This window comes from Scyliorhinus torazame, chromosome 25, assembly GCF_047496885.1.
Source record: "Scyliorhinus torazame isolate Kashiwa2021f chromosome 25, sScyTor2.1, whole genome shotgun sequence".
NCBI classification, from domain to species: Eukaryota; Metazoa; Chordata; class Chondrichthyes; order Carcharhiniformes; family Scyliorhinidae; genus Scyliorhinus; species Scyliorhinus torazame.
The window spans coordinates 15,105,160-15,249,338 of record NC_092731.1 but is presented as its reverse complement, the minus strand read 5'-3'; positions in this window follow the sequence as shown (position 1 = coordinate 15,249,338).

The window sequence follows — 144,179 nt, the reverse complement described above, 5'->3', positions numbered from 1 at the left end:
CTATTGCAGAGTGTGGTTATTATATTCTATTGCAGAGTGTGGGTATTATATTGTATTGCAGAGTGTGGATATTATATTGTATTGCAGAGTGTGGGTATTATATTGAATTGCAGAGTGTGGGTATTATATTGTATTGCAGAGTGTGGGTATTATATTGTATTGCAGAGTGTGGGTATTATATTGAATTGCAGAGTGTGGGTATTATATTGTATTGCAGAGTGTGGGTATTATATTGTATTGCAGAGTGTGGCTATTATATTGTATTGCAGAGCTTGGGTATTATATTGTATTGCAGAGTGTGGGTATTATATTGTATTGCAGAGTGTGGGTATTATATTCTATTGCAGAGTGTGGGTATTATATTGTATTGCAGAGTGTGGGTATTATATTGTATTGCAGAGTGTGGGTATTATATTGTATTGCAGAGTGTGGGTATTATATTGTATTGCAGAGTGTGGGTATTATATTGTATTGCAGAGTGTGGGTATTATATTGTATTGCAGAGTGTGGGTATTATATTGTATTGCAGAGTGTGGTTATTATATTCCATTGCAGAGTGTGGGTATTATATTGTATTGCAGAGTGTGGGTATTATATTGTATTGCAGAGTGTGGGTATTATATTGTATTGCAGAGTGTGGGTATTATATTGTATTGCAGAGTGTTGGTATTATATTGTATTGCAGAGTGTGGGTATTATATTGTATTGCAGAGTGTGGGTATTATATTCTCTTGCAGAGTGTGGGTATTATATTGTATTGCAGAGTGTGGGTATTATATTGTATTGCAGAGTGTGGGGATTATATTGTATTGCAGAGTGTGGGTATTATATTGTATTGCAGAGTGTGGGTATTATATTGTATTGCAGAGAGTGGGTATTATATTGTATTGCAGAGTGTGGGTATTATATTGTATTGCAGAGTGTGGGTATTATATTGTATTGCAGAGTGTAGGTATTATATTGTATTGCAGAGTGTGGGTATTATATTGAATTGCAGAGTGTGGGTATTATATTGTATTGCAGAGTGTGTGTATTATATTGTATTGCAGAGTGTGGGTATTATATTGTATTGCAGAGTGTGGGTATTATATTGTATTGCTGAGTGTGGGCATTATATTGTTTTGCAGAGTGTGGGTATTATATTCCATTGCAGAGTGTGGGTATTATATTATATTGCAGAGTGTGGGTATTATATTGTATTGCAGAGTGTGCGTATTATATTGTATTGCAGAGTGTGGGTATTATATTGTATTGCAGAGTGTGGGTATTATATTCTGTTGTAGAGTGTGGCTATTATATTCTATTGCAGAGTGTGGGTATTATATTGTATTGCAGAGTGTGGGCATTACATTCTATTGCAGAGTGTGGTTATTATATTGTATTGCAGAGTGTGGGTATTATATTGTATTGCAGAGTGTGGGTATTATATTGTATTGCAGAGTGTGGGTATTATATTGTTTTGCAGAGTGTGGGTATTATATTGTATTGCAGAGTGTGGGTATTATATTGTATTGCAGAGTGTGGGTATTATATTGTGTTGCAGAGTGTGGGTATTATATTGTATTGCGGAGTGTGGTTATTATATTCCATTGCAGAGTGTGGGTATTATATTGTATTGCAGAGTGTGGGTATTATATTGTATTGCAGAGTGTGGGTATTATATTGTATTGCAGAGTGTGGGTATTATATTGTATTGCAGAGTGTTGGTATTATATTGTATTGCAGAGTGTGGGTATTATATTGTATTGCAGAGTGTGGGTATTATATTCTCTTGCAGAGTGTGGGTATTATATTGTATTGCAGAGTGTGGGTATTATATTGTATTGCAGAGTGTGGGGATTATATTGTATTGCAGAGTGTGGGTATTATATTGTATTGCAGAGTGTGGGTATTATATTGTATTGCAGAGTGTGGGTATTATATTGTATTGCAGAGCTTGGGTATTATATTGTATTGCAGAGTGTGGGTATTATATTGTATTGCAGAGTGTGGGTATTATATTCTATTGCAGAGTGTGGGTATTATATTGCATTGCAGAGTATGGGCATTGTATTCTGTTGCAGAGTGTGGCTATTATATTCTATTGCAGAGTGTGGGTATTATATTCCATTGCAGAGTGTGGGTATTATATTCTATTGCAGAGTGTGGGTATTATATTGTATTGCAGAGTGTGGGTATTATATTGTATTGCAGAGTGTGGGTATTATATTGTATTGCAGAGTGAGGGTATTATATTGTATTGCAGAGTGTGGGTATTATATTGTATTGCAGAGTGTGGGTATTATATTGTATTGCAGAGTGTGGGTATTATATTGTATTGCAGAGTGAGGGTATTATATTGTATTGCAGAGTGTGAGTATTATATTGTATTGCAGAGTGTGGGTATTATATTGTATTGCAGAGTGTGGGTATTATATTGTATTGCAGAGCGTGGGTATTATATTGTATTGCAGAGTGTGGGCATTATATTGTTTTGCAGAGTGTGGGTATTATATTCCATTGCAGAGTGTGGGTATTATATTGTATTGCAGAGTGTGGGTATTATATTGTATTGCAGAGTGTGCGTATTATATTGTATTGCAGAGTGTGGGTATTATATTGTATTGCAGAGTGTGGGTATTATATTCTGTTGTAGAGTGTGGCTATTATATTCTATTGCAGAGTGTGGGTATTATATTGTATTGCAGAGTGTGGGCATTACATTCTATTGCAGAGTGTGGTTATTATATTGTATTGCAGAGTGTGGGTATTATATTGTATTGCAGAGTGTGGGTATTATATTGTATTGCAGAGTGTGGGTATTATATTGTTTTGCAGAGTGTGGGTATTATATTGTATTGCAGAGTGTGGGTATTATATTGTATTGCAGAGTGTGGGTATTATATTGTATTGCAGAGTGTGGGTATTATATTGTATTGCAGAGTGTGGGTATTATATTGTATTGCAGAGTGTGGGTATTATATTCTGTTGTAGAGTGTGGCTATTATATTCTATTGCAGAGTGTGGGTATTATATTGTATTGCAGAGTGTGGGTATTATATTGTACTGCAGAGTGTGGGTATTACATTCTATTGCAGAGTGTGGTTATTATATTGTATTGCAGAGTGTGGGTATTATATTGTATTGCAGAGTGTGGGTATTATATTGTATTGCAGAGTGTGGGTATTATATTGTTTTGCAGAGTGTGGGTATTATATTGTATTGCAGAGTGTGGGTATTATATTCCATTGCAAAGTGTGGGTATTACATTGTATTGCAGAGTGTGGCTATTATATTGTATTGCAGAGCTTGGGTATTATATTGTATTGCAGAGTGTGGGTATTATATTCTATTGCAGAGTGTGGTTATTATATTCTATTGCAGAGTGTGGGTATTATATTGTATTGCAGAGTGTGGATATTATATTGTATTGCAGAGTGTGGGTATTATATTGAATTGCAGAGTGTGGGTATTATATTGTATTGCAGAGTGTGGGTATTATATTGTATTGCAGAGTGTGGGTATTATATTGAATTGCAGAGTGTGGGTATTATATTGTATTGCAGAGTGTGGGTATTATATTGTATTGCAGAGTGTGGCTATTATATTGTATTGCAGAGCTTGGGTATTATATTGTATTGCAGAGTGTGGGTATTATATTGTATTGCAGAGTGTGGGTATTATATTCTATTGCAGAGTGTGGGTATTATATTGTATTGCAGAGTGTGGGTATTATATTGTATTGCAGAGTGTGGGTATTATATTGTATTGCAGAGTGTGGGTATTATATTGTATTGCAGAGTGTGGGTATTATATTGTATTGCAGAGTGTGGGTATTATATTGTATTGCAGAGTGTGGGTATTATATTGTATTGCAGAGTGTGGTTATTATATTCCAATGCAGAGTGTGGGTATTATATTGTATTGCAGAGTGTGGGTATTATATTGTATTGCAGAGTGTGGGTATTATATTGTATTGCAGAGTGTGGGTATTATATTGTATTGCAGAGTGTTGGTATTATATTGTATTGCAGAGTGTGGGTATTATATTGTATTGCAGAGTGTGGGTATTATATTCTCTTGCAGAGTGTGGGTATTATATTGTATTGCAGAGTGTGGGTATTATATTGTATTGCAGAGTGTGGGGATTATATTGTATTGCAGAGTGTGGGTATTATATTGTATTGCAGAGTGTGGGTATTATATTGTATTGCAGAGAGTGGGTATTATATTGTATTGCAGAGTGTGGGTATTATATTGTATTGCAGAGTGTGGGTATTATATTGTATTGCAGAGTGTAGGTATTATATTGTATTGCAGAGTGTGGGTATTATATTGTATTGCAGAGTGTGGGGATTATATTGTATTGCAGAGTGTGGGTATTATATTGTATTGCAGAGTGTGGGTATTATATTGTATTGCAGAGTGTGGGTATTATATTGTATTGCAGAGCTTGGGTATTATATTGTATTGCAGAGTGTGGGTATTATATTGTATTGCAGAGTGTGGGTATTATATTCTATTGCAGAGTGTGGGTATTATATTGCATTGCAGAGTATGGGCATTGTATTCTGTTGCAGAGTGTGGCTATTATATTCTATTGCAGAGTGTGGGTATTATATTCCATTGCAGAGTGTGGGTATTATATTCTATTGCAGAGTGTGGGTATTATATTGTATTGCAGAGTGTGGGTATTATATTGTATTGCAGAGTGTGGGTATTATATTGTATTGCAGAGTGAGGGTATTATATTGTATTGCAGAGTGTGGGTATTATATTGTATTGCAGAGTGTGGGTATTATATTGTATTGCAGAGTGTGGGTATTATATTGTATTGCAGAGTGAGGGTATTATATTGTATTGCAGAGTGTGAGTATTATATTGTATTGCAGAGTGTGGGTATTATATTGTATTGCAGAGTGTGGGTATTATATTGTATTGCAGAGCGTGGGTATTATATTGTATTGCAGAGTGTGGGCATTATATTGTTTTGCAGAGTGTGGGTATTATATTCCATTGCAGAGTGTGGGTATTATATTGTATTGCAGAGTGTGGGTATTATATTGTATTGCAGAGTGTGCGTATTATATTGTATTGCAGAGTGTGGGTATTATATTGTATTGCAGAGTGTGGGTATTATATTCTGTTGTAGAGTGTGGCTATTATATTCTATTGCAGAGTGTGGGTATTATATTGTATTGCAGAGTGTGGGCATTACATTCTATTGCAGAGTGTGGTTATTATATTGTATTGCAGAGTGTGGGTATTATATTGTATTGCAGAGTGTGGGTATTATATTGTATTGCAGAGTGTGGGTATTATATTGTTTTGCAGAGTGTGGGTATTATATTGTATTGCAGAGTGTGGGTATTATATTGTATTGCAGAGTGTGGGTATTATATTGTATTGCAGAGTGTGGGTATTATATTGTATTGCAGAGTGTGGGTATTATATTGTATTGCAGAGTGTGGGTATTATATTCTGTTGTAGAGTGTGGCTATTATATTCTATTGCAGAGTGTGGGTATTATATTGTATTGCAGAGTGTGGGTATTATATTGTACTGCAGAGTGTGGGTATTACATTCTATTGCAGAGTGTGGTTATTATATTGTATTGCAGAGTGTGGGTATTATATTGTATTGCAGAGTGTGGGTATTATATTGTATTGCAGAGTGTGGGTATTATATTGTTTTGCAGAGTGTGGGTATTATATTGTATTGCAGAGTGTGGGTATTATATTCCATTGCAAAGTGTGGGTATTACATTGTATTGCAGAGTGTGGCTATTATATTGTATTGCAGAGCTTGGGTATTATATTGTATTGCAGAGTGTGGGTATTATATTCTATTGCAGAGTGTGGTTATTATATTCTATTGCAGAGTGTGGGTATTATATTGTATTGCAGAGTGTGGATATTATATTGTATTGCAGAGTGTGGGTATTATATTGAATTGCAGAGTGTGGGTATTATATTGTATTGCAGAGTGTGGGTATTATATTGTATTGCAGAGTGTGGGTATTATATTGAATTGCAGAGTGTGGGTATTATATTGTATTGCAGAGTGTGGGTATTATATTGTATTGCAGAGTGTGGCTATTATATTGTATTGCAGAGCTTGGGTATTATATTGTATTGCAGAGTGTGGGTATTATATTGTATTGCAGAGTGTGGGTGTTATATTCTATTGCAGAGTGTGGGTATTATATTGTATTGCAGAGTGTGGGTATTATATTGTATTGCAGAGTGTGGGTATTATATTGTATTGCTGAGTGTGGGTATTATATTGTATTGCAGAGTGTGGGTATTATATTGTATTGCAGAGTGTGGGTATTATATTGTATTGCAGAGTGTGGGTATTATATTGTATTGCAGAGTGTGGTTATTATATTCCAATGCAGAGTGTGGGTATTATATTGTATTGCAGAGTGTGGGTATTATATTGTATTGCAGAGTGTGGGTATTATATTGTATTGCAGAGTGTGGGTATTATATTGTATTGCAGAGTGTTGGTATTATATTGTATTGCAGAGTGTGGGTATTATATTGTATTGCAGAGTGTGGGTATTATATTCTCTTGCAGAGTGTGGGTATTATATTGTATTGCAGAGTGTGGGTATTATATTGTATTGCAGAGTGTGGGGATTATATTGTATTGCAGAGTGTGGGTATTATATTGTATTGCAGAGTGTGGGTATTATATTGTATTGCAGAGAGTGGGTATTATATTGTATTGCAGAGTGTGGGTATTATATTGTATTGCAGAGTGTGGGTATTATATTGTATTGCAGAGTGTAGGTATTATATTGTATTGCAGAGTGTGGGTATTATATTGAATTGCAGAGTGTGGGTATTATATTGTATTGCAGAGTGTGGTATTATATTGTATTGCAGAGTGTGGGTATTATATTGTATTGCAGAGTGTGGGTATTATATTGTATTGCTGAGTGTGGGCATTATATTGTTTTGCAGAGTGTGGGTATTATATTCCATTGCAGAGTGTGGGTATTATATTATATTGCAGAGTGTGGGTATTATATTGTATTGCAGAGTGTGCGTATTATATTGTATTGCAGAGTGTGGGTATTATATTGTATTGCAGAGTGTGGGTATTATATTCTGTTGTAGAGTGTGGCTATTATATTCTATTGCAGAGTGTGGGTATTATATTGTATTGCAGAGTGTGGGCATTACATTCTATTGCAGAGTGTGGTTATTATATTGTATTGCAGAGTGTGGGTATTATATTGTATTGCAGAGTGTGGGTATTATATTGTATTGCAGAGTGTGGGTATTATATTGTTTTGCAGAGTGTGGGTATTATATTGTATTGCAGAGTGTGGGTATTATATTGTATTGCAGAGTGTGGGTATTATATTGGATTGCGGAGTGTGGTTATTATATTCCATTGCAGAGTGTGGGTATTATATTGTATTGCAGAGTGTGGGTATTATATTGTATTGCAGAGTGTGGGTATTATATTGTATTGCAGAGTGTGGGTATTATATTGTATTGCAGAGTGTTGGTATTATATTGTATTGCAGAGTGTGGGTATTATATTGTATTGCAGAGTGTGGGTATTATATTCTCTTGCAGAGTGTGGGTATTATATTGTATTGCAGAGTGTGGGTATTATATTGTATTGCAGAGTGTGGGGATTATATTGTATTGCAGAGTGTGGGTATTATATTGTATTGCAGAGTGTGGGTATTATATTGTATTGCAGAGAGTGGGTATTATATTGTATTGCAGAGTGTGGGTATTATATTGTATTGCAGAGTGTGGGTATTATATTGTATTGCAGAGTGTGGGTATTATATTGTATTGCAGAGTGTGGGTATTATATTGAATTGCAGAGTGTGGGTATTATATTGTATTGCAGAGTGTGGGTATTATATTGTATTGCAGAGTGTGGGTATTATATTGTATTGCAGAGTGTGGGTATTATATTGTATTGCTGAGTGTGGGCATTATATTATTTTGCAGAGTGTGGGTATTATATTCCATTGCAGAGTGTGGGTATTATATTATATTGCAGAGTGTGGGTATTATATTGTATTGCAGAGTGTGCGTATTATATTGTATTGCAGAGTGTGGGTATTATATTGTATTGCAGAGTGTGGGTATTATATTCTGTTGTAGAGTGTGGCTATTATATTCTATTGCAGAGTGTGGGTATTATATTGTATTGCAGAGTGTGGGCATTACATTCTATTGCAGAGTGTGGTTATTATATTGTATTGCAGAGTGTGGGTATTATATTGTATTGCAGAGTGTGGGTATTATATTGTATTGCAGAGTGTGGGTATTATATTGTTTTGCAGAGTGTGGGTATTATATTGTATTGCAGAGTGTGGGTATTATATTGTATTGCAGAGTGTGGGTATTATATTGTATTGCAGAGTGTGGGTATTATATTGTATTGCAGAGTGTGGGTATTATATTGTATTGCAGAGTGTGGGTATTATATTCTGTTGTAGAGTGTGGCTATTATATTCTATTGCAGAGTGTGGGTATTATATTGTATTGCAGAGTGTGGGCATTATATTCTATTGCAGAGTGTGGTTATTATATTCTATTGCAGAGTGTGGGTATTATATTGTATTGCGGAGTGTGGATATTATATTGTATTGCAGAGTGTGGGTATTATATTGAATTGCAGAGAGTGGGTATTATATTGTATTGCAGAGTGTGGGTATTATATTGTATTGCAGAGTGTGGGTATTATATTGTATTGCAGAGCTTGGGTATTATATTGTATTGCAGAGTGTGGGTATTATATTGTATTGCAGAGTGTGGGTATTATATTCTATTGCAGAGTGTGGGTATTATATTGCATTGCAGAGTATGGGCATTGTATTCTGTTGCAGAGTGTGGCTATTATATTCTATTGCAGAGTGTGGGTATTATATTCCATTGCAGAGTGTGGGTATTATATTCTATTGCAGAGTGTGGGTATTATATTGTATTGCAGAGTGTGGGTATTATATTGTATTGCAGAGTGTGGGTATTATATTGTATTGCAGAGTGAGGGTATTATATTGTATTGCAGAGTGTGGGTATTATATTGTATTGCAGAGTGTGGGTATTATATTGTATTGCAGAGCGTGGGTATTATATTGTATTGCAGAGTGTGGGCATTATATTGTTTTGCAGAGTGTGGGTATTATATTCCATTGCAGAGTGTGGGTATTATATTGTATTGCAGAGTGTGGGTATTATATTGTATTGCAGAGTGTGCGTATTATATTGTATTGCAGAGTGTGGGTATTATATTGTATTGCAGAGTGTGGGTATTATATTCTGTTGTAGAGTGTGGCTATTATATTCTATTGCAGAGTGTGGGTATTATATTGTATTGCAGAGTGTGGGCATTACATTCTATTGCAGAGTGTGGTTATTATATTGTATTGCAGAGTGTGGGTATTATATTGTATTGCAGAGTGTGGGTATTATATTGTATTGCAGAGTGTGGGTATTATATTGTTTTGCAGAGTGTGGGTATTATATTGTATTGCAGAGTGTGGGTATTATATTGTATTGCGGAGTGTGGGTATTATATTGTATTGCAGAGTGTGGGTATTATATTGTATTGCAGAGTGTGGGTATTATATTGTATTGCAGAGTGTGGGTATTATATTGTATTGCAGAGTGTGGCTATTATATTCTATTGCAGAGTGTGGGTATTATATTGTATTGCAGAGTGTGGGTATTATATTGTACTGCAGAGTGTGGGTATTACATTCTATTGCAGAGTGTGGTTATTATATTGTATTGCAGAGTGTGGGTATTACATTCTATTGCAGAGTGTGGGTATTACATTGTATTGCAGAGTGTGGCTATTATATTGTATTGCAGAGCTTGGTTATTATATTGTATTGCAGAGTGTGGGTATTATATTCTATTGCAGAGTGTGGTTATTATATTCTATTGCAGAGTGTGGGTATTATATTGTATTGCAGAGTGTGGATATTATATTGTATTGCAGAGTGTGGGTATTATATTGAATTGCAGAGTGTGGGTATTATATTGTATTGCAGAGTGTGGGTATTATATTGTATTGCAGAGTGTGGGTATTATATTGTATTGCAGAGTGTGGGTATTATATTGTATTGCAGAGTGTTGGTATTATATTGTATTGCAGAGTGTGGGTATTATATTGTATTGCAGAGTGTGGGTATTATATTCTCTTGCAGAGTGTGGGTATTATATTGTATTGCAGAGTGTGGGTATTATATTGTATTGCAGAGTGTGGGGATTATATTGTATTGCAGAGTGTGGGTATTATATTGTATTGCAGAGTGTGGGTATTATATTGTATTGCAGAGAGTGGGTATTATATTGTATTGCAGAGTGTGGGTATTATATTGTATTGCAGAGTGTGGGTATTATATTGTATTGCAGAGTGTGGGTATTATATTGTATTGCAGAGTGTGGGTATTATATTGAATTGCAGAGTGTGGGTATTATATTGTATTGCAGAGTGTGGGTATTATATTGTATTGCAGAGTGTGGGTATTATATTGTATTGCAGAGTGTGGGTATTATATTGTATTGCTGAGTGTGGGCATTATATTGTTTTGCAGAGTGTGGGTATTATATTCCATTGCAGAGTGTGGGTATTATATTATATTGCAGAGTGTGGGTATTATATTGTATTGCAGAGTGTGCGTATTATATTGTGTTGCAGAGTGTGGGTATTATATTGTATTGCAGAGTGTGGGTATTATATTCTGTTGTAGAGTGTGGCTATTATATTCTATTGCAGAGTGTGGGTATTATATTGTATTGCAGAGTGTGGGCATTACATTCTATTGCAGAGTGTGGTTATTATATTGTATTGCAGAGTGTGGGTATTATATTGTATTGCAGAGTGTGGGTATTATATTGTATTGCAGAGTGTGGGTATTATATTGTTTTGCAGAGTGTGGGTATTATATTGTATTGCAGAGTGTGGGTATTATATTGTATTGCAGAGTGTGGGTATTATATTGTATTGCAGAGTGTGGGTATTATATTGTATTGCAGAGTGTGGGTATTATATTGTATTGCAGAGTGTGGGTATTATATTCTGTTGTAGAGTGTGGCTATTATATTCTATTGCAGAGTGTGGGTATTATATTGTATTGCAGAGTGTGGGCATTATATTCTATTGCAGAGTGTGGTTATTATATTCTATTGCAGAGTGTGGGTATTATATTGTATTGCGGAGTGTGGATATTATATTGTATTGCAGAGTGTGGGTATTATATTGAATTGCAGAGAGTGGGTATTATATTGTATTGCAGAGTGTGGGTATTATATTGTATTGCAGAGTGTGGGTATTATATTGTATTGCAGAGCTTGGGTATTATATTGTATTGCAGAGTGTGGGTATTATATTGTATTGCAGAGTGTGGGTATTATATTCTATTGCAGAGTGTGGGTATTATATTGCATTGCAGAGTATGGGCATTGTATTCTGTTGCAGAGTGTGGCTATTATATTCTATTGCAGAGTGTGGGTATTATATTGTATTGCAGAGTGTGGGTATTATATTGTATTGCAGAGTGTGGGCATTATATTGTTTTGCAGAGTGTGGGTATTATATTCCATTGCAGAGTGTGGGTATTATATTGTATTGCAGAGTGTGGGTATTATATTGTATTGCAGAGTGTGCGTATTATATTGTATTGCAGAGTGTGGGTATTATATTGTATTGCAGAGTGTGGGTATTATATTCTGTTGTAGAGTGTGGCTATTATATTCTATTGCAGAGTGTGGGTATTATATTGTATTGCAGAGTGTGGGCATTACATTCTATTGCAGAGTGTGGTTATTATATTGTATTGCAGAGTGTGGGTATTATATTGTATTGCAGAGTGTGGGTATTATATTGTATTGCAGAGTGTGGGTATTATATTGTTTTGCAGAGTGTGGGTATTATATTGTATTGCAGAGTGTGGGTATTATATTGTATTGCAGAGTGTGGGTATTATATTGTATTGCAGAGTGTGGGTATTATATTGTATTGCAGATTGTGGGTATTATATTGTATTGCAGAGTGTGGGTATTATATTCTGTTGTAGAGTGTGGCTATTATATTCTATTGCAGAGTGTGGTATTATATTGTATTGCAGAGTGTGGGCATTATATTCTATTGCAGAGTGTGGTTATTATATTCTATTGCAGAGTGTGGGTATTATATTGTATTGCGGAGTGTGGATATTATATTGTATTGCAGAGTGTGGGTATTATATTGAATTGCAGAGAGTGGGTATTATATTGAATTGCAGAGTGTGCGTATTATATTGTATTGCAGAGTGTGGGTATTATATTGTATTGCAGAGCTTGGGTATTATATTGTATTGCAGAGTGTGGGTATTATATTGTATTGCAGAGTGTGGGTATTATATTCTATTGCAGAGTGTGGGTATTATATTGCATTGCAGAGTGTGGGCATTGTATTCTGTTGCAGAGTGTGGCTATTATATTCTATTGCAGAGTGTGGGTATTATATTCCATTGCAAAGTGTGGGTATTACATTGTATTGCAGAGTGTGGCTATTATATTGTATTGCAGAGCTTGGGTATTATATTGTATTGCAGAGTGTGGGTATTATATTCTATTGCAGAGTGTGGTTATTATATTCTATTGCAGAGTGTGGGTATTATATTGTATTGCAGAGTGTGGATATTATATTGTATTGCAGAGTGTGGGTATTATATTGAATTGCAGAGTGTGGGTATTATATTGTATTGCAGAGTGTGGGTATTATATTGTATTGCAGAGTGTGGGTATTATATTGTATTGCAGAGTGTGGGTATTATATTGAATTGCAGAGTGTGGGTATTATATTGTATTGCAGAGTGTGGGTATTATATTGTATTGCAGAGTGTGGCTATTATATTGTATTGCAGAGCTTGGGTATTATATTGTATTGCAGAGTGTGGGTATTATATTGTATTGCAGAGAGTGGGTATTATATTGTATTGCAGAGTGTGGGCATTATATTGTTTTGCAGAGTGTGGGTATTATATTCCATTGCAGAGTGTGGGTATTATATTGTATTGCAGAGTGTGGGTATTATATTGTATTGCAGAGTGTGCGTATTATATTGTATTGCAGAGTGTGGGTATTATATTGTATTGCAGAGTGTGGGTATTATATTCTGTTGTAGAGTGTGGCTATTATATTCTATTGCAGAGTGTGGGTATTATATTGTATTGCAGAGTGTGGGCATTACATTCTATTGCAGAGTGTGGTTATTATATTGTATTGCAGAGTGTGGGTATTATATTGTATTGCAGAGTGTGGGTATTATATTGTATTGCAGAGTGTGGGTATTATATTGTTTTGCAGAGTGTGGGTATTATATTGTATTGCAGAGTGTGGGTATTATATTGTATTGCAGAGTGTGGGTATTATATTGTATTGCAGAGTGTGGGTATTATATTGTATTGCAGAGTGTGGGTATTATATTGTATTGCAGAGTGTGGGTATTATATTCTGTTGTAGAGTGTGGCTATTATATTCTATTGCAGAGTGTGGGTATTATATTGTATTGCAGAGTGTGGGCATTATATTCTATTGCAGAGTGTGGGCATTGTATTCTGTTGCAGAGTGTGGCTATTATATTCTATTGCAGAGTGTGGGTATTATATTCCATTGCAGAGTGTGGGTATTATATTCTATTGCAGAGTGTGGGTATTATATTGTATTGCAGAGTGTGGGTATTATATTGTATTGCAGAGTATGGGTATTATATTGTATTGCAGAGTGAGGGTATTATATTGTATTGCAGAGTGTGGGTATTATATTGTATTGCAGAGCGTGGGTATTATATTGTATTGCAGAGTGTGGGTATTATATTGTATTGCAGAGTGTGGGTATTATATTGTATTGCAGAGCTTGGGTATTATATTGTATTGCAGAGTGTGGGTATTATATTGTATTGCAGAGTGTGGGTATTATATTGTAATGCAGAGTGTGGGTATTATATTGAATTGCAGAGTGTGGGTATTATATTGTATTGCAGAGTGTGGGCATTATATTGTTTTGCAGAGTGTGGGTATTATATTCCATTGCAGAGTGTGGCTATTATATTGTATTGCAGACTGTGGGTATTATATTGTATTGCAGAGTGTGCGTATTATATTGTATTGCAGAGTGTGGGCATTATATTGTATTGCAGAGTGTGGGTATTATATTCTGTTGTAGAGTGTGGCTATTATATTCTATTGCAGAGTGTGGGTATTATATTGTATTGCAGAGTGTGGATATTGTATTGCAGAGTGTGGGTATTATATTGTATTGCAGAGTGTGGGTATTATATTGTATTGCAGAGTGTGTGTATTATATTGTTTTGCAGAGTGTGGGTATTATATTGTATTGCAGAGTGTGGGTATTATATTGTATTGCAGAGTGTGGGTATTATATTGTATTGCAGAGTGTGGGTATTATATTGTATTGCAGAGTGTGGGTATTATATTCTGTTGTAGAGTGTGGCTATTATATTCTATTGCAGAGTGTGGGTATTATATTGTATTGCAGAGTGTGGGCATTACATTCTATTGCAGAGTGTGGTTATTATATTGTATTGCAGAGTGTGGGTATTACATTCTATTGCAGAGTGTGGGTATTACATTGTATTGCAGAGTGTGGCTATTATATTGTATTGCAGAGCTTGGGTATTATATTGTATTGCAGAGTGTGGGTATTATATTGTATTGCAGAGTGTGGCTATTATATTCTATTGCAGAGTGTGGGTATTATATTGTATTGCAGAGTGTGGGTATTATATTGTACTGCAGAGTGTGGGTATTACATTCTATTGCAGAGTGTGGTTATTATATTGTATTGCAGAGTGTGGGTATTACATTCTATTGCAGAGTGTGGGTATTACATTGTATTGCAGAGTGTGGCTATTATATTGTATTGCAGAGCTTGGGTATTATATTGTATTGCAGAGTGTGGGTATTATATTCTATTGCAGAGTGTGGTTATTATATTCTATTGCAGAGTGTGGGTATTATATTGTATTGCAGAGTGTGGATATTATATTGTATTGCAGAGTGTGGGTATTATATTGAATTGCAGAGTGTGGGTATTATATTGTATTGCAGAGTGTGGGTATTATATTGTATTGCAGAGTGTGGGTATTATATTGAATTGCAGAGTGTGGGTATTATATTGTATTGCAGAGTGTGGGTATTATATTGTATTGCAGAGTGTGGCTATTATATTGTATTGCAGAGCTTGGGTATTATATTGTATTGCAGAGTGTGGGTATTATATTGTATTGCAGAGTGTGGGTATTATATTCTATTGCAGAGTGTGGGTATTATATTGTATTGCAGAGTGTGGGTATTATATTGTATTGCAGAGTGTGGGTATTATATTGTATTGCAGAGTGTGGGTATTATATTGTATTGCAGAGTGTGGGTATTATATTGTATTGCAGAGTGTGGGTATTATATTGTATTGCAGAGTGTGGGTATTATATTGTATTGCAGAGTGTGGTTATTATATTCCATTGCAGAGTGTGGGTATTATATTGTATTGCAGAGTGTGGGTATTATATTGTATTGCAGAGTGTGGGTATTATATTGTATTGCAGAGTGTGGGTATTATATTGTATTGCAGAGTGTTGGTATTATATTGTATTGCAGAGTGTGGGTATTATATTGTATTGCAGAGTGTGGGTATTATATTCTCTTGCAGAGTGTGGGTATTATATTGTATTGCAGAGTGTGGGTATTATATTGTATTGCAGAGTGTGGGGATTATATTGTATTGCAGAGTGTGGGTATTATATTGTATTGCAGAGTGTGGGTATTATATTGTATTGCAGAGAGTGGGTATTATATTGTATTGCAGAGTGTGGGTATTATATTGTATTGCAGAGTGTGGGTATTATATTGTATTGCAGAGTGTGGGTATTATATTGTATTGCAGAGTGTGGGTATTATATTGAATTGCAGAGTGTGGGTATTATATTGTATTGCAGAGTGTGGGTATTATATTGTATTGCAGAGTGTGGGTATTATATTGTATTGCAGAGTGTGGGTATTATATTGTATTGCTGAGTGTGGGCATTATATTGTTTTGCAGAGTGTGGGTATTATATTCCATTGCAGAGTGTGGGTATTATATTATATTGCAGAGTGTGGGTATTATATTGTATTGCAGAGTGTGCGTATTATATTGTGTTGCAGAGTGTGGGTATTATATTGTATTGCAGAGTGTGGGTATTATATTCTGTTGTAGAGTGTGGCTATTATATTCTATTGCAGAGTGTGGGTATTATATTGTATTGCAGAGTGTGGGCATTACATTCTATTGCAGAGTGTGGTTATTATATTGTATTGCAGAGTGTGGGTATTATATTGTATTGCAGAGTGTGGGTATTATATTGTATTGCAGAGTGTGGGTATTATATTGTTTTGCAGAGTGTGGGTATTATATTGTATTGCAGAGTGTGGGTATTATATTGTATTGCAGAGTGTGGGTATTATATTGTATTGCAGAGTGTGGGTATTATATTGTATTGCAGAGTGTGGGTATTATATTGTATTGCAGAGTGTGGGTATTATATTCTGTTGTAGAGTGTGGCTATTATATTCTATTGCAGAGTGTGGGTATTATATTGTATTGCAGAGTGTGGGCATTATATTCTATTGCAGAGTGTGGTTATTATATTCTATTGCAGAGTGTGGGTATTATATTGTATTGCGGAGTGTGGATATTATATTGTATTGCAGAGTGTGGGTATTATATTGAATTGCAGAGAGTGGGTATTATATTGTATTGCAGAGTGTGGGTATTATATTGTATTGCAGAGTGTGGGTATTATATTGTATTGCAGAGCTTGGGTATTATATTGTATTGCAGAGTGTGGGTATTATATTGTATTGCAGAGTGTGGGTATTATATTCTATTGCAGAGTGTGGGTATTATATTGCATTGCAGAGTATGGGCATTGTATTCTGTTGCAGAGTGTGGCTATTATATTCTATTGCAGAGTGTGGGTATTATATTGTATTGCAGAGTGTGGGTATTATATTGTATTGCAGAGTGTGGGCATTATATTGTTTTGCAGAGTGTGGGTATTATATTCCATTGCAGAGTGTGGGTATTATATTGTATTGCAGAGTGTGGGTATTATATTGTATTGCAGAGTGTGCGTATTATATTGTATTGCAGAGTGTGGGTATTATATTGTATTGCAGAGTGTGGGTATTATATTCTGTTGTAGAGTGTGGCTATTATATTCTATTGCAGAGTGTGGGTATTATATTGTATTGCAGAGTGTGGGCATTACATTCTATTGCAGAGTGTGGTTATTATATTGTATTGCAGAGTGTGGGTATTATATTGTATTGCAGAGTGTGGGTATTATATTGTATTGCAGAGTGTGGGTATTATATTGTTTTGCAGAGTGTGGGTATTATATTGTATTGCAGAGTGTGGGTATTATATTGTATTGCAGAGTGTGGGTATTATATTGTATTGCAGAGTGTGGGTATTATATTGTATTGCAGATTGTGGGTATTATATTGTATTGCAGAGTGTGGGTATTATATTCTGTTGTAGAGTGTGGCTATTATATTCTATTGCAGAGTGTGGTATTATATTGTATTGCAGAGTGTGGGCATTATATTCTATTGCAGAGTGTGGTTATTATATTCTATTGCAGAGTGTGGGTATTATATTGTATTGCGGAGTGTGGATATTATATTGTATTGCAGAGTGTGGGTATTATATTGAATTGCAGAGAGTGGGTATTATATTGAATTGCAGAGTGTGCGTATTATATTGTATTGCAGAGTGTGGGTATTATATTGTATTGCAGAGCTTGGGTATTATATTGTATTGCAGAGTGTGGGTATTATATTGTATTGCAGAGTGTGGGTATTATATTCTATTGCAGAGTGTGGGTATTATATTGCATTGCAGAGTGTGGGCATTGTATTCTGTTGCAGAGTGTGGCTATTATATTCTATTGCAGAGTGTGGGTATTATATTCCATTGCAAAGTGTGGGTATTACATTGTATTGCAGAGTGTGGCTATTATATTGTATTGCAGAGCTTGGGTATTATATTGTATTGCAGAGTGTGGGTATTATATTCTATTGCAGAGTGTGGTTATTATATTCTATTGCAGAGTGTGGGTATTATATTGTATTGCAGAGTGTGGATATTATATTGTATTGCAGAGTGTGGGTATTATATTGAATTGCAGAGTGTGGGTATTATATTGTATTGCAGAGTGTGGGTATTATATTGTATTGCAGAGTGTGGGTATTATATTGTATTGCAGAGTGTGGGTATTATATTGAATTGCAGAGTGTGGGTATTATATTGTATTGCAGAGTGTGGGTATTATATTGTATTGCAGAGTGTGGCTATTATATTGTATTGCAGAGCTTGGGTATTATATTTTGTATTGCAGAGTGTGGGTATTATATTGTATTGCAGAGAGTGGGTATTATATTGTATTGCAGAGTGTGGGCATTATATTGTTTTGCAGAGTGTGGGTATTATATTCCATTGCAGAGTGTGGGTATTATATTGTATTGCAGAGTGTGGGTATTATATTGTATTGCAGAGTGTGCGTATTATATTGTATTGCAGAGTGTGGGTATTATATTGTATTGCAGAGTGTGGGTATTATATTCTGTTGTAGAGTGTGGCTATTATATTCTATTGCAGAGTGTGGGTATTATATTGTATTGCAGAGTGTGGGCATTACATTCTATTGCAGAGTGTGGTTATTATATTGTATTGCAGAGTGTGGGTATTATATTGTATTGCAGAGTGTGGGTATTATATTGTATTGCAGAGTGTGGGTATTATATTGTTTTGCAGAGTGTGGGTATTATATTGTATTGCAGAGTGTGGGTATTATATTGTATTGCAGAGTGTGGGTATTATATTGTATTGCAGAGTGTGGGTATTATATTGTATTGCAGAGTGTGGGTATTATATTGTATTGCAGAGTGTGGGTATTATATTCTGTTGTAGAGTGTGGCTATTATATTCTATTGCAGAGTGTGGGTATTATATTGTATTGCAGAGTGTGGGCATTATATTCTATTGCAGAGTGTGGGCATTGTATTCTGTTGCAGAGTGTGGCTATTATATTCTATTGCAGAGTGTGGGTATTATATTCCATTGCAGAGTGTGGGTATTATATTCTATTGCAGAGTGTGGGTATTATATTGTATTGCAGAGTGTGGGTATTATATTGTATTGCAGAGTATGGGTATTATATTGTATTGCAGAGTGAGGGTATTATATTGTATTGCAGAGTGTGGGTATTATATTGTATTGCAGAGCGTGGGTATTATATTGTATTGCAGAGTGTGGGTATTATATTGTATTGCAGAGTGTGGGTATTATATTGTATTGCAGAGCTTGGGTATTATATTGTATTGCAGAGTGTGGGTATTATATTGTATTGCAGAGTGTGGGTATTATATTGTAATGCAGAGTGTGGGTATTATATTGAATTGCAGAGTGTGGGTATTATATTGTATTGCAGAGTGTGGGCATTATATTGTTTTGCAGAGTGTGGGTATTATATTCCATTGCAGAGTGTGGCTATTATATTGTATTGCAGACTGTGGGTATTATATTGTATTGCAGAGTGTGCGTATTATATTGTATTGCAGAGTGTGGGCATTATATTGTATTGCAGAGTGTGGGTATTATATTCTGTTGTAGAGTGTGGCTATTATATTCTATTGCAGAGTGTGGGTATTATATTGTATTGCAGAGTGTGGATATTGTATTGCAGAGTGTGGGTATTATATTGTATTGCAGAGTGTGGGTATTATATTGTATTGCAGAGTGTGTGTATTATATTGTTTTGCAGAGTGTGGGTATTATATTGTATTGCAGAGTGTGGGTATTATATTGTATTGCAGAGTATGGGTATTATATTGTATTGCAGAGTGTGGGTATTATATTGTATTGCAGAGTGTGGGTATTATATTGTATTGCAGAGTGTGGGTATTATATTCTATTGCAGAGTGTGGGTATTATATTGTATTGCAGAGTGTGGGTATTATATTCTATTGCAGAGTGTGGGTATTATATTGCATTGCAGAGTGTGGGCATTGTATTCTGTTGCAGAGTGTGGCTATTATATTCTATTGCAGAGTGTGGGTATTATATTCCATTGCAGAGTGTGGGTATTATATTGTATTGCAGAGTGTGGGTATTATATTCTATTGCAGAGTGTGGCTATTATATTCTATTGCAGAGGGTGGGTATTATATTCCATTGCAAAGTGTGGGTATTACATTGTATTGCAGAGTGTGGCTATTATATTGTATTGCAGAGCTTGGGTATTATATTGTATTGCAGAGTGTGGCTATTATATTGTATTGCAGAGCTTGGGTATTATATTGTATTGCAGAGTGTGGGTATTATATTGTATTTCAGAGTGTGGGTATTATATTCTATTGCAGAGTGTGGGTATTATATTGTATTGCAGAGTGTGGACATTATATTCTGTTGCAGAGTGTGGCTATTATATTCTATTGCAGAGTGTGGGTATTATATTCCATTGCAGAGTGTGGGTATTATATTCTATTGCAGAGTGTGGGTATTATATTGTATTGCAGAGTGTGGGTATTATATTGTATTGCAGAGTGTGGGTATTATATTGTATTGCAGAGTGAGGGTATTATATTGTATTGCAGAGAGTGGGTATTATATTGTATTGCAGAGTGTGGGTATTATATTGTATTGCAGAGTGTGGGTATTATATTGTATTGCAGAGTGTGGGTATTATATTGTATTGCAGAGTGTGGGTATTATATTCCCTTGCAGAGTGTGGGTATTATATTGTATTGCAGAGTGTGGGTATTATATTGTATTGCAGAGTGTGGGTATTATACTGAATTGCAGAGTGTGGGTATTATATTGTATTGCAGAGTGTGGGTATTATATTGTATTGCCGAGTGTGGGTATTATATTGTATTGCAGAGTGTGGTTATTATATTCCATTGCAGAGTGTTGGTATTATATTGTATTGCAGAGTGTGGGTATTATATTGTATTGCAGAGTGTGGGTATTATATTGTATTGCAGAGTGTGGGTATTATATTGTATTGCAGAGTGTGGGTATTATATTCTCTTGCAGAGTGTGGGTATTATATTGTATTGCAGAGTGTGGGTATTATATTGTATTGCAGAGTGTGGGTATTATATTCTGTTGTAGAGTGTGGCTATTATATTCTATTGCAGAGTGTGGGTATTATATTGTATTGCAGAGTGTGGGCATTATATTCTGTTGCAGAGTGTGGCTATTATATTCTATTGCAGAGGGTGGGTATTATATTCCATTGCAAAGTGTGGGTATTACATTGTATTGCAGAGTGTGGCTATTATATTGTATTGCAGAGCTTGGGTATTATATTGTATTGCAGAGTGTGGGTATTATATTGTATTGCAGAGTGTGGGTATTATATTCTATTGCAGAGTGTGGGTATTATATTGTATTGCAGAGTGTGGGCATTATATTCTGTTGCAGAGTGTGGCTATTATATTCTATTGCAGAGTGTGGGTATTATATTGTATTGCAGAGTGTGGGTATTATATTGTAATGCAGAGTGTGGGTATTATATTGTATTGCAGAGCGTGGGTATTATATTGTATTGCAGAGTGTGGGTATTATATTGTATTGCAGAGTGTGGGTATTATATTCTGTTGTAGAGTGTGGCTATTATATTCTATTGCAGAGTGTGGGTATTATATTGTATTGCAGAGTGTGGGCATTATATTCTGTTGCAGAGTGTGGCTATTATATTCTATTGCAGAGGGTGGGTATTATATTCCATTGCAAAGTGTGGGTATTACATTGTATTGCAGAGTGTGGCTATTATATTGTATTGCAGAGCTTGGGTATTATATTGTATTGCAGAGTGTGGGTATTATATTGTATTTCAGAGTGTGGGTATTATATTCTATTGCAGAGTGTGGGTATTATATTGTATTGCAGAGTGTGGGCATTATATTCTGTTGCAGAGTGTGGCTATTATATTCTATTGCAGAGTGTGGGTATTATATTGTATTGCAGAGTGTGGGTATTATATTGTATTGCAGAGTGTGGGTATTATATTGTATTGCAGAGTGAGGGTATTATATTGTATTGCAGAGAGTGGGTATTATATTGTATTGCAGAGTGTGGGTATTATATTGTATTGCAGAGTGTGGGTATTATATTGTATTGCAGAGTGTGGGTATTATATTGTATTGCAGAGTGTGGGTATTATATTCCCTTGCAGAGTGTGGGTATTATATTGTATTGCAGAGTGTGGGTATTATATTGTATTGCAGAGTGTGGGTATTATACTGAATTGCAGAGTGTGGGTATTATATTGTATTGCAGAGTGTGGGTATTATATTGTATTGCAGAGTGTGGGTATTATATTGTATTGCAGAGTGTGGTTATTATATTCCATTGCAGTGTGGGTATTATATTGTATTGCAGAGTGTGGGTATTATATTGTATTGCAGAGTGTGGGTATTATATTGTATTGCAGAGTGTGGGTATTATATTGTATTGCAGAGTGTGGGTATTATATTCTCTTGCAGAGTGTGGGTATTATATTGTATTGCAGAGTGTGGGTATTATATTGTATTGCAGAGTGTGGGTATTATATTGTATTGCAGAGTGTGGGGATTATATTGTATTGCAGAGTGTGGGGATTATATTCTATTGCAGAGTGTGGGGATTATATTCTATTGCAGAGTGTGGGTATTATATTGTATTGCAGAGTGTGGGTATTATATTGTATTGCAGAGAGTGGGTATTATATTGTATTGCAGAGTGTGGGTATTATATTGTATTGCAGCGTGTGGGTATTATATTGTATTGCAGAGTGTGGGTATTATATTGTATTGCAGAGTGTGGGTATTATATTGAATTGCAGAGTGTGGGTATTATATTGTATTGCAGAGTGTGGGTATTATATTGTATTGCAGAGTGTGGGTATTATATTGTATTGCAGAGTGTGGGTATTATATTGTATTGCAGAGTGTGGGCATTATATTGTTTTGCAGAGTGTGGGTATTATATTCTTTTGCAGAGTGTGGGTATTATATTGTATTGCAGAGTGTGGATATTATATTGTATTGCAGAGTGTGGGTATTATATTGAATTGCAGAGTGTGGGTATTATATTGTATTGCAGAGTGTGGGTATTATATTGTATTGCAGAGTGTGGGTATTACATTCGATTGCAGAGTGTGGTTATTATATTGTATTGCAGAGTGTGGGTATTATATTGTATTGCAGGGTGTGGGTATTATATTGTATTGCAGAGTGTGGGTATTATATTGTTTTGCAGAGTGTGGGTATTATATTGTATTGCAGAGTGTGGGTATTATATTGTATTGCAGAGTGTGGGTATTATATTGTATTGCAGAGTGTGGGTATAATATTGTATTGCAGAGTGTGGGTATTATATTGTATTGCAGAGTGTGGGTATTATATTCTGTTGTAGAGTGTGGCTATTATATTCTATTGCAGAGTGTGGGTATTATATTGTATTGCAGAGTGTGGGCATTATATTCTATTGCAGAGTGTGGTTATTATATTCTATTGCAGAGTGTGGGTATTATATTGTATTGCAGAGTGTGGATATTATATTGTATTGCAGAGTGTGGGTATTATATTGAATTGCAGAGTGTGGGTATTATATTGTATTGCAGAGTGTGGGTATTATATTGTATTGCAGAGTGTGGGTATTATATTGTATTGCAGAGCTTGGGTATTATATTGTATTGCAGAGTGTGGGTATTATATTGTATTGCAGAGTGTGGGTATTATATTCTATTGCAGAGTGTGGGTATTATATTGCATTGCAGAGTGTGGGCATTGTATTCTGTTGCAGAGTGTGGCTATTATATTCTATTGCAGAGTGTGGGTATTATATTCCATTGCAGAGTGTGGGTATTATATTCTATTGCAGAGTGTGGGTATTATATTGTATTGCAGAGTGTGGGTATTATATTGTATTGCAGAGTGTGGGTATTATATTGTATTGCAGAGTGAGGGTATTATATTGTATTGCAGAGTGTGGGTATTATATTGTATTGCAGAGTGTGGGTATTATATTGTATTGCAGAGTGTGGGTATTATATTGTATTGCAGAGTGAGGGTATTATATTGTATTGCAGAGTGTGGGTATTATATTGTATTGCAGAGTGTGGATATTATATTGTATTGCAGAGTGTGGGTATTATATTGTATTGCAGAGCGTGGGTATTATATTGTATTGCAGAGTGTGGGTATTATATTGTATTGCAGAGTGTGGGTATTATATTCTGTTGTAGAGTGTGGCTATTATATTCTATTGCAGAGTGTGGGTATTATATTGTATAGCAGAGTCTGGGCATTATATTCTGTTGCAGAGTGTGGCTATTATATTCTATTGCAGAGTGTGGGTATTATATTCCATTGCAAAGTGTGGGTATTACATTGTATTGCAGAGTGTGGCTATTATATTGTATTGCAGAGCTTGGGTATTATATTGTATTGCAGAGTGTGGGTATTATATTGTATTGCAGAGTGTGGGTATTATATTCTATTGCAGAGTGTGGGTATTATATTGTATTGCAGAGTGTGGGCATTATATTCTGTTGCAGAGTGTGGCTATTATATTCTATTGCAGAGTGTGGGTATTATATTCCATTGCAGAGTGTGGGTATTATATTCTATTGCAGAGTGTGGGTATTATATTGTATTGCAGAGTGTGGGTATTATATTGTATTGCAGAGTGTGGGTATTATATTGTATTGCAGAGTGAGGGTATTATATTGTATTGCAGAGAGTGGGTATTATATTGTATTGCAGAGTGTGGGTATTATATTGTATTGCAGAGTGTGGGTATTATATTGTATTGCAGAGTGTGGGTATTATATTGTATTGCAGAGTGTGGGTATTATATTCCCTTGCAGAGTGTGGGTATTATATTGTATTGCAGAGTGTGGGTATTATATTGTATTGCAGAGTGTGGGTATTATATTGAATTGCAGAGTGTGGGTATTATATTGTATTGCAGAGTGTGGGTATTATATTGTATTGCAGAGTGTGGGTATTATATTGTATTGCAGAGTGTGGGTATTATATTGTATTGCAGAGTGTGGGGATTATATTGTATTGCAGAGTGTGGGGATTATATTGTATTGCAGAGTGTGGGGATTATATTCTATTGCAGAGTGTGGGTATTATATTGTATTGCAGAGTGTGGGCATTATATTGTATTGCAGAGAGTGGGTATTATATTGTATTGCAGAGTGTGGGTATTATATTGTATTGCAGAGTGTGGGTATTATATTGTATTGCAGAGTGTGGGTATTATATTGTATTGCAGAGTGTGGGTATTATATTGAATTGCAGAGTGTGGGTATTATATTGTATTGCAGAGTGTGGGGATTATATTGTATTGCAGAGTGTGGTGATTATATTCTATTGCAGAGTGTGGTTATTATATTGTATTGCAGAGTGTGGGTATTATATTGTATTGCAGAGAGTGGGTATTATATTGTATTGCAGAGTGTGGGTATTATATTGTATTGCAGAGTGTGGGTATTATATTGTATTGCAGAGTGTGGGTATTATATTGTATTGCAGAGTGTGGGTATTATATTGTATTGCAAAGAGTGGGTATTATATTGTATTGCAGAGTGTGGGTATTATATTGTATTGCAGAGTGTGGGGATTATATTGTATTGCAGAGTGTGGGTATTATATTTTATTGCAGAGTGTGGGTATTATATTGTATTGCAGAGTGTGGGGATTATATTGTATTGCAGAGTGTGGGGATTATATTGTATTGCAGAGTGTGGGTATTATATTGAATTGCAGAGTGTGGGTATTATATTGTATTGCAGAGTGTGGGTATTATATTGTATTGCAGAGTGTGGGGATTATATTCTATTGCAGAGTGTGGGTATTATATTGTATTGCAGAGTGTGGACATTATATTGTTTTGCAGAGTGTGGGAATTATATTGTATTGCAGAGTGTGGGTATTATATTGCAGAGTGTGGGTTATATATTGTATTGCAGAGTGTGGGCATTATATTCTGTTGCAGAGTGTGGCTATTATATTCTATTGCAGAGTGTGAGTATTATATTCCATTGCAGAGTGTGGGTATTATATTCTATTGCAGAGTGTGGGTATTATATTGTATTGCAGAGTATGGGTATTATATTGTATTGCAGAGTGTGGGTATTATATTGTATTGCAGAGTGAGGGTATTATATTGTTTTGCAGAGTGTGGGTATTATATTCCATTGCAGAGTGTGGGTATTATATTGTATTGCAGAGTGTGGGTATTATATTGTATTGCAGAGTGTGGGGATTATATTGTATTGCAGAGTGTGGGGATTATATTCTATTGCAGAGTGTGGGTATTATATTGTATTGCAGAGTGTGGGCATTATATTGTATTGCAGAGAGTGGGTATTATATTGTATTGCAGAGTGTGGGTATTATATTGTATTGCAGAGTGTGGGTATTATATTGTATTGCAGAGTGTGGGTATTATATTGTATTGCAGAGTGTGGGTATTATATTGAATTGCAGAGTGTGGATATTATATTGTATTGCAGAGTGTGGGGATTATATTGTATTGCAGAGTGTGGTGATTATATTCTATTGCAGAGTGTGGTTATTATATTGTATTGCAGAGTGTGGGTATTATATTGTATTGCAGAGAGTGGGTATTATATTGTATTGCAGAGTGTGGGTATTATATTGTATTGCAGAGTGTGGGTATTATATTGTATTGCAGAGTGTGGGTATTATATTGTATTGCAGAGTGTGGGTATTATATTGTATTGCAAAGAGTGGGTATTATATTGTATTGCAGAGTGTGGGTATTATATTGTATTGCAGAGTGTGGGGATTATATTGTATTGCAGAGTGTGGGTATTATATTGTATTGCAGAGTGTGGGTATTATATTGTATTGCAGAGTGTGGGGATTATATTGTATTGCAGAGTGTGGGGATTATATTGTATTGCAGAGTGTGGGTATTATATTGAATTGCAGAGTGTGGGTATTATATTGTATTGCAGAGTGTGGGTATTATATTGTATTGCAGAGTGTGGGGATTATATTCTATTGCAGAGTGTGGGTATTATATTGTATTGCAGAGTGTGGACATTATATTGTTTTGCAGAGTGTGGGTATTATATTCCATTGCAGAGTGTGGGTATTATATTGTATTGCAGAGTGTGGGTATTATATTGTATTGCAGAGGGTGGGTATTATATTGTATTGCAGAGTGTGGGTATTATATTGTAATGCAGAGTGTGGGTATTATATTGTATTGCAGAGTGTGGGTATTATATTGTATTGCACAGTGTGGGTATTATATTGTATTGCACAGTGTGGGTATTATATTGTATTGCAGAGTGTGGGTATTATATTCTATTGCAGAGTGTGGGTATTATATTGTATTGCAGAGTGTGGGTATTATATTGTATTGCAGAGTGTGGGTATTATATTGTATTGCAGAGTGTGGCTATTATATTGTATTGCAGAGCTTGGGTATTATATTGTATTGCAGAGTGTGGGAATTATATTGTATTGCAGAGTGTGGGTATTATATTGCAGAGTGTGGGTTATATATTGTATTGCAGAGTGTGGGCATTATATTCTGTTGCAGAGTGTGGCTATTATATTCTATTGCAGAGTGTGAGTATTATATTCCATTGCAGAGTGTGGGTATTATATTCTATTGCAGAGTGTGGGTATTATATTGTATTGCAGAGTGTGGGTATTATATTGTATTGCAGAGTGTGGGTATTATATTGTATTGCAGAGTGAGGGTATTATATTGTTTTGCAGAGTGTGGGTATTATATTCCATTGCAGAGTGTGGGTATTATATTGTATTGCAGAGTGTGGGTATTATATTGTATTGCAGAGTGTGCGTATTATATTGTATTGCAGAGTGTGGGTATTATATTGTATTGCAGAGTGTGGGTATTATATTCTGTTGTAGAGTGTGGCTATTATATTCTATTGCAGAGTGTGGGTATTATATTGTATTGCAGAGTGTGGGCATTACATTCTATTGCAGAGTGTGGCTATTATATTCTATTGCAGAGTGTGGGTATTATATTGTATTGCAGAGTGTGGGCATTATATTCTATTGCAGAGTGTGGCTATTATATTCTATTGCAGAGTGTGGGTATTATATTGTATTGCAGAGTGTGGGTATTATATTGTATTGCAGAGTGAGGGTATTATATTGTTTTGCAGAGTGTGGGTATTATATTCCATTGCAGAGTGTGGGTATTATATTGTATTGCAGAGTGTGGGTATTATATTGTATTGCAGAGTGTGCGTATTATATTGTATTGCAGAGTGTTGGTATTATATTGTATTGCAGAGTGTGGGTATTATATTGTTTTGCAGAGTGTGGGTATTATATTGTATTGCAGAGTGTGGCTATTATATTCTATTGCAGAGTGTGGGTATTATATTGTATTGCAGAGTGTGGGCATTATATTCTATTGCAGAGTGTGGTTATTATATTCTATTGCAGAGTGTGGGTATTATATTGTATTGCAGAGTGTGGATATTATATTGTATTGCAGAGTGTGGGTATTATATTGAATTGCAGAGAGTGGGTATTATATTGTATTGCAGAGTGTGGGTATTATATTGTATTGCAGAGTGTGGGTATTATATTGTATTGCAGAGCTTGGGTATTATATTGTATTGCAGAGTGTGGGTATTATATTGTATTGCAGAGTGTGGGTATTATATTCTATTGCAGAGTGTGGGTATTATATTGCATTGCAGAGTGTGGGCTTTGTATTCTGTTGCAGAGTGTGGGTATTATATTGTATTGCAGAGTGTGGGTATTATATTCTGTTGTAGAGTGTGGCTATTATATTCTATTGCAGAGTGTGGGTATTATATTGTATTGCAGAGTGTGGGCATTATATTCTATTGCAGAGTGTGGTTATTATATTCTATTGCAGAGTGTGGGTATTATATTGTATTGCAGAGTGTGGATATTATATTGTATTGCAGAGTGTGGGTATTATATTGTGTTGCAGAGTGTGGGTATTATATTGAATTGCAGAGTGTGGGTATTATATTGTATTGCAGAGTGTGGGGATTATATTGTATTGCAGAGTGTGGTGATTATATTCTATTGCAGAGTGTGGTTATTATATTGTATTGCAGAGTGTGGGTATTATATTGTATTGCAGAGAGTGGGTATTATATTGTATTGCAGAGTGTGGGTATTATATTGTATTGCAGAGTGTGGGTATTATATTGTATTGCAGAGTGTGGGTATTATATTGTATTGCAGAGTGTGGGTATTATATTGTATTGCAAAGAGTGGGTATTATATTGTATTGCAGAGTGTGGGTATTATATTGTATTGCAGAGTGTGGGGATTATATTGTATTGCAGAGTGTGGGTATTATATTGTATTGCAGAGTGTGGGTATTATATTGTATTGCAGAGTGTGGGGATTATATTGTATTGCAGAGTGTGGGGATTATATTGTATTGCAGAGTGTGGGTATTATATTGAATTGCAGAGTGTGGGTATTATATTGTATTGCAGAGTGTGGGTATTATATTGTATTGCAGAGTGTGGGGATTATATTCTATTGCAGAGTGTGGGTATTATATTGTATTGCAGAGTGTGGACATTATATTGTTTTGCAGAGTGTGGGTATTATATTCCATTGCAGAGTGTGGGTATTATATTGTATTGCAGAGTGTGGGTATTATATTGTATTGCAGAGGGTGGGTATTATATTGTATTGCAGAGTGTGGGTATTATATTGTATTGCAGAGTGTGGGTATTATATTGTATTGCAGAGTGTGGGTATTATATTGTATTGCACAGTGTGGGTATTATATTGTATTGCACAGTGTGGGTATTATATTGTATTGCAGAGTGTGGGTATTATATTCTATTGCAGAGTGTGGGTATTATATTGTATTGCAGAGTGTGGGTATTATATTGTATTGCAGAGTGTGGGTATTATATTGTATTGCAGAGTGTGGCTATTATATTGTATTGCAGAGCTTGGGTATTATATTGTATTGCAGAGTGTGGGAATTATATTGTATTGCAGAGTGTGGGTATTATATTGCAGAGTGTGGGTTATATATTGTATTGCAGAGTGTGGGCATTATATTCTGTTGCAGAGTGTGGCTATTATATTCTATTGCAGAGTGTGAGTATTATATTCCATTGCACAGTGTGGGTATTATATTCTATTGCAGAGTGTGGGTATTATATTGTATTGCAGAGTATGGGTATTATATTGTATTGCAGAGTGTGGGTATTATATTGTATTGCAGAGTGAGGGTATTATATAGTTTTGCAGAGTGTGGGTATTATATTCCATTGCAGAGTGTGGGTATTATATTGTATTGCAGAGTGTGGGTATTATATTGTATTGCAGAGTGTGCGTATTATATTGTATTGCAGAGTGTGGGTATTATATTGTATTGCAGAGTGTGGGTATTATATTCTGTTGTAGAGTGTGGCTATTATATTCTATTGCAGAGTGTGGGTATTATATTGTATTGCAGAGTGTGGGCATTACATTCTATTGCAGAGTGTGGTTATTATATTGTATTGCAGAGTGTGGGTATTATATTGTATTGCAGAGTGTTGGTATTATATTGTATTGCAGAGTGTGGGTATTATATTGTTTTGCAGAGTGTGGGTATTATATTGTATTGCAGAGTGTGGGTATTATATTGTATTGCAGAGTGTGGGTATTATATTGTATTGCAGAGTGTGGGTATTATATTGTATTGCAGAGTGTGGGTATTATATTGTATTGCAGAGTGTGGGTATTATATTCTGTTGTAGAGTGTGGCTATTATATTCTATTGCAGAGTGTGGGTATTATATTGTATTGCAGAGTGTGGGCATTATATTCTATTGCAGAGTGTGGTTATTATATTCTATTGCAGAGTGTGGGTATTATATTGTATTGCAGAGTGTGGATATTATATTGTATTGCAGAGTGTGGGTATTATATTGAATTGCAGAGAGTGGGTATTATATTGTATTGCAGAGTGTGGGTATTATATTGTATTGCAGAGTGTGGGTATTATATTGTATTGCAGAGCTTGGGTATTATATTGTATTGCAGAGTGTGGGTATTATATTGTATTGCAGAGTGTGGGTATTATATTCTATTGCAGAGTGTGGGTATTATATTGCATTGCAGAGTGTGGGCTTTGTATTCTGTTGCAGAGTGTGGCTATTATATTCTATTGCAGAGTGTGGGTATTATATTCCATTGCAGAGGGTGGGTATTATATTCTATTGCAGAGTGTGGGTATTATATTGTATTGCAGAGTGTGGGTATTATATTGTATTGCAGAGTGTGGGTATTATATTGTATTGCAGAGTGAGGGTATTATATTGTATTGCAGAGTGTGGGTATTATATTGTATTGCAGAGTGTGGGTATTATATTGTATTGCAGAGTGTGGGTATTATATTGTATTGCAGAGTGAGGGTATTATATTGTATTGCAGAGTGTGGGTATTATATTGTATTGCAGAGTGTGGGTATTATATTGTATTGCAGAGTGTGGGTATTATATTGTATTGCAGAGCGTGGGTATTATATTGTATTGCAGAGTGTGGGTATTATATTGTATTGCAGAGTGTGGGTATTATATTCTGTTGTAGAGTGTGGCTATTATATTCTATTGCAGAGTGTGGGTATTATATTGTATTGCAGAGTGTGGGCATTATATTCTGTTGCAGAGTGTGGCTATTATATTCTATTGCAGAGTGTGGGTATTATATTCCATTGCAAAGTGTGGGTAGTACATTGAATTGCAGAGTGTGGCTATTATATTGTATTGCAGAGCTTGGGTATTAAATTGTATTGCAGAGTGTGGGTATTATATTCTATTGCAGAGTGTGGTTATTATATTCTATTGCAGAGTGTGGGTATTATATTGTATTGCAGAGTGTGGATATTATATTGTATTGCAGAGTGTGGGTATTATATTGAATTGCAGAGTGTGGGTATTATATTGTATTGCTGAGTGTGGGTATTATATTGTATTGCAGAGTGTGGGTATTATATTGTATTGCAGAGTGTGGGTATTATATTGAATTGCAGAGTGTGGGTATTATATTGTATTGCAGAGTGTGGGTATTATATTGTATTGCAGAGTGTGGCTATTATATTGTATTGCAGAGCTTGGGTATTATATTGTATTGCAGAGTGTGGGTATTATATTGTATTGCAGAGTGTGGGCATTATATTCTATTGCAGAGTGTGGGTATTATATTGCATTGCAGAGTGTGGGCATTATATTCTGTTGCAGAGTGTGGCTATTATATTCTATTGCAGAGTGTGGGTATTATATTCCATTGCAGAGTGTGGTATTATATTCTATTGCAGAGTGTGGGTATTATATGGTATTGCAGAGTGTGGGTATTATATTGTATTGCAGAGTGTGGGTATTATATTGTATTGCAGAGTGAGGGTATTATATTGTATTGCAGAGTGTGGGTATTATATTGTATTGCAGAGTGTGGGTATTATATTGTATTGCAGAGTGTGGGTATTATATTGTATTGCAGAGTGAGGGTATTATATTGTATTGCAGAGTGTGGGTATTATATTGTATTGCAGAGTGTGGGTATTATATTGTAATGCAGAGTGTGGGTATTATATTGTATTGCAGAGCGTGGGTATTATATTGTATTGCAGAGTGTGGGTATTATATTGTATTGCAGAGTGTGGGTATTATATTCTGTTGTAGAGTGTGGCTATTATATTCTATTGCAGAGTGTGGGTATTATATTGTATTGCAGAGTGTGGGCATTATATTCTGTTGCAGAGTGTGGCTATTATATTCTATTGCAGAGGGTGGGTATTATATTCCATTGCAAAGTGTGGGTATTACATTGTATTGCAGAGTGTGGCTATTATATTGTATTGCAGAGCTTGGGTATTATATTGTATTGCAGTGTGTGGGTATTATATTGTATTGCAGAGTGTGGGTATTATATTCTATTCCAGAGTGTGGGTATTATATTGTATTGCAGAGTGTGGGCATTATATTCTGTTGCAGAGTGTGGCTATTATATTCAATTGCAGAGTGTGGGTATTATATTCCATTGCAGAGTGTGGGTATTATATTCTATTGCCGAGTGTGGGTATTATATTGTATTGCAGAGTGTGGGTATTATATTGTATTGCAGAATGTGGGTATTATATTGTATTGCAGAGTGAGGGTATTATATTGTATTGCAGAGAGTGGGTATTATATTCCATTGCAGAGTGTGGGTATTATATTGTATTGCAGAGTGTGGGTATTATATTGTATTGCAGAGTGTGCGTATTATATTGTATTGCAGAGTGTGGGTATTATATTGTATTGCAGAGTGTGGGTATTATATTCTGTTGTAGAGTGTGGCTATTATATTCTATTGCAGAGTGTGGGTATTATATTGTATTGCAGAGTGTGGGCATTACATTCTATTGCAGAGTGTGGTTATTATATTGTATTGCAGAGTGTGGGTATTATATTGTATTGCAGAGTGTTGGTATTATATTGTATTGCAGAGTGTGGGTATTATATTGTTTTGCAGAGTGTGGGTATTATATTGTATTGCAGAGTGTGGGTATTATATTGTATTGCAGAGTGTGGGTATTATATTGTATTGCAGAGTGTGGGTATTATATTGTATTGCAGAGTGTGGGTATTATATTGTATTGCAGAGTGTGGGTATTATATTCTGTTGTAGAGTGTGGCTATTATATTCTATTGCAGAGTGTGGGTATTATATTGTATTGCAGAGTGTGGGCATTATATTCTATTGCAGAGTGTGGATATTATATTCTATTGCAGAGTGTGGGTATTATATTGTATTGCAGAGTGTGGATATTATATTGTATTGCAGAGTGTGGGTATTATATTGAATTGCAGAGAGTGGGTATTATATTGTATTGCAGAGTGTGGGTATTATATTGTATTGCCGAGTGTGGGTATTATATTGTATTGCAGAGCTTGGGTATTATATTGTATTGCAGAGTGTGGGTATTATATTGTATTGCAGAGTGTGGGTATTATATTCTATTGCAGAGTGTGGGTATTATATTGCATTGCAGAGTGTGGGCTTTGTATTCTGTTGCAGAGTGTGGCTATTATATTCTATTGCAGAGTGTGGGTATTATATTCCATTGCAGAGGGTGGGTATTATATTCTATTGCAGAGTGTGGGTATTATATTGTATTGCAGAGTGTGGGTATTATATTGTATTGCAGAGTGTGGGTATTATATTGTATTGCAGAGTGAGGGTATTATATTGTATTGCAGAGTGTGGGTATTATATTGTATTGCAGAGTGTGGGTATTATATTGTATTGCAGAGTGTGGGTATTATATTGTATTGCAGAGTGAGGGTATTATATTGTATTGCAGAGTGTGGGTATTATATTGTATTGCAGAGTGTGGGTATTATATTGTATTGCAGAGTGTGGGTATTATATTGTATTGCAGAGCGTGGGTATTATATTGTATTGCAGAGTGTGGGTATTATATTGTATTGCAGAGTGTGGGTATTATATTCTGTTGTAGAGTGTGGCTATTATATTCTATTGCAGAGTGTGGGTATTATATTGTATTGCAGAGTGTGGGCATTATATTCTGTTGCAGAGTGTGGCTATTATATTCTATTGCAGAGTGTGGGTATTATATTCCATTGCAAAGTGTGGGTATTACATTGTATTGCAGAGTGTGGCTATTATATTGTATTGCAGAGCTTGGGTATTATATTGTATTGCAGAGTGTGGGTATTATATTCTATTGCAGAGTGTGGTTATTATATTCTATTGCAGAGTGTGGGTATTATATTGTATTGCAGAGTGTGGATATTATATTGTATTGCAGAGTGTGGGTATTATATTGAATTGCAGAGTGTGGGTATTATATTGTATTGCTGAGTGTGGGTATTATATTGTATTGCAGAGTGTGGGTATTATATTGTATTGCAGAGTGTGGGTATTATATTGAATTGCAGAGTGTGGGTATTATATTGTATTGCAGAGTGTGGGTATTATATTGTATTGCAGAGTGTGGCTATTATATTGTATTGCAGAGCTTGGGTATTATATTGTATTGCAGAGTGTGGGTATTATATTGTATTGCAGAGTGTGGGCATTATATTCTATTGCAGAGTGTGGGTATTATATTGCATTGCAGAGTGTGGGCATTATATTCTGTTGCAGAGTGTGGCTATTATATTCTATTGCAGAGTGTGGGTATTATATTCCATTGCAGAGTGTGGTATTATATTCTATTGCAGAGTGTGGGTATTATATGGTATTGCAGAGTGTGGGTATTATATTGTATTGCAGAGTGTGGGTATTATATTGTATTGCAGAGTGAGGGTATTATATTGTATTGCAGAGTGTGGGTATTATATTGTATTGCAGAGTGTGGGTATTATATTGTATTGCAGAGTGTGGGTATTATATTGTATTGCAGAGTGAGGGTATTATATTGTATTGCAGAGTGTGGGTATTATATTGTATTGCAGAGTGTGGGTATTATATTGTAATGCAGAGTGTGGGTATTATATTGTATTGCAGAGCGTGGGTATTATATTGTATTGCAGAGTGTGGGTATTATATTGTATTGCAGAGTGTGGGTATTATATTCTGTTGTAGAGTGTGGCTATTATATTCTATTGCAGAGTGTGGGTATTATATTGTATTGCAGAGTGTGGGCATTATATTCTGTTGCAGAGTGTGGCTATTATATTCTATTGCAGAGGGTGGGTATTATATTCCATTGCAAAGTGAGGGTATTACATTGTATTGCAGAGTGTGGCTATTATATTGTATTGCAGAGCTTGGGTATTATATTGTATTGCAGTGTGTGGGTATTATATTGTATTGCAGAGTGTGGGTATTATATTCTATTCCAGAGTGTGGGTATTATATTGTATTGCAGAGTGTGGGCATTATATTCTGTTGCAGAGTGTGGCTATTATATTCAATTGCAGAGTGTGGGTATTATATTCCATTGCAGAGTGTGGGTATTATATTCTATTGCAGAGTGTGGGTATTATATTGTATTGCAGAGTGTGGGTATTATATTGTATTGCAGAATGTGGGTATTATATTGTATTGCAGAGTGAGGGTATTATATTGTATTGCAGAGAGTGGGTATTATATTGTATTGCAGAGTGTGGGTATTATATTGTATTGCAGAGTGTGGGTATTATATTGTATTGCAGAGTGTGGGTATTATATTGTATTGCAGAGTGTGGGTATTATATTCCCTTGCAGAGTGTGGGTATTATATTGTATTGCAGAGTGTGGGTATTATATTGTATTGCAGAGTGTGGGTATTATATTGAATTGCAGAGTGTGGGTATTATATTGTATTGCAGAGTGTGGGTATTATATTGTATTGCAGAGTGTGGGTATTATATTGTATTGCAGAGTGTGGTTATTATATTCCATTGCAGAGTGTGGGTATTATATTGTATTGCAGAGTGTGGGTATTATATTGTATTGCAGAGTGTGGGTATTATATTGTATTGCAGAGTGTGGGTATTATATTGTATTGCAGAGTGTGGGTATTATATTGTATTGCAGAGTGTGGGTATTATATTGTATTGCAGAGTATGGGTATTATATTCTCTTGCAGAGTGTGGGTATTATATTCTCTTGCAGAGTGTGGGTATTATATTGTATTGCAGAGTTTGGGTATTATATTGTATTGCAGAGTGTGGGTATTATATTGTATTGCAGAGTGTGGGGATTATATTGTATTGCAGAGTGTGGGGATTATATTCTATTGCAGAGTGTGGGTATTATATTGTATTGCAGAGTGTGGGTATTATATTGTATTGCAGAGAGTGGGTATTATATTGTATTGCAGAGTGTGGGTATTATATTGTATTGCAGAGTGTGGGTATTATATTGTATTGCAGAGTGTGGGTATTATATTGTATTGCAGAGTGTGGGTATTATATTGTATTGCAGAGTGTGAGTATTATATTGTATTGCAGAGTGTGGGTATTATATTGTATTGCAGAGTGTGGGTATTATATTCTGTTGTAGAGTGTGGCTATTATATTCTATTGCAGAGTGTGGGTATTATATTGTATTGCAGAGTGTGGGCATTATATTCTATTGCAGAGTGTGGTTATTATATTCTATTGCAGAGTGTGGGTATTATATTGTATTGCAGAGTGTGGATATTATATTGTATTGCAGAGTGTGGGTATTATATTGAATTGCAGAGTGTGGGTATTATATTGTATTGCAGAGTGTGGGTATTATATTGTATTGCAGAGTGTGGGTATTATATTGTATTGCAGAGCTTGGGTATTATATTGTATTGCAGAGTGTGGGTATTATATTGTATTGCAGAGTGTGGGTATTATATTGTATTGCAGAGTGTGGGTAATATATTGCATTGCAGAGTGTGGGCATTGTATTCTGTTGCAGAGTGTGGCTATTATATTCTATTGCAGAGTGTGGGTATTATATTCCATTGCAGAGTGTGGGTATTATATTCTATTGCAGAGTGTTGGTATTATATTGTATTGCAGAGTGTGGGTATTATATTGTATTGCAGAGTGTGGGTATTATATTGTATTGCAGAGTGAGGGTATTATATTGTATTGCAGAGTGTGGGTATTATATTGTATTGCAGAGTGTGGGTATTATATTGTATTGCAGAGTGTGGGTATTATATTGTATTGCAGAGTGTGGGGATTATATTCTATTGCAGAGTGTGGGTATTATATTGTATTGCAGAGTGTGGGTATTATATTGTATTGCAGAGTGTGGGTATTATATTGTATTGCAGAGTGTGGGTATTATATTGTATTGCAGAGTGTGGGTATTATATTGTATTGCAGAGTGTGGGTATTATATTCTGTTGTAGAGTGTGGCTATTATATTCTATTGCTGAGTGTGGGTATTATATTGTATTGCAGAGTGTGGGCATTATATTCTGTTGCAGAGTGTGGCTATTATATTCTATTGCAGAGTGTGGGTATTATATGCCATTGCAAAGTGTGGGTATTACATTGTATTGCAGAGTGTGGCTATTATATTGTATTGCAGAGCTTGGGTATTATATTGTATTGCAGAGTGTGGGTATTATATTGTATTGCAGAGTGTGGGTATTATATTCTATTGCAGAGTGTGGGTATTATATTGTATTGCAGAGTGTGGGCATTATATTCTGTTGCAGAGTGTGGCTATTATATTCTATTGCAGAGTGTGGGTATTATATTCCATTGCAGAGTGTGGGTATTATATTCTATTGCAGAGTGTGGGTATTATATTGTATTGCAGAGTGTGGGGATTATATTGTATTGCAGAGTGTGGGTATTATATTGTATTGCAGAGTGAGGGTATTATATTGTATTGCAGAGAGTGGGTATTATATTGTATTGCAGAGTGTGGGTATTATATTGTATTGCAGAGTGTGGGTATTATATTGTATTGCAGAGTGTGGGTATTATATTGTATTGCAGAGTGTGGGTATTATATTCCCTTGCAGAGTGTGGGTATTATATTGTATTGCAGAGTGTGGGTATTATATTGTATTGCAGAGTGTGGGTATTATATTGAATTGCAGAGTGTGGGTATTATATTGTATTGCAGAGTGTGGGTATTATATTGTATTGCAGAGTGTGGGTATTATATTGTATTGCAGAGTGTGGTTATTATATTCCATTGCAGAGCGTGGGTATTATATTGTATTGCAGAGTGTGCGTATTATATTGTATTGCAGAGTGTGGGTATTATATTGTATTGCAGAGTGTGGGTATTATATTGTATTGCAGAGTGAGGGTATTATATTGTATTGCAGAGTGTGGGTATTATATTGTATTGCAGAGTGTGGGTATTATATTGTATTGCAGAGTGTGGGTATTATATTGTATTGCAGAGTGTGGGGATTATATTCTATTGCAGAGTGTGGGTATTATATTGTATTGCAGAGTGTGGGTATTATATTGTATTGCAGATTGTGGGTATTATATTGTATTGCAGAGTGTGGGTATTATATTGTATTGCAGAGTGTGGGTATTATATTGTATTGCAGAGTGTGGGTATTATATTCTGTTGTAGAGTGTGGCTATTATATTCTATTGCTGAGTGTGGGTATTATATTGTATTGCAGAGTGTGGGCATTATATTCTGTTGCAGAGTGTGGCTATTATATTCTATTGCAGAATGTGGGTATTATATGCCATTGCAAAGTGTGGGTATTACATTGTATTGCAGAGTGTGGCTATTATATTGTATTGCAGAGCTTGGGTATTATATTGTATTGCAGAGTGTGGGTATTATATTGTATTGCAGAGTGTGGGTATTATATTCTATTGCAGAGTGTGGGTATTATATTGTATTGCAGAGTGTGGGCATTATATTCTGTTGCAGAGTGTGGCTATTATATTCTATTGCAGAGTGTGGGTATTATATTCCATTGCAGAGTGTGGGTATTATATTCTATTGCAGAGTGTGGGTATTATATTGTATTGCAGAGTGTGGGGATTATATTGTATTGCACAGTGTGGGTATTATATTGTATTGCAGAGTGAGGGTATTATATTGTATTGCAGAGAGTGGGTATTATATTGTATTGCAGAGTGTGGGTATTATATTGTATTGCAGAGTGTGGGTATTATATTGTATTGCAGAGTGTGGGTATTATATTGTATTGCAGAGTGTGGGTATTATATTCCCTTGCAGAGTGTGGGTATTATATTGTATTGCAGAGTGTGGGTATTATATTGTATTGCAGAGTGTGGGTATTATATTGAATTGCAGAGTGTGGGTATTATATTGTATTGCAGAGTGTGGGTATTATATTGTATTGCAGAGTGTGGGTATTATATTGTATTGAAGAGTGTGGTTATTATATTCCATTGCAGAGCGTGGGTATTATATTGTATTGCAGAGTGTGCGTATTATATTGTATTGCAGAGTGTGGGTATTATATTGTATTGCAGAGTGTGGGTATTATATTGTATTGCAGAGTGTGGGTATTATATTGTATTGCAGAGTGTGGGGATTATATTGTATTGCAGAGTGTGGGGATTATATTCTATTGCAGAGTGTGGGTATTATATTGTATTGCAGAGTGTGGGTATTATATTGTATTGCAGAGAGTGGGTATTATATTGTATTGCAGAGTGTGGGTATTATATTGTATTGCAGAGTGTGGGTATTATATTGTATTGCAGAGTGTGGGTATTATATTCCCTTGCAGAGTGTGGGTATTATATTGTATTGCAGAGTGTGGGTATTATATTGTATTGCAGAGTGTGGGTATTATATTGTATTGCAGAGTGTGGGTATTATATTCTGTTGTAGAGTGTGGCTATTATATTCTATTGCAGAGTGTGGGTATTATATTGTATTGCAGAGTGTGGGCATTATATTCTATTGCAGAGTGTGGTTATTATATTCTATTGCAGAGTGTGGGTATTATATTGTATTGCAGAGTGTGGATATTATATTGTATTGCAGAGTGTGGGTATTATATTGAATTGCAGAGTGTGGGTATTATATTGTATTGCAGAGTGTGGGTATTATATTGTATTGCAGAGTGTGGGTATTATATTGTATTGCAGAGCTTGGGTATTATATTGTATTGCAGAGTGTGGGTATTATATTGTATTGCAGAGTGTGGGTATTATATTCTATTGCAGAGTGTGGGCATTATATTGCATTGCAGAGTGTGGGCATTGTATTCTGTTGCAGAGTGTGGCTATTATATTCTATTGCAGAGTGTGGGTATTATATTCCATTGCAGAGTGTGGGTATTATATTCTATTGCAGAGTGTTGGTATTCTATTGTATTGCAGAGTGTGGGTATTATATTGTATTGCAGAGTGTGGGTATTATATTGTATTGCAGAGTGAGGGTATTATATTGTATTGCAGAGTGTGGGTATTATATTGTATTGCAGAGTGTGGGTATTATATTGTATTGCAGAGTGTGGGTATTATATTGTATTGCAGAGTGTGGGGATTATATTCTATTGCAGAGTGTGGGTATTATATTGTATTGCAGAGTGTGGGTATTATATTGTATTGCAGAGTGTGGGTATTATATTGTATTGCAGAGTGTGGGTATTATATTGTATTGCAGAGTGTGGGTATTATATTCTGTTGTAGAGTGTGGCTATTATATTCTATTGCTGAGTGTGGGTATTATATTGTATTGCAGAGTGTGGGCATTATATTCTGTTGCAGAGTGTGGCTATTATATTCTATTGCAGAGTGTGGGTATTATATGCCATTGCAAAGTGTGGGTATTACATTGTATTGCAGAGTGTGGCTATTATATTGTATTGCAGAGCTTGGGTATTATATTGTATTGCAGAGTGTGGGTATTATATTGTATTGCAGAGTGTGGGTATTATATTCTATTGCAGAGTGTGGGTATTATATTGTATTGCAGAGTGTGGGCATTATATTCTGTTGCAGAGTGTGGCTATTATATTCTATTGCAGAGTGTGGGTATTATATTCCATTGCAGAGTGTGGGTATTATATTCTATTGCAGAGTGTGGGTATTATATTGTATTGCAGAGTGTGGGGATTATATTGTATTGCAGAGTGTGGGTATTATATTGTATTGCAGAGTGAGGGTATTATATTGTATTGCAGAGAGTGGGTATTATATTGTATTGCAGAGTGTGGGTATTATATTGTATTGCAGAGTGTGGGTATTATATTGTATTGCAGAGTGTGGGTATTATATTGTATTGCAGAGTGTGGGTATTATATTCCCTTGCAGAGTGTGGGTATTATATTGTATTGCAGAGTGTGGGTATTATATTGTATTGCAGAGTGTGGGTATTATATTGAATTGCAGAGTGTGGGTATTATATTGTATTGCAGAGTGTGGGTATTATATTGTATTGCAGAGTGTGGGTATTATATTGTATTGCAGAGTGTGGTTATTATATTCCATTGCAGAGCGTGGGTATTATATTGTATTGCAGAGTGTGGGTATTATATTGTATTGCAGAGTGTGGGTATTATATTGTATTGCAGAGTGTGGGTATTATATTGTATTGCAGAGTGTGGGTATTATATTGTATTGCAGAGTGTGGGTATTATATTGTATTGCAGAGTGAGGGTATTATATTCTCTTGCAGAGTGTGGGTATTATATTGTATTGCAGAGAGTGGGTATTATATTGTATTGCAGAGTGTGGGTATTATATTGTATTGCAGAGTGTGGGTATTATATTGTATTGCAGAGTGTGGGGATTATATTGTATTGCAGAGTGTGGGGATTGTATTCTATTGCAGAGTGTGGGTATTATATTGTATTGCAGAGGGTGGGCATTATATTGTATTGCAGAGAGTGGGTATTATATTGTATTGCAGAGTGTGGGTATTATATTGTATTGCAGAGTGTGGGTATTATATTGTATTGCAGAGTGTGGGTATTATATTGTATTGCAGAGTGTGGGTATTATATTGAATTGCAGAGTGTGGGTATTATATTGTATTGCAGAGTGTGGGGATTATATTGTATTGCAGAGTGTGGTGATTATATTCTATTGCAGAGTGTGGGTATTATATTCTATTGCAGAGTGTGGGTATTATATTCCATTGCAGAGTGTGGGTACTATATTCTATTGCAGAGTGTTGGTATTCTATTGTATTGCAGAGTGTGGGTATTATATTGTATTGCAGAGTGTGGGTATTATATTGTATTGCAGAGTGAGGGTATTATATTGTATTGCAGAGTGTGGGTATTATATTGTATTGCAGAGTGTGGGTATTATATTGTATTGCAGAGTGTGGGTATTATATTGTATTGCAGAGTGTGGGGATTATATTCTATTGCAGAGTGTGGGTATTATATTGTATTGCAGAGTGTGGGTATTATATTGTATTGCAGAGTGTGGGTATTATATTGTATTGCAGAGTGTGGGTATTATATTGTATTGCAGAGTGTGGGTATTATATTCTGTTGTAGAGTGTGGCTATTATATTCTATTGCTGAGTGTGGGTATTATATTGTATTGCAGAGTGTGGGCATTATATTCTGTTGCAGAGTGTGGCTATTATATTCTATTGCAGAGTGTGGGTATTATATGCCATTGCAAAGTGTGGGTATTACATTGTATTGCAGAGTGTGGCAATTATATTGTATTGCAGAGCTTGGGTATTATATTGTATTGCAGAGTGTGGGTATTATATTGTATTGCAGAGTGTGGGTATTATATTCTATTGCAGAGTGTGGGTATTATATTGTATTGCAGAGTGTGGGCATTATATTCTGTTGCAGAGTGTGGCTATTATATTCTATTGCAGAGTGTGGGTATTATATTCCATTGCAGAGTGTGGGTATTATATTCTATTGCAGAGTGTGGGTATTATATTGTATTGCAGAGTGTGGGGATTATATTGTATTGCAGAGTGTGGGTATTATATTGTATTGCAGAGTGAGGGTATTATATTGTATTGCAGAGAGTGGGTATTATATTGTATTGCAGAGTGTGGGTATTATATTGTATTGCAGAGTGTGGGTATTATATTGTATTGCAGAGTGTGGGTATTATATTGTATTGCAGAGTGTGGGTATTATATTCCCTTGCAGAGTGTGGGTATTATATTGTATTGCAGAGTGTGGGTATTATATTGTATTGCAGAGTGTGGGTATTATATTGAATTGCAGAGTGTGGGAATTATATTGTATTGCAGAGTGTGGGTATTATATTGTATTGCAGAGTGTGGGTATTATATTGTATTGCAGAGTGTGGTTATTATATTCCATTGCAGAGCGTGGGTATTATATTGTATTGCAGAGTGTGCGTATTATATTGTATTGCAGAGTGTGGGTATTATATTGTATTGCAGAGTGTGGGTATTATATTGTATTGCAGAGTGTGGGTATTATATTGTATTGCAGAGTGTGGGTATTATATTGTATTGCAGAGTGAGGGTATTATATTCTCTTGCAGAGTGTGGGTATTATATTGTATTGCAGAGTGTGGGTATTATATTGTATTGCAGAGTGTGGGTATTATATTGTATTGCAGAGTGTGGGGATTATATTGTATTGCAGAGTGTGGGGATTATATTGTATTGCAGAGTGTGGGGATTATATTCTATTGCAGAGTGTGGGTATTATATTGTATTGCAGAGGGTGGGCATTATATTGTATTGCAGAGAGTGGGTATTATATTGTATTGCAGAGTGTGGGTATTATATTGTATTGCAGAGTGTGGGTATTATATTGTATTGCAGAGTGTGGGTATTATATTGTATTGCAGAGTGTGGGTATTATATTGAATTGCAGAGTGTGGGTATTATATTGTATTGCAGAGTGTGGGGATTATATTGTATTGCAGAGTGTGGTGATTATATTCTATTGCAGAGTGTGGGTATTATATTGTATTGCAGAGTGTGTGTATTATATTGTATTGCAGAGAGTGGGTATTATATTGTATTGCAGAGTGTGAGTATTATATTGTATTGCAGAGTGTGGGTATTATATTGTATGGCAGAGTGTGTGTATTATATTGTATTGCAGAGTGTGGGTATTATATTGTATTGCAAAGAGTGGGTATTATATTGTATTGCAGAGTGTGGGTATTATATTGTTTTGCAGAGTGTGGGGATTATATTGTATTGCAGAGTGTGGGTATTATATTGTATTGCAGAGTGTGGGTATTATATTGTATTGCAGAGTGTGGGGATTATATTGTATTGCAAAGTGTGGGGATTATATTGTATTGCAGAGTGTGGGTATTATATTGAATTGCAGAGTGTGGGTATTATATTGTATTGCAGAGTGTGGGTATTATATTGTATTGCAGAGTGTGGGGATTATATTCTATTGCAGAGTGTGGGTATTATATTGTATTGCAGAGTGTGGGCATTATATTGTTTTGCAGAGTGTGGGTATTATATTCCATTGCAGAGTGTGGGTATTATATTGTATTGCAGAGTGTGGGTATTATATTGTATTGCAGAGGGTGGGTATTATATTGTATTGCAGAGTGTGGGTATTATATTGTATTGCAGAGTGTGGGTATTATATTGTATTGCAGAGTGTGGGTATTATATTGTATTGCACAGTGTGGGTATTATATTGTACTGCACAGTGTGGGTATTATATTGTATTGCAGAGTGTGGGTATTATATTCTATTGCAGAGTGTGGGTATTATATTGTATTGCAGAGTGTGGGTATTATATTGTATTGCAGAGTGTGGGTATTATATTGTATTGCAGAGTGTGGCTATTATATTGTATTGCAGAGCTTGGGTATTATATTGTATTGCAGAGTGTGGGAATTATATTGTATTGCAGAGTGTGGGTATTATATTCTATTGCAGAGTGTGGGTTATATATTGTATTGCAGAGTGTGGGCATTATATTCTGTTGCAGAGTGTGGCTATTATATTCTATTGCAGAGTGTGGGTATTATATTGTATTGCAGAGTGTAGGTATTATATTGTATTGCAGAGTGTGGGTATTATATTGTATTGCAGAGTGTGGGTATTATATTGTATTGCAGCGTGTGAGTATTATATTCCATTGCAGAGTGTGGGTATTATATTGTATTGCAGAGTGTGGGTATTATATTGTATTGCAGAGTGTGGGTATTATATTGTATTGCAGCGTGTGAGTATTATATTCCATTGCAGATTGTGGGTATTATATTGTATTGCAGAGTGTGGGTATTATATTGTATTGCAGAGTGTGGGTATTATATTGTATTGCAGCGTGTGAGTATTATATTCCATTGCAGAGTGTAGGTATTATATTGTATTGCAGAGTGTGGGTATTATATTGTATTGCAGAGTGTGGGTATTATATTGTATTGCAGCGTGTGAGTATTATATTCCATTGCAGAGTGTGGGTATTATATTGTATTGCAGAGTGTGGGTATTATATTGTATTGCAGCGTGTGGGTATTATATTGTATTGCAGAGTGTCGGTATTATATTGTATTGCAGAGTGTTCGTATTATATTGTATTGCAGAGTGTGGGTATTATATTCTATTGCAGAGTGTGGGTATTATATTGTATTGCAGAGTGTGGGTATTATATTGTATTGCAGAGTGTGGGGATTATATTGTATTGCAGAGTGTGGGTATTATATTGTATTGCAGAGTATGGGTATTATATTGTATTGCAGAGTGTGGGTATTATATTGTATTGCAGAGTGTGGGTATTATATTGTATTGCAGAGTGTGGGTATTATATTCTATTGCAGAGTGTGGGTATTATATTGTATTGCAGAGTGTGGGTATTATATTCTATTGCAGAGTGTGGGTATTATATTGCATTGCAGAGTGTGGGCATTGTATTCTGTTGCAGAGTGTGGCTATTATATTCTATTGCAGAGTGTGGGTATTATATTCCATTGCAGAGTGTGGGTATTATATTGTATTGCAGAGTGTGGGTATTATATTCTATTGCAGAGTGTGGCTATTATATTCTATTGCAGAGGGTGGGTATTATATTCCATTGCAAAGTGTGGGTATTATATTCCATTGCAAAGTGTGGGTATTACTTTGCAGAGTGGGTATTACTTTGCAGAGTGTGGCTATTATATTGTATTGCAGAGCTTGGGTATTATATTGTATTGCAGAGTGTGGCTATTATATTGTATTGCAGAGCTTGGGTATTATATTGTATTGCAGAGTGTGGGTATTATATTGTATTTCAGAGTGTGGGTATTATATTCTATTGCAGAGTGTGGGTATTATATTGTATTGCAGAGTGTGGGCATTATATTCTGTTGCAGAGTGTGGCTATTATATTCTATTGCAGAGTGTGGGTATTATATTCCATTGCAGAGTGTGGGTATTATATTCTATTGCAGAGTGTGGGTATTATATTGTATTGCAGAGTGTGGGTATTATATTGTATTGCAGAGTGTGGGTATTATATTGTATTGCAGAGTGAGGGTATTATATTGTATTGCAGAGAGTGGGTATTATATTGTATTGCAGAGTGTGGGTATTATATTGTATTGCAGAGTGTGGGTATTATATTGTATTGCAGAGTGTGGGTATTATATTGTATTGCAGAGTGTGGGTATTATATTCCCTTGCAGAGTGTGGGTATTATATTGTATTGCAGAGTGTGGGTATTATATTGTATTGCAGAGTGTGGGTATTATACTGAATTGCAGAGTGTGGGTATTATATTGTATTGCAGAGTGTGGGTATTATATTGTATTGCCGAGTGTGGGTATTATATTGTATTGCAGAGTGTGGTTATTATATTCCATTGCAGAGTGTTGGTATTATATTGTATTGCAGAGTGTGGGTATTATATTGTATTGCAGAGTGTGGGTATTATATTGTATTGCAGAGTGTGGGTATTATATTGTATTGCAGAGTGTGGGTATTATATTCTCTTGCAGAGTGTGGGTATTATATTGTATTGCAGAGTGTGGGTATTATATTGTATTGCAGAGTGTGGGTATTATATTCTGTTGTAGAGTGTGGCTATTATATTCTATTGCAGAGTGTGGGTATTACATTGTATTGCAGAGTGTGGGCATTATATTCTGTTGCAGAGTGTGGCTATTATATTCTATTGCAGAGGGTGGGTATTATATTCCATTGCAAAGTGTGGGTATTATATTCCATTGCAAAGTGTGGGTATTACTTTGCAGAGTGGGTATTACTTTGCAGAGTGTGGCTATTATATTGTATTGCAGAGTGTGGGTATTATATTGTATTGCAGAGTGTGGGTATTACATTGTATTGCAGAGTGTGGCTATTATATTGTATTGCAGAGCTTGGGTATTATATTGTATTGCAGAGTGTGGGTATTATATTGTATTGCAGAGTGTGGGTATTATATTCTATTGCAGAGTGTGGGTATTATATTGTATTGCAGAGTGTGGGCATTATATTCTGTTGCAGAGTGTGGCTATTATATTCTATTGCAGAGTGTGGGTATTATATTGTATTGCAGAGTGTGGGTATTATATTGTAATGCAGAGTGTGGGTATTATATTGTATTGCAGAGCGTGGGTATTATATTGTATTGCAGAGTGTGGGTATTATATTCTGTTGTAGAGTGTGGCTATTATATTCTATTGCAGAGTGTGGGTATTATATTGTATTGCAGAGTGTGGGCATTATATTCTGTTGCAGAGTGTGGCTATTATATTCTATTGCAGAGGGTGGGTATTATATTCCATTGCAAAGTGTGGGTATTACATTGTATTGCAGAGTGTGGCTATTATATTGTATTGCAGAGCTTGGGTATTATATTGTATTGCAGAGTGTGGGTATTATATTGTATTTCAGAGTGTGGGTATTATATTCTATTGCAGAGTGTGGGTATTATATTGTATTGCAGAGTGTGGGCATTATATTCTGTTGCAGAGTGTGGCTATTATATTCTATTGCAGAGTGTGGGTATTATATTCCATTGCAGAGTGTGGGTATTATATTCTATTGCAGAGTGTGGGTATTATATTGTATTGCAGAGTGTGGGTATTATATTGTATTGCAGAGTGTGGGTATTATATTGTATTGCAGAGTGAGGGTATTATATTGTATTGCAGAGAGTGGGTATTATATTGTATTGCAGAGTGTGGGTATTATATTGTATTGCAGAGTGTGGGTATTATATTGTATTGCAGAGTGTGGGTATTATATTGTATTGCAGAGTGTGGGTATTATATTCCCTTGCAGAGTGTGGGTATTATATTGTATTGCAGAGTGTGGGTATTATATTGTATTGCAGAGTGTGGGTATTATACTGAATTGCAGAGTGTGGGTATTATATTGTATTGCAGAGTGTGGGTATTATATTGTCTTGCAGAGTGTGGGTATTATATTGTATTGCAGAGTGTGGTTATTATATTCCATTGCAGTGTGGGTATTATATTGTATTGCAGAGTGTGGGTATTATATTGTATTGCAGAGTGTGGGTATTATATTGTATTGCAGAGTGTGGGTATTATATTGTATTGCAGAGTGTGGGTATTATATTCTCTTGCAGAGTGTGGGTATTATATTGTATTGCAGAGTGTGGGTATTATATTGTATTGCAGAGTGTGGGTATTATATTGTATTGCAGAGTGTGGGGATTATATTGTATTGCAGAGTGTGGGGATTATATTCTATTGCAGAGTGTGGGCATTATATTGTTTTGCAGAGTGTGGGTATTATATTGTATTGCAGAGTGTGGGTATATCTTGTATTGCAGAGAGTGGGTATTATATTGTATTGCAGAGTGTGGGTATTATATTGTATTGCAGCGTGTGGGTATTATATTGTATTGCAGAGTGTGGGTATTATATTGTATTGCAGAGTGTGGGTATTATATTGAATTGCAGAGTGTGGGTATTATATTGTATTGCAGAGTGTGGGTATTATATTGTATTGCAGAGTGTGGGTATTATATTGTATTGCAGAGTGTGGGTATTATATTGTATTGCAGAGTGTGGGCATTATATTGTTTTGCAGAGTGTGGGTATTATATTCTTTTGCAGAGTGTGGGTATTATATTGTATTGCAGAGTGTGGATATTATATTGTATTGCAGAGTGTGGGTATTATATAGAATTGCAGAGTGTGGGTATTATATTGTATTGCAGAGTGTGGGTATTATATTGTATTGCAGAGTGTGGGTATTACATTCTATTGCAGAGTGTGGTTATTATATTGTATTGCAGAGTGTGGGTATTATATTGTATTGCAGGGTGTGGGTATTATATTGTATTGCAGAGTGTGGGTATTATATTGTTTTGCAGAGTGTGGGTATTATATTGTATTGCAGAGTGTGGGTATTATATTGTATTGCAGAGTGTGGGTATTATATTGTATTGCAGAGTGTGGGTATAATATTGTATTGCAGAGTGTGGGTATTATATTGTATTGCAGAGTGTGGGTATTATATTCTGTTGTAGAGTGTGGCTATTATATTCTATTGCAGAGTGTGGGTATTATATTGTATTGCAGAGTGTGGGCATTATATTCTATTGCAGAGTGTGGTTATTATATTCTATTGCAGAGTGTGGGTATTATATTGTATTGCAGAGTGTGGATATTATATTGTATTGCAGAGTGTGGGTATTATATTGAATTGCAGAGTGTGGGTATTATATTGTATTGCAGAGTGTGGGTATTATATTGTATTCCAGAGTGTGGGTATTATATTGTATTGCAGAGCTTGGGTATTATATTGTATTGCAGAGTGTGGGTATTATATTGTATTGCAGAGTGTGGGTATTATATTCTATTGCAGAGTGTGGGTATTATATTGCATTGCAGAGTGTGGGCATTGTATTCTGTTGCAGAGTGTGTCTATTATATTCTATTGCAGAGTGTGGGTATTATATTCCATTGCAGAGTGTGGGTATTATATTCTATTGCAGAGTGTGGGTATTATATTGTATTGCAGAGTGTGGGTATTATATTGTATTGCAGAGTGTGGGTATTATATTGTATTGCAGAGTGAGGGTATTATATTGTATTGCAGAGTGTGGGTATTATATTGTATTGCAGAGTGTGGGTATTATATTGTATTGCAGAGTGTGGGTATTATATTGTATTGCAGAGTGAGGGTATTATATTGTATTGCAGAGTGTGGGTATTATATTGTATTGCAGAGTGTGGGTATTATATTGTATTGCAGAGTGTGGGTATTATATTGTATTGCAGAGCGTGGGTATTATATTGTATTGCAGAGTGTGGGTATTATATTGTATTGCAGAGTGTGGGTATTATATTCTGTTGTAGAGTGTGGCTATTATATTCTATTGCAGAGTGTGGGTATTATATTGTATAGCAGAGTCTGGGCATTATATTCTGTTGCAGAGTGTGGCTATTATATTCTATTGCAGAGTGTGGGTATTATATTCCATTGCAAAGTGTGGGTATTACATTGTATTGCAGAGTGTGGCTATTATATTGTATTGCAGAGCTTGGGTATTATATTGTATTGCAGAGTGTGGGTATTATATTGTATTGCAGAGTGTGGGTATTATATTCTATTGCAGAGTGTGGGTATTATATTGTATTGCAGAGTGTGGGCATTATATTCTGTTGCAGAGTGTGGCTATTATATTCTATTGCAGAGTGTGGGTATTATATTCCATTGCAGAGTGTGGGTATAATATTCTATTGCAGAGTGTGGGTATTGTATTGTATTGCAGAGTGTGGGTATTATATTGTATTGCAGAGTGTGGGTATTATATTGTATTGCAGAGTGAGGGTATTATATTGTATTGCAGAGAGTGGGTATTATATTGTATTGCAGAGTGTGGGTATTATATTGTATTGCAGAGTGTGGGTATTATATTGTATTGCAGAGTGTGGGTATTATATTCCCTTGCAGAGTGTGGGTATTATATTGTATTGCAGAGTGTGGGTATTATATTGTATTGCAGAGTGTGGGTATTATATTGAATTGCAGAGTGTGGGTATTATATTGTATTGCAGAGTGTGGATATTATATTGTATTGCAGAGTGTGGGTATTATATTGTATTGCAGAGTGTGGTTATTATATTCCATTGCAGAGCGTGGGTATTATATTGTATTGCAGAGTGTGCGTATTATATTGTATTGCAGAGTGTGGGTATTATATTGTATTGCAGAGTGTGGGTATTATATTGTATTGCAGAGTGTGGGTATTATATTGTATTGCAGAGTGTGGGTATTATATTGTATTGCAGAGTGAGGGTATTATATTCTCTTGCAGAGTGTGGGTATTATATTGTATTGCAGAGTGTGGGTATTATATTGTATTGCAGAGTGTGGGTATTATATTGTATTGCAGAGTGTGGGTATTATATTGTATTGCAGAGTGTGGGGATTATATTGTATTGCAGAGTGTGGGGATTATATTCTATTGCAGAGTGTGGGTATTATATTGTATTGCAGAGTGTGGGCATTATATTGTATTGCAGAGAGTGGGTATTATATTGTATTGCAGAGTGTGGGTATTATATTGTATTGCAGAGTGTGGGTATTATATTGTATTGCAGAGTGTGGGTATTATATTGTATTGCAGAGTGTGGGTATTATATTGAATTGCAGAGTGTGGGTATTATATTGTATTGCAGAGTGTGGGTATTATATTGTATTGCAGAGTGTGGTGATTATATTCTATTGCAGAGTGTGGTTATTATATTGTATTGCAGAGTGTGGGTATTATATTGTATTGCAGAGAGTGGGTATTATATTGTATTGCAGAGTGTGGGTATTATATTGTATTGCAGAGTGTGGGTATTATATTGTATTGCAGAGTGTGGGTATTATATTGTATTGCAGAGTGTGGGTATTATATTGTATTGCAAAGAGTGGGTATTATATTGTATTGCAGAGTGTGGGGATTATATTGTATTGCAGAGTGTGGGTATTATATTTTATTGCTGAGTGTGGGTATTATATTGTATTGCAGAGTGTGGGGATTATATTGTATTGCAGAGTGTGGGGATTATATTGTATTGCAGAGTGTGGGTATTATATTGAATTGCAGAGTGTGGGTATTATATTGTATTGCAGAGTGTGGGTATTATATTGTATTGCAGAGTGTGGGGATTATATTCTATTGCAGAGTGTGGGTATTATATTGTATTGCAGAGTGTGGACATTATATTGTTTTGCAGAGTGTGGGAATTATATTGTATTGCAGAGTGTGGGTATTATATTGCAGAGTGTGGGTTATATATTGTATTGCAGAGTGTGGGCATTATATTCTGTTGCAGAGTGTGGCTATTATATTCTATTGCAGAGTGTGAGTATTATATTCCATTGCAGAGTGTGGGTATTATATTCTATTGCAGAGTGTGGGTATTATATTGTATTGCAGAGTATGGGTATTATATTGTATTGCAGAGTGTGGGTATTATATTGTATTGCAGAGTGAGGGTATTATATTGTTTTGCAGAGTGTGGGTATTATATTCCATTGCAGAGTGTGGGTATTATATTGTATTGCAGAGTGTGGGTATTATATTGTATTGCAGAGTGTGGGGATTATATTGTATTGCAGAGTGTGGGGATTATATTCTATTGCAGAGTGTGGGTATTATATTGTATTGCAGAGTGTGGGCATTATATTGTATTGCAGAGAGTGGGTATTATATTGTATTGCAGAGTGTGGGTATTATATTGTATTGCAGAGTGTGGGTATTATATTGTATTGCAGAGTGTGGGTATTATATTGTATTGCAGAGTGTGGGTATTATATTGAATTGCAGAGTGTGGGTATTATATTGTATTGCAGAGTGTGGGGATTATATTGTATTGCAGAGTGTGGTGATTATATTCTATTGCAGAGTGTGGTTATTATATTGTATTGCAGAGTGTGGGTATTATATTGTATTGCAGAGAGTGGGTATTATATTGTATTGCAGAGTGTGGGTATTATATTGTATTGCAGAGTGTGGGTATTATATTGTATTGCAGAGTGTGGGTATTATATTGTATTGCAGAGTGTGGGTATTATATTGTATTGCAAAGAGTGGGTATTATATTGTATTGCAGAGTGTGGGTATTATATTGTATTGCAGAGTGTGGGGATTATATTGTATTGCAGAGTGTGGGTATTATATTGTATTGCAGAGTGTGGGTATTATATTGTATTGCAGAGTGTGGGGATTATATTGTATTGCAGAGTGTGGGGATTATATTGTATTGCAGAGTGTGGGTATTATATTGAATTGCAGAGTGTGGGTATTATATTGTATTGCAGAGTGTGGGTATTATATTGTATTGCAGAGTGTGGGGATTATATTCTATTGCAGAGTGTGGGTATTATATTGTATTGCAGAGTGTGGACATTATATTGTTTTGCAGAGTGTGGGTATTATATTCCATTGCAGAGTGTGGGTATTATATTGTATTGCAGAGTGTGGGTATTATATTGTATTGCAGAGGGTGGGTATTATATTGTATTGCAGAGTGTGGGTATTATATTGTAATGCAGAGTGTGGGTATTATATTGTATTGCAGAGTGTGGGTATTATATTGTATTGCACAGTGTGGGTATTATATTGTATTGCACAGTGTGGGTATTATATTGTATTGCAGAGTGTGGGTATTATATTCTATTGCAGAGTGTGGGTATTATATTGTATTGCAGAGTGTGGGTATTATATTGTATTGCAGAGTGTGGGTATTATATCGTATTGCAGAGTGTGGCTATTATATTGTATTGCAGAGCTTGGGTATTATATTGTATTGCAGAGTGTGGGAATTATATTGTATTGCAGAGTGTGGGTATTATATTGCAGAGTGTGGGTTATATATTGTATTGCAGAGTGTGGGCATTATATTCTGTTGCAGAGTGTGGCTATTATATTCTATTGCAGAGTGTGAGTATTATATTCCATTGCAGAGTGTGGGTATTATATTCTATTGCAGAGTGTGGGTATTATATTGTATTGCAGAGTGTGGGTATTATATTGTATTGCAGAGTGTGGGTATTATATTGTATTGCAGAGTGAGGGTATTATATTGTTTTGCAGAGTGTGGGTATTATATTCCATTGCAGAGTGTGGGTATTATATTGTATTGCAGAGTGTGGGTATTATATTGTATTGCAGAGTGTGCGTATTATATTGTATTGCAGAGTGTGGGTATTATATTGTATTGCAGAGTGTGGGTATTATATTCTGTTGTAGAGTGTGGCTATTATATTCTATTGCAGAGTGTGGGTATTATATTGTATTGCAGAGTGTGGGCATTACATTCTATTGCAGAGTGTGGCTATTATATTCTATTGCAGAGTGTGGGTATTATATTGTATTGCAGAGTGTGGGCATTATATTCTATTGCAGAGTGTGGCTATTATATTCTATTGCAGAGTGTCGGTATTATATTGTATTGCAGAGTGTGGGTATTATATTGTATTGCAGAGTGAGGGTATTATATTGTTTTGCAGAGTGTGGGTATTATATTCCATTGCAGAGTGTGGGTATTATATTGTATTGCAGAGTGTGGGTATTATATTGTATTGCAGAGTGTGCGGATTATATTGTATTGCAGAGTGTTGGTATTATATTGTATTGCAGAGTGTGGGTATTATATTGTTTTGCAGAGTGTGGGTATTATATTGTATTGCAGAGTGTGGCTATTATATTCTATTGCAGAGTGTGGGTATTATATTGTATTGCAGAGTGTGGTTATTATATTCTATTGCAGAGTGTGGGTATTATATTGTATTGCAGAGTGTGGATATTATATTGTATTGCAGAGTGTGGGTATTATATTGAATTGCAGAGAGTGGGTATTATATTGTATTGCAGAGTGTGGGTATTATATTGTATTGCAGAGTGTGGGTATTATATTGTATTGCAGAGCTTGGGTATTATATTGTATTGCAGAGTGTGGGTATTATATTGTATTGCAGAGTGTGGGTATTATATTCTATTGCAGAGTGTGGGTATTATATTGCATTGCAGAGTGTGGGCTTTGTATTCTGTTGCAGAGTGTGGGTATTATATTGTATTGCAGAGTGTGGGTATTATATTCTGTTGTAGAGTGTGGCTATTATATTCTATTGCAGAGTGTGGGTATTATATTGTATTGCAGAGTGTGGGCATTATATTCTATTGCAGAGTGTGGTTATTATATTCTATTGCAGAGTGTGGGTATTATATTGTATTGCAGAGTGTGGATATTATATTGTATTGCAGAGTGTGGGTATTATATTGTATTGCAGAGTGTGGGTATTATATTGAATTGCAGAGTGTGGGTATTATATTGTATTGCAGAGTGTGGGGATTATATTGTATTGCAGAGTGTGGTGATTATATTCTATTGCAGAGTGTGGTTATTATATTGTATTGCAGAGTGTGGGTATTATATTGTATTGCAGAGAGTGGGTATTATATTGTATTGCAGAGTGTGGGTATTATATTGTATTGCAGAGTGTGGGTATTATATTGTATTGCAGAGTGTGGGTATTATATTGTATTGCAGAGTGTGGGTATTATATTGTATTGCAAAGAGTGGGTATTATATTGTATTGCAGAGTGTGGGTATTATATTGTATTGCAGAGTGTGGGGATTATATTGTATTGCAGAGTGTGGGTATTATATTGTATTGCAGAGTGTGGGTATTATATTGTATTGCAGAGTGTGGGGATTATATTGTATTGCAGAGTGTGGGGATTATATTGTATTGCAGAGTGTGGGTATTATATTGAATTGCAGAGTGTGGGTATTATATTGTATTGCAGAGTGTGGGTATTATATTGTATTGCAGAGTGTGGGGATTATATTCTATTGCAGAGTGTGGGTATTATATTGTATTGCAGAGTGTGGACATTATATTGTTTTGCAGAGTGTGGGTATTATATTCCATTGCAGAGTGTGGGTATTATATTGTATTGCAGAGTGTGGGTATTATATTGTATTGCAGAGGGTGGGTATTATATTGTATTGCAGAGTGTGGGTATTATATTGTATTGCAGAGTGTGGGTATTATATTGTATTGCAGAGTGTGGGTATTATATTGTATTGCACAGTGTGGGTATTATATTGTATTGCACAGTGTGGGTATTATATTGTATTGCAGAGTGTGGGTATTATATTCTATTGCAGAGTGTGGGTATTATATTGTATTGCAGAGTGTGGGTATTATATTGTATTGCAGAGTGTGGGTATTATATTGTATTGCAGAGTGTGGCTATTATATTGTATTGCAGAGCTTGGGTATTATATTGTATTGCAGAGTGTGGGAATTATATTGTATTGCAGAGTGTGGGTATTATATTGCAGAGTGTGGGTTATATATTGTATTGCAGAGTGTGGGCATTATATTCTGTTGCAGAGTGTGGCTATTATATTCTATTGCAGAGTGTGAGTATTATATTCCATTGCAGAGTGTGGGTATTATATTCTATTGCAGAGTGTGGGTATTATATTGTATTGCAGAGTATGGGTATTATATTGTATTGCAGAGTGTGGGTATTATATTGTATTGCAGAGTGAGGGTATTATATAGTTTTGCAGAGTGTGGGTATTATATTCCATTGCAGAGTGTGGGTATTATATTGTATTGCAGAGTGTGGGTATTATATTGTATTGCAGAGTGTGCGTATTATATTGTATTGCAGAGTGTGGGTATTATATTGTATTGCAGAGTGTGGGTATTATATTCTGTTGTAGAGTGTGGCTATTATATTCTATTGCAGAGTGTGGGTATTATATTGTATTGCAGAGTGTGGGCATTACATTCTATTGCAGAGTGTGGTTATTATATTGTATTGCAGAGTGTGGGTATTATATTGTATTGCAGAGTGTTGGTATTATATTGTATTGCAGAGTGTGGGTATTATATTGTTTTGCAGAGTGTGGGTATTATATTGTATTGCAGAGTGTGGGTATTATATTGTATTGCAGAGTGTGGGTATTATATTGTATTGCAGAGTGTGGGTATTATATTGTATTGCAGAGTGTGGGTATTATATTGTATTGCAGAGTGTGGGTATTATATTCTGTTGTAGAGTGTGGCTATTATATTCTATTGCAGAGTGTGGGTATTATATTGTATTGCAGAGTGTGGGCATTATATTCTATTGCAGAGTGTGGTTATTATATTCTATTGCAGAGTGTGGGTATTATATTGTATTGCAGAGTGTGGATATTATATTGTATTGCAGAGTGTGGGTATTATATTGAATTGCAGAGAGTGGGTATTATATTGTATTGCAGAGTGTGGGTATTATATTGTATTGCAGAGTGTGGGTATTATATTGTATTGCAGAGCTTGGGTATTATATTGTATTGCAGAGTGTGGGTATTATATTGTATTGCAGAGTGTGGGTATTATATTCTATTGCAGAGTGTGGGTATTATATTGCATTGCAGAGTGTGGGCTTTGTATTCTGTTGCAGAGTGTGGCTATTATATTCTATTGCAGAGTGTGGGTATTATATTCCATTGCAGAGGGTGGGTATTATATTCTATTGCAGAGTGTGGGTGTTATATTGTATTGCAGAGTGTGGGTATTATATTGTATTGCAGAGTGTGGGTATTATATTGTATTGCAGAGTGAGGGTATTATATTGTATTGCAGAGTGTGGGTATTATATTGTATTGCAGAGTGTGGGTATTATATTGTATTGCAGAGTGTGGGTATTATATTGTATTGCAGAGTGAGGGTATTATATTGTATTGCAGAGTGTGGGTATTATATTGTATTGCAGAGTGTGGGTATTATATTGTATTGCAGAGTGTGGGTATTATATTGTATTGCAGAGCGTGGGTATTATATTGTATTGCAGAGTGTGGGTATTATATTGTATTGCAGAGTGTGGGTATTATATTCTGTTGTAGAGTGTGGCTATTATATTCTATTGCAGAGTGTGGGTATTATATTGTATTGCAGAGTGTGGGCATTATATTCTGTTGCAGAGTGTGGCTATTATATTCTATTGAAGAGTGTGGGTATTATATTCCATTGCAAAGTGTGGGTATTACATTGTATTGCAGAGTGTGGCTATTATATTGTATTGCAGAGCTTGGGTATTAAATTGTATTGCAGAGTGTGGGTATTATATTCTATTGCAGAGTGTGGTTATTATATTCTATTGCAGAGTCTGGGTATTATATTGTATTGCAGAGTGTGGATATTATATTGTATTGCAGAGTGTGGGTATTATATTGAATTGCAGAGTGTGGGTATTATATTGTATTGCTGAGTGTGGGTATTATATTGTATTGCAGAGTGTGGGTATTATATTGTATTGCAGAGTGTGGGTATTATATTGAATTGCAGAGTGTGGGTATTATATTGTATTGCAGAGTGTGGGTATTATATTGTATTGCAGAGTGTGGCTATTATATTGTATTGCAGAGCTTGGGTATTATATTGTATTGCAGAGTGTGGGTATTATATTGTATTGCAGAGTGTGGGCATTATATTCTATTGCAGAGTGTGGGTATTATATTGCATTGCAGAGTGTGGGCATTATATTCTGTTGCAGAGTGTGGCTATTATATTCTATTGCAGAGTGTGGGTATTATATTCCATTGCAGAGTGTGGTATTATATTCTATTGCAGAGTGTGGGTATTATATGGTATTGCAGAGTGTGGGTATTATATTGTATTGCAGAGTGTGGGTATTATATTGTATTGCAGAGTGAGGGTATTATATTGTATTGCAGAGTGTGGGTATTATATTGTATTGCAGAGTGTGGGTATTATATTGTATTGCAGAGTGTGGGTATTATATTGTATTGCAGAGTGAGGGTATTATATTGTATTGCAGAGTGTGGGTATTATATTGTATTGCAGAGTGTGGGTATTATATTGTATTGCAGAGTATGGGTATTATATTGTATTGCAGAGTGTGGGTATTATATTGTATTGCAGAGTGAGGGTATTATATAGTTTTGCAGAGTGTGGGTATTATATTCCATTGCAGAGTGTGGGTATTATATTGTATTGCAGAGTGTGGGTATTATATTGTATTGCAGAGTGTGCGTATTATATTGTATTGCAGAGTGTGGGTATTATATTGTATTGCAGAGTGTGGGTATTATATTCTGTTGTAGAGTGTGGCTATTATATTCTATTGCAGAGTGTGGGTATTATATTGTATTGCAGAGTGTGGGCATTACATTCTATTGCAGAGTGTGGTTATTATATTGTATTGCAGAGTGTGGGTATTATATTGTATTGCAGAGTGTTGGTATTATATTGTATTGCAGAGTGTGGGTATTATATTGTTTTGCAGAGTGTGGGTATTATATTGTATTGCAGAGTGTGGGTATTATATTGTATTGCAGAGTGTGGGTATTATATTGTATTGCAGAGTGTGGGTATTATATTGTATTGCAGAGTGTGGGTATTATATTGTATTGCAGAGTGTGGGTATTATATTCTGTTGTAGAGTGTGGCTATTATATTCTATTGCAGAGTGTGGGTATTATATTGTATTGCAGAGTGTGGGCATTATATTCTATTGCAGAGTGTGGTTATTATATTCTATTGCAGAGTGTGGGTATTATATTGTATTGCAGAGTGTGGATATTATATTGTATTGCAGAGTGTGGGTATTATATTGAATTGCAGAGAGTGGGTATTATATTGTATTGCAGAGTGTGGGTATTATATTGTATTGCAGAGTGTGGGTATTATATTGTATTGCAGAGCTTGGGTATTATATTGTATTGCAGAGTGTGGGTATTATATTGTATTGCAGAGTGTGGGTATTATATTCTATTGCAGAGTGTGGGTATTATATTGCATTGCAGAGTGTGGGCTTTGTATTCTGTTGCAGAGTGTGGCTATTATATTCTATTGCAGAGTGTGGGTATTATATTCCATTGCAGAGGGTGGGTATTATATTCTATTGCAGAGTGTGGGTATTATATTGTATTGCAGAGTGTGGGTATTATATTGTATTGCAGAGTGTGGGTATTATATTGTATTGCAGAGTGAGGGTATTATATTGTATTGCAGAGTGTGGGTATTATATTGTATTGCAGAGTGTGGGTATTATATTGTATTGCAGAGTGTGGGTATTATATTGTATTGCAGAGTGAGGGTATTATATTGTATTGCAGAGTGTGGGTATTATATTGTATTGCAGAGTGTGGGGATTATATTGTATTGCAGAGTGTGGGGATTATATTGTATTGCAGAGTGTGGGTATTATATTGAATTGCAGAGTGTGGGTATTATATTGTATTGCAGAGTGTGGGTATTATATTGTATTGCAGAGTGTGGGGATTATATTCTATTGCAGAGTGTGGGTATTATATTGTATTGCAGAGTGTGGACATTATATTGTTTTGCAGAGTGTGGGAATTATATTGTATTGCAGAGTGTGGGTATTATATTGCAGAGTGTGGGTTATATATTGTATTGCAGAGTGTGGGCATTATATTCTGTTGCAGAGTGTGGCTATTATATTCTATTGCAGAGTGTGAGTATTATATTCCATTGCAGAGTGTGGGTATTATATTCTATTGCAGAGTGTGGGTATTATATTGTATTGCAGAGTATGGGTATTATATTGTATTGCAGAGTGTGGGTATTATATTGTATTGCAGAGTGAGGGTATTATATTGTTTTGCAGAGTGTGGGTATTATATTCCATTGCAGAGTGTGGGTATTATATTGTATTGCAGAGTGTGGGTATTATATTGTATTGCAGAGTGTGGGGATTATATTGTATTGCAGAGTGTGGGGATTATATTCTATTGCAGAGTGTGGGTATTATATTGTATTGCAGAGTGTGGGCATTATATTGTATTGCAGAGAGTGGGTATTATATTGTATTGCAGAGTGTGGGTATTATATTGTATTGCAGAGTGTGGGTATTATATTGTATTGCAGAGTGTGGGTATTATATTGTATTGCAGAGTGTGGGTATTATATTGAATTGCAGAGTGTGGGTATTATATTGTATTGCAGAGTGTGGGGATTATATTGTATTGCAGAGTGTGGTGATTATATTCTATTGCAGAGTGTGGTTATTATATTGTATTGCAGAGTGTGGGTATTATATTGTATTGCAGAGAGTGGGTATTATATTGTATTGCAGAGTGTGGGTATTATATTGTATTGCAGAGTGTGGGTATTATATTGTATTGCAGAGTGTGGGTATTATATTGTATTGCAGAGTGTGGGTATTATATTGTATTGCAAAGAGTGGGTATTATATTGTATTGCAGAGTGTGGGTATTATATTGTATTGCAGAGTGTGGGGATTATATTGTATTGCAGAGTGTGGGTATTATATTGTATTGCAGAGTGTGGGTATTATATTGTATTGCAGAGTGTGGGGATTATATTGTATTGCAGAGTGTGGGGATTATATTGTATTGCAGAGTGTGGGTATTATATTGAATTGCAGAGTGTGGGTATTATATTGTATTGCAGAGTGTGGGTATTATATTGTATTGCAGAGTGTGGGGATTATATTCTATTGCAGAGTGTGGGTATTATATTGTATTGCAGAGTGTGGACATTATATTGTTTTGCAGAGTGTGGGTATTATATTCCATTGCAGAGTGTGGGTATTATATTGTATTGCAGAGTGTGGGTATTATATTGTATTGCAGAGGGTGGGTATTATATTGTATTGCAGAGTGTGGGTATTATATTGTAATGCAGAGTGTGGGTATTATATTGTATTGCAGAGTGTGGGTATTATATTGTATTGCACAGTGTGGGTATTATATTGTATTGCACAGTGTGGGTATTATATTGTATTGCAGAGTGTGGGTATTATATTCTATTGCAGAGTGTGGGTATTATATTGTATTGCAGAGTGTGGGTATTATATTGTATTGCAGAGTGTGGGTATTATATCGTATTGCAGAGTGTGGCTATTATATTGTATTGCAGAGCTTGGGTATTATATTGTATTGCAGAGTGTGGGAATTATATTGTATTGCAGAGTGTGGGTATTATATTGCAGAGTGTGGGTTATATATTGTATTGCAGAGTGTGGGCATTATATTCTGTTGCAGAGTGTGGCTATTATATTCTATTGCAGAGTGTGAGTATTATATTCCATTGCAGAGTGTGGGTATTATATTCTATTGCAGAGTGTGGGTATTATATTGTATTGCAGAGTGTGGGTATTATATTGTATTGCAGAGTGTGGGTATTATATTGTATTGCAGAGTGAGGGTATTATATTGTTTTGCAGAGTGTGGGTATTATATTCCATTGCAGAGTGTGGGTATTATATTGTATTGCAGAGTGTGGGTATTATATTGTATTGCAGAGTGTGCGTATTATATTGTATTGCAGAGTGTGGGTATTATATTGTATTGCAGAGTGTGGGTATTATATTCTGTTGTAGAGTGTGGCTATTATATTCTATTGCAGAGTGTGGGTATTATATTGTATTGCAGAGTGTGGGCATTACATTCTATTGCAGAGTGTGGCTATTATATTCTATTGCAGAGTGTGGGTATTATATTGTATTGCAGAGTGTGGGCATTATATTCTATTGCAGAGTGTGGCTATTATATTCTATTGCAGAGTGTCGGTATTATATTGTATTGCAGAGTGTGGGTATTATATTGTATTGCAGAGTGAGGGTATTATATTGTTTTGCAGAGTGTGGGTATTATATTCCATTGCAGAGTGTGGGTATTATATTGTATTGCAGAGTGTGGGTATTATATTGTATTGCAGAGTGTGCGTATTATATTGTATTGCAGAGTGTTGGTATTATATTGTATTGCAGAGTGTGGGTATTATATTGTTTTGCAGAGTGTGGGTATTATATTGTATTGCAGAGTGTGGCTATTATATTCTATTGCAGAGTGTGGGTATTATATTGTATTGCAGAGTGTGGGCATTATATTCTATTGCAGAGTGTGGTTATTATATTCTATTGCAGAGTGTGGGTATTATATTGTATTGCAGAGTGTGGATATTATATTGTATTGCAGAGTGTGGGTATTATATTGAATTGCAGAGAGTGGGTATTATATTGTATTGCAGAGTGTGGGTATTATATTGTATTGCAGAGTGTGGGTATTATATTGTATTGCAGAGCTTGGGTATTATATTGTATTGCAGAGTGTGGGTATTATATTGTATTGCAGAGTGTGGGTATTATATTCTATTGCAGAGTGTGGGTATTATATTGCATTGCAGAGTGTGGGCTTTGTATTCTGTTGCAGAGTGTGGGTATTATATTGTATTGCAGAGTGTGGGTATTATATTCTGTTGTAGAGTGTGGCTATTATATTCTATTGCAGAGTGTGGGTATTATATTGTATTGCAGAGTGTGGGCATTATATTCTATTGCAGAGTGTGGTTATTATATTCTATTGCAGAGTGTGGGTATTATATTGTATTGCAGAGTGTGGATATTATATTGTATTGCAGAGTGTGGGTATTATATTGTATTGCAGAGTGTGGGTATTATATTGAATTGCAGAGTGTGGGTATTATATTGTATTGCAGAGTGTGGGGATTATATTGTATTGCAGAGTGTGGTGATTATATTCTATTGCAGAGTGTGGTTATTATATTGTATTGCAGAGTGTGGGTATTATATTGTATTGCAGAGAGTGGGTATTATATTGTATTGCAGAGTGTGGGTATTATATTGTATTGCAGAGTGTGGGTATTATATTGTATTGCAGAGTGTGGGTATTATATTGTATTGCAGAGTGTGGGTATTATATTGTATTGCAAAGAGTGGGTATTATATTGTATTGCAGAGTGTGGGTATTATATTGTATTGCAGAGTGTGGGGATTATATTGTATTGCAGAGTGTGGGTATTATATTGTATTGCAGAGTGTGGGTATTATATTGTATTGCAGAGTGTGGGGATTATATTGTATTGCAGAGTGTGGGGATTATATTGTATTGCAGAGTGTGGGTATTATATTGAATTGCAGAGTGTGGGTATTATATTGTATTGCAGAGTGTGGGTATTATATTGTATTGCAGAGTGTGGGGATTATATTCTATTGCAGAGTGTGGGTATTATATTGTATTGCAGAGTGTGGACATTATATTGTTTTGCAGAGTGTGGGTATTATATTCCATTGCAGAGTGTGGGTATTATATTGTATTGCAGAGTGTGGGTATTATATTGTATTGCAGAGGGTGGGTATTATATTGTATTGCAGAGTGTGGGTATTATATTGTATTGCAGAGTGTGGGTATTATATTGTATTGCAGAGTGTGGGTATTATATTGTATTGCACAGTGTGGGTATTATATTGTATTGCACAGTGTGGGTATTATATTGTATTGCAGAGTGTGGGTATTATATTCTATTGCAGAGTGTGGGTATTATATTGTATTGCAGAGTGTGGGTATTATATTGTATTGCTGAGTGTGGGTATTATATTGTATTGCAGAGTGTGGCTATTATATTGTATTGCAGAGCTTGGGTATTATATTGTATTGCAGAGTGTGGGAATTATATTGTATTGCAGAGTGTGGGTATTATATTGCAGAGTGTGGGTTATATATTGTATTGCAGAGTGTGGGCATTATATTCTGTTGCAGAGTGTGGCTATTATATTCTATTGCAGAGTGTGAGTATTATATTCCATTGCAGAGTGTGGGTATTATATTCTATTGCAGAGTGTGGGTATTATATTGTATTGCAGAGTATGGGTATTATATTGTATTGCAGAGTGTGGGTATTATATTGTATTGCAGAGTGAGGGTATTATATAGTTTTGCAGAGTGTGGGTATTATATTCCATTGCAGAGTGTGGGTATTATATTGTATTGCAGAGTGTGGGTATTATATTGTATTGCAGAGTGTGCGTATTATATTGTATTGCAGAGTGTGGGTATTATATTGTATTGCAGAGTGTGGGTATTATATTCTGTTGTAGAGTGTGGCTATTATATTCTATTGCAGAGTGTGGGTATTATATTGTATTGCAGAGTGTGGGCATTACATTCTATTGCAGAGTGTGGTTATTATATTGTATTGCAGAGTGTGGGTATTATATTGTATTGCAGAGTGTTGGTATTATATTGTATTGCAGAGTGTGGGTATTATATTGTTTTGCAGAGTGTGGGTATTATATTGTATTGCAGAGTGTGGGTATTATATTGTATTGCAGAGTGTGGGTATTATATTGTATTGCAGAGTGTGGGTATTATATTGTATTGCAGAGTGTGGGTATTATATTGTATTGCAGAGTGTGGGTATTATATTCTGTTGTAGAGTGTGGCTATTATATTCTATTGCAGAGTGTGGGTATTATATTGTATTGCAGAGTGTGGGCATTATATTCTATTGCAGAGTGTGGTTATTATATTCTATTGCAGAGTGTGGGTATTATATTGTATTGCAGAGTGTGGATATTATATTGTATTGCAGAGTGTGGGTATTATATTGAATTGCAGAGAGTGGGTATTATATTGTATTGCAGAGTGTGGGTATTATATTGTATTGCAGAGTGTGGGTATTATATTGTATTGCAGAGCTTGGGTATTATATTGTATTGCAGAGTGTGGGTATTATATTGTATTGCAGAGTGTGGGTATTATATTCTATTGCAGAGTGTGGGTATTATATTGCATTGCAGAGTGTGGGCTTTGTATTCTGTTGCAGAGTGTGGCTATTATATTCTATTGCAGAGTGTGGGTATTATATTCCATTGCAGAGGGTGGGTATTATATTCTATTGCAGAGTGTGGGTATTATATTGTATTGCAGAGTGTGGGTATTATATTGTATTGCAGAGTGTGGGTATTATATTGTATTGCAGAGTGAGGGTATTATATTGTATTGCAGAGTGTGGGTATTATATTGTATTGCAGAGTGTGGGTATTATATTGTATTGCAGAGTGTGGGTATTATATTGTATTGCAGAGTGAGGGTATTATATTGTATTGCAGAGTGTGGGTATTATATTGTATTGCAGAGTGTGGGTATTATATTGTATTGCAGAGTGTGGGTATTATATTGTATTGCAGAGCGTGGGTATTATATTGTATTGCAGAGTGTGGGTATTATATTGTATTGCAGAGTGTGGGTATTATATTCTGTTGTAGAGTGTGGCTATTATATTCTATTGCAGAGTGTGGGTATTATATTGTATTGCAGAGTGTGGGCATTATATTCTGTTGCAGAGTGTGGCTATTATATTCTATTGAAGAGTGTGGGTATTATATTCCATTGCAAAGTGTGGGTATTACATTGTATTGCAGAGTGTGGCTATTATATTGTATTGCAGAGCTTGGGTATTAAATTGTATTGCAGAGTGTGGGTATTATATTCTATTGCAGAGTGTGGTTATTATATTCTATTGCAGAGTCTGGGTATTATATTGTATTGCAGAGTGTGGATATTATATTGTATTGCAGAGTGTGGGTATTATATTGAATTGCAGAGTGTGGGTATTATATTGTATTGCTGAGTGTGGGTATTATATTGTATTGCAGAGTGTGGGTATTATATTGTATTGCAGAGTGTGGGTATTATATTGAATTGCAGAGTGTGGGTATTATATTGTATTGCAGAGTGTGGGTATTATATTGTATTGCAGAGTGTGGCTATTATATTGTATTGCAGAGCTTGGGTATTATATTGTATTGCAGAGTGTGGGTATTATATTGTATTGCAGAGTGTGGGCATTATATTCTATTGCAGAGTGTGGGTATTATATTGCATTGCAGAGTGTGGGCATTATATTCTGTTGCAGAGTGTGGCTATTATATTCTATTGCAGAGTGTGGGTATTATATTCCATTGCAGAGTGTGGTATTATATTCTATTGCAGAGTGTGGGTATTATATGGTATTGCAGAGTGTGGGTATTATATTGTATTGCAGAGTGTGGGTATTATATTGTATTGCAGAGTGAGGGTATTATATTGTATTGCAGAGTGTGGGTATTATATTGTATTGCAGAGTGTGGGTATTATATTGTATTGCAGAGTGTGGGTATTATATTGTATTGCAGAGTGAGGGTATTATATTGTATTGCAGAGTGTGGGTATTATATTGTATTGCAGAGTGTGGGTATTATATTGTATTGCAGAGTATGGGTATTATATTGTATTGCAGAGTGTGGGTATTATATTGTATTGCAGAGTGAGGGTATTATATAGTTTTGCAGAGTGTGGGTATTATATTCCATTGCAGAGTGTGGGTATTATATTGTATTGCAGAGTGTGGGTATTATATTGTATTGCAGAGTGTGCGTATTATATTGTATTGCAGAGTGTGGGTATTATATTGTATTGCAGAGTGTGGGTATTATATTCTGTTGTAGAGTGTGGCTATTATATTCTATTGCAGAGTGTGGGTATTATATTGTATTGCAGAGTGTGGGCATTACATTCTATTGCAGAGTGTGGTTATTATATTGTATTGCAGAGTGTGGGTATTATATTGTATTGCAGAGTGTTGGTATTATATTGTATTGCAGAGTGTGGGTATTATATTGTTTTGCAGAGTGTGGGTATTATATTGTATTGCAGAGTGTGGGTATTATATTGTATTGCAGAGTGTGGGTATTATATTGTATTGCAGAGTGTGGGTATTATATTGTATTGCAGAGTGTGGGTATTATATTGTATTGCAGAGTGTGGGTATTATATTCTGTTGTAGAGTGTGGCTATTATATTCTATTGCAGAGTGTGGGTATTATATTGTATTGCAGAGTGTGGGCATTATATTCTATTGCAGAGTGTGGTTATTATATTCTATTGCAGAGTGTGGGTATTATATTGTATTGCAGAGTGTGGATATTATATTGTATTGCAGAGTGTGGGTATTATATTGAATTGCAGAGAGTGGGTATTATATTGTATTGCAGAGTGTGGGTATTATATTGTATTGCAGAGTGTGGGTATTATATTGTATTGCAGAGCTTGGGTATTATATTGTATTGCAGAGTGTGGGTATTATATTGTATTGCAGAGTGTGGGTATTATATTCTATTGCAGAGTGTGGGTATTATATTGCATTGCAGAGTGTGGGCTTTGTATTCTGTTGCAGAGTGTGGCTATTATATTCTATTGCAGAGTGTGGGTATTATATTCCATTGCAGAGGGTGGGTATTATATTCTATTGCAGAGTGTGGGTATTATATTGTATTGCAGAGTGTGGGTATTATATTGTATTGCAGAGTGAGGGTATTATATTGTATTGCAGAGTGTGGGTATTATATTGTATTGCAGAGTGTGGGTATTATATTGTATTGCAGAGTGTGGGTATTATATTGTATTGCAGAGTGAGGGTATTATATTGTATTGCAGAGTGTGGGTATTATATTGTATTGCAGAGTGTGGGTATTATATTGTATTGCAGAGTGTGGGTATTATATTGTATTGCAGAGCGTGGGTATTATATTGTATTGCAGAGTGTGGGTATTATATTGTATTGCAGAGTGTGGGTATTATATTCTGTTGTAGAGTGTGGCTATTATATTCTATTGCAGAGTGTGGGTATTATATTGTATTGCAGAGTGTGGGCATTATATTCTGTTGCAGAGTGTGGCTATTATATTCTATTGAAGAGTGTGGGTATTATATTCCATTGCAAAGTGTGGGTATTACATTGTATTGCAGAGTGTGGCTATTATATTGTATTGCAGAGCTTGGGTATTAAATTGTATTGCAGAGTGTGGGTATTATATTCTATTGCAGAGTGTGGTTATTATATTCTATTGCAGAGTCTGGGTATTATATTGTATTGCAGAGTGTGGATATTATATTGTATTGCAGAGTGTGGGTATTATATTGAATTGCAGAGTGTGGGTATTATATTGTATTGCTGAGTGTGGGTATTATATTGTATTGCAGAGTGTGGGTATTATATTGTATTGCAGAGTGTGGGTATTATATTGAATTGCAGAGTGTGGGTATTATATTGTATTGCAGAGTGTGGGTATTATATTGTATTGCAGAGTGTGGCTATTATATTGTATTGCAGAGCTTGGGGATTATATTGTATTGCAGAGTGTGGGTATTATATTGTATTGCAGAGTGTGGGCATTATATTCTATTGCAGAGTGTGGGTATTATATTGCATTGCAGAGTGTGGGCATTATATTCTGTTGCAGAGTGTGGCTATTATATTCTATTGCAGAGTGTGGGTATTATATTCCATTGCAGAGTGTGGTATTATATTCTATTGCAGAGTGTGGGTATTATATGGTATTGCAGAGTGTGGGTATTATATTGTATTGCAGAGTGTGGGTATTATATTGTATTGCAGAGTGAGGGTATTATATTGTATTGCAGAGTGTGGGTATTATATTGTATTGCAGAGTGTGGGTATTATATTGTATTGCAGAGTGTGGGTATTATATTGTATTGCAGAGTGAGGGTATTATATTGTATTGCAGAGTGTGGGTATTATATTGTATTGCAGAGTGTGGGTATTATATTGTAATGCAGAGTGTGGGTATTATATTGTATTGCAGAGCGTGGGTATTATATTGTATTGCAGAGTGTGGGTATTATATTGTATTGCAGAGTGTGGGTATTAAATTCTGTTGTAGAGTGTGGCTATTATATTCTATTGCAGAGTGTGGGTATTATATTGTATTGCAGAGTGTGGGCATTATATTCTGTTGCAGAGTGTGGCTATTATATTCTATTGCAGAGGGTGGGTATTATATTCCATTGCAAAGTGTGGGTATTACATTGTATTGCAGAGTGTGGCTATTATATTGTATTGCAGAGCTTGGGTATTATATTGTATTGCAGTGTGTGGGTATTATATTGTATTGCAGAGTGTGGGTATTATATTCTATTCCAGAGTGTGGGTATTATATTGTATTGCAGAGTGTGGGCATTATATTCTGTTGCAGAGTGTGGCTATTATATTCAATTGCAGAGTGTGGGTATTATATTCCATTGCAGAGTGTGGGTATTATATTCTATTGCAGAGTGTGGGTATTATATTGTATTGCAGAGTGTGGGTATTATATTGTATTGCAGAATGTGGGTATTATATTGTATTGCAGAGTGAGGGTATTATATTGTATTGCAGAGAGTGGGTATTATATTCCATTGCAGAGTGTGGGTATTATATTGTATTGCAGAGTGTGGGTATTATATTGTATTGCAGAGTGTGCGTATTATATTGTATTGCAGAGTGTGGGTATTATATTGTATTGCAGAGTGTGGGTATTATATTCTGTTGTAGAGTGTGGCTATTATATTCTATTGCAGAGTGTGGGTATTATATTGTATTGCAGAGTGTGGGCATTACATTCTATTGCAGAGTGTGGTTATTATATTGTATTGCAGAGTGTGGGTATTATATTGTATTGCAGAGTGTTGGTATTATATTGTATTGCAGAGTGTGGGTATTATATTGTTTTGCAGAGTGTGGGTATTATATTGTATTGCAGAGTGTGGGTATTATATTGTATTGCAGAGTGTGGGTATTATATTGTATTGCAGAGTGTGGGTATTATATTGTATTGCAGAGTGTGGGTATTATATTGTATTGCAGAGTGTGGGTATTATATTCTGTTGTAGAGTGTGGCTATTATATTCTATTGCAGAGTGTGGGTATTATATTGTATTGCAGAGTGTGGGCATTATATTCTATTGCAGAGTGTGGTTATTATATTCTATTGCAGAGTGTGGGTATTATATTGTATTGCAGAGTGTGGATATTATATTGTATTGCAGAGTGTGGGTATTATATTGAATTGCAGAGAGTGGGTATTATATTGTATTGCAGAGTGTGGGTATTATATTGTATTGCAGAGTGTGGGTATTATATTGTATTGCAGAGCTTGGGTATTATATTGTATTGCAGAGTGTGGGTATTATATTGTATTGCAGAGTGTGGGTATTATATTCTATTGCAGAGTGTGGGTATTATATTGCATTGCAGAGTGTGGGCTTTGTATTCTGTTGCAGAGTGTGGCTATTATATTCTATTGCAGAGTGTGGGTATTATATTCCATTGCAGAGGGTGGGTATTATATTCTATTGCAGAGTGTGGGTATTATATTGTATTGCAGAGTGTGGGTATTATATTGTATTGCAGAGTGTGGGTATTATATTGTATTGCAGAGTGAGGGTATTATATTGTATTGCAGAGTGTGGGTATTATATTGTATTGCAGAGTGTGGGTATTATATTGTATTGCAGAGTGTGGGTATTATATTGTATTGCAGAGTGAGGGTATTATATTGTATTGCAGAGTGTGGGTATTATATTGTATTGCAGAGTGTGGGTATTATATTGTATTGCAGAGTGTGGGTATTATATTGTATTGCAGAGCGTGGGTATTATATTGTATTGCAGAGTGTGGGTATTATATTGTATTGCAGAGTGTGGGTATTATATTCTGTTGTAGAGTGTGGCTATTATATTCTATTGCAGAGTGTGGGTATTATATTGTATTGCAGAGTGTGGGCATTATATTCTGTTGCAGAGTGTGGCTATTATATTCTATTGCAGAGTGTGGGTATTATATTCCATTGCAAAGTGTGGGTATTACATTGTATTGCAGAGTGTGGCTATTATATTGTATTGCAGAGCTTGGGTATTATATTGTATTGCAGAGTGTGGGTATTATATTCTATTGCAGAGTGTGGTTATTATATTCTATTGCAGAGTGTGGGTATTATATTGTATTGCAGAGTGTGGATATTATATTGTATTGCAGAGTGTGGGTATTATATTGAATTGCAGAGTGTGGGTATTATATTGTATTGCTGAGTGTGGGTATTATATTGTATTGCAGAGTGTGGGTATTATATTGTATTGCAGAGTGTGGGTATTATATTGAATTGCAGAGTGTGGGTATTATATTGTATTGCAGAGTGTGGGTATTATATTGTATTGCAGAGTGTGGCTATTATATTGTATTGCAGAGCTTGGGTATTATATTGTATTGCAGAGTGTGGGTATTATATTGTATTGCAGAGTGTGGGCATTATATTCTATTGCAGAGTGTGGGTATTATATTGCATTGCAGAGTGTGGGCATTATATTCTGTTGCAGAGTGTGGCTATTATATTCTATTGCAGAGTGTGGGTATTATATTCCATTGCAGAGTGTGGTATTATATTCTATTGCAGAGTGTGGGTATTATATGGTATTGCAGAGTGTGGGTATTATATTGTATTGCAGAGTGTGGGTATTATATTGTATTGCAGAGTGAGGGTATTATATTGTATTGCAGAGTGTGGGTATTATATTGTATTGCAGAGTGTGGGTATTATATTGTATTGCAGAGTGTGGGTATTATATTGTATTGCAGAGTGAGGGTATTATATTGTATTGCAGAGTGTGGGTATTATATTGTATTGCAGAGTGTGGGTATTATATTGTAATGCAGAGTGTGGGTATTATATTGTATTGCAGAGCGTGGGTATTATATTGTATTGCAGAGTGTGGGTATTATATTGTATTGCAGAGTGTGGGTATTATATTCTGTTGTAGAGTGTGGCTATTATATTCTATTGCAGAGTGTGGGTATTATATTGTATTGCAGAGTGTGGGCATTATATTCTGTTGCAGAGTGTGGCTATTATATTCTATTGCAGAGGGTGGGTATTATATTCCATTGCAAAGTGAGGGTATTACATTGTATTGCAGAGTGTGGCTATTATATTGTATTGCAGAGCTTGGGTATTATATTGTATTGCAGTGTGTGGGTATTATATTGTATTGCAGAGTGTGGGTATTATATTCTATTCCAGAGTGTGGGTATTATATTGTATTGCAGAGTGTGGGCATTATATTCTGTTGCAGAGTGTGGCTATTATATTCAATTGCAGAGTGTGGGTATTATATTCCATTGCAGAGTGTGGGTATTATATTCTATTGCAGAGTGTGGGTATTATATTGTATTGCAGAGTGTGGGTATTATATTGTATTGCAGAATGTGGGTATTATATTGTATTGCAGAGTGAGGGTATTATATTGTATTGCAGAGAGTGGGTATTATATTGTATTGCAGAGTGTGGGTATTATATTGTATTGCAGAGTGTGCGTATTATATTGTATTGCAGAGTGTGGGTATTATATTGTATTGCAGAGTGTGGGTATTATATTCCCTTGCAGAGTGTGGGTATTATATTGTATTGCAGAGTGTGGGTATTATATTGTATTGCAGAGTGTGGGTATTATATTGAATTGCAGAGTGTGGGTATTATATTGTATTGCAGAGTGTGGGTATTATATTGTATTGCAGAGTGTGGGTATTATATTGTATTGCAGAGTGTGGTTATTATATTCCATTGCAGAGTGTGGGTATTATATTGTATTGCAGAGTGTGGGTATTATATTGTATTGCAGAGTGTGGGTATTATATTGTATTGCAGAGTGTGGGTATTTTATTGTATTGCAGAGTGTGGGTATTATATTGTATTGCAGAGTGTGGGTATTATATTGTATTGCAGAGTATGGGTATTATATTCTCTTGCAGAGTGTGGGTATTATATTCTCTTGCAGAGTGTGGGTATTATATTGTATTGCAGAGTGTGGGTATTATATTGTATTGCAGAGTGTGGGTATTATATTGTATTGCAGAGTGTGGGGATTATATTGTATTGCAGAGTGTGGGGATTATATTCTATTGCAGAGTGTGGGTATTATATTGTATTGCAGAGTGTGGGTATTATATTGTATTGCAGAGAGTGGGTATTATATTGTATTGCAGAGTGTGGGTATTATATTGTATTGCAGAGTGTGGGTATTATATTGTATTGCAGAGTGTGGGTATTATATTGTATTGCAGAGTGTGGGTATTATATTGTATTGCAGAGTGTGAGTATTATATTGTATTGCAGAGTGAGGGTATTATATTGTATTGCAGAGTGTGGGTATTATATTGTATTGCAGAGTGTGGGTATTATATTGTATTGCAGAGTGTGGGTATTATATTGTATTGCAGAGCGTGGGTATTATATTGTATTGCAGAGTGTGGGTATTATATTGTATTGCAGAGTGTGGGTATTATATTCTGTTGTAGAGTGTGGCTATTATATTCTATTGCAGAGTGTGGGTATTATATTGTATTGCAGAGTGTGGGCATTATATTCTGTTGCAGAGTGTGGCTATTATATTCTATTGCAGAGTGTGGGTATTATATTCCATTGCAAAGTGTGGGTATTACATTGTATTGCAGAGTGTGGCTATTATATTGTATTGCAGAGCTTGGGTATTATATTGTATTGCAGAGTGTGGGTATTATATTCTATTGCAGAGTGTGGTTATTATATTCTATTGCAGAGTGTGGGTATTATATTGTATTGCAGAGTGTGGATATTATATTGTATTGCAGAGTGTGGGTATTATATTGAATTGCAGAGTGTGGGTATTATATTGTATTGCTGAGTGTGGGTATTATATTGTATTGCAGAGTGTGGGTATTATATTGTATTGCAGAGTGTGGGTATTATATTGAATTGCAGAGTGTGGCTATTATATTGTATTGCAGAGTGTGGGTATTATATTGTATTGCAGAGTGTGGCTATTATATTGTATTGCAGAGCTTGGGTATTATATTGTATTGCAGAGTGTGGGTATTATATTGTATTGCAGAGTGTGGGCATTATATTCTATTGCAGTGTGGGTATTATATTGCATTGCAGAGTGTGGGCATTATATTCTGTTGCAGAGTGTGGCTATTATATTCTATTGCAGAGTGTGGGTATTATATTCCATTGCAGAGTGTGGTATTATATTCTATTGCAGAGTGTGGGTATTATATGGTATTGCAGAGTGTGGGTATTATATTGTATTGCAGAGTGTGGGTATTATATTGTATTGCAGAGTGAGGGTATTATATTGTATTGCAGAGTGTGGGTATTATATTGTATTGCAGAGTGTGGGTATTATATTGTATTGCAGAGTGTGGGTATTATATTGTATTGCAGAGTGAGGGTATTATATTGTATTGCAGAGTGTGGGTATTATATTGTATTGCAGAGTGTGGGTATTATATTGTAATGCAGAGTGTGGGTATTATATTGTATTGCAGAGCGTGGGTATTATATTGTATTGCAGAGTGTGGGTATTATATTGTATTGCAGAGTGTGGGTATTATATTCTGTTGTAGAGTGTGGCTATTATATTCTATTGCAGAGTGTGGGTATTATATTGTATTGCAGAGTGTGGGCATTATATTCTGTTGCAGAGTGTGGCTATTATATTCTATTGCAGAGGGTGGGTATTATATTCCATTGCAAAGTGAGGGTATTACATTGTATTGCAGAGTGTGGCTATTATATTGTATTGCAGAGCTTGGGTATTATATTGTATTGCAGTGTGTGGGTATTATATTGTATTGCAGAGTGTGGGTATTATATTCTATTCCAGAGTGTGGGTATTATATTGTATTGCAGAGTGTGGGCATTATATTCTGTTGCAGAGTGTGGCTATTATATTCAATTGCAGAGTGTGGGTATTATATTCCATTGCAGAGTGTGGGTATTATATTCTATTGCAGAGTGTGGGTATTATATTGTATTGCAGAGTGTGGGTATTATATTGTATTGCAGAATGTGGGTATTATATTGTATTGCAGAGTGAGGGTATTATATTGTATTGCAGAGAGTGGGTATTATATTGTATTGCAGAGTGTGGGTATTATATTGTATTGCAGAGTGTGCGTATTATATTGTATTGCAGAGTGTGGGTATTATATTGTATTGCAGAGTGTGGGTATTATATTCCCTTGCAGAGTGTGGGTATTATATTGTATTGCAGAGTGTGGGTATTATATTGTATTGCAGAGTGTGGGTATTATATTGAATTGCAGAGTGTGGGTATTATATTGTATTGCAGAGTGTGGGTATTATATTGTATTGCAGAGTGTGGGTATTATATTGTATTGCAGAGTGTGGTTATTATATTCCATTGCAGAGTGTGGGTATTATATTGTATTGCAGAGTGTGGGTATTATATTGTATTGCAGAGTGTGGGTATTATATTGTATTGCAGAGTGTGGGTATTTTATTGTATTGCAGAGTGTGGGTATTATATTGTATTGCAGAGTGTGGGTATTATATTGTATTGCAGAGTATGGGTATTATATTCTCTTGCAGAGTGTGGGTATTATATTCTCTTGCAGAGTGTGGGTATTATATTGTATTGCAGAGTGTGGGTATTATATTGTATTGCAGAGTGTGGGTATTATATTGTATTGCAGAGTGTGGGGATTATATTGTATTGCAGAGTGTGGGGATTATATTCTATTGCAGAGTGTGGGTATTATATTGTATTGCAGAGTGTGGGTATTATATTGTATTGCAGAGAGTGGGTATTATATTGTATTGCAGAGTGTGGGTATTATATTGTATTGCAGAGTGTGGGTATTATATTGTATTGCAGAGTGTGGGTATTATATTGTATTGCAGAGTGTGGGTATTATATTGTATTGCAGAGTGTGAGTATTATATTGTATTGCAGAGTGTGGGTATTATATTGTATTGCAGAGTGTGGGTATTATATTCTGTTGTAGAGTGTGGCTATTATATTCTATTGCAGAGTGTGGGTATTATATTGTATTGCAGAGTGTGGGCATTATATTCTATTGCAGAGTGTGGTTATTATATTCTATTGCAGAGTGTGGGTATTATATTGTATTGCAGAGTGTGGATATTATATTGTATTGCAGAGTGTGGGTATTATATTGAATTGCAGAGTGTGGGTATTATATTGTATTGCAGAGTGTGGGTATTATATTGTATTGCAGAGTGTGGGTATTATATTGTATTGCAGAGCTTGGGTATTATATTGTATTGCAGAGTGTGGGTATTATATTGTATTGCAGAGTGTGGGTATTATATTGTATTGCAGAGTGTGGGTAATATATTGCATTGCAGAGTTTGTGGAAATTGTATTCTGTTGCAGAGTGTGGCTATTATATTCTATTGCAGAGTGTGGGTATTATATTCCATTGCAGAGTGTGGGTATTATATTCTATTGCAGAGTGTTGGTATTATATTGTATTGCAGAGTGCGGGTATTATATTGTATTGCAGAGTGTGGGTATTATATTGTATTGCAGAGTGAGGGTATTATATTGTATTGCAGAGTGTGGGTATTATATTGTATTGCAGAGTGTGGGTATTATATTGTATTGCAGAGTGTGGGTATTATATTGTATTGCAGAGTGTGGGGATTATATTCTATTGCAGAGTGTGGGTATTATATTGTATTGCAGAGTGTGGGTATTATATTGTATTGCAGAGTGTGGGTATTATATTGTATTGCAGAGTGTGGGTATTATATTGTATTGCAGAGTGTGGGTATTATATTGTATTGCAGAGTGTGTGTATTATATTCTGTTGTAGAGTGTGGCTATTATATTCTATTGCTGAGTGTGGGTATTATATTGTATTGCAGAGTGTGGGCATTATATTCTGTTGCAGAGTGTGGCTATTATATTCTATTGCAGAGTGTGGGTATTATATGCCATTGCAAAGTGTGGGTATTACATTGTATTGCAGAGTGTGGCTATTATATTGTATTGCAGAGCTTGGGTATTATATTGTATTGCAGAGTGTGGGTATTATATTGTATTGCAGAGTGTGGGTATTATATTCTATTGCAGAGTGTGGGTATTATATTGTATTGCAGAGTGTGGGCATTATATTCTGTTGCAGAGTGTGGCTATTATATTCTATTGCAGAGTGTGGGTATTATATTCCATTGCAGAGTGTGGGTATTATATTCTATTGCAGAGTGTGGGTATTATATTGTATTGCAGAGTGTGGGGATTATATTGTATTGCAGAGTGTGGGTATTATATTGTATTGCAGAGTGAGGGTATTATATTGTATTGCAGAGAGTGGGTATTATATTGTATTGCAGAGTGTGGGTATTATATTGTATTGCAGAGTGTGGGTATTATATTGTATTGCAGAGTGTGGGTATTATATTGTATTGCAGAGTGTGGGTATTATATTCCCTTGCAGAGTGTGGGTATTATATTGTATTGCAGAGTGTGGGTATTATATTGTATTGCAGAGTGTGGGTATTATATTGAATTGCAGAGTGTGGGTATTATATTGTATTGCAGAGTGTGGGTATTATATTGTATTGCAGAGTGTGGGTATTATATTGTATTGCAGAGTGTGGTTATTATATTCCATTGCAGAGCGTGGGTATTATATTGTATTGCAGAGTGTGCGTATTATATTGTATTGCAGAGTGTGGGTATTATATTGTATTGCAGAGTGTGGGTATTATATTGTATTGCAGAGTGAGGGTATTATATTGTATTGCAGAGTGTGGGTATTATATTGTATTGCAGAGTGTGGGTATTATATTGTATTGCAGAGTGTGGGTATTATATTGTATTGCAGAGTGTGGGGATTATATTCTATTGCAGAGTGTGGGTATTATATTGTATTGCAGAGTGTGGGTATTATATTGTATTGCAGAGTGTGGGTATTATATTGTATTGCAGAGTGTGGGTATTATATTGTATTGCAGAGTGTGGGTATTATATTGTATTGCAGAGTGTGGGTATTATATTCTGTTGTAGAGTGTGGCTATTATATTCTATTGCTGAGTGTGGGTATTATATTGTATTGCAGAGTGTGGGCATTATATTCTGTTGCAGAGTGTGGCTATTATATTCTATTGCAGAGTGTGGGTATTATATGCCATTGCAAAGTGTGGGTATTACATTGTATTGCAGAGTGTGGCTATTATATTGTATTGCAGAGCTTGGGTATTATATTGTATTGCAGAGTGTGGGTATTATATTGTATTGCAGAGTGTGGGTATTATATTCTATTGCAGAGTGTGGGTATTATATTGTATTGCAGAGTGTGGGCATTATATTCTGTTGCAGAGTGTGGCTATTATATTCTATTGCAGAGTGTGGGTATTATATTCCATTGCAGAGTGTGGGTATTATATTCTATTGCAGAGTGTGGGTATTATATTGTATTGCAGAGTGTGGGGATTATATTGTATTGCACAGTGTGGGTATTATATTGTATTGCAGAGTGAGGGTATTATATTGTATTGCAGAGAGTGGGTATTATATTGTATTGCAGAGTGTGGGTATTATATTGTATTGCAGAGTGTGGGTATTATATTGTATTGCAGAGTGTGGGTATTATATTCCCTTGCAGAGTGTGGGTATTATATTGTATTGCAGAGTGTGGGTATTATATTGTATTGCAGAGTGTGGGTATTATATTGAATTGCAGAGTGTGGGTATTATATTGTATTGCAGAGTGTGGGTATTATATTGTATTGCAGAGTGTGGGTATTATATTGTATTGAAGAGTGTGGTTATTATATTCCATTGCAGAGCGTGGGTATTATATTGTATTGCAGAGTGTGCGTATTATATTGTATTGCAGAGTGTGGGTATTATATTGTATTGCAGAGTGTGGGTATTATATTGTATTGCAGAGTGTGGGTATTATATTGTATTGCAGAGTGTGGGGATTATATTGTATTGCAGAGTGTGGGGATTATATTCTATTGCAGAGTGTGGGTATTATATTGTATTGCAGAGTGTGGGTATTATATTGTATTGCAGAGAGTGGGTATTATATTGTATTGCAGAGTGTGGGTATTATATTGTATTGCAGAGTGTGGGTATTATATTGTATTGCAGAGTGTGGGTATTATATTCCCTTGCAGAGTGTGGGTATTATATTGTATTGCAGAGTGTGGGTATTATATTGTATTGCAGAGTGTGGGTATTATATTGTATTGCAGAGTGTGGGTATTATATACTGTTGTAGAGTGTGGCTATTATATTCTATTGCAGAGTGTGGGTATTATATTTTATTGCAGAGTGTGGGCATTATATTCTATTGCAGAGTGTGGTTATTATATTCTATTGCAGAGTGTGGGTATTATATTGTATTGCAGAGTGTGGATATTATATTGTATTGCAGAGTGTGGGTATTATATTGAATTGCAGAGTGTGGGTATTATATTGTAATGCAGAGTGTGGGTATTATATTGTATTGCAGAGTGTGGGTATTATATTGTATTGCAGAGCTTGGGTATTATATTGTATTGCAGAGTGTGGGTATTATATTGTATTGCAGAGTGTGGGTATTATATTCTATTGCAGAGTGTGGGCATTATATTGCATTGCAGAGTGTGGGCATTGTATTCTGTTGCAGAGTGTGGCTATTATATTCTATTGCAGAGTGTGGGTATTATATTCCATTGCAGAGTGTGGGTATTATATTCTATTGCAGAGTGTTGGTATTCTATTGTATTGCAGAGTGTGGGTATTATATTGTATTGCAGAGTGTGGGTATTATATTGTATTGCAGAGTGAGGGTATTATATTGTATTGCAGAGTGTGGGTATTATATTGTATTGCAGAGTGTGGGTATTATATTGTATTGCAGAGTGTGGGTATTATATTGTATTGCAGAGTGTGGGGATTATATTCTATTGCAGAGTGTGGGTATTATATTGTATTGCAGAGTGTGGGTATTATATTGTATTGCAGAGTGTGGGTATTATATTGTATTGCAGAGTGTGGGTATTATATTGTATTGCAGAGTGTGGGTATTATATTCTGTTGTAGAGTGTGGCTATTATATTCTATTGCTGAGTGTGGGTATTATATTGTATTGCAGAGTGTGGGCATTATATTCTGTTGCAGAGTGTGGCTATTATATTCTATTGCAGAGTGTGGGTATTATATGCCATTGCAAAGTGTGGGTATTACATTGTATTGCAGAGTGTGGCTATTATATTGTATTGCAGAGCTTGGGTATTATATTGTATTGCAGAGTGTGGGTATTATATTGTATTGCAGAGTGTGGGTATTATATTCTATTGCAGAGTGTGGGTATTATATTGTATTGCAGAGTGTGGGCATTATATTCTGTTGCAGAGTGTGGCTATTATATTCTATTGCAGAGTGTGGGTATTATATTCCATTGCAGAGTGTGGGTATTATATTCTATTGCAGAGTGTGGGTATTATATTGTATTGCAGAGTGTGGGGATTATATTGTATTGCAGAGTGTGGGTATTATATTGTATTGCAGAGTGAGGGTATTATATTGTATTGCAGAGAGTGGGTATTATATTGTATTGCAGAGTGTGGGTATTATATTGTATTGCAGAGTGTGGGTATTATATTGTATTGCAGAGTGTGGGTATTATATTGTATTGCAGAGTGTGGGTATTATATTCCCTTGCAGAGTGTGGGTATTATATTGTATTGCAGAGTGTGGGTATTATATTGTATTGCAGAGTGTGGGTATTATATTGAATTGCAGAGTGTGGGTATTATATTTTATTGCAGAGTGTGGGTATTATATTGTATTGCAGAGTGTGGGTATTATATTGTATTGCAGAGTGTGGTTATTATATTCCATTGCAGAGCGTGGGTATTATATTGTATTGCAGAGTGTGCGTATTATATTGTATTGCAGAGTGTGGGTATTATATTGTATTGCAGAGTGTGGGTATTATATTGTATTGCAGAGTGTGGGTATTATATTGTATTGCAGAGTGTGGGTATTATATTGTATTGCAGAGTGAGGGTATTATATTCTCTTGCAGAGTGTGGGTATTTTATTGTATTGCAGAGTGTGGGTATTATATTGTATTGCAGAGTGTGGGTATTATATTGTATTGCAGAGTGTGGGTATTATATTGTATTGCAGAGTGTGGGGATTATATTGTATTGCAGAGTGTGGGGATTATATTCTATTGCAGAGTGTGGGTATTATATTGTATTGCAGAGGGTGGGCATTATATTGTATTGCAGAGAGTGGGTATTATATTGTATTGCAGAGTGTGGGTATTATATTGTATTGCAGAGTGTGGGTATTATATTGTATTGCAGAGTGTGGGTATTATATTGTATTGCAGAGTGTGGGTATTATATTGAATTGCAGAGTGTGGGTATTATATTGTATTGCAGAGTGTGGGGATTATATTGTATTGCAGAGTGTGGTGATTATATTCTATTGCAGAGTGTGGGTATTATATTGTATTGCAGAGTGTGGGTATTATATTGTATTGCAGAGAGTGGGTATTATATTGTATTGCAGAGTGTGGGTATTATATTGTATTGCAGAGTGTGGGTATTATATTGTATGGCAGAGTGTGTGTATTATATTGTATTGCAGAGTGTGGGTATTATATTGTATTGCAAAGAGTGGGTATTATATTGTATTGCAGAGTGTGGGTATTATATTGTTTTGCAGAGTGTGGGGATTATATTGTATTGCAGAGTGTGGGTATTATATTGTATTGCAGAGTGTGGGTATTATATTGTATTGCAGAGTGTGGGGATTATATTGTATTGCAGAGTGTGGGGATTATATTGTATTGCAGAGTGTGGGTATTATATTGAATTGCAGAGTGTGGGTATTATATTGTATTGCAGAGTGTGGGTATTATATTGTATTGCAGAGTGTGGGGATTATATTCTATTGCAGAGTGTGGGTATTATATTGTATTGCAGAGTGTGGGCATTATATTGTTTTGCAGAGTGTGGGTATTATATTCCATTGCAGAGTGTGGGTATTATATTGTATTGCAGAGTGTGGGTATTATATTGTATTGCAGAGGGTGGGTATTATATTGTATTGCAGAGTGTGGGTATTATATTGTATTGCAGAGTGTGGGTATTATATTGTATTGCAGAGTGTGGGTATTATATTGTATTGCACAGTGTGGGTATTATATTGTACTGCACAGTGTGGGTATTATATTGTATTGCAGAGTGTGGGTATTATATTCTATTGCAGAGTGTGGGTATTATATTGTATTGCAGAGTGTGGGTATTATATTGTATTGCAGAGTGTGGGTATTATATTGTATTGCAGAGTGTGGCTATTATATTGTATTGCAGAGCTTGGGTATTATATTGTATTGCAGAGTGTGGGAATTATATTGTATTGCAGAGTGTGGGTATTATATTCTATTGCAGAGTGTGGGTTATATATTGTATTGCAGAGTGTGGGCATTATATTCTGTTGCAGAGTGTGGCTATTATATTCTATTGCAGAGTGTGGGTATTATATTGTATTGCAGAGTGTAGGTATTATATTGTATTGCAGAGTGTGGGTATTATATTGTATTGCAGAGTGTGGGTATTATATTGTATTGCAGCGTGTGAGTATTATATTCCATTGCAGAGTGTGGGTATTATATTGTATTGCAGAGTGTGGGTATTATATTGTATTGCAGAGTGTGGGTATTATATTGTATTGCAGCGTGTGAGTATTATATTCCATTGCAGATTGTGGGTATTATATTGTATTGCAGAGTGTGGGTATTATATTGTATTGCAGAGTGTGGGTATTATATTGTATTGCAGCGTGTGAGTATTATATTCCATTGCAGAGTGTAGGTATTATATTGTATTGCAGAGTGTGGGTATTATATTGTATTGCAGAGTGTGGGTATTATATTGTATTGCAGCGTGTGAGTATTATATTCCATTGCAGAGTGTGGGTATTATATTGTATTGCAGAGTGTGGGTATTATATTGTATTGCAGCGTGTGGGTATTATATTGTATTGCAGAGTGTCGGTATTATATTGTATTGCAGAGTGTTCGTATTATATTGTATTGCAGAGTGTGGGTATTATATTCTATTGCAGAGTGTGGGTATTATATTGTATTGCAGAGTGTGGGTATTATATTGTATTGCAGAGTGTGGGGATTATATTGTATTGCAGAGTGTGGGTATTATATTGAATTGCAGAGTGTGGGTATTATATTGTATTGCAGAGTGTGGGGATTATATTGTATTGCAGAGTGTGGGCATTATATTGTATTGCAGAGTGTGGGTATTATATTGTATTGCAGAGTGTGGGTATTATATTGTATTGCAGAGTGTGGGTATTATATTGTATTGCAGAGTGTGGGTATTATATTGTATTGCACAGTGTGGTATTATATTGTATTGCACAGTGTGGGTATTATATTGTATTGCAGAGTGTGGGTATTATATTCTATTGCAGAGTGTGGGTATTATATTGTATTGCAGAGTGTGGGTATTATATTGTATTGCAGAGTGTGGGTATTATATTGTATTGCAGAGTGTGGCTATTATATTGTATTGCAGAGCTTGGGTATTATATTGTATTGCAGAGTGTGGGAATTATATTGTATTGCAGAGTGTGGGTATTATATTGTATTTCAGAGTGTGGGCATTATATTCTGTTGCAGAGTGTGGCTATTATATTCTATTGCAGAGTGTGAGTATTATATTCCATTGCAGATTGTGGGTATTATATTCTATTGCAGTGTGTGGGTATTATATTGTATTGCAGAGTGTGGGTATTATATTGTATTGCACAGTGTGGTATTATATTGTATTGCACAGTGTGGGTATTATATTGTATTGCAGAGTGTGGGTATTATATTCTATTGCAGAGTGTGGGTATTATATTGTATTGCAGAGTGTGGGTATTATATTGTATTGCAGAGTGTGGGTATTATATGGTATTGCAGAGTGTGGCTATTATATTGTATTGCAGAGCTTGGGTATTATATTGTATTGCAGAGTGTGGGAATTATATTGTATTGCAGAGTGTGGGTATTATATTGTATTGCAGAGTGTGGGCATTATATTCTGTTGCAGAGTGTGGCTATTATATTCTATTGCAGAGTGTGAGTATTATATTCCATTGCAGATTGTGGGTATTATATTCTATTGCAGAGTGTGGGTATTATATTGTATTGCAGAGTGTGGGTATTATATTGTATTGCAGAGTGTGGGTATTATATTGTATTGCTGAGTGTGGGTAGTATATTGTATTGCAGAGTGTGGGTATTATATTGTATTGCAGAGGGTGGGCATTATATTGTATTGCAGAGAGTGGGTATTATATTGTATTGCAGAGTGTGGGTATTATATTGTATTGCAGAGTGTGGGTATTATATTGTATTGCAGAGTGTGGGTATTATATTGTATTGCAGAGTGTGGGTATTATATTGAATTGCAGAGTGTGGGTATTATATTGTATTGCAGAGTGTGGGGATTATATTGTATTGCAGAGTGTGGTGATTATATTCTATTGCAGAGTGTGGGTATTATATTGTATTGCAGAGTGTGGGTATTATATTGTATTGCAGAGAGTGGGTATTATATTGTATTGCAGAGTGTGGGTATTATATTGTATTGCAGAGTGTGGGTATTATATTGTATGGCAGAGTGTGGGTATTATATTGTATTGCAGAGTGTGGGTATTATATTGTATTGCAAAGAGTGGGTATTATATTGTATTGCAGAGTGTGGGTATTATATTGTTTTGCAGAGTGTGGGGATTATATTGTATTGCAGAGTGTGGGTATTATATTGTATTGCAGAGTGTGCGTATTATATTGTATTGCAGAGTGTGGGTATTATATTGTATTGCAGAGTGTGGGTATTATATTGTATTGCAGAGTCAGGGTATTATATTGTATTGCAGAGTGTGGGTATTATATTGTATTGCAGAGTGTGGGTATTATATTGTATTGCAGAGTGTGGGTATTATATTGTATTGCAGAGTGTGGGGATTATATTCTATTGCAGAGTGTGGGTATTATATTGTATTGCAGAGTGTGGGTATTATATTGTATTGCAGAGTGTGGGTATTATATTGTATTGCAGAGTGTGGGTATTATATTGTATTGCAGAGTGTGGGTATTATATTGTATTGCAGAGTGTGGGTATTATATTCTGTTGTAGAGTGTGGCTATTATATTCTATTGCTGAGTGTGGGTATTATATTGTATTGCAGAGTGTGGGCATTATATTCTGTTGCAGAGTGTGGCTATTATATTCTATTGCAGAGTGTGGGTATTATATGCCATTGCAAAGTGTGGGTATTACATTGTATTGCAGAGTGTGGCTATTATATTGTATTGCAGAGCTTGGGTATTATATTGTATTGCAGAGTGTGGGTATTATATTGTATTGCAGAGTGTGGGTATTATATTCTATTGCAGAGTGTGGGTATTATATTGTATTGCAGAGTGTGGGCATTATATTCTGTTGCAGAGTGTGGCTATTATATTCTATTGCAGAGTGTGGGTATTATATTCCATTGCAGAGTGTGGGTATTATATTCTATTGCAGAGTGTGGGTATTATATTGTATTGCAGAGTGTGGGGATTATATTGTATTGCACAGTGTGGGTATTATATTGTATTGCAGAGTGAGGGTATTATATTGTATTGCAGAGAGTGGGTATTATATTGTATTGCAGAGTGTGGGTATTATATTGTATTGCAGAGTGTGGGTATTATATTGTATTGCAGAGTGTGGGTATTATATTGTATTGCAGAGTGTGGGTATTATATTCCCTTGCAGAGTGTGGGTATTATATTGTATTGCAGAGTGTGGGTATTATATTGTATTGCAGAGTGTGGGTATTATATTGAATTGCAGAGTGTGGGTATTATATTGTATTGCAGAGTGTGGGTATTATATTGTATTGCAGAGTGTGGGTATTATATTGTATTGAAGAGTGTGGTTATTATATTCCATTGCAGAGCGTGGGTATTATATTGTATTGCAGAGTGTGCGTATTATATTGTATTGCAGAGTGTGGGTATTATATTGTATTGCAGAGTGTGGGTATTATATTGTATTGCAGAGTGTGGGTATTATATTGTATTGCAGAGTGTGGGGATTATATTGTATTGCAGAGTGTGGGGATTATATTCTATTGCAGAGTGTGGGTATTATATTGTATTGCAGAGTGTGGGTATTATATTGTATTGCAGAGAGTGGGTATTATATTGTATTGCAGAGTGTGGGTATTATATTGTATTGCAGAGTGTGGGTATTATATTGTATTGCAGAGTGTGGGTATTATATTCCCTTGCAGAGTGTGGGTATTATATTGTATTGCAGAGTGTGGGTATTATATTGTATTGCAGAGTGTGGGTATTATATTGTATTGCAGAGTGTGGGTATTATATTCTGTTGTAGAGTGTGGCTATTATATTCTATTGCAGAGTGTGGGTATTATATTGTATTGCAGAGTGTGGGCATTATATTCTATTACAGAGTGTGGTTATTATATTCTATTGCAGAGTGTGGGTATTATATTGTATTGCAGAGTGTGGATATTATATTGTATTGCAGAGTGTGGGTATTATATTGAATTGCAGAGTGTGGGTATTATATTGTATTGCAGAGTGTGGGTATTATATTGTATTGCAGAGTGTGGGTATTATATTGTATTGCAGAGCTTGGGTATTATATTGTATTGCAGAGTGTGGGTATTATATTGTATTGCAGAGTGTGGGTATTATATTCTATTGCAGAGTGTGGGCATTATATTGCATTGCAGAGTGTGGGCATTGTATTCTGTTGCAGAGTGTGGCTATTATATTCTATTGCAGAGTGTGGGTATTATATTCCATTGCAGAGTGTGGGTATTATATTCTATTGCAGAGTGTTGGTATTCTATTGTATTGCAGAGTGTGGGTATTATATTGTATTGCAGAGTGTGGGTATTATATTGTATTGCAGAGTGAGGGTATTATATTGTATTGCAGAGTGTGGGTATTATATTGTATTGCAGAGTGTGGGTATTATATTGTATTGCAGAGTGTGGGTATTATATTGTATTGCAGAGTGTGGGGATTATATTCTATTGCAGAGTGTGGGTATTATATTGTATTGCAGAGTGTGGGTATTATATTGTATTGCAGAGTGTGGGTATTATATTGTATTGCAGAGTGTGGGTATTATATTGTATTGCAGAGTGTGGGTATTATATTCTGTTGTAGAGTGTGGCTATTATATTCTATTGCTGAGTGTGGGTATTATATTGTATTGCAGAGTGTGGGCATTATATTCTGTTGCAGAGTGTGGCTATTATATTCTATTGCAGAGTGTGGGTATTATATGCCATTGCAAAGTGTGGGTATTACATTGTATTGCAGAGTGTGGCTATTATATTGTATTGCAGAGCTTGGGTATTATATTGTATTGCAGAGTGTGGGTATTATATTGTATTGCAGAGTGTGGGTATTATATTCTATTGCAGAGTGTGGGTATTATATTGTATTGCAGAGTGTGGGCATTATATTCTGTTGCAGAGTGTGGCTATTATATTCTATTGCAGAGTGTGGGTATTATATTCCATTGCAGAGTGTGGGTATTATATTCTATTGCAGAGTGTGGGTATTATATTGTATTGCAGAGTGTGGGGATTATATTGTATTGCAGAGTGTGGGTATTATATTGTATTGCAGAGTGAGGGTATTATATTGTATTGCAGAGAGTGGGTATTATATTGTATTGCAGAGTGTGGGTATTATATTGTATTGCAGAGTGTGGGTATTATATTGTATTGCAGAGTGTGGGTATTATATTGTATTGCAGAGTGTGGGTATTATATTCCCTTGCAGAGTGTGGGTATTATATTGTATTGCAGAGTGTGGGTATTATATTGTATTGCAGAGTGTGGGTATTATATTGAATTGCAGAGTGTGGGTATTATATTGTATTGCAGAGTGTGGGTATTATATTGTATTGCAGAGTGTGGGTATTATATTGTATTGCAGAGTGTGGTTATTATATTCCATTGCAGAGCGTGGGTATTATATTGTATTGCAGAGTGTGCGTATTATATTGTATTGCAGAGTGTGGGTATTATATTGTATTGCAGAGTGTGGGTATTATATTGTATTGCAGAGTGTGGGTATTATATTGTATTGCAGAGTGTGGGTATTATATTGTATTGCAGAGTGAGGGTATTATATTCTCTTGCAGAGTGTGGGTATTATATTGTATTGCAGAGTGTGGGTATTATATTGTATTGCAGAGTGTGGGTATTATATTGTATTGCAGAGTGTGGGTATTATATTGTATTGCAGAGTGTGGGGATTATATTGTATTGCAGAGTGTGGGGATTATATTCTATTGCAGAGTGTGGGTATTATATTGTATTGCAGAGGGTGGGCATTATATTGTATTGCAGAGAGTGGGTATTATATTGTATTGCAGAGTGTGGGTATTATATTGTATTGCAGAGTGTGGGTATTATATTGTATTGCAGAGTGTGGGTATTATATTGTATTGCAGAGTGTGGGTATTATATTGAATTGCAGAGTGTGGTTATTATATTGTATTGCAGAGTGTGGGGATTATATTGTATTGCAGAGTGTGGTGATTATATTCTATTGCAGAGTGTGGGTATTATATTGTATTGCAGAGTGTGGGTATTATATTGTATTGCAGAGAGTGGGTATTATATTGTATTGCAGAGTGTGGGTATTATATTGTATTGCAGAGTGTGGGTATTATATTGTATGGCAGAGTGTGGGTATTATATTGTATTGCAGAGTGTGGGTATTATATTGTATTGCAAAGAGTGGGTATTATATTGTATTGCAGAGTGTGGGTATTATATTGTTTTGCAGAGTGTGGGGATTATATTGTATTGCAGAGTGTGGGTATTATATTGTATTACAGAGTGTGGGTATTATATTGTATTGCAGAGTGTGGGGATTATATTGTATTGCAGAGTGTGGGGATTATATTGTATTGCAGAGTGTGGGTATTATATTGAATTGCAGAGTGTGGGTATTATATTGTATTGCAGAGTGTGGGTATTATATTGTATTGCAGAGTGTGGGGATTATATTCTATTGCAGAGTGTGGGTATTATATTGTATTGCAGAGTGTGGGCATTATATTGTTTTGCAGAGTGTGGGTATTATATTCCATTGCAGAGTGTGGGTATTATATTGTATTGCAGAGTGTGGGTATTATATTGTATTGCAGAGGGTGGGTATTATATTGTATTGCAGAGTGTGGGTATTATATTGTATTGCAGAGTGTGGGTATTATATTGTATTGCAGAGTGTGGGTATTATATTGTATTGTACAGTGTGGGTATTATATTGTACTGCACAGTGTGGGTATTATATTGTATTGCAGAGTGTGGGTATTATATTCTATTGCAGAGTGTGGGTATTATATTGTATTGCAGAGTGTGGGTATTATATTGTATTGCAGAGTGTGGGTATTATATTGTATTGCAGAGTGTGGCTATTATATTGTATTGCAGAGCTTGGGTATTATATTGTATTGCAGAGTGTGGGAATTATATTGTATTGCAGAGTGTGGGTATTATATTCTATTGCAGAGTGTGGGTTATATATTGTATTGCAGAGTGTGGGCATTATATTCTGTTGCAGAGTGTGGCTATTATATTCTATTGCAGAGTGTGGGTATTATATTGTATTGCAGAGTGTAGGTATTATATTGTATTGCAGAGTGTGGGTATTATATTGTATTGCAGAGTGTGGGTATTATATTGTATTGCAGCGTGTGAGTATTATATTCCATTGCAGAGTGTGGGTATTATATTGTATTGCAGAGTGTGGGTATTATATTGTATTGCAGAGTGTGGGTATTATATTGTATTGCAGCGTGTGAGTATTATATTCCATTGCAGATTGTGGGTATTATATTGTATTGCAGAGTGTGGGTATTATATTGTATTGCAGAGTGTGGGTATTATATTGTATTGCAGCGTGTGAGTATTATATTCCATTGCAGAGTGTAGGTATTATATTGTATTGCAGAGTGTGGGTATTATATTGTATTGCAGAGTGTGGGTATTATATTGTATTGCAGCGTGTGAGTATTATATTCCATTGCAGAGTGTGGGTATTATATTGTATTGCAGAGTGTGGGTATTATATTGTATTGCAGCGTGTGGGTATTATATTGTATTGCAGAGTGTCGGTATTATATTGTATTGCAGAGTGTTCGTATTATATTGTATTGCAGAGTGTGGGTATTATATTCTATTGCAGAGTGTGGGTATTATATTGTATTGCAGAGTGTGGGTATTATATTGTATTGCAGAGTGTGGGGATTATATTGTATTGCAGAGTGTGGGTATTATATTGAATTGCAGAGTGTGGGTATTATATTGTATTGCAGAGTGTGGGTATTATATTGTATTGCAGAGTGTGGGCATTATATTGTATTGCAGAGTGTGGGTATTATATTGTATTGCAGAGTGTGGCTATTATATTGTATTGCAGAGCTTGGGTATTATATTGTATTGCAGAGTGTGGGAATTATATTGTATTGCAGAGTGTGGGTATTATATTCTATTGCAGAGTGTGGGTTATATATTGTATTGCAGAGTGTGGGCATTATATTCTGTTGCAGAGTGTGGCTATTATATTCTATTGCAGAGTGTGGGTATTATATTGTATTGCAGAGTGTAGGTATTATATTGTATTGCAGAGTGTGGGTATTATATTGTATTGCAGAGTGTGGGTATTATATTGTATTGCAGCGTGTGAGTATTATATTCCATTGCAGAGTGTGGGTATTATATTGTATTGCAGAGTGTGGGTATTATATTGTATTGCAGAGTGTGGGTATTATATTGTATTGCAGCGTGTGAGTATTATATTCCATTGCAGATTGTGGGTATTATATTGTATTGCAGAGTGTGGGTATTATATTGTATTGCAGAGTGTGGGTATTATATTGTATTGCAGCGTGTGAGTATTATATTCCATTGCAGAGTGTAGGTATTATATTGTATTGCAGAGTGTGGGTATTATATTGTATTGCAGAGTGTGGGTATTATATTGTATTGCAGCGTGTGAGTATTATATTCCATTGCAGAGTGTGGGTATTATATTGTATTGCAGAGTGTGGGTATTATATTGTATTGCAGCGTGTGGGTATTATATTGTATTGCAGAGTGTCGGTATTATATTGTATTGCAGAGTGTTCGTATTATATTGTATTGCAGAGTGTGGGTATTATATTCTATTGCAGAGTGTGGGTATTATATTGTATTGCAGAGTGTGGGTATTATATTGTATTGCAGAGTGTGGGGATTATATTGTATTGCAGAGTGTGGGTATTATATTGAATTGCAGAGTGTGGGTATTATATTGTATTGCAGAGTGTGGGGATTATATTGTATTGCAGAGTGTGGGCATTATATTGTATTGCAGAGTGTGGGTATTATATTGTATTGCAGAGTGTGGGTATTATATTGTATTGCAGAGTGTGGGTATTATATTGTATTGCAGAGTGTGGGTATTATATTGTATTGCACAGTGTGGTATTATATTGTATTGCACAGTGTGGGTATTATATTGTATTGCAGAGTGTGGGTATTATATTCTATTGCAGAGTGTGGGTATTATATTGTATTGCAGAGTGTGGGTATTATATTGTATTGCAGAGTGTGGGTATTATATTGTATTGCAGAGTGTGGCTATTATATTGTATTGCAGAGCTTGGGTATTATATTGTATTGCAGAGTGTGGGAATTATATTGTATTGCAGAGTGTGGGTATTATATTGTATTTCAGAGTGTGGGCATTATATTCTGTTGCAGAGTGTGGCTATTATATTCTATTGCAGAGTGTGAGTATTATATTCCATTGCAGATTGTGGGTATTATATTCTATTGCAGTGTGTGGGTATTATATTGTATTGCAGAGTGTGGGTATTATATTGTATTGCAGAGTGTGGGTATTATATTGTTTTGCAGAGTGTGGGTATTATATTGTATTGCAGAGTGTGGGTATTATATTGTATTGCAGAGTGTGGGGATTATATTGTATTGCAGAGTGTGGGCATTATATTGTATTGCAGAGTGTGGGTATTATATTGTATTGCAGAGTGTGGGTATTATATTGTATTGCAGAGTGTGGGTATTATATTGTATTGCAGAGTGTGGGTATTATATTGTATTGCACAGTGTGGTATTATATTGTATTGCACAGTGTGGGTATTATATTGTATTGCAGAGTGTGGGTATTATATTCTATTGCAGAGTGTGGGTATTATATTGTATTGCAGAGTGTGGGTATTATATTGTATTGCAGAGTGTGGGTATTATATGGTATTGCAGAGTGTGGCTATTATATTGTATTGCAGAGCTTGGGTATTATATTGTATTGCAGAGTGTGGGAATTATATTGTATTGCAGAGTGTGGGTATTATATTGTATTGCAGAGTGTGGGCATTATATTCTGTTGCAGAGTGTGGCTATTATATTCTATTGCAGAGTGTGAGTATTATATTCCATTGCAGATTGTGGGTATTATATTCTATTGCAGAGTGTGGGTATTATATTGTATTGCAGAGTGTGGGTATTATATTGTATTGCAGAGTGTGGGTATTATATTGTATTGCTGAGTGTGGGTAGTATATTGTATTGCAGAGTGTGGGTATTATATTGTATTGCAGAGGGTGGGCATTATATTGTATTGCAGAGAGTGGGTATTATATTGTATTGCAGAGTGTGGGTATTATATTGTATTGCAGAGTGTGGGTATTATATTGTATTGCAGAGTGTGGGTATTATATTGTATTGCAGAGTGTGGGTATTATATTGAATTGCAGAGTGTGGGTATTATATTGTATTGCAGAGTGTGGGGATTATGTTGTATTGCAGAGTGTGGTGATTATATTCTATTGCAGAGTGTGGGTATTATATTGTATTGCAGAGTGTGGGTATTATATTGTATTGCAGAGAGTGGGTATTATATTGTATTGCAGAGTGTGGGTATTATATTGTATTGCAGAGTGTGGGTATTATATTGTATGGCAGAGTGTGGGTATTATATTGTATTGCAGAGTGTGGGTATTATATTGTATTGCAAAGAGTGGGTATTATATTGTATTGCAGAGTGTGGGTATTATATTGTTTTGCAGAGTGTGGGGATTATATTGTATTGCAGAGTGTGGGTATTATATTGTATTGCAGAGTGTGGGTATTATATTGTATTGCAGAGTGTGGGGATTATATTGTATTGCAGAGTGTGGGGATTATATTGTATTGCAGAGTGTGGGTATTATATTGAATTGCAGAGTGTGGGTATTATATTGTATTGCAGAGTGTGGGTATTATATTGTATTGCAGAGTGTGGGGATTATATTCTATTGCAGAGTGTGGGTATTATATTGTATTGCAGAGTGTGGGCATTATATTGTTTTGCAGAGTGTGGGTATTATATTCCATTGCAGAGTGTGGGTATTATATTGTATTGCAGAGTGTGGGTATTATATTGTATTGCAGAGGGTGGGTATTATATTGTATTGCAGAGTGTGGGTATTATATTGTATTGCAGAGTGTGGGTATTATATTGTATTGCAGAGTGTGGGTATTATATTGTATTGCACAGTGTGGGTATTATATTGTACTGCACAGTGTGGGTATTATATTGTATTGCAGAGTGTGGGTATTATATTCTATTGCAGAGTGTGGGTATTATATTGTATTGCAGAGTGTGGGTATTATATTGTATTGCAGAGTGTGGGTATTATATTGTATTGCAGAGTGTGGCTATTATATTGTATTGCAGAGCTTGGGTATTATATTGTATTGCAGAGTGTGGGTATTATATTGTATTGCAGAGTGTGGGTATTATATTGTATTGCAGCGTGTGAGTATTATATTCCATTGCAGATTGTGGGTATTATATTGTATTGCAGAGTGTGGGTATTATATTGTATTGCAGAGTGTGGGTATTATATTGTATTGCAGCGTGTGAGTATTATATTCCATTGCAGAGTGTAGGTATTATATTGTATTGCAGAGTGTGGGTATTATATTGTATTGCAGAGTGTGGGTATTATATTGTATTGCAGCGTGTGAGTATTATATTCCATTGCAGAGTGTGGGTATTATATTGTATTGCAGAGTGTGGGTATTATATTGTATTGCAGCGTGTGGGTATTATATTGTATTGCAGAGTGTCGGTATTATATTGTATTGCAGAGTGTTCGTATTATATTGTATTGCAGAGTGTGGGTATTATATTGTATTGCAGAGTGTGGGTATTATATTGTATTGCAGAGTGTGGGTATTATATTGTATTGCAGAGTGTGGGGATTATATTGTATTGCAGAGTGTGGGTATTATATTGAATTGCAGAGTGTGGGTATTATATTGTATTGCAGAGTGTGGGTATTATATTGTATTGCAGAGTGTGGGTATTATATTGTATTGCAGAGTGTGGGTATTATATTGAATTGCAGAGTGTGGGTATTATATTGTATTGCAGAGTGTGGGTATTATATTGTATTGCAGAGTGTGGGTATTATATTGTATTGAAGAGTGTGGTTATTATATTCCATTGCAGAGCGTGGGTATTATATTGTATTGCAGAGTGTGCGTATTATATTGTATTGCAGAGTGTGGGTATTATATTGTATTGCAGAGTGTGGGTATTATATTGTATTGCAGAGTGTGGGTATTATATTGTATTGCAGAGTGTGGGGATTATATTGTATTGCAGAGTGTGGGGATTATATTCTATTGCAGAGTGTGGGTATTATATTGTATTGCAGAGTGTGGGTATTATATTGTATTGCAGAGAGTGGGTATTATATTGTATTGCAGAGTGTGGGTATTATATTGTATTGCAGAGTGTGGGTATTATATTGTATTGCAGAGTGTGGGTATTATATTCCCTTGCAGAGTGTGGGTATTATATTGTATTGCAGAGTGTGGGTATTATATTGTATTGCAGAGTGTGGGTATTATATTGTATTGCAGAGTGTGGGTATTATATTCTGTTGTAGAGTGTGGCTATTATATTCTATTGCAGAGTGTGGGTATTATATTGTATTGCAGAGTGTGGGCATTATATTCTATTGCAGAGTGTGGTTATTATATTCTATTGCAGAGTGTGGGTATTATATTGTATTGCAGAGTGTGGATATTATATTGTATTGCAGAGTGTGGGTATTATATTGAATTGCAGAGTGTGGGTATTATATTGTATTGCAGAGTGTGGGTATTATATTGTATTGCAGAGTGTGGGTATTATATTGTATTGCAGAGCTTGGGTATTATATTGTATTGCAGAGTGTGGGTATTATATTGTATTGCAGAGTGTGGGTATTATATTCTATTGCAGAGTGTGGGCATTATATTGCATTGCAGAGTGTGGGCATTGTATTCTGTTGCAGAGTGTGGCTATTATATTCTATTGCAGAGTGTGGGTATTATATTCCATTGCAGAGTGTGGGTATTATATTCTATTGCAGAGTGTTGGTATTCTATTGTATTGCAGAGTGTGGGTATTATATTGTATTGCAGAGTGTGGGTATTATATTGTATTGCAGAGTGAGGGTATTATATTGTATTGCAGAGTGTGGGTATTATATTGTATTGCAGAGTGTGGGTATTATATTGTATTGCAGAGTGTGGGTATTATATTGTATTGCAGAGTGTGGGGATTATATTCTGTTGCAGAGTGTGGCTATTATATTCTATTGCAGAGTGTGGGTATTATATGCCATTGCAAAGTGTGGGTATTACATTGTATTGCAGAGTGTGGCTATTATATTGTATTGCAGAGCTTGGGTATTATATTGTATTGCAGAGTGTGGGTATTATATTGTATTGCAGAGTGTGGGTATTATATTCTATTGCAGAGTGTGGGTATTATATTGTATTGCAGAGTGTGGGCATTATATTCTGTTGCAGAGTGTGGCTATTATATTCTATTGCAGAGTGTGGGTATTATATTCCATTGCAGAGTGTGGGTATTATATTGTATTGCAGAGTGTGGGGATTATATTTTATTGCAGAGTGTGGGGATTATATTGTATTGCAGAGTGTGGGTATTATATTGAATTGCAGAGTGTGGGTATTATATTGTATTGCAGAGTGTGGGTATTATATTGTATTGCAGAGTGTGGGGATTATATTCTATTGCAGAGTGTGGGTATTATATTGTATTGCAGAGTGTGGGCATTATATTGTTTTGCAGAGTGTGGGTATTATATTCCATTGCAGAGTGTGGGTATTATATTGTATTGCAGAGTGTGGGTATTATATTGTATTGCAGAGGGTGGGTATTATATTGTATTGCAGAGTGTGGGTATTATATTGTATTGCAGAGTGTGGGTATTATATTGTATTGCAGAGTGTGGGTATTATATTGTATTGTACAGTGTGGGTATTATATTGTACTGCACAGTGTGGGTATTATATTGTATTGCAGAGTGTGGGTATTATATTCTATTGCAGAGTGTGGGTATTATATTGTATTGCAGAGTGTGGGTATTATATTGTATTGCAGAGTGTGGGTATTATATTGTATTGCAGAGTGTGGCTATTATATTGTATTGCAGAGCTTGGGTATTATATTGTATTGCAGAGTGTGGGAATTATATTGTATTGCAGAGTGTGGGTATTATATTCTATTGCAGAGTGTGGGTTATATATTGTATTGCAGAGTGTGGGCATTATATTCTGTTGCAGAGTGTGGCTATTATATTCTATTGCAGAGTGTGGGTATTATATTGTATTGCAGAGTGTAGGTATTATATTGTATTGCAGAGTGTGGGTATTATATTGTATTGCAGAGTGTGGGTATTATATTGTATTGCAGCGTGTGAGTATTATATTCCATTGCAGAGTGTGGGTATTATATTGTATTGCAGAGTGTGGGTATTATATTGTATTGCAGAGTGTGGGTATTATATTGTATTGCAGCGTGTGAGTATTATATTCCATTGCAGATTGTGGGTATTATATTGTATTGCAGAGTGTGGGTATTATATTGTATTGCAGAGTGTGGGTATTATATTGTATTGCAGCGTGTGAGTATTATATTCCATTGCAGAGTGTAGGTATTATATTGTATTGCAGAGTGTGGGTATTATATTGTATTGCAGAGTGTGGGTATTATATTGTATTGCAGCGTGTGAGTATTATATTCCATTGCAGAGTGTGGGTATTATATTGTATTGCAGAGTGTGGGTATTATATTGTATTGCAGCGTGTGGGTATTATATTGTATTGCAGAGTGTCGGTATTATATTGTATTGCAGAGTGTTCGTATTATATTGTATTGCAGAGTGTGGGTATTATATTCTATTGCAGAGTGTGGGTATTATATTGTATTGCAGAGTGTGGGTATTATATTGTATTGCAGAGTGTGGGGATTATATTGTATTGCAGAGTGTGGGTATTATATTGAATTGCAGAGTGTGGGTATTATATTGTATTGCAGAGTGTGGGGATTATATTGTATTGCAGAGTGTGGGCATTATATTGTATTGCAGAGTGTGGGTATTATATTGTATTGCAGAGTGTGGGTATTATATTGTATTGCAGAGTGTGGGTATTATATTGTATTGCAGAGTGTGGGTATTATATTGTATTGCACAGTGTGGTATTATATTGTATTGCACAGTGTGGGTATTATATTGTATTGCAGAGTGTGGGTATTATATTCTATTGCAGAGTGTGGGTATTATATTGTATTGCAGAGTGTGGGTATTATATTGTATTGCAGAGTGTGGGTATTATATTGTATTGCAGAGTGTGGCTATTATATTGTATTGCAGAGCTTGGGTATTATATTGTATTGCAGAGTGTGGGAATTATATTGTATTGCAGAGTGTGGGTATTATATTGTATTTCAGAGTGTGGGCATTATATTCTGTTGCAGAGTGTGGCTATTATATTCTATTGCAGAGTGTGAGTATTATATTCCATTGCAGATTGTGGGTATTATATTCTATTGCAGTGTGTGGGTATTATATTGTATTGCAGAGTGTGGGTATTATATTGTATTGCAGAGTGTGGGTATTATATTGTTTTGCAGAGTGTGGGTATTATATTGTATTGCAGAGTGTGGGTATTATATTGTATTGCAGAGTGTGGGGATTATATTGTATTGCAGAGTGTGGGCATTATATTGTATTGCAGAGTGTGGGTATTATATTGTATTGCAGAGTGTGGGTATTATATTGTATTGCAGAGTGTGGGTATTATATTGTATTGCAGAGTGTGGGTATTATATTGTATTGCACAGTGTGGTATTATATTGTATTGCACAGTGTGGGTATTATATTGTATTGCAGAGTGTGGGTATTATATTCTATTGCAGAGTGTGGGTATTATATTGTATTGCAGAGTGTGGGTATTATATTGTATTGCAGAGTGTGGGTATTATATGGTATTGCAGAGTGTGGCTATTATATTGTATTGCAGAGCTTGGGTATTATATTGTATTGCAGAGTGTGGGAATTATATTGTATTGCAGAGTGTGGGTATTATATTGTATTGCAGAGTGTGGGCATTATATTCTGTTGCAGAGTGTGGCTATTATATTCTATTGCAGAGTGTGAGTATTATATTCCATTGCAGATTGTGGGTATTATATTCTATTGCAGAGTGTGGGTATTATATTGTATTGCAGAGTGTGGGTATTATATTGTATTGCAGAGTGTGGGTATTATATTGTATTGCTGAGTGTGGGTAGTATATTGTATTGCAGAGTGTGGGTATTATATTGTATTGCAGAGGGTGGGCATTATATTGTATTGCAGAGAGTGGGTATTATATTGTATTGCAGAGTGTGGGTATTATATTGTATTGCAGAGTGTGGGTATTATATTGTATTGCAGAGTGTGGGTATTATATTGTATTGCAGAGTGTGGGTATTATATTGAATTGCAGAGTGTGGGTATTATATTGTATTGCAGAGTGTGGGGATTATGTTGTATTGCAGAGTGTGGTGATTATATTCTATTGCAGAGTGTGGGTATTATATTGTATTGCAGAGTCTGGGTATTATATTGTATTGCAGAGAGTGGGTATTATATTGTATTGCAGAGTGTGGGTATTATATTGTATTGCAGAGTGTGGGTATTATATTGTATGGCAGAGTGTGGGTATTATATTGTATTGCAGAGTGTGGGTATTATATTGTATTGCAAAGAGTGGGTATTATATTGTATTGCAGAGTGTGGGTATTATATTGTTTTGCAGAGTGTGGGGATTATATTGTATTGCAGAGTGTGGGTATTATATTGTATTGCAGAGTGTGGGTATTATATTGTATTGCAGAGTGTGGGGATTATATTGTATTGCAGAGTGTGGGGATTATATTGTATTGCAGAGTGTGGGTATTATATTGAATTGCAGAGTGTGGGTATTATATTGTATTGCAGAGTGTGGGTATTATATTGTATTGCAGAGTGTGGGGATTATATTCTATTGCAGAGTGTGGGTATTATATTGTATTGCAGAGTGTGGGCATTATATTGTTTTGCAGAGTGTGGGTATTATATTCCATTGCAGAGTGTGGGTATTATATTGTATTGCAGAGTGTGGGTATTATATTGTATTGCAGAGGGTGGGTATTATATTGTATTGCAGAGTGTGGGTATTATATTGTATTGCAGAGTGTGGGTATTATATTGTATTGCAGAGTGTGGGTATTATATTGTATTGCACAGTGTGGGTATTATATTGTACTGCACAGTGTGGGTATTATATTGTATTGCAGAGTGTGGGTATTATATTCTATTGCAGAGTGTGGGTATTATATTGTATTGCAGAGTGTGGGTATTATATTGTATTGCAGAGTGTGGGTATTATATTGTATTGCAGAGTGTGGCTATTATATTGTATTGCAGAGCTTGGGTATTATATTGTATTGCAGAGTGTGGGAATTATATTGTATTGCAGAGTGTGGGTATTATATTCTATTGCAGAGTGTGGGTTATATATTGTATTGCAGAGTGTGGGCATTATATTCTGTTGCAGAGTGTGGCTATTATATTCTATTGCAGAGTGTGGGTATTATATTGTATTGCAGAGTGTAGGTATTATATTGTATTGCAGAGTGTGGGTATTATATTGTATTGCAGAGTGTGGGTATTATATTGTATTGCAGCGTGTGAGTATTATATTCCATTGCAGAGTGTGGGTATTATATTGTATTGCAGAGTGTGGGTATTATATTGTATTGCAGAGTGTGGGTATTATATTGTATTGCAGCGTGTGAGTATTATATTCCATTGCAGATTGTGGGTATTATATTGTATTGCAGAGTGTGGGTATTATATTGTATTGCAGAGTGTGGGTATTATATTGTATTGCAGCGTGTGAGTATTATATTCCATTGCAGAGTGTAGGTATTATATTGTATTGCAGAGTGTGGGTATTATATTGTATTGCAGAGTGTGGGTATTATATTGTATTGCAGCGTGTGAGTATTATATTCCATTGCAGAGTGTGGGTATTATATTGTATTGCAGAGTGTGGGTATTATATTGTATTGCAGCGTGTGGGTATTATATTGTATTGCAGAGTGTCGGTATTATATTGTATTGCAGAGTGTTCGTATTATATTGTATTGCAGAGTGTGGGTATTATATTGTATTGCAGAGTGTGGGTATTATATTGTATTGCAGAGTGTGGGTATTATATTGTATTGCAGAGTGTGGGGATTATATTGTATTGCAGAGTGTGGGTATTATATTGAATTGCAGAGTGTGGGTATTATATTGTATTGCAGAGTGTGGGTATTATATTGTATTGCAGAGTGTGGGTATTATATTGTATTGCAGAGTGTGGGTATTATATTGAATTGCAGAGTGTGGGTATTATATTGTATTGCAGAGTGTGGGTATTATATTGTATTGCAGAGTGTGGGTATTATATTGTATTGAAGAGTGTGGTTATTATATTCCATTGCAGAGCGTGGGTATTATATTGTATTGCAGAGTGTGCGTATTATATTGTATTGCAGAGTGTGGGTATTATATTGTATTGCAGAGTGTGGGTATTATATTGTATTGCAGAGTGTGGGTATTATATTGTATTGCAGAGTGTGGGGATTATATTGTATTGCAGAGTGTGGGGATTATATTCTATTGCAGAGTGTGGGTATTATATTGTATTGCAGAGTGTGGGTATTATATTGTATTGCAGAGAGTGGGTATTATATTGTATTGCAGAGTGTGGGTATTATATTGTATTGCAGAGTGTGGGTATTATATTGTATTGCAGAGTGTGGGTATTATATTCCCTTGCAGAGTGTGGGTATTATATTGTATTGCAGAGTGTGGGTATTATATTGTATTGCAGAGTGTGGGTATTATATTGTATTGCAGAGTGTGGGTATTATATTCTGTTGTAGAGTGTGGCTATTATATTCTATTGCAGAGTGTGGGTATTATATTGTATTGCAGAGTGTGGGCATTATATTCTATTGCAGAGTGTGGTTATTATATTCTATTGCAGAGTGTGGGTATTATATTGTATTGCAGAGTGTGGATATTATATTGTATTGCAGAGTGTGGGTATTATATTGAATTGCAGAGTGTGGGTATTATATTGTATTGCAGAGTGTGGGTATTATATTGTATTGCAGAGTGTGGGTATTATATTGTATTGCAGAGCTTGGGTATTATATTGTATTGCAGAGTGTGGGTATTATATTGTATTGCAGAGTGTGGGTATTATATTCTATTGCAGAGTGTGGGCATTATATTGCATTGCAGAGTGTGGGCATTGTATTCTGTTGCAGAGTGTGGCTATTATATTCTATTGCAGAGTGTGGGTATTATATTCCATTGCAGAGTGTGGGTATTATATTCTATTGCAGAGTGTTGGTATTCTATTGTATTGCAGAGTGTGGGTATTATATTGTATTGCAGAGTGTGGGTATTATATTGTATTGCAGAGTGAGGGTATTATATTGTATTGCAGAGTGTGGGTATTATATTGTATTGCAGAGTGTGGGTATTATATTGTATTGCAGAGTGTGGGTATTATATTGTATTGCAGAGTGTGGGGATTATATTCTATTGCAGAGTGTGGGTATTATATTGTATTGCAGAGTGTGGGTATTATATTGTATTGCAGAGTGTGGGTATTATATTGTATTGCAGAGTGTGGGTATTATATTGTATTGCAGAGTGTGGGTATTATATTCTGTTGTAGAGTGTGGCTATTATATTCTATTGCTGAGTGTGGGTATTATATTGTATTGCAGAGTGTGGGCATCATATTCTGTTGCAGAGTGTGGCTATTATATTCTATTGCAGAGTGTGGGTATTATATGCCATTGCAAAGTGTGGGTATTACATTGTATTGCAGAGTGTGGCTATTATATTGTATTGCAGAGCTTGGGTATTATATTGTATTGCAGAGTGTGGGTATTATATTGTATTGCAGAGTGTGGGTATTATATTCTATTGCAGAGTGTGGGTATTATATTGTATTGCAGAGTGTGGGCATTATATTCTGTTGCAGAGTGTGGCTATTATATTCTATTGCAGACTGTGGGTATTATATTCCATTGCAGAGTGTGGGTATTATATTCTATTGCAGAGTGTGGGTATTATATTGTATTGCAGAGTGTGGGGATTATATTGTATTGCAGAGTGTGGGTATTATATTGTATTGCAGAGTGAGGGTATTATATTGTATTGCAGAGAGTGGGTATTATATTGTATTGCAGAGTGTGGGTATTATATTGTATTGCAGAGTGTGGGTATTATATTGTATTGCAGAGTGTGGGTATTATATTGTATTGCAGAGTGTGGGTATTATATTCCCTTGCAGAGTGTGGGTATTATATTGTATTGCAGAGTGTGGGTATTATATTGTATTGCAGAGTGTGGGTATTATATTGAATTGCAGAGTGTGGGTATTATATTGTATTGCAGAGTGTGGGTATTATATTGTATTGCAGAGTGTGGGTATTATATTGTATTGCAGAGTGTGGTTATTATATTCCATTGCAGAGCGTGGGTATTATATTGTATTGCAGAGTGTGCGTATTATATTGTATTGCAGAGTGTGGGTATTATATTGTATTGCAGAGTGTGGGTATTATATTGTATTGCAGAGTGTGGGTATTATATTGTATTGCAGAGTGTGGGTATTATATTGTATTGCAGAGTGAGGGTATTATATTCTCTTGCAGAGTGTGGGTATTATATTGTATTGCAGAGTGTGGGTATTATATTGTATTGCAGAGTGTGGGTATTATATTGTATTGCAGAGTGTGGGTATTATATTGTATTGCAGAGTGTGGGGATTATATTGTATTGCAGAGTGTGGGGATTATATTCTATTGCAGAGTGTGGGTATTATATTGTATTGCAGAGGGTGGGCATTATATTGTATTGCAGAGAGTGGGTATTATATTGTATTGCAGAGTGTGGGTATTATATTGTATTGCAGAGTGTGGGTATTATATTGTATTGCAGAGTGTGGGTATTATATTGTATTGCAGAGTGTGGGTATTATATTGAATTGCAGAGTGTGGGTATTATATTGTATTGCAGAGTGTGGGGATTATATTGTATTGCAGAGTGTGGTGATTATATTCTATTGCAGAGTGTGGGTATTATATTGTATTGCAGAGTGTGGGTATTATATTGTATTGCAGAGAGTGGGTATTATATTGTATTGCAGAGTGTGGGTATTATATTGTATTGCAGAGTGTGGGTATTATATTGTATGGCAGAGTGTGGGTATTATATTGTATTGCAGAGTGTGGGTATTATATTGTATTGCAAAGAGTGGGTATTATATTGTATTGCAGAGTGTGGGTATTATATTGTTTTGCAGAGTGTGGGGATTATATTGTATTGCAGAGTGTGGGTATTATATTGTATTGCAGAGTGTGGGTATTATATTGTATTGCAGAGTGTGGGGATTATATTGTATTGCAGAGTGTGGGGATTATATTGTATTGCAGAGTGTGGGTATTATATTGAATTGCAGAGTGTGGGTATTATATTGTATTGCAGAGTGTGGGTATTATATTGTATTGCAGAGTGTGGGGATTATATTCTATTGCAGAGTGTGGGTATTATATTGTATTGCAGAGTGTGGGCATTATATTGTTTTGCAGAGTGTGGGTATTATATTCCATTGCAGAGTGTGGGTATTATATTGTATTGCAGAGTGTGGGTATTATATTGTATTGCAGAGGGTGGGTATTATATTGTATTGCAGAGTGTGGGTATTATATTGTATTGCAGAGTGTGGGTATTATATTGTATTGCAGAGTGTGGGTATTATATTGTATTGTACAGTGTGGGTATTATATTGTACTGCACAGTGTGGGTATTATATTGTATTGCAGAGTGTGGGTATTATATTCTATTGCAGAGTGTGGGTATTATATTGTATTGCAGAGTGTGGGTATTATATTGTATTGCAGAGTGTGGGTATTATATTGTATTGCAGAGTGTGGCTATTATATTGTATTGCAGAGTGTGGGGATTATATTGTATTGCAGAGTGTGGGTATTATATTGAATTGCAGAGTGTGGGTATTATATTGTATTGCAGAGTGTGGGTATTATATTGTATTGCAGAGTGTGGGTATTATATTGTATTGCAGAGTGTGGGTATTATATTGAATTGCAGAGTGTGGGTATTATATTGTATTGCAGAGTGTGGGTATTATATTGTATTGCAGAGTGTGGGTATTATATTGTATTGAAGAGTGTGGTTATTATATTCCATTGCAGAGCGTGGGTATTATATTGTATTGCAGAGTGTGCGTATTATATTGTATTGCAGAGTGTGGGTATTATATTGTATTGCAGAGTGTGGGTATTATATTGTATTGCAGAGTGTGGGTATTATATTGTATTGCAGAGTGTGGGGATTATATTGTATTGCAGAGTGTGGGGATTATATTCTATTGCAGAGTGTGGGTATTATATTGTATTGCAGAGTGTGGGTATTATATTGTATTGCAGAGAGTGGGTATTATATTGTATTGCAGAGTGTGGGTATTATATTGTATTGCAGAGTGTGGGTATTATATTGTATTGCAGAGTGTGGGTATTATATTCCCTTGCAGAGTGTGGGTATTATATTGTATTGCAGAGTGTGGGTATTATATTGTATTGCAGAGTGTGGGTATTATATTGTATTGCAGAGTGTGGGTATTATATTCTGTTGTAGAGTGTGGCTATTATATTCTATTGCAGAGTGTGGGTATTATATTGTATTGCAGAGTGTGGGCATTATATTCTATTGCAGAGTGTGGTTATTATATTCTATTGCAGAGTGTGGGTATTATATTGTATTGCAGAGTGTGGATATTATATTGTATTGCAGAGTGTGGGTATTATATTGAATTGCAGAGTGTGGGTATTATATTGTATTGCAGAGTGTGGGTATTATATTGTATTGCAGAGTGTGGGTATTATATTGTATTGCAGAGCTTGAGTATTATATTGTATTGCAGAGTGTGGGTATTATATTGTATTGCAGAGTGTGGGTATTATATTCTATTGCAGAGTGTGGGCATTATATTGCATTGCAGAGTGTGGGCATTGTATTCTGTTGCAGAGTGTGGCTATTATATTCTATTGCAGAGTGTGGGTATTATATTCCATTGCAGAGTGTGGGTATTATATTCTATTGCAGAGTGTTGGTATTCTATTGTATTGCAGAGTGTGGGTATTATATTGTATTGCAGAGTGTGGGTATTATATTGTATTGCAGAGTGAGGGTATTATATTGTATTGCAGAGTGTGGGTATTATATTGTATTGCAGAGTGTGGGTATTATATTGTATTGCAGAGTGTGGGTATTATATTGTATTGCAGAGTGTGGGGATTATATTCTATTGCAGAGTGTGGGTATTATATTGTATTGCAGAGTGTGGGTATTATATTGTATTGCAGAGTGTGGGTATTATATTGTATTGCAGAGTGTGGGTATTATATTGTATTGCAGAGTGTGGGTATTATATTCTGTTGTAGAGTGTGGCTATTATATTCTATTGCTGAGTGTGGGTATTATATTGTATTGCAGAGTGTGGGCATTATATTCTGTTGCAGAGTGTGGCTATTATATTCTATTGCAGAGTGTGGGTATTATATGCCATTGCAAAGTGTGGGTATTACATTGTATTGCAGAGTGTGGCTATTATATTGTATTGCAGAGCTTGGGTATTATATTGTATTGCAGAGTGTGGGTATTATATTGTATTGCAGAGTGTGGGTATTATATTCTATTGCAGAGTGTGGGTATTATATTGTATTGCAGAGTGTGGGCATTATATTCTGTTGCAGAGTGTGGCTATTATATTCTATTGCAGAGTGTGGGTATTATATTCCATTGCAGAGTGTGGGTATTATATTCTATTGCAGAGTGTGGGTATTATATTGTATTGCAGAGTGTGGGGATTATATTGTATTGCAGAGTGTGGGTATTATATTGTATTGCAGAGTGAGGGTATTATATTGTATTGCAGAGAGTGGGTATTATATTGTATTGCAGAGTGTGGGTATTATATTGTATTGCAGAGTGTGGGTATTATATTGTATTGCAGAGTGTGGGTATTATATTGTATTGCAGAGTGTGGGTATTATATTCCCTTGCAGAGTGTGGGTATTATATTGTATTGCAGAGTGTGGGTATTATATTGTATTGCAGAGTGTGGGTATTATATTGAATTGCAGAGTGTGGGTATTATATTGTATTGCAGAGTGTGGGTATTATATTGTATTGCAGAGTGTGGGTATTATATTGTATTGCAGAGTGTGGTTATTATATTCCATTGCAGAGCGTGGGTATTATATTGTATTGCAGAGTGTGCGTATTATATTGTATTGCAGAGTGTGGGTATTATATTGTATTGCAGAGTGTGGGTATTATATTGTATTGCAGAGTGTGGGTATTATATTGTATTGCAGAGTGTGGGTATTATATTGTATTGCAGAGTGAGGGTATTATATTCTCTTGCAGAGTGTGGGTATTATATTGTATTGCAGAGTGTGGGTATTATATTGTATTGCAGAGTGTGGGTATTATATTGTATTGCAGAGTGTGGGGATTATATTCTATTGCAGAGTGTGGGTATTATATTGTATTGCAGAGGGTGGGCATTATATTGTATTGCAGAGAGTGGGTATTATATTGTATTGCAGAGTGTGGGTATTATATTGTATTGCAGAGTGTGGGTATTATATTGTATTGCAGAGTGTGGGTATTATATTGTATTGCAGAGTGTGGGTATTATATTGAATTGCAGAGTGTGGGTATTATATTGTATTGCAGAGTGTGGGGATTATATTGTATTGCAGAGTGTGGTGATTATATTCTATTGCAGAGTGTGGGTATTATATTGTATTGCAGAGTGTGGGTATTATATTGTATTGCAGAGAGTGGGTATTATATTGTATTGCAGAGTGTGGGTATTATATTGTATTGCAGAGTGTGGGTATTATATTGTATGGCAGAGTGTGGGTATTATATTGTATTGCAGAGTGTGGGTATTATATTGTATTGCAAAGAGTGGGTATTATATTGTATTGCAGAGTGTGGGTATTATATTGTTTTGCAGAGTGTGGGGATTATATTGTATTGCAGAGTGTGGGTATTATATTGTATTGCAGAGTGTGGGTATTATATTGTATTGCAGAGTGTGGGGATTATATTGTATTGCAGAGTGTGGGGATTATATTGTATTGCAGAGTGTGGGTATTATATTGAATTGCAGAGTGTGGGTATTATATTGTATTGCAGAGTGTGGGTATTATATTGTATTGCAGAGTGTGGGGATTATATTCTATTGCAGAGTGTGGGTATTATATTGTATTGCAGAGTGTGGGCATTATATTGTTTTGCAGAGTGTGGGTATTATATTCCATTGCAGAGTGTGGGTATTATATTGTATTGCAGAGTGTGGGTATTATATTGTATTGCAGAGGGTGGGTATTATATTGTATTGCAGAGTGTGGGTATTATATTGTATTGCAGAGTGTGGGTATTATATTGTATTGCAGAGTGTGGGTATTATATTGTATTGTACAGTGTGGGTATTATATTGTACTGCACAGTGTGGGTATTATATTGTATTGCAGAGTGTGGCTATTATATTCTATTGCAGAGTGTGGGTATTATATTGTATTGCAGAGTGTGGGTATTATATTGTATTGCAGAGTGTGGGTATTATATTGTATTGCAGAGTGTGGCTATTATATTGTATTGCAGAGCTTGGGTATTATATTGTATTGCAGAGTGTGGGAATTATATTGTATTGCAGAGTGTGGGTATTATATTCTATTGCAGAGTGTGGGTTATATATTGTATTGCAGAGTGTGGGCATTATATTCTGTTGCAGAGTGTGGCTATTATATTGATTGCAGAGTGTGGGTATTATATTGTATTGCAGAGTGTAGGTATTATATTGTATTGCAGAGTGTGGGTATTATATTGTATTGCAGAGTGTGGGTATTATATTGTATTGCAGCGTGTGAGTATTATATTCCATTGCAGAGTGTGGGTATTATATTGTATTGCAGAGTGTGGGTATTATATTGTATTGCAGAGTGTGGGTATTATATTGTATTGCAGCGTGTGAGTATTATATTCCATTGCAGATTGTGGGTATTATATTGTATTGCAGAGTGTGGGTATTATATTGTATTGCAGAGTGTGGGTATTATATTGTATTGCAGCGTGTGAGTATTATATTCCATTGCAGAGTGTAGGTATTATATTGTATTGCAGAGTGTGGGTATTATATTGTATTGCAGAGTGTGGGTATTATATTGTATTGCAGCGTGTGAGTATTATATTCCATTGCAGAGTGTGGGTATTATATTGTATTGCAGAGTGTGGGTATTATATTGTATTGCAGCGTGTGGGTATTATATTGTATTGCAGAGTGTCGGTATTATATTGTATTGCAGAGTGTTCGTATTATATTGTATTGCAGAGTGTGGGTATTATATTCTATTGCAGAGTGTGGGTATTATATTGTATTGCAGAGTGTGGGTATTATATTGTATTGCAGAGTGTGGGGATTATATTGTATTGCAGAGTGTGGGTATTATATTGAATTGCAGAGTGTGGGTATTATATTGTATTGCAGAGTGTGGGGATTATATTGTATTGCAGAGTGTGGGCATTATATTGTATTGCAGAGTGTGGGTATTATATTGTATTGCAGAGTGTGGGTATTATATTGTATTGCAGAGTGTGGGTATTATATTGTATTGCAGAGTGTGGGTATTATATTGTATTGCACAGTGTGGTATTATATTGTATTGCACAGTGTGGGTATTATATTGTATTGCAGAGTGTGGGTATTATATTCTATTGCAGAGTGTGGGTATTATATTGTATTGCAGAGTGTGGGTATTATATTGTATTGCAGAGTGTGGGTATTATATTGTATTGCAGAGTGTGGCTATTATATTGTATTGCAGAGCTTGGGTATTATATTGTATTGCAGAGTGTGGGAATTATATTGTATTGCAGAGTGTGGGTATTATATTGTATTTCAGAGTGTGGGCATTATATTCTGTTGCAGAGTGTGGCTATTATATTCTATTGCAGAGTGTGAGTATTATATTCCATTGCAGATTGTGGGTATTATATTCTATTGCAGTGTGTGGGTATTATATTGTATTGCAGAGTGTGGGTATTATATTGTATTGCAGAGTGTGGGTATTATATTGTTTTGCAGAGTGTGGGTATTATATTGTATTGCAGAGTGTGGGTATTATATTGTATTGCAGAGTGTGGGGATTATATTTTATTGCAGAGTGTGGGCATTATATTGTATTGCAGAGTGTGGGTATTATATTGTATTGCAGAGTGTGGGTATTATATTGTATTGCAGAGTGTGGGTATTATATTGTATTGCAGAGTGTGGGTATTATATTGTATTGCACAGTGTGGTATTATATTGTATTGCACAGTGTGGGTATTATATTGTATTGCAGAGTGTGGGTATTATATTCTATTGCAGAGTGTGGGTATTATATTGTATTGCAGAGTGTGGGTATTATATTGTATTGCAGAGTGTGGGTATTATATGGTATTGCAGAGTGTGGCTATTATATTGTATTGCAGAGCTTGGGTATTATATTGTATTGCAGAGTGTGGGAATTATATTGTATTGCAGAGTGTGGGTATTATATTGTATTGCAGAGTGTGGGCATTATATTCTGTTGCAGAGTGTGGCTATTATATTCTATTGCAGAGTGTGAGTATTATATTCCATTGCAGATTGTGGGTATTATATTCTATTGCAGAGTGTGGGTATTATATTGTATTGCAGAGTGTGGGTATTATATTGTATTGCAGAGTGTGGGTATTATATTGTATTGCTGAGTGTGGGTAGTATATTGTATTGCAGAGTGTGGGTATTATATTGTATTGCAGAGGGTGGGCATTATATTGTATTGCAGAGAGTGGGTATTATATTGTATTGCAGAGTGTGGGTATTATATTGTATTGCAGAGTGTGGGTATTATATTGTATTGCAGAGTGTGGGTATTATATTGTATTGCAGAGTGTGGGTATTATATTGAATTGCAGAGTGTGGGTATTATATTGTATTGCAGAGTGTGGGGATTATATTGTATTGCAGAGTGTGGTGATTATATTCTATTGCAGAGTGTGGGTATTATATTGTATTGCAGAGTGTGGGTATTATATTGTATTGCAGAGAGTGGGTATTATATTGTATTGCAGAGTGTGGGTATTATATTGTATTGCAGAGTGTGGGTATTATATTGTCTGGCAGAGTGTGGGTATTATATTGTATTGCAGAGTGTGGGTATTATATTGTATTGCAAAGAGTGGGTATTATATTGTATTGCAGAGTGTGGGTATTATATTGTTTTGCAGAGTGTGGGGATTATATTGTATTGCAGAGTGTGGGTATTATATTGTATTGCAGAGTGTGGGTATTATATTGTATTGCAGAGTGTGGGGATTATATTGTATTGCAGAGTGTGGGGATTATATTGTATTGCAGAGTGTGGGTATTATATTGAATTGCAGAGTGTGGGTATTATATTGTATTGCAGAGTGTGGGTATTATATTGTATTGCAGAGTGTGGGGATTATATTCTATTGCAGAGTGTGGGTATTATATTGTATTGCAGAGTGTGGGCATTATATTGTTTTGCAGAGTGTGGGTATTATATTCCATTGCAGAGTGTGGGTATTATATTGTATTGCAGAGTGTGGGTATTATATTGTATTGCAGAGGGTGGGTATTATATTGTATTGCAGAGTGTGGGTATTATATTGTATTGCAGAGTGTGGGTATTATATTGTATTGCAGAGTGTGGGTATTATATTGTATTGCACAGTGTGGGTATTATATTGTACTGCACAGTGTGGGTATTATATTGTATTGCAGAGTGTGGGTATTATATTCTATTGCAGAGTGTGGGTATTATATTGTATTGCAGAGTGTGGGTATTATATTGTATTGCAGAGTGTGGGTATTATATTGTATTGCAGAGTGTGGCTATTAAATTGTATTGCAGAGCTTGGGTATTATATTGTATTGCAGAGTGTGGGAATTATATTGTATTGCAGAGTGTGGGTATTATATTCTATTGCAGAGTGTGGGTTATATATTGTATTGCAGAGTGTGGGCATTATATTCTGTTGCAGAGTGTGGCTATTATATTCTATTGCAGAGTGTGGGTATTATATTGTATTGCAGAGTGTAGGTATTATATTGTATTGCAGAGTGTGGGTATTATATTGTATTGCAGAGTGTGGGTATTATATTGTATTGCAGCGTGTGAGTATTATATTCCATTGCAGAGTGTGGGTATTATATTGTATTGCAGAGTGTGGGTATTATATTGTATTGCAGAGTGTGGGTATTATATTGTATTGCAGCGTGTGAGTATTATATTCCATTGCAGATTGTGGGTATTATATTGTATTGCAGAGTGTGGGTATTATATTGTATTGCAGAGTGTGGGTATTATATTGTATTGCAGCGTGTGAGTATTATATTCCATTGCAGAGTGTAGGTATTATATTGTATTGCAGAGTGTGGGTATTATATTGTATTGCAGAGTGTGGGTATTATATTGTATTGCAGCGTGTGAGTATTATATTCCATTGCAGAGTGTGGGTATTATATTGTATTGCAGAGTGTGGGTATTATATTGTATTGCAGCGTGTGGGTATTATATTGTATTGCAGAGTGTCGGTATTATATTGTATTGCAGAGTGTTCGTATTATATTGTATTGCAGAGTGTGGGGATTATATTGTATTGCAGAGTGTGGCTATTATATTGTATTGCAGAGCTTGGGTATTATATTGTATTGCAGAGTGTGGGGATTATATTGTATTGCAGAGTGTGGGTATTATATTGAATTGCAGAGTGTGGGTATTATATTGTATTGCAGAGTGTGGGGATTATATTGTATTGCAGAGTGTGGGCATTATATTGTATTGCAGAGTGTGGGTATTATATTGTATTGCAGAGTGTGGGTATTATATTGTATTGCAGAGTGTGGGTATTATATTGTATTGCAGAGTGTGGGTATTATATTGTATTGCACAGTGTGGTATTATATTGTATTGCACAGTGTGGGTATTATATTGTATTGCAGAGTGTGGGTATTATATTCTATTGCAGAGTGTGGGTATTATATTGTATTGCAGAGTGTGGGTATTAGATTGTATTGCAGAGTGTGGGTATTATATTGTATTGCAGAGTGTGGCTATTATATTGTATTGCAGAGCTTGGGTATTATATTGTATTGCAGAGTGTGGGAATTATATTGTATTGCAGAGTGTGGGTATTATATTGTATTTCAGAGTGTGGGCATTATATTCTGTTGCAGAGTGTGGCTATTATATTCTATTGCAGAGTGTGAGTATTATATTCCATTGCAGATTGTGGGTATTATATTCTATTGCAGTGTGTGGGTATTATATTGTATTGCAGAGTGTGGGTATTATATTGTATTGCAGAGTGTGGGTATTATATTGTTTTGCAGAGTGTGGGTATTATATTGTATTGCAGAGTGTGGGTATTATATTGTATTGCAGAGTGTGGGGATTATATTGTATTGCAGAGTGTGGGCATTATATTGTATTGCAGAGTGTGGGTATTATATTGTATTGCAGAGTGTGGGTATTATATTGTATTGCAGAGTGTGGGTATTATATTGTATTGCAGAGTGTGGGTATTATATTGTATTGCACAGTGTGGTATTATATTGTATTGCACAGTGTGGGTATTATATTGTATTGCAGAGTGTGGGTATTATATTCTATTGCAGAGTGTGGGTATTATATTGTATTGTAGAGTGTGGGTATTATATTGTATTGCAGAGTGTGGGTATTATATGGTATTGCAGAGTGTGGCTATTATATTGTATTGCAGAGCTTGGGTATTATATTGTATTGCAGAGTGTGGGAATTATATTGTATTGCAGAGTGTGGGTATTATATTGTATTGCAGAGTGTGGGCATTATATTCTGTTGCAGAGTGTGGCTATTATATTCTATTGCAGAGTGTGAGTATTATATTCCATTGCAGATTGTGGGTATTATATTCTATTGCAGAGTGTGGGTATTATATTGTATTGCAGAGTGTGGGTATTATATTGTATTGCAGAGTGTGGGTATTATATTGTATTGCTGAGTGTGGGTAGTATATTGTATTGCAGAGTGTGGGTATTATATTGTATTGCAGAGTGTGGGTATTATATTGTATTGCAGACTGTGGGTATTATATTGTATTGCAGAGTGTGGGTATTATATTCCATTGCAGAGTGTGGGTATTATATTCCATTGCAGAGTGTGGGTATTATATTGTATTGCAGAGTGTGGGTATTATATTGTATTGCAGAGCTTTGGTATTATATTGTATTGCAGAGTGTGGGTATTATATTGTATTTCAGAGTGTGGGCATTATATTCTGTTGCAGAGTGTGGCTATTATATTCTATTGCAGAGTGTGAGTATTATATTCCATTGCAGATTGTGGGTATTATATTCTATTGCAGAGTGTGGGTATTATATTGTATTGCAGAGTGTGGGTATTATATTGTATTGCAGAGTGTGGGTATTATATTGTATTGCAGAGTGAGGGTATTATATTGTATTGCAGAGTGTGGGTATTATATTGTATTGCAGAGTGTGAGTATTATATTCCATTGCAGATTGTGGGTATTATATTCTATTGCAGAGTGTGGGTATTATATTGTATTGCAGAGTGTGGGTATTATATTGTATTGCAGAGTGTGGGTATTATATTGTATTGCAGAGTGTGGGTATTATATTGTATTGCAGAGTGTGGGTATTATATTGTATTGCAGCGTGTGAGTATTATATTCCATTGCAGAGTGTGGGTATTATATTGTATTGCAGAGTGTGGGTATTATATTGTATTGCAGCGTGTGGGTATTATATTGTATTGCAGAGTGTCGGTATTATATTGTATTGCAGAGTGTTCGTATTATATTGTATTGCAGAGTGTGGGGATTATATTGTATTGCAGAGTGTGGCTATTATATTGTATTGCAGAGCTTGGGTATTATATTGTATTGCAGAGTGTGGGGATTATATTGTATTGCAGAGTGTGGGTATTATATTGAATTGCAGAGTGTGGGTATTATATTGTATTGCAGAGTGTGGGGATTATATTGTATTGCAGAGTGTGGGCATTATATTGTATTGCAGAGTGTGGGTATTATATTGTATTGCAGAGTGTGGGTATTATATTGTATTGCAGAGTGTGGGTATTATATTGTATTGCAGAGTGTGGGTATTATATTGTATTGCACAGTGTGGTATTATATTGTATTGCACAGTGTGGGTATTATATTGTATTGCAGAGTGTGGGTATTATATTCTATTGCAGAGTGTGGGTATTATATTGTATTGCAGAGTGTGGGTATTAGATTGTATTGCAGAGTGTGGGTATTATATTGTATTGCAGAGTGTGGCTATTATATTGTATTGCAGAGCTTGGGTATTATATTGTATTGCAGAGTGTGGGAATTATATTGTATTGCAGAGTGTGGGTATTATATTGTATTTCAGAGTGTGGGCATTATATTCTGTTGCAGAGTGTGGCTATTATATTCTATTGCAGAGTGTGAGTATTATATTCCATTGCAGATTGTGGGTATTATATTCTATTGCAGTGTGTGGGTATTATATTGTATTGCAGAGTGTGGGTATTATATTGTATTGCAGAGTGTGGGTATTATATTGTTTTGCAGAGTGTGGGTATTATATTGTATTGCAGAGTGTGGGTATTATATTGTATTGCAGAGTGTGGGGATTATATTGTATTGCAGAGTGTGGGCATTATATTGTATTGCAGAGTGTGGGTATTATATTGTATTGCAGAGTGTGGGTATTATATTGTATTGCAGAGTGTGGGTATTATATTGTATTGCAGAGTGTGGGTATTATATTGTATTGCACAGTGTGGTATTATATTGTATTGCACAGTGTGGGTATTATATTGTATTGCAGAGTGTGGGTATTATATTCCATTGCAGAGTGTAGGTATTATATTGTATTGCAGAGTGTGGGTATTATATTGTATTGCAGAGTGTGGGTATTATATTGTATTGCAGCGTGTGAGTATTATATTCCATTGCAGAGTGTGGGTATTATATTGTATTGCAGAGTGTGGGTATTATATTGTATTGCAGCGTGTGGGTATTATATTGTATTGCAGAGTGTCGGTATTATATTGTATTGCAGAGTGTTCGTATTATATTGTATTGCAGAGTGTGGGGATTATATTGTATTGCAGAGTGTGGCTATTATATTGTATTGCAGAGCTTGGGTATTATATTGTATTGCAGAGTGTGGGGATTATATTGTATTGCAGAGTGTGGGTATTATATTGAATTGCAGAGTGTGGGTATTATATTGTATTGCAGAGTGTGGGGATTATATTGTATTGCAGAGTGTGGGCATTATATTGTATTGCAGAGTGTGGGTATTATATTGTATTGCAGAGTGTGGGTATTATATTGTATTGCAGAGTGTGGGTATTATATTGTATTGCAGAGTGTGGGTATTATATTGTATTGCACAGTGTGGTATTATATTGTATTGCACAGTGTGGGTATTATATTGTATTGCAGAGTGTGGGTATTATATTCTATTGCAGAGTGTGGGTATTATATTGTATTGCAGAGTGTGGGTATTAGATTGTATTGCAGAGTGTGGGTATTATATTGTATTGCAGAGTGTGGCTATTATATTGTATTGCAGAGCTTGGGTATTATATTGTATTGCAGAGTGTGGGAATTATATTGTATTGCAGAGTGTGGGTATTATATTGTATTTCAGAGTGTGGGCATTATATTCTGTTGCAGAGTGTGGCTATTATATTCTATTGCAGAGTGTGAGTATTATATTCCATTGCAGATTGTGGGTATTATATTCTATTGCAGTGTGTGGGTATTATATTGTATTGCAGAGTGTGGGTATTATATTGTATTGCAGAGTGTGGGTATTATATTGTTTTGCAGAGTGTGGGTATTATATTGTATTGCAGAGTGTGGGTATTATATTGTATTGCAGAGTGTGGGGATTATATTGTATTGCAGAGTGTGGGCATTATATTGTATTGCAGAGTGTGGGTATTATATTGTATTGCAGAGTGTGGGTATTATATTGTATTGCAGAGTGTGGGTATTATATTGTATTGCAGAGTGTGGGTATTATATTGTATTGCACAGTGTGGTATTATATTGTATTGCACAGTGTGGGTATTATATTGTATTGCAGAGTGTGGGTATTATATTCTATTGCAGAGTGTGGGTATTATATTGTATTGTAGAGTGTGGGTATTATATTGTATTGCAGAGTGTGGGTATTATATGGTATTGCAGAGTGTGGCTATTATATTGTATTGCAGAGCTTGGGTATTATATTGTATTGCAGAGTGTGGGAATTATATTGTATTGCAGAGTGTGGGTATTATATTGTATTGCAGAGTGTGGGCATTATATTCTGTTGCAGAGTGTGGCTATTATATTCTATTGCAGAGTGTGAGTATTATATTCCATTGCAGATTGTGGGTATTATATTCTATTGCAGAGTGTGGGTATTATATTGTATTGCAGAGTGTGGGTATTATATTGTATTGCAGAGTGTGGGTATTATATTGTATTGCTGAGTGTGGGTAGTATATTGTATTGCAGAGTGTGGGTATTATATTGTATTGCAGAGTGTGGGTATTATATTGTATTGCAGACTGTGGGTATTATATTGTATTGCAGAGTGTGGGTATTATATTCCATTGCAGAGTGTGGGTATTATATTCCATTGCAGAGTGTGGGTATTATATTGTATTGCAGAGTGTGGGTATTATATTGTATTGCAGAGCTTTGGTATTATATTGTATTGCAGAGTGTGGGTATTATATTGTATTTCAGAGTGTGGGCATTATATTCTGTTGCAGAGTGTGGCTATTATATTCTATTGCAGAGTGTGAGTATTATATTCCATTGCAGATTGTGGGTATTATATTCTATTGCAGAGTGTGGGTATTATATTGTATTGCAGAGTGTGGGTATTATATTGTATTGCAGAGTGTGGGTATTATATTGTATTGCAGAGTGAGGGTATTATATTGTATTGCAGAGTGTGGGTATTATATTGTATTGCAGAGTGTGAGTATTATATTCCATTGCAGATTGTGGGTATTATATTCTATTGCAGAGTGTGGGTATTATATTGTATTGCAGAGTGTGGGTATTATATTGTATTGCAGAGTGTGGGTATTATATTGTATTGCAGAGTGAGGGTATTATATTGTATTGCAGAGTGTGGGTATTATATTGTATTGCAGAGTGTGGGTATTATATTGTATTGCAGAGTGTGGGTATTATATTGTATTGCAGAGTGAGGGTATTATATTGTATTGCAGAGTGTGGGTATTATATTGTATTGCAGAGTGTGGGTATTATATTGTATTGCAGAGTGTGGGTATTATATTGTATTGCAGAGCTTTGGTATTATATTGTATTGCAGAGTGTGGGTATTATATTGTATTGCAGAGTGTGGGTATTATATTCTGTTGTAGAGTGTGGCTATTATATTCTATTGCAGAGTGTGGGTATTATATTGTATTGCAGAGTGTGGGCATTATATTCTGTTGCAGAGTGTGGCTATTATATTCTATTGCAGAGTGTGGGTATTATATTGTGTTGCAGAGTGTGGGTATTATATTCTATTGCAGAGTGTGGGTATTATATTGTATTGCAGAGTGTGGGTATTATATTGTATTGCAGAGTGTGGGTATTATATTGTATTGCAGAGTGTGGGTATTATATTGAATTGCAGAGTGTGGGTATTATATTGTATTGCAGAGTGTGGGTATTATATTGTATTGCAGAGTGTGGGTATTATATTCTGTTGCAGAGTGTCGGTATTATATTGTATTGCAGAGTGTGGGTATTATATTGTATTGCAGAGTGTGGGTATTATATTGTTTTGCAGAGTGTGGGTATTATATTGTATTGCAGAGTGTGGGTATTATATTGTATTGCAGAGTGTGGGGATTATATTGTATTGCAGAGTGTGGGCATTATATTGTATTGCAGAGTGTGGGTATTATATTGTATTGCAGAGTGTGGGTATTATATTGTATTGCAGAGTGTGGGTATTATATTGTATTGCAGAGTGTGGGTATTATATTGTATTGCACAGTGTGGTATTATATTGTATTGCACAGTGTGGGTATTATATTGTATTGCAGAGTGTGGGTATTATATTCTATTGCAGAGTGTGGGTATTATATTGTATTGCAGAGTGTGGGTATTATATTGTATTGCAGAGTGTGGGTATTATATTGTATTGCAGAGTGTGGCTATTATATTGTATTGCAGAGCTTGGGTATTATATTGTATTGCAGAGTGTGGGAATTATATTGTATTGCAGAGTGTGGGTATTATGTTGTATTGCAGAGTGTGGGCATTATATTCTGTTGCAGAGTGTGGCTATTATATTCTATTGCAGAGTGTGAGTATTATATTCCATTGCAGATTGTGGGTATTATATTCTATTGCAGAGTGTGGGTATTATATTGTATTGCAGAGTGTGGGTATTATATTGTATTGCAGAGTGTGGGTATTATATTGTATTGCTGAGTGTGGGTAGTATATTGTATTGCAGAGTGTGGGTATTATATTGTATTGCAGAGTGTGGGTATTATATTGTATTGCAGACTGTGGGTATTATATTGTATTGCAGAGTGTGGGTATTATATTCCATTGCAGAGTGTGGGTATTATATTCCATTGCAGAGTGTGGGTATTATATTGTATTGCAGAGTGTGGGTATTATATTGTATTGCAGAGCTTTGGTATTATATTGTATTGCAGAGTGTGGGTATTATATTGTATTGCAGAGTGTGGGTATTATATTGTATTGCAGAGTGTGGGTATTATATTGAATTGCAGAGTGTGGGTATTATATTGTATTGCAGAGTGTGGGTATTATATTGTATTGCAGAGTGTGGGTATTATATTCTGTTGCAGAGTGTCGGTATTATATTGTATTGCAGAGTGTGGGTATTATATTGTATTGCAGAGTGTGGGTATTATATTGTTTTGCAGAGTGTGGGTATTATATTGTATTGCAGAGTGTGGGTATTATATTGTATTGCAGAGTGTGGGGATTATATTGTATTGCAGAGTGTGGGCATTATATTGTATTGCAGAGTGTGGGTATTATATTGTATTGCAGAGTGTGGGTATTATATTCTATTGCAGAGTGTGGGTATTATATTGTATTGCAGAGTGTGGGTATTATATTGTATTGCAGAGTGTGGGTATTATATTGTATTGCAGAGTGTGGCTATTATATTGTATTGCAGAGCTTGGGTATTATATTGTATTGCAGAGTGTGGGAATTATATTGTATTGCAGAGTGTGGGTATTATATTGTATTGCAGAGTGTGGGCATTATATTCTGTTGCAGAGTGTGGCTATTATATTCTATTGCAGAGTGTGAGTATTATATTCCATTGCAGATTGTGGGTATTATATTCTATTGCAGAGTGTGGGTATTATATTGTATTGCAGAGTGTGGGTATTATATTGTATTGCAGAGTGTGGGTATTATATTGTATTGCTGAGTGTGGGTAGTATATTGTATTGCAGAGTGTGGGTATTATATTGTATTGCAGAGTGTGGGTATTATATTGTATTGCAGACTGTGGGTATTATATTGTATTGCAGAGTGTGGGTATTATATTCCATTGCAGAGTGTGGGTATTATATTCCATTGCAGAGTGTGGGTATTATATTGTATTGCAGAGTGTGGGTATTATATTGTATTGCAGAGCTTTGGTATTATATTGTATTGCAGAGTGTGGGTATTATATTGTATTTCAGAGTGTGGGCATTATATTCTGTTGCAGAGTGTGGCTATTATATTCTATTGCAGAGTGTGAGTATTATATTCCATTGCAGATTGTGGGTATTATATTCTATTGCAGAGTGTGGGTATTATATTGTATTGCAGAGTGTGGGTATTATATTGTATTGCAGAGTGTGGGTATTATATTGTATTGCAGAGTGAGGGTATTATATTGTATTGCAGAGTGTGGGTATTATATTGTATTGCAGAGTGTGGGTATTATATTGTATTGCAGAGTGTGGGTATTATATTGTATTTTAGAGTGAGGGTATTATATTGTATTGCAGAGTGTGGGTATTATATTGTATTGCAGAGTGTGGGTATTATATTGTATTGCAGAGTGTGGGTATTATATTGTATTGCAGAGTGTGGGTATTATATTGTATTGCACAGTGTGGTATTATATTGTATTGCACAGTGTGGGTATTATATTGTATTGCAGAGTGTGGGTATTATATTCTATTGCAGAGTGTGGGTATTATATTGTATTGCAGAGTGTGGGTATTATATTGTATTGCAGAGTGTGGGTATTATATTGTATTGCAGAGTGTGGCTATTATATTGTATTGCAGAGCTTGGGTATTATATTGTATTGCAGAGTGTGGGAATTATATTGTATTGCAGAGTGTGGGTATTATGTTGTATTGCAGAGTGTGGGCATTATATTCTGTTGCAGAGTGTGGCTATTATATTCTATTGCAGAGTGTGAGTATTATATTCCATTGCAGATTGTGGGTATTATATTCTATTGCAGAGTGTGGGTATTATATTGTATTGCAGAGTGTGGGTATTATATTGTATTGCAGAGTGTGGGTATTATATTGTATTGCTGAGTGTGGGTAGTATATTGTATTGCAGAGTGTGGGTATTATATTGTATTGCAGAGTGTGGGTATTATATTGTATTGCAGACTGTGGGTATTATATTGTATTGCAGAGTGTGGGTATTATATTCCATTGCAGAGTGTGGGTATTATATTCCATTGCAGAGTGTGGGTATTATATTGTATTGCAGAGTGTGGGTATTATATTGTATTGCAGAGCTTTGGTATTATATTGTATTGCAGAGTGTGGGTATTATATTGTATTGCAGAGTGTGGGTATTATATTGTATTGCAGAGTGTGGGTATTATATTGAATTGCAGAGTGTGGGTATTATATTGTATTGCAGAGTGTGGGTATTATATTGTATTGCAGAGTGTGGGTATTATATTCTGTTGCAGAGTGTCGGTATTATATTGTATTGCAGAGTGTGGGTATTATATTGTATTGCAGAGTGTGGGTATTATATTGTTTTGCAGAGTGTGGGTATTATATTGTATTGCAGAGTGTGGGTATTATATTGTATTGCAGAGTGTGGGGATTATATTGTATTGCAGAGTGTGGGCATTATATTGTATTGCAGAGTGTGGGTATTATATTGTATTGCAGAGTGTGGGTATTATATTGTGTTGCAGAGTGTGGGTATTATATTGTATTGCAGAGTGTGGGTATTATATTGTATTGCACAGTGTGGTATTATATTGTATTGCACAGTGTGGGTATTATATTGTATTGCAGAGTGTGGGTATTATATTCTATTGCAGAGTGTGGGTATTATATTGTATTGCAGAGTGTGGGTATTATATTGTATTGCAGAGTGTGGGTATTATATTGTATTGCAGAGTGTGGCTATTATATTGTATTGCAGAGCTTGGGTATTATATTGTATTGCAGAGTGTGGGAATTATATTGTATTGCAGAGTGTGGGTATTATATTGTATTGCAGAGTGTGGGCATTATATTCTGTTGCAGAGTGTGGCTATTATATTCTATTGCAGAGTGTGAGTATTATATTCCATTGCAGATTGTGGGTATTATATTCTATTGCAGAGTGTGGGTATTATATTGTATTGCAGAGTGTGGGTATTATATTGTATTGCAGAGTGTGGGTATTATATTGTATTGCTGAGTGTGGGTAGTATATTGTATTGCAGAGTGTGGGTATTATATTGTATTGCAGAGTGTGGGTATTATATTGTATTGCAGACTGTGGGTATTATATTGTATTGCAGAGTGTGGGTATTATATTCCATTGCAGAGTGTGGGTATTATATTCCATTGCAGAGTGTGGGTATTATATTGTATTGCAGAGTGTGGGTATTATATTGTATTGCAGAGCTTTGGTATTATATTGTATTGCAGAGTGTGGGTATTATATTGTATTTCAGAGTGTGGGCATTATATTCTGTTGCAGAGTGTGGCTATTATATTCTATTGCAGAGTGTGAGTATTATATTCCATTGCAGATTGTGGGTATTATATTCTATTGCAGAGTGTGGGTATTATATTGTATTGCAGAGTGTGGGTATTATATTGTATTGCAGAGTGTGGGTATTATATTGTATTGCAGAGTGAGGGTATTATATTGTATTGCAGAGTGTGGGTATTATATTGTATTGCAGAGTGTGGGTATTATATTGTATTGCAGAGTGTGGGTATTATATTGTATTTCAGAGTGAGGGTATTATATTGTATTGCAGAGTGTGGGTATTATATTGTATTGCAGAGTGTGGGTATTATATTGTATTGCAGAGTGTGGGTATTATATTGTATTGCAGAGCTTTGGTATTATATTGTATTGCAGAGTGTGGGTATTATATTGTATTGCAGAGTGTGGGTATTATATTCTGTAGTAGAGTGTGGCTATTATATTCTATTGCAGAGTGTGGGTATTATATTGTATTGCAGAGTGTGGGCATTATATTCTGTTGCAGAGTGTGGCTATTATATTCTATTGCAGAGTGTGGGTATTATATTGTGTTGCAGAGTGTGGGTATTATATTCTATTGCAGAGTGTGGGTATTATATTGTATTGCAGAGTGTGGGTATTATATTGTATTGCAGAGTGTGGGTATTATATTGTATTGCAGAGTGTGGGTATTATATTGAATTGCAGAGTGTGGGTATTATATTGTATTGCAGAGTGTGGGTATTATATTGTATTGCAGAGTGTGGGTATTATATTCTGTTGCAGAGTGTCGGTATTATATTGTATTGCAGAGTGTGGGTATTATATTGTATTGCAGAGTGTGGGTATTATATTGTTTTGCAGAGTGTGGGTATTATATTGTATTGCAGAGTGTGGGTATTATATTGTATTGCAGAGTGTGGGGATTATATTGTATTGCAGAGTGTGGGCATTATATTGTATTGCAGAGTGTGGGTATTATATTGTATTGCAGAGTGTGGGTATTATATTGTATTGCAGAGTGTGGGTATTATATTGTATTGCAGAGTGTGGGTATTATATTGTATTGCACAGTGTGGTATTATATTGTATTGCACAGTGTGGGTATTATATTGTATTGCAGAGTGTGGGTATTATATTCTATTGCAGAGTGTGGGTATTATATTGTATTGCAGAGTGTGGGTATTATATTGTACTGCAGAGTGTGGGTATTATATTGTATTGCAGAGTGTGGCTATTATATTGTATTGCAGAGCTTGGGTATTATATTGTATTGCAGAGTGTGGGAATTATATTGTATTGCAGAGTGTGGGTATTATATTGTATTGCAGAGTGTGGGCATTATATTCTGTTGCAGAGTGTGGCTATTATATTCTATTGCAGAGTGTGAGTATTATATTCCATTGCAGAGTGTGGGTATTATATTGTATTGCAGACTGTGGGTATTATATTGTATTGCAGAGTGTGGGTATTATATTCCATTGCAGAGTGTGGGTATTATATTCCATTGCAGAGTGTGGGTATTATATTGTATTGCAGAGTGTGGGTATTATATTGTATTGCAGAGCTTTGGTATTATATTGTATTGCAGAGTGTGGGTATTATATTGTATTTCAGAGTGTGGGCATTATATTCTGTTGCAGAGTGTGGCTATTATATTCTATTGCAGAGTGTGAGTATTATATTCCATTGCAGATTGTGGGTGTTATATTCTATTGCAGAGTGTGGGTATTATATTGTATTGCAGAGTGTGGGTATTATATTGTATTGCAGAGTGTGGGTATTATATTGTATTGCAGAGTGAGGGTATTATATTGTATTGCAGAGTGTGGGTATTATATTGTATTGCAGAGTGTGGGTATTATATTGTATTGCAGAGTGTGGGTATTATATTGTATTTCAGAGTGAGGGTATTATATTGTATTGCAGAGTGTGGGTATTATATTGTATTGCAGAGTGTGGGTATTATATTGTATTGCAGAGTGTGGGTATTATATTGTATTGCAGAGCTTTGGTATTATATTGTATTGCAGAGTGTGGGTATTATATTGTATTGCAGAGTGTGGGTATTATATTCTGTAGTAGAGTGTGGCTATTATATTCTATTGCAGAGTGTGGGTATTATATTGTATTGCAGAGTGTGGGCATTATATTCTGTTGCAGAGTGTGGCTATTATATTCTATTGCAGAGTGTGGGTATTATATTGTGTTGCAGAGTGTGGGTATTATATTCTATTGCAGAGTGTGGGTATTATATTGTATTGCAGAGTGTGGGTATTATATTGTATTGCAGAGTGTGGGTATTATATTGTATTGCAGAGTGTGGGTATTATATTGAATTGCAGAGTGTGGGTATTATATTGTATTGCAGAGTGTGGGTATTATATTGTATTGCAGAGTGTGGGTATTATATTCTGTTGCAGAGTGTCGGTATTATATTGTATTGCAGAGTGTGGGTATTATATTGTATTGCAGAGTGTGGGTATTATATTGTTTTGCAGAGTGTGGGTATTATATTGTATTGCAGAGTGTGGGTATTATATTGTATTGCAGAGTGTGGGGATTATATTGTATTGCAGAGTGTGGGCATTATATTGTATTGCAGAGTGTGGGTATTATATTGTATTGCAGAGTGTGGGTATTATATTGTATTGCAGAGTGTGGGTATTATATTGTATTGCAGAGTGTGGGTATTATATTGTATTGCACAGTGTGGTATTATATTGTATTGCACAGTGTGGGTATTATATTGTATTGCAGAGTGTGGGTATTATATTCTATTGCAGAGTGTGGGTATTATATTGTATTGCAGAGTGTGGGTATTATATTGTACTGCAGAGTGTGGGTATTATATTGTATTGCAGAGTGTGGCTATTATATTGTATTGCAGAGCTTGGGTATTATATTGTATTGCAGAGTGTGGGAATTATATTGTATTGCAGAGTGTGGGTATTATATTGTATTGCAGAGTGTGGGCATTATATTCTGTTGCAGAGTGTGGCTATTATATTCTATTGCAGAGTGTGAGTATTATATTCCATTGCAGATTGTGGGTATTATATTCTATTGCAGAGTGTGGGTATTATATTGTATTGCAGAGTGTGGGTATTATATTGTATTGCAGAGTGTGGGTATTATATTGTATTGCTGAGTGTGGGTAGTATATTGTATTGCAGAGTGTGGGTATTATATTGTATTGCAGAGTGTGGGTATTATATTGTATTGCAGACTGTGGGTATTATATTGTATTGCAGAGTGTGGGTATTATATTCCATTGCAGAGTGTGGGTATTATATTCCATTGCAGAGTATGGGTATTATATTGTATTGCAGAGTGTGGGTATTATATTGTATTGCAGAGTGTGGGTATTATTTTCCATTGCAGAGTGTGGGTATTATATTCCATTGCAGAGTGTGGGTATTATATTGTATTGCAGAGTGTGGGTATTATATTGTATTGCAGAGTGTGGGTATGAAATACTATTGCAGAGTGTGGGTATTATATTCTATTGCAGAGTGTGGGTATGAAATACTATTGCAGAGTGTGGGTATTATATTCTATTGCAGAGTGTGGGTATGAAATACTATTGCAGAGTGCGGGGATTATATTGTATTGCAGAGTGTGGGGATTATATTGTATTGCAGAGTGTGGGTATTATATTGTATTGCAGAGTGTGGGTATTATATTGTATTGCAGAGTGTGGGTATTATATTGTATTGCAGAGTGTGGGTATTATATTGTATGGCAGAGTGTGGGTATTATATTGTATTGCTGAGTGTGGGTAGTGTATTGTATTGCAGAGTGTGGGTATTATATTGTATTGCAGAGTGTGGGTATGAAATACTATTGCAGAGTGTGGGTATTATATTCTATTGCAGAGTGTGGGTATGAAATACTATTGCAGAGTGCGGGGATTATATTGTATTGCAGAGTGTGGGGATTATATTGTATTGCAGAGTGTGGGTATTATATTGTATTGCAGAGTGTGGGTATTATATTGTATTGCAGAGTGTGGGTATTATATTGTATTGCAGAGTGTGGGTATTATATTGTATGGCAGAGTGTGGGTATTATATTGTATTGCTGAGTGTGGGTAGTGTATTGTATTGCAGAGTGTGGGTATTATATTGTATTGCAGAGTGTGGGTATGAAATACTATTGCAGAGTGTGGGTATTATATTCTATTGCAGAGTGTGGGTATTATATTCTATTGCAGAGTGTGGGTATGAAATACTATTGCAGAGTGCGGGGATTATATTGTATTGCAGAGTGTGGGGATTATATTGTATTGCAGAGTGTGGGTATTATATTGTATTGCAGAGTGTGGGTATTATATTGTATTGCAGAGTGTGGGTATTATATTGTATTGCAGAGTGTGGGTATTATATTGTATGGCAGAGTGTGGGTATTATATTGTATTGCTGAGTGTGGGTAGTGTATTGTATTGCAGAGTGTGGGTATTATATTGTATTGCAGAGTGTGGGTATTATATTGTATTGCAGACTGTGGCTATTATATTGCATTGCAGAGTGTGGGTATTATATTCTGTTGTAGAGTGTGGCTATTATATTCTATTGCAGAGTGTGGGTATTATATTGTATTGCAGAGTGTGGGCATTATATTCTGTTGCAGAGTGTGGCTATTATATTCTATTGCAGAGTGTGGGTATTATATTGTGTTGCAGAGTGTGGGTATTATATTCTATTGCAGAGTGTGGGTATTATATTGTATTGCAGAGTGTGGGTATTATATTGTATTGCAGAGTGTGGGTATTATATTGTATTGCAGAGTGTGGGTATTATATTGAATTGCAGAGTGTGGGTATTATATTGTATTGCAGAGTGTGGGTATTATATTGTATTGCAGAGTGTGGGTATTATATTCTGTTGCAGAGTGTCGGTATTATATTGTATTGCAGAGTGTGGGTATTATATTGTATTGCAGAGTGTGGGTATTATATTGTTTTGCAGAGTGTGGGTATTATATTGTATTGCAGAGTGTGGGTATTATATTGTATTGCAGAGTGTGGGGATTATATTGTATTGCAGAGTGTGGGCATTATATTGTATTGCAGAGTGTGGGTATTATATTGTATTGCAGAGTGTGGGTATTATATTGTATTGCAGAGTGTGGGTATTATATTGTATTGCAGAGTGTGGGTATTATATTGTATTGCACAGTGTGGTATTATATTGTATTGCACAGTGTGGGTATTATATTGTATTGCAGAGTGTGGGTATTATATTCTATTGCAGAGTGTGGGTATTATATTGTATTGCAGAGTGTGGGTATTATATTGTATTGCAGAGTGTGGGTATTATATTGTATTGCAGAGTGTGGCTATTATATTGTATTGCAGAGCTTGGGTATTATATTGTATTGCAGAGTGTGGGAATTATATTGTATTGCAGAGTGTGGGTATTATATTGTATTGCAGAGTGTGGGCATTATATTCTGTTGCAGAGTGTGGCTATTATATTCTATTGCAGAGTGTGAGTATTATATTCCATTGCAGATTGTGGGTATTATATTCTATTGCAGAGTGTGGGTATTATATTGTATTGCAGAGTGTGGGTATTATATTGTATTGCAGAGTGTGGGTATTATATTGTATTGCTGAGTGTGGGTAGTATATTGTATTGCAGAGTGTGGGTATTATATTGTATTGCAGAGTGTGGGTATTATATTGTATTGCAGACTGTGGGTATTATATTGTATTGCAGAGTGTGGGTATTATATTCCATTGCAGAGTGTGGGTATTATATTCCATTGCAGAGTATGGGTATTATATTGTATTGCAGAGTGTGGGTATTATATTGTATTGCAGAGTGTGGGTATTATTTTCCATTGCAGAGTGTGGGTATTATATTCCATTGCAGAGTGTGGGTATTATATTGTATTGCAGAGTGTGGGTATTATATTGTATTGCAGAGTGTGGGTATGAAATACTATTGCAGAGTGTGGGTATTATATTCTATTGCAGAGTGTGGGTATGAAATACTATTGCAGAGTGTGGGTATTATATTCTATTGCAGAGTGTGGGTATGAAATACTATTGCAGAGTGCGGGGATTATATTGTATTGCAGAGTGTGGGGATTATATTGTATTGCAGAGTGTGGGTATTATATTGTATTGCAGAGTGTGGGTATTATATTGTATTGCAGAGTGTGGGTATTATATTGTATTGCAGAGTGTGGGTATTATATTGTATGGCAGAGTGTGGGTATTATATTGTATTGCTGAGTGTGGGTAGTGTATTGTATTGCAGAGTGTGGGTATTATATTGTATTGCAGAGTGTGGGTATGAAATACTATTGCAGAGTGTGGGTATTATATTCTATTGCAGAGTGTGGGTATGAAATACTATTGCAGAGTGTGGGTATTATATTCTATTGCAGAGTGTGGGTATGAAATACTATTGCAGAGTGCGGGGATTATATTGTATTGCAGAGTGTGGGGATTATATTGTATTGCAGAGTGTGGGTATTATATTGTATTGCAGAGTGTGGGTATTATATTGTATTGCAGAGTGTGGGTATTATATTGTATTGCAGAGTGTGGGTATTATATTGTATGGCAGAGTGTGGGTATTATATTGTATTGCTGAGTGTGGGTAGTGTATTGTATTGCAGAGTGTGGGTATTATATTGTATTGCAGAGTGTGGGTATTATATTGTATTGCAGACTGTGGCTATTATATTGCATTGCAGAGTGTGGGTATTATATTGTATTGCAGACTGTGGGTATTATATTGTATTGCAGAGTGTGGGTATTATATTGTATTGCAGAGTGTGGGTATGAAATACTATTGCAGAGTGTGGGTATTATATTCCATTGCAGAGTGTGGGTATTATATTGTATTGCAGAGTGTGGGTATTATATTGTATGGCAGAGTGTGGGTATTATATTGTATTGCTGAGTGTGGGTAGTGTATTGTATTGCAGAGTGTGGGTATTATATTGTATTGCAGAGTGTGGGTATTATATTGTATTGCAGACTGTGGCTATTATATTGCATTGCAGAGTGTGGGTATTATATTGTATTGCAGACTGTGGCTATTATATTGCATTGCAGAGTGTGGGTATTATATTGTATTGCAGACTGTGGGTATTATATTGTATTGCAGAGTGTGGGCATTATATTCTGTTGCAGAGTGTGGCTATTATATTCTATTGCAGAGTGTGGGTATTATATTGTGTTGCAGAGTGTGGGTATTATATTCTATTGCAGAGTGTGGGTATTATATTGTATTGCAGAGTGTGGGTATTATATTGTATTGCAGAGTGTGGGTATTATATTGTATTGCAGAGTGTGGGTATTATATTGAATTGCAGAGTGTGGGTATTATATTGTATTGCAGAGTGTGGGTATTATATTGTATTGCAGAGTGTGGGTATTATATTCTGTTGCAGAGTGTCGGTATTATATTGTATTGCAGAGTGTGGGTATTATATTGTATTGCAGAGTGTGGGTATTATATTGTTTTGCAGAGTGTGGGTATTATATTGTATTGCAGAGTGTGGGGATTATATTGTATTGCAGAGTGTGGGGATTATATTGTATTGCAGAGTGTGGGCATTATATTGTATTGCAGAGTGTGGGTATTATATTGTATTGCAGAGTGTGGGTATTATATTGTATTGCAGAGTGTGGGTATTATATTGTATTGCAGAGTGTGGGTATTATATTGTATTGCACAGTGTGGTATTATATTGTATTGCACAGTGTGGGTATTATATTGTATTGCAGAGTGTGGGTATTATATTCTATTGCAGAGTGTGGGTATTATATTGTATTGCAGAGTGTGGGTATTATATTGTATTGCAGAGTGTGGGTATTATATTGTATTGCAGAGTGTGGCTATTATATTGTATTGCAGAGCTTGGGTATTATATTGTATTGCAGAGTGTGGGAATTATATTGTATTGCAGAGTGTGGGTATTATATTGTATTGCAGAGTGTGGGCATTATATTCTGTTGCAGAGTGTGGCTATTATATTCTATTGCAGAGTGTGAGTATTATATTCCATTGCAGATTGTGGGTATTATATTCTATTGCAGAGTGTGGGTATTATATTGTATTGCAGAGTGTGGGTATTATATTGTATTGCAGAGTGTGGGTATTATATTGTATTGCTGAGTGTGGGTAGTATATTGTATTGCAGAGTGTGGGTATTATATTGTATTGCAGAGTGTGGGTATTATATTGTATTGCAGACTGTGGGTATTATATTGTATTGCAGAGTGTGGGTATTATATTCCATTGCAGAGTGTGGGTATTATATTCCATTGCAGAGTATGGGTATTATATTGTATTGCAGAGTGTGGGTATTATATTGTATTGCAGAGTGTGGGTATTATTTTCCATTGCAGAGTGTGGGTATTATATTCCATTGCAGAGTGTGGGTATTATATTGTATTGCAGAGTGTGGGTATTATATTGTATTGCAGAGTGTGGGTATGAAATACTATTGCAGAGTGTGGGTATTATATTCTATTGCAGAGTGTGGGTATGAAATACTATTGCAGAGTGTGGGTATTATATTCTATTGCAGAGTGTGGGTATGAAATACTATTGCAGAGTGCGGGGATTATATTGTATTGCAGAGTGTGGGGATTATATTGTATTGCAGAGTGTGGGTATTATATTGTATTGCAGAGTGTGGGTATTATATTGTATTGCAGAGTGTGGGTATTATATTGTATTGCAGAGTGTGGGTATTATATTGTATGGCAGAGTGTGGGTATTATATTGTATTGCTGAGTGTGGGTAGTGTATTGTATTGCAGAGTGTGGGTATTATATTGTATTGCAGAGTGTGGGTATGAAATACTATTGCAGAGTGTGGGTATTATATTCTATTGCAGAGTGTGGGTATGAAATACTATTGCAGAGTGTGGGTATTATATTCTATTGCAGAGTGTGGGTATGAAATACTATTGCAGAGTGCGGGGATTATATTGTATTGCAGAGTGTGGGGATTATATTGTATTGCAGAGTGTGGGTATTATATTGTATTGCAGAGTGTGGGTATTATATTGTATTGCAGAGTGTGGGTATTATATTGTATTGCAGAGTGTGGGTATTATATTGTATGGCAGAGTGTGGGTATTATATTGTATTGCTGAGTGTGGGTAGTGTATTGTATTGCAGAGTGTGGGTATTATATTGTATTGCAGAGTGTGGGTATTATATTGTATTGCAGACTGTGGCTATTATATTGCATTGCAGAGTGTGGGTATTATATTGTATTGCAGACTGTGGGTATTATATTGTATTGCAGAGTGTGGGTATTATATTGTATTGCAGAGTGTGGGTATGAAATACTATTGCAGAGTGTGGGTATTATATTCCATTGCAGAGTGTGGGTATTATATTCCATTGCAGAGTGTGGGTATTATATTGTATTGCAGAGTGTGGGTATTATATTGTATTGCAGAGTGTGGGTATTATATTCCATTGCAGAGTGTGGGTATTATGTTGCATTGCAGAGTGTGGGTATTATATTTTATTGCAGAGTGTGGGTGTTATATTGTATTGCAGAGTGTGGGTATTATATTGTATTACAGAGCTTGGGTATTATATTGTAATGCAGAGTGTGGGTATTATATTGTATTGCAGAGTGTGGGTATTATATTGCATTGCAGAGTGTTCGTATTATATTGTATTGCAGAGTGTGGGTATTATATTGTATTGCAGAGTGTGGGTATTATATTGTATTGCAGAGTGTGGGTATTATATTCTGATGCAGAGTGTGGCTATTATATTCCATTGCAGAGTGTGGGTATTATATTCTATTGCAGAGTGTGGGTATTATATTCTATTGCAGAGTGTGGGTATTATATTCCATTGCAGAGTGTGGGTATTATCTTGTATTGCAGAGTGTGGGTATTATATTGTATTGCAGAGTGTGGGTATTATATTCTGTTGCAGAGTGTGGGTATTATATTCTATTGCAGAGTGTGGGTATGAAATACTATTGCAGAGTGTGGGTATTATATTCTATTGCAGAGTGTGGGTATGAAATACTATTGCAGAGTGTGGGTATTATATTCTATTGCAGAGTGTGGGTATGAAATACTATTGCAGAGTGCGGGGATTATATTGTATTGCAGAGTGTGGGGATTATATTGTATTGCAGAGTGTGGGTATTATATTGTATTGCAGAGTGTGGGTATTATATTGTATTGCAGAGTGTGGGTATCATATTGTATTGCAGAGTGTGGGTATTATATTGTATGGCAGAGTGTGGGTATTATATTGTATTGCTGAGTGTGGGTAGTGTATTGTATTGCAGAGTGTGGGTATTATATTGTATTGCAGAGTGTGGGTATTATATTGTATTGCAGACTGTGGGTATTATATTGTATTGCAGAGTGTGGGTATTATATTGTATTGCAGACTGTGGGTATTATATTGTATAGCAGAGTGTGGGTATTATATTGTATTGCAGAGTGTGGGTATTATATTGTATTGCTGAGTGTGGGGAGTATATTTTATTGCAGAGTGTGGGTATTATATTGTATTGCAGAGTGTGGGTATTATATTGTATTGCAGAGTGTGGGTATTATATTCCATTGCAGAGTGTGGGTATTATATTCCATTGCAGAGTGTGGGTATTATATTGTATTGCAGAGTGTGGGTATTATATTGTATTGCAGAGTGTGGGTATTATATTCCATTGCAGAGTGTGGCTATTATATTCCATTGCAGAGTGTGGGTATTATATTCTATTGCAGAGTGTGGGTGTTATATTGTATTGCAGAGTGTGGGTATTATATTGTATTACAGAGCTTGGGTATTATATTGTAATGCAGAGTGTGGGTATTATATTGTATTGCAGAGTGTGGGTATTATATTGCATTGCAGAGTGTTCGTATTATATTGTATTGCAGAGTGTGGGTATTATATTGTATTGCAGAGTGTGGGTATTATATTGTATTGCAGAGTGTGGGTATTATATTGTATTGCAGACTGTGGGTATTATATTGTATTGCAGAGTGTGGGTATTATATTGTATTGCAGAGTGTGGGTATTATATTGTATTGCTGAGTGTGGGTAGTATATTGTATTGCAGAATGTGGGTATTATATTGTATTGCAGAGTGTGGGTATTATATTGTATTGCAGAGTGTGGGTATTATATTCCATTGCAGAGTGTGGGTATTATATTCCATTGCAGAGTGTGGGTATTATATTGTATTGCAGAGTGTGGGTATTATATTGTATTGCAGAGTGTGGGTATTATATTCCATTGCAGAGTGTGGGTATTATATTCCATTGCAGAGTGTGGGTATTATATTGTATTGCAGAGTGTGGGTGTTATATTGTCTTGCAGAGTGTGGGTATTATATTGTATTACAGAGCTTGGGTATTATATTGTAATGCAGAGTGTGGGTATTATATTGTATTGCAGAGTGTGGGTATTATATTGCATTGCAGAGTGTTCGTATTATATTGTATTGCAGAGTGTGGGTATTATATTGTATTGCAGAGTGTGGGTATTATATTGTATTGCAGAGTGTGGGTATTATATTCTGATGCAGAGTGTGGCTATTATATTCGATTGCAGAGTGTGGGTATTATATTCTATTGCAGAGTGTGGGTATTATATTTAATTGCAGAGTGTGGGTATTATATTCCATTGCAGAGTGTGGGTATTATATTGTATTGCAGAGTGTGGGTATTATATTCTATTGCAGAGTGTGGGTATTATATTCCATTGCAGAGTGTGGGTATTATATTGTATTGCAGAGTGTGGGTATTATATTGTATTGCAGAGTGTGGGTATTATATTCTGTTGCAGAGTGTGGGTATTATATTCTATTGCAGAGTGTGGGTATGAAATACTATTGCAGAGTGTGGGTATTATAATCTACTGCAGAGTGTGGGTATGAAATACTATTGCAGAGTGTGGGTATTATATTCTATTGCAGAGTGTGGGTATGAAATACTATTGCAGAGTGCGGGGATTATATTGTATTGCAGAGTGTGGGGATTATATTGTATTGCAGAGTGTGGGTATTATATTGTATTGCAGACTGTGGGTATTATATTGTATTGCAGAGTGTGGGTATTATATTGTATTGCAGAGTGTGGGTATTATATTGTATTGCAGAGTGTGGGTATTATATTGTATTGCAGACTGTGGGTATTATATTGTATTGCAGAGTGTGGGTATTATATTGTATTGCAGACTGTGGGTATTATATTGTATAGCAGAGTGTGGGTATTATATTGTATTGCAGAGTGTGGGTATTATATTGTATTGCTGAGTGTGGGGAGTATATTTTATTGCAGAGTGTGGGTATTATATTGTATTGCAGAGTGTGGGTATTATATTGTATTGCAGAGTGTGGGTATTATATTCCATTGCAGAGTGTGGGTATTATATTCCATTGCAGAGTGTGGGTATTATATTGTATTGCAGAGTGTGGGTATTATATTGTATTGCAGAGTGTGGGTATTATATTCCATTGCAGAGTGTGGGTATTATATTCCATTGCAGAGTGTGGGTATTATATTCTATTGCAGAGTGTGGGTGTTATATTGTATTGCAGAGTGTGGGTATTATATTGTATTACAGAGCTTGGGTATTATATTGTAATGCAGAGTGTGGGTATTATATTGTATTGCAGAGTGTGGGTATTATATTGCATTGCAGAGTGTTCGTATTATATTGTATTGCAGAGTGTGGGTATTATATTGTATTGCAGAGTGTGGGTATTATATTGTATTGCAGAGTGTGGGTATTATATTGTATTGCAGACTGTGGGTATTATATTGTATTGCAGAGTGTGGGTATTATATTGTATTGCAGAGTGTGGGTATTATATTGTATTGCTGAGTGTGGGTAGTATATTGTATTGCAGAATGTGGGTATTATATTGTATTGCAGAGTGTGGGTATTATATTGTATTGCAGAGTGTGGGTATTATATTCCATTGCAGAGTGTGGGTATTATATTCCATTGCAGAGTGTGGGTATTATATTGTATTGCAGAGTGTGGGTATTATATTGTATTGCAGAGTGTGAGTATTATATTCCATTGCAGAGTGTGGGTATTATATTCCATTGCAGAGTGTGGGTATTATATTGTATTGCAGAGTGTGGGTGTTATATTGTCTTGCAGAGTGTGGGTATTATATTGTATTACAGAGCTTGGGTATTATATTGTAATGCAGAGTGTGGGTATTATATTGTATTGCAGAGTGTGGGTATTATATTGCATTGCAGAGTGTTCGTATTATATTGTATTGCAGAGTGTGGGTATTATATTGTATTGCAGAGTGTGGGTATTATATTCTATTGCAGAGTGTGGGTATTATATTCTGATGCAGAGTGTGGCTATTATATTCGATTGCAGAGTGTGGGTATTATATTCTATTGCAGAGTGTGGGTATTATATTTAATTGCAGAGTGTGGGTATTATATTCCATTGCAGAGTGTGGGTATTATATTGTATTGCAGAGTGTGGGTATTATATTCTATTGCAGAGTGTGGGTATTATATTCCATTGCAGAGTGTGGGTATTATATTCTATTGCAGAGTGTGGGTATTATATTGTATTGCAGAGTGTGGGTATTATATTCTGTTGCAGAGTGTGGGTATTATATTCTATTGCAGAGTGTGGGTATGAAATACTATTGCAGAGTGTGGGTATTATAATCTACTGCAGAGTGTGGGTATGAAATACTATTGCAGAGTGTGGGTATTATATTCTATTGCAGAGTGTGGGTATGAAATACTATTGCAGAGTGCGGGGATTATATTGTATTGCAGAGTGTGGGGATTATATTGTATTGCAGAGTGTGGGTATTATATTGTATTGCAGACTGTGGGTATTATATTGTATTGCAGAGTGTGGGTATTATATTGTATTGCAGAGTGTGGGTATTATATTGTATTGCAGAGTGTGGGTATTATATTGTATTGCTGAGTGTGGGTAGTATATTGTATTGCAGAGTGTGGGTATTATATTGTATTGCAGAGTGTGGGTATTATATTGTATTGCAGACTGTGGGTATTATATTCTATTGCAGAGTGTGGGTATTATATTCCATTGCAGAGTGTGGGTATTATATTGTATTGCAGAGTGTGGGTATTATATTGTATTGCAGAGTGTGGGTATTATATTCTGTTGCAGAGTGTGGGTATTATATTCTATTGCAGAGTGTGGGTATGAAATACTATTGCAGAGTGTGGGTATTATATTCTATTGCAGAGTGTGGGTATGAAATACTATTGCAGAGTGTGGGTATTATATTCTATTGCAGAGTGTGGGTATGAAATACTATTGCAGAGTGCGGGGATTATATTGTATTGCAGAGTGTGGGGATTATATTGTATTGCAGAGTGTGGGTATTATATTGTATTGCAGAGTGTGGGTATTATATTGTATTGCAGAGTGTGGGTATTATATTGTATTGCAGAGTGTGGGTATTATATTGTATGGCAGAGTGTGGGTATTATATTGTATTGCTGAGTGTGGGTAGTGTATTGTATTGCAGAGTGTGGGTATTATATTGTATTGCAGAGTGTGGGTATTATATTGTATTGCTGAGTGTGGGTAGTGTATTGTATTGCAGAGTGTGGGTATTATATTGTATTGCAGACTGTGGGTATTATATTGTATTGCAGAGTGTGGGTATTATATTGTATTGCAGACTGTGGGTAATATATTGTATTGCAGAGTGTGGGTATTATATTGTATTGCAGAGTGTGGGTATTATATTGTATTGCTGAGTGTGGGTAGTATATTGTATTGCAGAGTGTGGGTATTATATTGTATTGCAGAGTGTGGGTATTATATTGTATTGCAGAGTGTGGGTATTATATTCCATTGCAGAGTGTGGGTATTATATTCCATTGCAGAGTGTGGGTATGAAATACTATTGCAGAGTGTGGGTATTATAATCTACTGCAGAGTGTGGGTATGAAATACTATTGCAGAGTGTGGGTATTATATTCTATTGCAGAGTGTGGGTATGAAATACTATTGCAGAGTGCGGGGATTATATTGTATTGCAGAGTGTGGGGATTATATTGTATTGCAGAGTGTGGGTATTATATTGTATTGCAGACTGTGGGTATTATATTGTATTGCAGAGTGTGGGTATTATATTGTATTGCAGAGTGTGGGTATTATATTGTATTGCAGAGTGTGGGTATTATATTGTATTGCTGAGTGTGGGTAGTATATTGTATTGCAGAGTGTGGGTATTATATTGTATTGCAGAGTGTGGGTATTATATTGTATTGCAGACTGTGGGTATTATATTGTATTGCAGAGTGTGGGTATTATATTGTATTGCAGACTGTGGGTATTATATTGTATTGCAGAGTGTGGGTATTATATTGTGTTGCAGAGTGTGGGTATTATATTGTATTGCTGAGTGTGGGTAGTATATTGTATTGCGGAGTGTGGGTATTATATTGTATTGCAGAGTGTGGGTATTATATTGTATTGCAGAGTGTGGGTATTATATTCCATTGCAGAGTGTGGGTATTATATTCCATTGCAGAGTGTGGGTATTATATTGTATTGCAGAGTGTGGGTATTATATTGTATTGCAGAGTGTGGGTATTATATTCCATTGCAGAGTGTGGGTATTATATTGTATTGCAGAGTGTGGGTGTTATATTGTATTGCAGAGTGTGGGTATTATATTGTATTACAGAGCTTGGGTATTATATTGTAATGCAGAGTGTGGGTATTATATTGCATTGCACAGTGTTCGTATTATATTGTATTGCAGAGTGTGGGTATTATATTGTATTGCAGAGTGTGGGTATTATATTGTATTGCAGAGTGTGGAGATTATATTCTGTTGCAGAGTGTGGCTAGTATATTCTATTGCAGAGTGTGGGTATTATATTCTATTGCAGAGTGTGGGTATTATATTTAATTGCAGTGAGTGGGTATTATATTCCATTGCAGAGTGTGGGTATTATATTGTATTGCAGAGTGTGGGTATTATATTCTATTGCAGAGTGTGGGTATTATATTCCATTGCAGAGTGTGGGTATTATATTGTATTGCAGAGTGTGGGTATTATATTGTATTGCAGAGTGTGGGTATTATATTCTGTTGCAGAGTGTGGGTATTATATTCTATTGCAGAGTGTGGGTATGAAATACCATTGCAGAGTGTGGGTATTATATTCTATTGCAGAGTGTGGGTATGAAATACTATTGCAGAGTGTGGGTATTATATTCTATTGCAGAGTGTCGGTATGAAATACTATTGCAGAGTGCGGGGATTATATTGTATTGCAGAGTGTGGGGATTATATTGTATTGCAGAGTGTGGGTATTATATTGTATTGCAGAGTGTGGGTATTATATTGTATTGCAGAGTGTGGGTATGAAATACTATTGCAGAGTGCGGGGACTATATTGTATTGCAGAGTGTGGGGATTATATTGTATTGCAGACTGTGGGTATTATATTGTATTGCAGAGTGTGGGTATGATATTGTATTGCAGAGTGTGGGTATTATATTGTATTGCAGAGTGTGGGCCTTATATTGTATTGCAGAGTATGGGTATTATATTCTATTGCAGAGTGTGGGTATTATATTGTATTGCAGAGTGTGGGTATTATATTGTATTGCAGAGTGTGGGTATTATATTCTGATGCAGAATGTGGCTATTATATTCTAATGCAGAGTGTGGGTATTATATTCTATTGCAGAGTGTGGGTATTATATTTAATTGCAGAGTGTGGGTATTATATTCCATTGCAGAGTGTGGGTATTATATTGTATTGCAGAGTGTGGGTATTATATTCTATTGCAGAGTGTGGGTATTATATTGTATTGCAGAGTGTGCGTATTATATTATGTTGCAGAGTGTGGGTATTATATTCTATTGCAGAGTGTGGGTATGAAATACTATTGCAGAGTGTGGGTATTATATTGTATTGCAGAGTGTGGGTATTATATTGTATTGCAGACTGTGGGTATTATATTGTATTGCAGAGTGTGGGTATTATATTGTATTGCAGACTGTGGGTATTATATTGTATTGCAGAGTGTGGGTATTATATTGTGTTGCAGAGTGTGGGTATTATATTGTATTGCTGAGTGTGGGTAGTATATTGTATTGCAGAGTGAAGGTATTATATTGTATTGCAGAGTGTGGGTATTATATTGTATTGCAGAGTGTGGGTATTATATTCCATTGCAGAGTGTGGGTATTATATTCCATTGCAGAGTGTGGGTATTATATTGTATTGCAGAGTGTGGGTATTATATGGTATTGCAGAGTGTGGGTATTATATTCCATTGCAGAGTGTGGGTATTATATTCCATTGCAGAGTGTGGGTATTATATTGTATTGCAGAGTGTGGGTGTTATATTGTATTGCAGAGTGTGGGTATTATATTGTATTACAGAGCTTGGGTATTATATTGTAATGCAGAGTGTGGGTATTATATTCTATTGCAGAGTGTGGGTATGAAATACTATTGCAGAGTGCGGGGATTATATTGTATTGCAGAGTGTGGGGATTATATTGTATTGCAGAGTGTGGGTATTATATTGTATTGCAGACTGTGGGTATTATATTGTATTGCAGAGTGTGGGTATTATATTGTATTGCAGAGTGTGGGTATTATATTGTATTGCAGAGTGTGGGTATTATATTGTATTGCTGAGTGTGGGTAGTATATTGTATTGCAGAGTGTGGGTATTATATTCCATTGCAGATTGTGGGTATTATATTGTATTGCAGAGTGTGGGTGTTATATTGTATTGCATAGTGTGGGTATTATATTGTATTACAGAGCTTGGGTATTATATTGTAATGCAGAGTGTGGGTATTATATTGTATTGCAGAGTGTGGGTATTAAATTGCATTGCAGAGTGTTAGTATTATATTGTATTGCAGAGTGTGGGTATTATATTGTATTGCAGAGTGTGGGTATTATATTGTATTGCAGAGTGTGGGTATTATATTCTGATGCAGAGTGCGGCTATTATATTCTATTGCAGAGTGTGGGTATTATATTCTATTGCAGAGTGTGGGTATTATATTTAATTGCAGAGTGTGGGTATTATATTCCATTGCAGAGTGTGGGTATTATATTGTATTGCAGAGTGTGGGTATTATATTCTATTGCAGAGTGTGGGTATTATATTCCATTGCAGAGTGTGGGTATTATATTGTATTGCAGAGTGTGGGTATTATATTGTATTGCAGAGTGTGGGTATTATATTCTGTTGCAGAGTGTGGGTATTATATTCTATTGCAGAGAGTGGGTATGAAATACTATTGCAGAGTGTGGGTATTATATTCTATTGCAGAGTGTGGGTATGAAATACTATTGCAGAGTGTGGGTATTATATTCTATTGCAGAGTGTGGGTATGAAATACTATTGCAGAGTGCGGGGATTATATTGTATTGCAGAGTGTGGGGATTATATTGTATTGCAGAGTGTGGGTATTATATTGTATTGCAGAGTGTGGGTATTATATTGTATTGCAGAGTGTGGGTATTATATTGTATTGCAGAGTGTGGGTATTATATTGTATTGCAGAGTGTGGGTATTATATTGTATTGCTGAGTGTGGGTATTATATTGTATTGCAGAGTGTGGGTATTATATTGTATTGCAGAGTGTGGGCATTATATTGTATTGCAGAGTGTGGGTATTATATTGTATTGCAGAGTGTGGGTATTATATTGTATTGCAGAGTGTGGGTATTATATTGTATTGCAGACTGTGGGTATTATATTGTATTGCAGAGTGTGGGTATTATATTGTATTGCTGAGTGTGGGTAGTATATTGTATTGCAGAGTGTGGGTATTATATTGTATTGCAGAGTGTGGGTATTATATTGTATTGCAGAGTGTGGGTATTATATTCCATTGCAGAGTGTGGGTATGATATTCCATTGCAGAGTGTGGGTATTATATTGTATTGCAGAGTGTGGGTATTACATTGTATTGCAGAGTGTGGGTATTATATTCTATTGCAGAGTGTGGGTATTATATTGTATTGCAGAGTGTGCGTATTATATTATGTTGCAGAGTGTGGGTATTATATTCTATTGCAGAGTGTGGGTATGAAATACTATTGCAGAGTGTGGGTATTATATTGTATTGCAGAGTGTGGGTATTATATTGTATTGCAGACTGTGGGTATTATATTGTATTGCAGAGTGTGGGTATTATATTGTATTGCAGACTGTGGGTATTATATTGTATTGCAGAGTGTGGGTATTATATTGTGTTGCAGAGTGTGGGTATTATATTGTATTGCTGAGTGTGGGTAGTATATTGTATTGCAGAGTGAAGGTATTATATTGTATTGCAGAGTGTGGGTATTATATTGTATTGCAGAGTGTGGGTATTATATTCCATTGCAGAGTGTGGGTATTATATTCCATTGCAGAGTGTGGGTATTATATTGTATTGCAGAGTGTGGGTATTATATGGTATTGCAGAGTGTGGGTATTATATTCCATTGCAGAGTGTGGGTATTATATTCCATTGCAGAGTGTGGGTATTATATTGTATTGCAGAGTGTGGGTGTTATATTGTATTGCAGAGTGTGGGTATTATATTGTATTACAGAGCTTGGGTATTATATTGTAATGCAGAGTGTGGGTATTATATTCTATTGCAGAGTGTGGGTATGAAATACTATTGCAGAGTGCGGGGATTATATTGTATTGCAGAGTGTGGGGATTATATTGTATTGCAGAGTGTGGGTATTATATTGTATTGCAGACTGTGGGTATTATATTGTATTGCAGAGTGTGGGTATTATATTGTATTGCAGAGTGTGGGTATTATATTGTATTGCAGAGTGTGGGTATTATATTGTATTGCTGAGTGTGGGTAGTATATTGTATTGCAGAGTGTGGGTATTATATTCCATTGCAGAGTGTGGGTATTATATTGTATTGCAGAGTGTGGGTGTTATATTGTATTGCATAGTGTGGGTATTATATTGTATTACAGAGCTTGGGTATTATATTGTAATGCAGAGTGTGGGTATTATATTGTATTGCAGAGTGTGGGTATTAAATTGCATTGCAGAGTGTTAGTATTATATTGTATTGCAGAGTGTGGGTATTATATTGTATTGCAGAGTGTGGGTATTATATTGTATTGCAGAGTGTGGGTATTATATTCTGATGCAGAGTGCGGCTATTATATTCTATTGCAGAGTGTGGGTATTATATTCTATTGCAGAGTGTGGGTATTATATTTAATTGCAGAGTGTGGGTATTATATTCCATTGCAGAGTGTGGGTATTATATTGTATTGCAGAGTGTGGGTATTATATTCTATTGCAGAGTGTGGGTATTATATTCCATTGCAGAGTGTGGGTATTATATTGTATTGCAGAGTGTGGGTATTATATTGTATTGCAGAGTGTGGGTATTATATTCTGTTGCAGAGTGTGGGTATTATATTCTATTGCAGAGAGTGGGTATGAAATACTATTGCAGAGTGTGGGTATTATATTCTATTGCAGAGTGTGGGTATGAAATACTATTGCAGAGTGTGGGTATTATATTCTATTGCAGAGTGTGGGTATGAAATACTATTGCAGAGTGCGGGGATTATATTGTATTGCAGAGTGTGGGGATTATATTGTATTGCAGAGTGTGGGTATTATATTGTATTGCAGAGTGTGGGTATTATATTGTATTGCAGAGTGTGGGTA